Here is a 115,912-nt window from a genome sequence, read left to right as displayed (position 1 = left end):
TAAGAAAACAGTCCAGTAGGCTACTTTCTCGAAAACGACAAATAATATTACCCCGAATGCATTTTAATATACAGAATGCATTGTAAAATACAGAAGTAATATACCGTAAAAACAATGCATTCTGGGTAATATTTGTCATTTTAAGAAAGGAGTCCTGTAGGCTACTTTCTCAAACAACAATATTACTCAGAATGCATTTTAATATACAGAATGCATTGTAATATACAGAAGTAATATACTGTAAAAACAATCATTCTGGGTAGTATTTGTCATTTTAAGATAAGAGTCCTGTAGGCTTTCTCGAAAATGACAAATAATATTACCCAGAATGCATTTTAGTATACAGAAGTAATATACTGTAAAAACAATGCATTCTGGGTAATATTTGTCATTTTCGAAAAAAAGTATCCTAAAGGTTTTCTCGAAAACTACAAATAATATTACCCAGAATGCATTGTTTTTACAGTATATTACTGTTTTAATTGAAAAACGGTAATTTACTGTGTAAATTTGTTTTTGGGGTTATTTTTTAGAGTGTATATTGAGGGTCTCTGGGTTGGATCTGTAAAGGTTGAAAATCGTTGCTCTAAAATGCTCTTAAACGCATCTGTCATGTATTTATAACAACAGATTTAATCATTTGGCACACTGGTACACACTCTTATCCACATACTAAAAGTCCCCTAGCAAAATAGTTTGTAATAAATATCACTTTTTTGATGTATCTGAAAATGCACAACTGAATACAAGAGGAAAAAAGTGCATTTATTATGGAGGATCTGCAACAGAATGTTCTAAACAAGACTTGAGCAGCTCGTATAGCCCTCACAGCCCCAGCAACTAGCTGAGGCAAACAAATATAAACAGGAGAACAGGGGATTTCATCTCCATTTCAAAGTCTTTCATCCCTAACATCCACCTCCAAGCAACCCTGATACTTTCGAAACTTATAAAAGCTCAACCGGCTTAAATCGAACAAATTATTTTCAAGTTAAAATAAAACGAACAAAACAGCCAACACAGATTTTAATAACACACCTATATAAAGGCAATAAAAACTGATGCGATAACCACACATGTAACACAGCTCCGTTAAAAGAAAAAAACAACAACAAAAAAAGTTGTCTGATTGACTTTAAGTCTGTTGCATGGACGTGGTGATGGGGAGAGCTGTTGGCCCCCATCTTGTCTCTTGCCCTGTAAAGATAGGGAGCAAGATTACTGCATGCTGTGAGCTCACAGCTACTGAACCCCCTTCACTGTTTTCCGGGAGGGGTGTTGCTAGGGGGGCGTGTCCGGCACAGCCCCCTCTAAGAGGGGGTGGCCAGGTTAGTCTGAATCAGAGTCACTACTATCTTCTGACGATGAGCTGCTGGAGCCGTCCGACCGGTCATCGTCCTCATCATCCTCATCATCATCTTCATTCTGTGTATCATGCGTCAATGTTAGAACAAAAATGCAATAATAACAGCAGATTTTCTAGAATTTAACAAAAGGAAAATTAACCTCGTCATCTTCGTCATCATCATCACTATCAGTGCTGCCGGATGACTCATCATCTTCATCATCCGAGTCTGAAGTGTCCGTTTTTTCATCATCGTCATCAGAGTCCGACGTGTCCTGCTGGAATCCAAGAGTCACACATCTCTCAAACAGGCAGCTATACATGCATATACTTATATTTGCTTGTGTAAACACACACACACCATCAGCACAAATCAATTAGCAAACTTTAAGATGGCACCCTAAGACACTTCATACTGAGTCCACAGACTGTGTGGGCGAGTTGCCCAGAGAGAGCGGGCGTTACCTTGGCCCGGTACGCCATGGAACGCTTGCCCCCCCCAGGACCCACAGTCGCGGCTCTGGCACCTACCGCCTTCCCCTTGGTGACTCGGACTTTCGCCCCGGGACCTCGTGCTTTTGTCGTGCTTCGCCGTTTCTATGAGGGCAGAGAGAGGGTGGGGTGGGGGATGCAAGGACAGAGCAGCACAGGAAAAAAAAAAAAAAAAAAAAACACGTTCAAGCTTAAGCAATGATTAGTAGCCCTACAGTACAGCCCTAAGAACATTATCCATTCAAGTCATGTTAGTTTGAGTCAAGAGACGTATGCGATTCTGAATGGGGAGAAAGGAAATAATAAAGCCACATGTGATGGCAGGGACAGAAACAGCCTCTGTAAGTAAAGTCAATCAACTAAATGAACCAGAGTGCCTCATCTTGCCATGCAGTGCAGGGGGTATCGGTTTAGAGAAGAGTAAATCACAATCTCAGCTATATGTATGCTGTGTGAGAAGTAAATCTAATATACAGAGCTTTGCATTATAAAGAGTAGGTTACAGCTGCAAAAATGCACAATTACTTACCGTAGTGGAGAACTCTTTATAAACCGCACGCTCCTGAGGGGATAGTGACTAGGAAAAAAGCAAAAAAGATAGGGAAATAGGTCACTATAAATCTCCAAACTCACACTTTTATTTTTGTAATAAGGTAAAAGACACACAAAAGTGTCCATGTTAAAGAAAAGGAAAATCTTTTTAAAATGTAGGTTTAAAACACGTGCCAATTTCTTAAAATTGTACTGTTTGTATTTATATGAATAGTATTTAAATTTATTCATAAATATCATTTATGTTTTTTGCAGATTCACACTACATTTTACCTGAAAAATTAGCTTTGTTTTTCAAAAATTAAAAAGTGGGGAAGTCTTTGTTAAATTATAAAAAATAGAATAATAACAACAGAAAAAAAAACTACTTAAGGTTTTCTTTTCAATAATTTCATTTTCTTTTAATAATATTAATAAAATAATACATTTTACAATAAAATTCTTTTCAATAATTTTTTTTCATCATAGATGTGTATTTAAGTGACTGTATATATAAATTGTATTTTTAATGTATTTCTGAACTACTTAATATACAGTATATGACAATAAATTAGCAACATGCCATGGACCCAAATAATAAACAATGTGTATTTGAGTTGCAGAACTGAATGATTCAACAAACTTACCTTTACCCAAGCATCAAGCTCAGCTTTGTACTCTAGCTGTTGTTCCTCCACCTGTTTTTTATATTTGTCCTTCTGGCTCTGACTAAGCTTGTGCCATCTCTTGCCGATCTCAACCATGCGCTCCTTCAGGCTGAAGTGATTCAGCTCACCGTTAGTTAAAAGTTCCTGAGAGAACATTTGATATCCGCTCCTGAGGTCAGAAAGAAGAAGAAAAGTTTTGGTAACACTTTACTTTACAGTGTCCTTGTTATATATGTTATATGTACTTACTGTAGTAATAACAGTAAATTATGTAAGTAAATTAGTTAGTTCACCCAAAAATGAAAATTCTGTCATAAATTACTCACCTTTATGCCGTTCCAAACCCTTAAGACTTTCGTTCATCTTCGGAACACAAATGAAGATCTTTTTGATGAAATCTGAGAGATTTCTGTCCCTCCATTGACAGTCTACACAACTACCACTTTGATGCTTCAAAAAGTTCATAAAGAGATCATAAAACTAATCCATGTGAATCGAGCGGTTTAGTCCAAATTTTCTGAAGAGACTCGACCACTTTATATGATGAACAGGTTGAAGTTAGGCTTTTATTCATAAACATTCATCAACTCACACATCAGTTGTGGTAAACAGAAGCTCAAGCATGTTCGTTTGATGTGTACGAGAACCGAAGAGGTTCATTCCCATGTCACGCAGCACGTTTGAGCTTTCGCAAGAGGTTTGTTGTTGTGCGTCAAGTAGGTTTGGTTGAGCTTCTGTTTATGTTCGCTGATCAATGTTTATATGTGAATAAAAGCCTTAATTCAATCTGTTCATCATATAAAGCAATCGAGTCTCTTCATATGGATTCATATGGATTAGTTGTACAATCTCTTTATGAACTTTTTGAAGCATCAAAATGGTAGTCACGTAGTTGTCTATGGAGGGACAGAAAGCTCTCAGATTTCATCAAAAAGATCTTCATTTGTGTTCTGAAGATGAACGAAAGTCTTACGGGTTTGGAGCGACATGAGGGTGAGTAATTACTGACAGAATTTTAATTTTTAGGCGAAATAACCCTTTAATAACATGCAACTAAACCAACCAAAAACCATAAAAAAAGAACATGTTGTTGATTAATATTACTCAGTAGTTTAATGTATAATTACACTGTAACAAGGACACCTTAAAATAAAGTGTAATAAATAAAAAAAAATGTACAAGAAGGAAAGTCTCTCTGGAAGCAACAAGCTAAAAATGTGACACTTACACCGGAGGCTTTTTAGGCTCGCCATCAAATTTTGGTTTTCTTTGTCCCTGTCCTGACAGAACTGTCCTCATCTCTAACAGTTCTCTCTGCAGAATAAAAAAACAAGAAGAAATATGAGCAAAGAGACTTTTTCTATTGATCCTAAACGCAAAGACAAGGCATAAGACAAGTCTATGTTGAAATGCTCATGAAAACAGATGAGCAGGCTGATAAACCACTGCAAATATATATACATATATTATATATTATATATATATATATATACACACACATACACACACTCAAGTTAACACACATCGAGATGCCAGATTCATGAGAATATGCAAGAATAAGTAACAGAACACAATGCAATGATGTCAAGTCACGCTCATCAAACGAAAGTACAAGTTCCACCAAATTCAGCTGGAAACAGCACAAACTAAGCCTATACACATTGAGATACAAGTGCATCCATTGCAGACCCCTCCACCTCTATTCTAGAGAGGAGGAAAGTTAGGGGTGACCAACATTTTGACATTTCTTCAGCACAGGTGAGAAGACAGTGGTCAAAACGTCTGGTCACTGACCACGGTCCGGTACTGAACCTCGTATCGCTTCTGGTCCTCTGCAGCCTTCTTGATCCAAGGAATCTTCTCCTTCTTTTCCATGGCCTTCCAAGCAGCATCCATTGCATTCTGCGCTTTCTTCCGGTCATTCTGTGAAGAGCAACAGTTTAAGTTTATGGTTTCAAGGAAAAAATTGTTGTGGTTGCCAAAGTACTTGGCAAAAGCTGTGCAAAGCAAGCCAATTAGTACAGATATGCTTAATATGTGACGTGTGGTTTTAGACCAATTAGATTTTACTATGGGCGGAGCGGAAATTTTTAATACAACTTTTTGTGGTTAAAAACAAATCTTGCTTTAGCATTCTCAGCAAGGGGTCTTATGAAAAATCATTAATGTTGCTCTTACTCTGTATTTAGCCAGATAGTCTCCTATCACGCTCTGCTGCCACATCTCCTCTGGAGTCTTCGGCGTTTCAGGAAGCCGTGTTTTCTTCTTACCATCTCGTTTCTCTTTTGAAAGGGCATGCCCCCACTGATCCAGCTCAGGGTCACGACACCGTTCCTATGGCACAACAAGAAGAAACCACTACTCATTCTGATTCAGACAGCATTCCACAAGAGCATACCAGCAGGCATGTATATAAACAAGGACATCTTGCACATGCCCACCTTCGCAGATGGGGATTTGGCCCTCAGGGGGCTGCCTGCACCCGCTATGCTCAGTTTGGTGCCTCCCATCTTCTCCTCTCCCATCACACGCTCCCTCTCCTCATCTGGGAGACTCTGCAGAGAGATGGCGTTTGAGACAAAGTGTCAAAATAAGCAGAGCCTCCCTTTAAAGGCAGAATCAAGAATTCAACAGTATCTGTTTTAAGAGTATGAATTTGTGGTGCCTTGTACTTACCTCAATAAACCTCTGAAGGTCAATCTCATACTGTTTCTTTTTCTGATGAGACACATAAACATTGTAATCTTTAGTTATGGCTAAGCCAGTGTTAATGTAACAACTGTGTTATCAAGAATTGTTATAATAATCAGATATTTATTATTATTCTTATTAACCATGCCTGCTTTGCCAATTAACTGAAATGTTGAAATGTCCCCCTTTGTCAGTTCCAAAATATACTGATAGTTATGTCATTTTTTTTTGTTAATTTTCAGTTAAGTTTCTTTTTTAAGAAATAGTACTTTTATTCAACAAGGATGTATTAAATTGATCAAAAGTTACAGTAAAGAAATGTATAATGTTACAAAAAGATTTATATTTCAAATAAATGCTTTCTGCTCATCAAACAATCCTGAAAAAGTTGTATCACTGTTTCCACAAAAATATTCAGCATAAAATGAAATGTTTCTTGAGCACCCAATCAACATATTAGAATGATTTCTGAAGGATCATGTGACACTAAAGACTGGAGTAATGATGCTGAAAATTCAGCTTTGCCATCACAGGAATAAATTATATTTTACAATATATTAAAATAGAAAACAGTTCTTTTAAATTGTAATATTTAACAATATTACTGTTTTATTGTGTTTTTGATCAAATAAATGCAGCCTTTTTAGGGTTACTGTTATTTGATATTAAATTTTAAGGCATCTCTAAGGATACTGATTTTTAGAAGGCAGATTGAGATGGTGAACGGGAACATGGTTTGTGTAACATTAGCAACACATTATTAGCTGTTTGATAACATAGTCAAGCAAAAGGCTAATCATATTAATTACAGAGCAATGCATAAAACGCATTACCATTCTGATACATCAACTTTGTAGGCAAGCCTGTATAATTCACTCTTCCAGTTTACTACAGTAAAGTTGACTGAGTGGATCTCTGAGTGGAGGTGGGGCTAATTTGCATATTCATGGTTCATTGACGAATAAGGCTTTTAAAAGTGTTAAAAAAAAATTAAAAAAAATAAAAAACATAATGGAGATATAATTAATTTTGAAGTTTTATTAAGTGTTAACAATGAGATTATGTGGTTTTTATAATCAATTAGCACTGCTTTTGTCATTTTTTACAAGATGGACAAAATTTGTCACCAAAAGAGTCATTCGGTTTAAACAAAATTTCAGTTTTACCGAATGACACTTTTGGTTGTACTAAATGACAATATTTTCAAACAATGCTATCAGCCTGATATCTAGCTAGCTAGCAAGTTAGCTTGATAGCTAGCTAGCAAAGGACAATCAAACATTTTATATTTTGTACAAGTTTTTAAAAAATTACAACATTTTCCATGTTTTATAGCGGTTGTACCAAATGACCTGATGTTTCGTGACATGCGTATGAGCAAGTTTTGAGATTTTTTTGAATTTTTAAAATAGTTAAGAGAGAGTTAGTTACTTTGCTTTATGACCATGTGGTCCTTTGCAGGTGTCTGAATGATGTCACATCCTGTCACATGATATTGATCGCATGACTTGATCCAAAATGGTCCCTTTATATTGGTTACTCCGAATGACATCAATGAAATTCATTTTTCCGGACATTCTTTCTTATTACAAAGCAACGACTTCTACACATAATTTTAATACCATTTTGCAATATGTTGATATATGATGTTATAAAATCATGCCACTATAAAAAATATATACTTTTATTACATTTTAAGATATTTTAATCACAAATGAAATGGCTGTATTGGCCTTTGGACAGTTAAACCGAATGACCTTTTGACACTTCAAAATACATTTATATGTAGCAAAATATAATTAAAACCTTTTGGATTCAATAAAAGAGATCTAGTTGTACTACCTTACATACTTTGGATGTTATATCTTTTATTATTATTATTATTATTATTATTATTAAGGCCTTTGAACATAAAAAATACGCATTACGCCATTGACCCATATACTAAATGAAGCAGATTTATATTCAAGATATTTTAAGGCATGAAGAGATTTTTTTACAGGAAAAAACGTTTGAATATGTCATTTTGGTGATCAAAGATGAGTTAAGCGATAAAACTATTGTCTACAGGGGGACTTTATTATTTTCTTCTTTTTTGGGGGTTTTAAACAATTGAGAGTGGATGGGACAATTGAATGGGACAATTGAGACCTGTTCGCATCGTTTCTGGAACATGTCCTTCTCTTTCTGGGTCATCATCTTCCACTGCTTACTGCATAGCACCATTCGCTCTGTGCTTGGCACGTCCTTCATGTTTACCATTAGTTCAGCACAATACAGAGAATAGCCATTTCTGCAGAACAGAACCATAAAAATATACTTAAAAAACTGCATACATATGACAAATACTGCAAATATATAGACAAGAACCACTAGCTGATTTCAAAACGGTCAACAACACCCTTTCTAAGAGCAGCATATCTTGGTAAGATAAGTCTGCATAAGCCATGCAAAACAACTAAATTAAGAGATTCCTGAGAAAACCAAATGTTACTTAGCAGTTTAAAACATACGGTGGTGGTTTGGTTGGCCGGCCATCAAACTTGTCCTTGAGCTGTCGTTCAGCCTTGGTCAAAACAGACTTGACATGCTCCTCAGAGTTTGCATCTGGATGAGCTTCAAAATACACTCTCATGCTGTCCTGTATTAGGAAGTAATATTTCACAAACTTCACAATTTACTTTATCCCTCTAATCAAGAAAGACTTCATCATCTGAGCCTCAGTGAGAACACAAAGACATACCTCGTAGTGTTTCTGCAGCTCTAGAGCTTTGCTGATCCATTTCAGCCTTTTTTTGTCTGGTAACTGGGACCACTGTCTACGTAATGCTTCCTTAAGCTCCTTCTGGCTTACCTACAAGAATCAAACATGGAAAAGTGAGTGTAGGTCCATCCATAAACAGTTGAATATGATGAAATGCACTCAAAAATAAGTCATAAGCTGGACTTTCAGTAACTCAGTTTGTACTTGAGTTGCTATACCAAGACTATATGACCACTAGGGTCTTTTCCCCTGCCAAATTCTGTTACCTCTGGGTGAACTTTCATGTAGGTCTTCTTCTCATGGTTGTACCATAACTGCTGAGGGGTCTTGGGCTTCTCTGGGTGATCTGACTTCTTTCTCTCCTCTATTAAATCTGGGTGGTCCTCCCTAAAAACAATAGAAGCGCCTCACTGAATCACCGGTAAAAAAAAACAAAAAAACACTGACATGCTTGTGTAAGGTACTTTTGTGCGGAGGATTTGTGTGGACACTAACTTGAATCGTGCCATGTTCTTCTCAAAAGACTCTTTCTCTCTCTGGAACTCTTGAATGTACTTGAGCTGACAAAAGTAACAGTGCAAATATCAAAAACAAGAATGAAATTCTATAAATACCAGCACTTCACATACTTTAAATACCAAAGCAGCACTGGACTTTTATAATGAACATCAACAATTTAGGTTAAAATTTATGGGAATGTACAAAATAAAGTATATATTACCATTATGTTATCATTTCAGTTACATTTTTCACTAGTATTAAAGGGTTAATTCACCCAATAACCCTCATGTCGTTCCACACCCTTAAGACTTTCGTTCAACTTCGGAACACAAATTAAGATATTTTTGATAAAATACTTGACTTTTGGCAAACTGCCAAAGTCACGTGATTTCAGTAAACAAGGCTTCGTTACATCGTAAGTGTTTTGAAACGTTTTGAAATTTCAATGGTTCACGTGAATATGTAAATATGTCTTTAGTAACTTTCTGGGTTAATTATCTTGCTGTCAATGGAGGCCTCACTGAGCCATCGGATTTCATCAAAAATATCTTCATTTGTTTTCCGAAGATGAACGAAAATCTTACGGGTGTGGAACGACATTTTTGGGTGAACTAACCCTTTAATCATCTTTTTTCCATTTAAATAGTCCTGCAGTGACAATTTTTTAAGTAAAAATATTCTCAACTGATGTAAAATTATAAAAATGTTCTTTTAGTATTATTTATATATTGTTATAGTATTTATTAAAATTTTTATATTTTTTAGTCTTCATTTTATTTCTATGTAGCTTTAATCAATTTTATTTCAGTTTTAGCTAAAAATTTGTAATTTTAGTTCTTCAACTTGTTTATTACAAATAGTATTTCTATTTTTTTTATTTAAGTTTAATTTATTCATCTAATATATTTATATTTTAATACAGTTCATCTTTGCTGCAATTACCAAAACCAATTTTTAATAGTTTTAGTTTTATTTAACAACATCACTGAGTTGCATGCATAATAATTAGAAAAGAATGAACAAAATACAGTCTTCAAAAAAAAAAAAACATAGTTAAAAGTTTCAAGTATAGCATGTCACACTGAAGGACAAGTAAACTTCCCAAAGTATTTAATGTCAACTACCCACAAAAACTAACCTTTTTCTTTTCAGGAAGCTCTTTGTACTTTTTGGACAGAATCTTGGTGAGATCCAAGTTGCTCATCTCAGGGTGGATTTTTGCATACTTGGCTCGCTTCTCCATAAAGAAGCGAAAGTAGGGAGTGAGGGGTTTCTTTGGGAAGTCTGGATGTGTCTAAATGGAGTTAAACACAAACACACTCTATTAGTTGACAACACATCAGGGTAAAACATGAAATTTACTTAGGATAAAAGAGATATCAAGAACTATTGATATCTTAGCATTCTCACCTTCAATTTTTTCCCCTTGTAAGGGTTCTTTACATATTCAATAGCATCCACAATGAGCTCTGTCATCGTTCTGTATTTACGCACCTAGTGTGGGAAAATTATTATACAACTCCATTTGATTCAAGACAAATAAACATTTTAATGTTCTGCTTATTATTGTGCCAGCAAAGTTCAAAGTAAAATAATCTTTACATGGACAATCTAAACACAAAGTCTTTCACATAAACGCCTATCAGTGTTATTTGGGAAAACAGGCACATTGTTGCTTTAGCTCACTGGAATTTGGCTCACCTCTGTGGAAACTTTCTGCCATTTCTGCTTACACATGTCTCCCGTGAAACCCCCAAACCCCACCTTCTCCCAGTCAAAATGAGATTCTGTGGTTTTATACTTCATTGTGTCTCCATCGGGTAGCAGACTGCGTATCCTCTCCAGCAATGTCAGACAGTCCTCTTTGCTCCATGTATCTGCATCTAACAAAAACAGTGCACACCAAAGCACTGAGCATGTTGAATGGCCAAAACCAAAGGGTTTTTTTTTTTTAATGCTGACAAAGACAGTGTAATTGTTGTGTGTCTGTGTGTATATGTCCTTTATTGACAGCATGTGAGCATACTTGATTCAATTTTGATTCGTCCTGTCTGGGTGCCAGACACACTGGTGCTGCCATTCATGATGACAGAATTCACCAAGCACCACCTTGACACTTCACTGGCCAAGTGGCTGCATAGAGAGAGCAAGACAATTCAAAGTTAGAATGTGAATATGGCAAACCTCTTCAACATTTATTCATTTATACTAACACTTATTCAATTACTACTAGTAATTTAATAGTAACATTCATTAGATACTACTAGTGCTTATTCCTTTGCACTATATTGCAATATCTAATAAAGTTGTTTATTACATATTATTATATTGTATATTAGTACATACTTTGTTCTGCTGTTCACGAAGGAAGATATTCATAAGAATGTTTGTAATCAAGCAGATCTCGCCCACCATTGACTACCATAGTAGGAAAAAATAAATAAATATCATGGTAGTCAATGGGGGGCGAGATCTGTTTGATTACAAACATTCTTCCGAATATCCTTCTTTCGTGAACAGCAGAACAAAGAAATTCATAGGTTTGGAACAACTTGAGGCTGAGTAAATGACAAAATTTTCATTTTTGGGTGAACTATCAAATACAGATGCTAGTTAGTTTTAAAGGAACACTCCACTTTTTTTGAAAATAGGCTCATTTTCCAACTACCCTAGAGTTAAACAGTTGAGTTTTGCCGTTTTCGAATCCATTCAGCCGACCACCGGGTCTGGCGGTACCACTTTTAGCATAGCTTAGCATAGTTCATTGAATCTGATTAGACCGTTAGCATCTCGCTCAAAAATGACCAGTTTCGATATTTTTCCTATTTAAAACTTGACTCTTCTGTAGTTACATCGTGTACTAAGACAGACGGAAAATTAAAAGTTTTGATTTTCTAGGCCGATATGGCTAGGAACTATACTCTCATTCCGGCATAATAATCAAGGAACTTTGCTGCCATACCATGGGTGCAGCAGGCGCAATGATATTACGCAGCGCCTGTGACCCCCTGCTTGCACAGGGAGCGTGCCTTGCAACCATGGAGACATTTGTGAGAGACGCTGCGCAATATCATGGATTCGAAAACAGTAAAACTCAGCTGTTTAACTCTAGGGGAGTTGGAAAATTAGCCTATTTTCAAAAAAAGTGGAGTGTTCCTTTAAGGAATAAATGTTAAAAAAGCTTGCCATAATGGCAATAAGCAAAATTAGTTATCATAAACTCATATCATAAAATAAAGACATCAGTCTGGACAGAGCAGTGTAACTTTAGTATTATTTCTATAGTATTATAGTGTTTGTTAATATTGTGAAGTAGCTTTTATTTTTATACTTTCAGTTTTAGTATGTGCATTTGAATGTATTAGTTATTTTTATCTACATAGCGTTAATTTAGTAGTTTTAGTAATTGTAGAACTTCAGAAAACTTATTTCAGTTAACAACCATGTCAGCATGTTTTTTAGGTCTATATAACATTTATATTTTATTTTATTTAAATGACCGGAAACTATTTTTAATTGTTTAACAATAACAACATAAAATGTAATGAAGGAGGATTTACAATTAATGTATTTAACAAATGGTTCGATTTTACTGTTTTTATTATTATTTTGTGGATGTGATACGATTTATGAAATGTACTGGATGTCATCACTGCCACCCAGAGGAACATGTGCCCATGCCCCGCCTCTGGACCACCTCGACACGGGCGCGTCATTACGCCGTGGCCATACCAGTGCACCAGCGGCGGCGAACGGCGAGAAACCATGACAGGATGCTATGATCGCACATTTCCAACGCCTTTACGTGATCAAGCCATGATTTTCATCTTGGTTCACCTAGAGCGACCGGCTAAATAAAACATCCAGGAAGGACCTATCCGAACTATCCGGGTTTCCTGCCCGATTCGAGCCATGATTTGGAGATGCGCGAGAAACGCACGTACATGGTGTCGGGGGTCATCTTGGCAAGCAATGGCAGGAAAGACTTTCCCTTTGGATTATGTAACCGCGACCAGCGAGACGCGAGGACGAACACGACCCTTGCTTGAGCGCATCAGTGTCTGCGGAAGTCTCGGTCTCTCCTCCCGTTCTCCGCGAGCGCTCACTATTTACATGCTGCCAGTACAGCACATTCATAGGCGAGTACTTCACTGTGCATAAATACATTACGGGCTATTTCATTTTCTGATCTGTAAGAGATGTGACATACGATTCAACACATATAGGGTTTGCTTCAGCATCTATTTAAATGTTGAACTGCTTTTATATATTCTTTATATATGTAATTCGTGAATATTTCAACTTCAATAACAACGAACAAACTTTAAGTCCAGTGTTACACTGGCATTCGGTATTATGTTGAGGACAGGCTCGCATGAATACTTTTATATGCTATGCCAGTATCACAATACTTACGTTATGTTATGTTTATGGTATGTTATGTCACGTCGTTTAGCTCGCAACATTCCCGAGAAGTGTCACTGAGGCATCTCGCACGTGCCCGCGTCTCTCTCGAGCTGTGGCGTCGCTGCGCGCCCGCACGAGGCGCCGGTTTCCCGGTTAGTGTCATCCCCGCCCGCGCGCAAGGTCAACTGAGCCAAAAAAGCTAAAAACACGAATTTTTTCTTTTTTTTCTGCATTGTTCGAGTCTTTCTATCAACAATAATTTTTTTTAGCCGTGTTATGTTCAAGAAGTATTGCGCTAATCACTTCTGACAGAAAGTATAACAAAGTAAACTGTCCAAAAATACATTTGAGTTTTATTAAAACTACGGTCAATAACAAAGTGTACGCCTATTTACTTTAATAATTCGTGTGAAGACCACGATAACTGATTAAATAAATGAGTGTAAAATGCGTTTCCTGTAGTCCACCGACCGTTAGTCTGTTTGCATCCCCGGTAATGGCGTCTTTATTCCGGCAGGAGTCACCACGCAGCTTCCGCTGGCACGAATGCCTCAGCTAGCGAGCGAGCTACTGGCGAAAGTACGACGAATATCGCTTACGCCGATTAAAAATGCGAATCGATGTCTTTATATAAGCATATCAGTTGCATCCTTACTGAAAATTCAGATGTAGATACATGCAGATTTTGGTTTTTTTGCAGGGATTGTGACAATATCATAAAATGCATTATTTCACTATAAAATCAATTTTGTCATGAATAAAATACTTAAATGTTTAATTCTGGTCACATATTAAATATCAGTTGAATGATACAATGTTTCGGTGAATCGGAATTAAAAATAGAGGTATGAGCGGGCGCTTGTGCCTTCTCTCGCCCCAGAGCCCTCACTGCAGAGCCGCCATGAATGTTACAAAGACTCGGGGACGAGCAAATTGAAAAACGTTCGAAACGGGCTCAAAAACTATCAAATCACTTACCTTTTTCAATATTCCGTCACGGATGTGCTTATGGATTAACGATGTGTTCGTGTTAAACGGTTTTATTGTATTTAAGTATCTGTTTTTTAGCCGTAAACCCCGGGGAGTCAGGTCGAAACGAATCCGACAAAAGGAGCGTCTGGTTCGGTATGAAACTCCGCCCAGCGCCGCAGGGGGAGGAACTCCGAGGGAAAACATGCGAGGAAAAAAAAGGCGGAGGCTAAAACTTAAAAATAATATTTATTTTTAACATTATAATACATTTCTAAATGATATTAATTAAATGTTTATGTGTTTTTCAACATTTTAAAGCGCTACATACTTAAGCTTTAAACTCGCAAAAACCAAAGTAGTGATTTTCCGTACACGCATCTAACAGTTATAAACTACGTTAATATTAGTTCACAATTGCTATATTAGCCTTCTTTTTATGTCTGGCCATTTAACAGGACAAAAATATCTACTGGTTCCCATGTAAAAGAGCAGGACTCTTTGCCAACCCTGCAACTACTTCAAGAGCTAAACCGATTAGATTGGGTGCCCCCATTCATTCTGCTGCCGGGGAGACTCAAACGGCCTCCGCGCTCAAGAAATCTCGTCTCTGCAGCCCAAAAAACACTCGGTTCTAATTAGTGTGTTGAGTTTATCTCCAATTTGACGTTAAACTGATGTGTTGGCAGGGACGATGTAGACTGTTGGCTGCTTTTGCTTATAGTTCCCATCGTTTGAATCACTGTCACAGAGGCACCGATTCCCCTCAGCTTTAGTAAAAGTGCCATTGACTGTATCTCGCTCTCTCATGCTCTCTGATTGTACACAATCGTCACGAGATTTCTTTATGTGAAACTGACCAATGGCACGAGGAAAGGAGGAGACAGCTGTGACTGACTCAACCCCCTCAGTTTGACCGGGCCTGAGAGAGATGCTTCACAGAGATCATTGGAGTGACCAAGAAAACAAGTCCATCATTGATTACTATGATTGCTTATTTATTCAGCATTTTGGCACATGTCAATGTGGTATGTATTGAGCTAGATGTAATGAACAGTGAGTGATCCAAGAATATTAATGTATGTGGTCATATCTAAATTTTCTCAGGATACCCACAGTCATGGAAACCAGGGATATTAAAAGGAAAATCTGAATTAAAGGTGCAGTGTGTAATTTTTAGCGGCATCTAGCGGTGAGGTTGCGAGTTGCAATATAGAGAAGCTACGGTGGCCAACATAGGACAAACATGGCGTCGTGTGATACAGCAGAGTAGCAAGTCAAGCAAACGTGCTCTGTAGAGCAATTTGTCCATTTAGGGCTACTGTATAAACATGCCGACACAAAATGGCGACTTAACTTGTGAGGGGACCCGCAGTGTATGCAGATAGAAATGGCTCATTCTAAGGTAATAAAAACATAACGGTTCATTATGTGAGGTCTTTATACACCACTGAAAACATAGTTATGTATATCATATTGCATTTCTGTCAATAGATCGTCCTAAGATTTACACCTTTAAAATTAACCAAATTTTATAAGCCATGGAACAATGTATGCATGTAAGAATGTCATTCAGAGTGACTCACCTCATGTTTATGTAAACTGTTTGTTTAGATGATTTATTTGAGAATTACCATGTTTTGTGCTTACAGACATCTTGTTGCTACCATAAGTGGCCATTAGATGGCAGCAGAGGTGCATTAATATAGTGAACGGCCGTTCATCATGGCAACAAATCACTGTTACACTACAACATATGTATTATAAAGTTTTCCACTTCATATCTAGCACATATGACTAAATGGTGTTTTCTTGTCAGTTTGTCTTGCTTCAGGTTACACTGAGTTGTAAAATAGCATGCTAGCATAGTACAGAGAACATAAATATTGCACTTGATAGAGTATATGTGGAGAAAGTTTAGTGACATCAGTGGCTGATCTTTTTGGTTGTTTTTAAAATTTAAGGATTACTTGAGATAATATTGTAGTGGTATTACCATTTGAAATGAACTTATCTAACAATTATAAAACATTATAGCACTTCAAGATATACCAACACAATCTTGCGCAATTTGCTTTGTGTGTGTTAATAAATAAAAAAAGAAGACAAAGTCTTATGTAAAATCAGTTCCATTATTTTATTATGTTTGGGCCTGTGCTCTTAAGTATTTACAGAGCTAAAACCAAAAGATATGCCCAAATCATTGACATTCTACAGTAATATATTAATTAATAATCACAAAAATCTGTTATTGAACACATCTTTCTCTATCACACTTGCAGTGTTTTGTTTTCTTGCTAAGGTCACTTCTTCAGCTTTGTAAAAGCAACATTGTATCTGAAATTAAGAATCAAGTGGAAAAAAAGGCACTACTACAGTGTGCACGCTAGTTATGAAAACTGTAGAATGAACTGTTTTAGTAGCAGAAAATACACATTGACATTTTTTTTAAACCATACACAACAGACTAAACAACATCTTAGATGTAGTCCCTTCTTTATAAAATTAATTATTCGCAAGATCATCACTGGAATGTACACAGTTAAGAAAAGGATTACAGCATTATACCAAATCTACTACACTTGCCTTTGCTCGTTTACATTCTAAATCTGTACCTCAAATGACAAATATTCACCTATGAAACTTGTTAATAAAACTAAAACAGTAGTGCAGCAAACGATCAAACCATTTCACAAGTGTAGTTGGTGATTTATAATCATAACAACATTATTCATCATAGCAGAGATGGTGCAAAACGTAACCTTTCAAACTCCATAAAACACTCCTTTTAACAATGACCATGGCTTTTCTCTCTTTCATACAAACTGGGCAATTAAAATCCACTATAATCAAATGACTCTTTTTGTAGTCTTATGTGCTATTGTGACTATTAAAGACTACTTATATGATTCCCTTAGTGTTCATGTGATATAAACACACAGCCCTCTTTGGTGCTCTGGTGAGAAAACTGGTTTCAAAATAGCTATGCAACCTTTTCTCTTTTCAAAAGACAACATATTCACAGTTATTCACGTATATCTCTTCTTCTATCCAAATAAACTGGTTTTGTCACAAGTGCCAATGCTTGTAGATACATATTTCTGTTTAGCTACAAAAATATTGTGTGTGCATTAATGTTATTATGTACAGTTGTTCATTATCAGGAGTACACTATATGTCATCTTGCAATGAAATGTAACGAAGCAGTAGAAAAGGCTTCAATTTGCCTTAAAGTGCTTCCGGTATCATTTTGAGTTGACTGGAGATCATGAATTCATTTAACCCTCCACAACACATACATAGCACAATAACATTTCAACTCTGATAAATAAACAGATAAAATATTAATAGTACAGGAGACAGAGATTTCTTTACGCAACAGATACAAGTGACATTGAGCAAATATTTAACACTTTTACATATGTATAAATATAACGACTCCATGAATTAAGCAAAAACAAAATGGAACAAACATTGATAAATGTTAAAGACAGGCAGTACATTTGGACATCTCTGCCTGAAAAGAAAGTCAGGCCAGCCCAGGTAGTGACAGAAGAGGAATGAGGTCATACTGGCATTTGCATCTCTGTATATTCATCTTGACCTTCTCTGTCATCAAACGACGGCTCTGCATCATCTGCGTCAAGCTGTCACATAGACAAAATGAACAGCGTTACAGGCAATGGGCAAAAGCAAAATAAGATTTAAGATTTTATTATTAGTCTTGTTTCATTTTTTTTTTTTAATTTTAGCTTTATAGCTGAAATTCAAGTAAAAAAAAAAAAAAGATAAAAATATATAAAATCTCACTTTTTTTAACCTATTGTAATTGACAAAACATAACATTAGACACATTTTTAGAGAATGTTACCAAATTTAGGTGTAAAACTAACAATATTAAACACCACTGCATCTACAAATAATATTTTGCCTATCAACAAAAAGAAAAGAAACCCTTACACATTGTATCTCACGGTGAGTAAATATTCGGGACAACAGGAACCTCCTGAATGGCACAGTGAGGAGAAGGACAAACGGGAAGGCTAACGAGGCCGCGGTTGACATTACAATCCACAGCACAGCCAGGCACACCAGCTGCAAACAAGTGAACAGGTGCATGCGGAGAGTACGCACCTGAAATAGACAGGTCAAAGGTTAAAGCACAGCTAAATCTGAATAGACAAATTGAGAACAGCATTCCAGACCTACTGTCATCAGAATATTGATTTAAGAATGGTGAATACTGAAATCTCTTGTGACGAACCTTGCGGACATAGGTGTGGTCAGGGTGGTACTTCGGTGGCATGAAGAGCAGCATCATGCGTTCTGTTAGCTGGATCCCATTGAGAGACATCACTCCCATGTAGAGGAATATACCAAACAACACAGCGATAGGAACCTGCCGCAAAAGATCTCCAATCACAATGGAGAGACCTTTGGAAGGAAGAGGGTTTATGTACTGTCAGTTCCAAACAACAAATATAAAGAAAATACAACCAATAATGGTCACAACTGGCCATTCACTACTAATTTATCTAGGGAAGCAGTGATATTAAAATTCTGGCTGATACCAATAGAGCGCCACCTTTAAACCTTTAAAGAAAGCCTTAATGTGAGCTACGAGGTTGCAAATACTATTGATTGACTTCTGTTGAAGCTGTTAGCCAGCATTACTTCAACTTAGTTTTAAAATAACTGTGTAACAGCAGAATTCGTGTCAAAAAACTACATTACCCATGATGCTGTACAGAAAAATTCCACCAATCAGACAGTCGAAACGAGCAAAATGCACCAAAGAGCTCTTTAGCTCCGCCCACTCCCATGAAGAGCCGCGTAATGACGTAATCGAGTTGGTCTCCCTACACTTTCAAAATACTTAAATATTTGAATATATATGCATATTTTGCAATAAACTTAAAATATATTGTTCTTATACTGTATATTTATATATAGTATACTGTATATATATTTTGTCTTCTTTTAAATGCATAGTTTTATATTTCTCCATCGTTTTTAATCTGATTATGCTGTTTGCAATGCTTCATGGGATTGCCGTTAAGTGCAGTCTTGTACCTTTGTGTTTTTGTCCAATTTTCAAATACTTTTTTGCTTCGAATCAAATTTTGTAAAGTTACGATTCTCCTTGTAGCTGGCTGGCTTGGTTCATGACTTATAACCTATTTCCCCTATCAGAGAAATGAATGGAAAAAATACTTCCAGAACCAACGCCGCAGAAAAAGTGGGTGGACTCTGTTCCACTCTATAAACCAATCATTATTTTCATGTTATGGCTTTTTTTAACTAATTAATGCCTGTATTAAAATTCTATACTATTTTGAATACTATTTTAAAATCTAAAAATCAAGCATTTTAAATGTTACAAGTGAATTTAGGCATCACAACATTATAATCTACAGTATGAAAAAAAATTCAGTGTTAGATTTGCTAAAGATTAAATTTAATGGTGTTAAATTATTAAAGTATTATCATTATAAAATATTATTAAAGCTGCAGTCTGTAAGTTTTGCCTCTTTGTCGCCATCTCTGTTTGAAACCTGCATTTGCAGTTTTTGCGGAATTATCATCTTTACATGGGTTGTGCATCGGTACGGCTCCTCAGTGCGGATGAATCTAATGTTTGCTGTCAGTCACCACATCGGTGTGGATACTGTACTACAGATTCACAGATTCTGCATCTTGGAAGTATGACCAAAATAAGAATTTTCAGCAGAAAATGTCATCTGAACAAGTAAGTAACAAATCTGTCACTTTTGTTCTGACCAACTGAGAAAAAAAACATTACAATAAATCGCGCTGTATGTGACTGTATTTAGTGTGTATTAGCGTTACCTGGAGATTTCAATTTCTGTACAGTCTAATCTCTACCGTTAATTTGTCATACCATACAATCCACCATCAAAATGATAAGTTTAATTATTCCAGCTGCTGTGAGAAAAGGCAATTAATGATCCATCACATGCGATATAGCCTACTAGCTGGGACTCCTTCTTTATGTAAACAGACGTGACGTAAAGATGAACGCATACATGCTCAAATTTCCCGTGGAAACCCACCAGTTCCACCTGAATTATAAAACATTATTACAAGCTTACCATTGTGAATCGGGCTAAGGTAAAGAGATAGTTTTGAACACTGGCTGATTATGTACTTGCTCAAAAATTGATTTTGGATCATTTTTAACCAAAAAAAGTTACGGACTGCAGCTTTAAGGTGACGTAAGGTGTAACTACATCACCTTAAAATAAAGTGTTACATTAACTATTAAATGTTATTAGAGTAGTATATAATTTGTATTTTAAAGATTCATTTTAAGTGAGTTTTAGATGATGGCAAGGTAATCTAAATGTAAAAACAGGAGAAATAGCCATGTAATAAATAATAATCTAAATCCAGCCAATTTATACATCCAATATTGACTGATAGCGATAAACTAAATCGGCGGCTAACCAAAATGGTGCAGATATATATTTATCATCCATCAAATTAAGTTACTCACCTACAAGAAAAGCCACCAGAAATCCTGTTACTCTCTGCTCTTTTACTTCCTGAATGCGAGGTTTGTCGCCAGGAGCGACGGCTTTGCTCATCACCGTAAGACTATTTGCATGAGTTACAGAACGAACAGTCGCACCAGTCAACCATGGCAGCCCAAACAGTGCTGAAATCCCACCCGCGGCCACGATGATTAGCAGGTCCAGGTGAAACCCTGAGCCCTTAACCAGCATCCTGTCCTTCTTACTCACAATAAGACTGTAACGGAAAATAAATCAATAAAAACAGAGGAATAATATAATGGAGGTTTTAGTAGGTATGGTCAGAACAGGTTAGTGAATGCCTGTGACTCACGTGGTGATCTGAGTCTCCATGAAAATGAGGATGTAGACAAGCAGAGCCGGTAGAATGCTGGCAACCATCATCCAAATGGGGAACTGGCCGTCAGAGCCCATTGGGTGTATGAACCAACCGCGCTTGTCCGGGCTGGTCACAGAGAAGCCATCAGGAACACTTAGTTTCTATATGGGGAGGAAAGAAGTTTAAAGATCAGTGATTCATCTTAAAAATTGTGTCAGGTGACTTCTGGGGATATGGAGTCTATAAAGATGCAGATATATTCCAGTCTTGTATCAATGAACAAGCTCGGGGTAACTTAAAGCACGGTCACATTAGCGAAGTTTTGCAGGCAAAAGTATTCAAAGTCTATTGTCAATAGTGTAGCGATATATGAAGCGCAGCTCACAATGAAGTCCCATTTAAACCAAGCAGATTTCTGTTGGTCAACATGGCAAATCTTTGTGGGGAAATCTTTCACCCTCATGCAAAAATCCTGATAATGTGGATTACTATCAAAATATCTGAACATTGCCTAAAACTCACTGAATAATAGTAAATGTGACTGCACCTTTACAAACAAGTACGACGATGGTATCAGATGGTAAAATCATGAGACTTTAATAAATAGAGGGTGGATGTTAGTATTAAAATGTCTTAAATTCACTTTTCAAAAGTCTCGTAAATAGCATAGAAAAATGTTTTTAAATCTTTTTAAAATGTGTTATTTAAATTTTAAAAAAAATTTATTTTTCCATTCGTATGGAAGCTTGTTTCTGCCACTGAATACAAAAAAATTGCGTGATATAAACATACAAATTGTGATTGCGATTTATAAAGTCCGATTTGTGAGATATAAAGTCATAATTGTGAGATACAAACTCGCAATTCTGAGGGAAAAAAAAGCTAGAATTGTGAGATAAAAAGTCACAATTACCTTTTTTTATTTTTTATTTAGTGGTGGAAACAAGCTTCCATAATTTCGATTACTTGAAATTAAAATGACATAAGTCTAAAAAAAACAATATCATGCTAGTCTTTCATCATTTTGAAATGCGCCATTTAAAATCTTGCTTGATGTACAATGAATTTGGTTGTTTGAGTGGACAAGGCTAAGAATGAACTAGTTACATTATATATTAATCCAATTAAATAAACACTGCTTCATGTGTCACCTGTGTGTAAGTGTCCTTAATGCTGTAGTCCAACAGGACCATGGTGGAGATTGCAATAGGAACTCCAAAATCTCCAATAGCCCTTCGGAGCTGTGCGGAAGATAAGATTCAATATCACTATGGTCAACACCACTTCATCACACACAGAATGAAGTAAATGCCACGCCATGTCAGCATGAACATTGGGATACTGGCTTACCCTGCCAGGGAAAAAAGCGCTGTTCTTGAATTTACGCAGATAGAAGGCAATGAAGAAGGTGCCTGACGTGAGCACCAGGGAGAGGAGAGCGGTGTTTGGCTGGTTTAGGGTTTGAGAGGCATCTGAAGACCTGCCGTCACTGGTGGGTGTTGGTAAAGCAGTGTCATTTTCTTCTCGCCCATAGCAGCTCTTGAGAGGATGATCCATGAAGATCTATAAAAAAATAAATAAATAAATAAATAAAAACATTACAATAACATTTTAAAAATCTTACCAACCCCAAACTTTTGAATGTTAGTTTAAATGACAAATAGCATCTCAATACTTTGCCCAGCTTGAAGAAGGTCTCGTAGATGAAGATGAGAGAGATAAGGATGGAGAAGATCTCTTGGGTGAAGCGTGTCACAAATCGCACCAGGAAGCTCCCTTCAAAGGCCACCGTGAGAACTACAATGATGACCAACCAAATTCCAATCCACGCACGTCCTGTCAGAAACTCGATTTCACTGGACTTGCAGAACTGCAAACACATTGATTCATGGTCACATTCAGTTTATCATTCCAGTGAAACATTTTATAATTGAGTTTGTTAGTGGGACGAATTCACTAAACAGTTGCACCACACTTTTGCATGCAGCAATTCAGCATTATGTACACTATGTAACTTTTTTGTTCAAAAGTAACAACAATACATCATTATTCCTTCTTCCAAAAAGTGTTTTTGACTTACACTGATTCACTATGGTAAGCCTATTATAAGGGTTTATATTTTAGACCTGACGGGATGGTTTTCAATGGAAATTGCATATATCCGTGTGTGTCTCGTCAAGTTGCTCTGCCTACTTTGATGCGTGTATGATGTGGGAGTGGCATAGGTTAGTCGTCACAATGAGCAAGAAAGGTTGACATGGAGCAGCTAAATCTCAAATGTCCGGGGAATCACCCGTTTAAAAAAAAAAAAAAAAAAAAAAAAACGCTGAACAGAGGAGAATCTGCTGGCAAAAAGTGAATGTGACAGAACTCGTAATAAAACAAGAATCAACATTGGCCTGGCTTTTTAGAGATGGCGATAACTGAGGGATTGGAAATGTTGTAAAAGAGACGCAGAGATGGCATTTTTATCACTCAACAGAGGAGTAAGGTATTATCTTTAATAAAAATTGCCATATGTAGCTCTCTAATGGAGTTGTAAAGCATTATCTATTGTGAAGGGTCATCTTCTGCATAGTCACGGAGAGCCACAGCACAACCAAAACAATGTTCTTCTGCAAAATGCATAGTTTTTTTAACCACTAGAGGGCCAAAGGTTGCATAGTGTACCTTTCACTAAGCCGGGTACTAAATGCATTGCAATATTGCAACAGCACAGAGAGTATTTCATTTTAATCACTGTCATTTTCAGTCTAAACACCCCTTTAAAATCAAAATAGGCTCAATATAAATGGCACTTTATTCACAAAAATTCATTGCTATTTGAATGCAATTTGAGGGCGCAATCAGTGGGCGCAATTTATTCTTAGTGAATTAGTAGTATACGTATCCATTTATTATAAATACTAACTGAATAGAAGGACTCTTCAAATACTAGAAGGGGTCCAGAGAAGCCCACCACTAGAAGAGGTTGAGCCCCAACCAGGCAGAACAACATTCCCTGCACGGCAGTGGAAATAATCAGCTCTGACACACCTATCAAACCATCTGTCTTTTCACCTGGGGAAGAGAGAAATGATTTGATCAGGCAAAGGTCCCTTTGTTTTAGTTGCATCATAAAAACAGTGTTTTAAATAATAAAAAAAGAACAGCTTTAACTAACCCAATAGTCCGCCAAAGGTGATGGCAGGAGAAAGGGCAGCAAAGTAAATAAATATGACTGTGGCCATGCATTGAGGACTTAGGGCATCCTTAAAATCGCTGATGTATTTAGGGTAGCGGCGTCGTGCATCTCGGATAACCCCGCCAAACAGCCGACCCGTTCTCTGAAGAGGATCGTCGTCTGCAGGTTTTAAAGGTGGATAAAAAGCTGAAAGAGAACATTAAAGGGTTAGTTCACCCAAAAATGAAAATTATGTCATTAATTACTCACCCTCATGTCGCTCTAAACCCGTAAGACCTTCGTTCATCTTCAGAAGATAAATTAAGATATTTTTGATGAAATTCGTGAGCTATCTGGCCTCCGATAGACTGCAATGTTATTACCACTTTCAAGGCCCAGAAAGGTAGTTAAAATAGTCCATGTGACTACAGTGGTTCAATCTTAATGTTATGAAGCGACAAGAATACTTTTTGTGCACAAAAAAACAAACAAAAAGAACGACTTTATTCAAAAATTTCTTCTCTTCCGTGTCAGTCTCCTATGCAGTTGACGTAGTAAACACAGTGCAGGGCTTCCGGGTTCTACGTCAGAACGCTATTTTAAAAGATGTCTTTACTACGTTTCTGGGCCTTGAAATTTGTTATGATGTTGCTGTGTATAGGGAGATCAAAAAGCTCTCAGATTTCATATATCTTACGGTCTTACGGGTTTGGAGCAACATGAAGGTGAGTAATTAATGATAGAATTTTCATTTTTGAGTGAACTATCCCTTTAAGAATGAAGGGAGATAAAATCAGTACATTTATTTTGGATAAACAGGAAACTGATCTGTTCACTTATGTATTCTGTATATGACCAAGACCCTTTGTACCCATGTCCTCGGGGCTCTTAAGTTCCTTGGCCTGTAGTTTGACCTCTTGCTCATGTCTCTTGTGCAGCATCTCTTTCTGGAAGCGGGCAATAGAATGCAGCAACTCATCTCCTCCGACCTCAGATGGAGGAAGCACAATACTGCAGTCTAGGAAGCTGTTGATGGCTGTCAGCAGGTCCTGGCGCTCATCTGCCAAATATGCCGCCTCATGAAAGTGCTGGAAGAAATTAATGCTTTTATTCAGCAAGGATGCATTCAATTTATCAAATTAGTTTTTTTTAAATTATTTCAAAAAATGCTGTTCTTTTGAACTTTCTATTCCTCAAAGAACCTTGAAAAAATCTTAGTATCCACAAAAATATTAAGCATATTAATATTATTACTGTTTTTACTTTATTTTTGATCAAATAAATGCAGCCTTGGTGACGCATTTCAAGAGACTAAGAGAAACATTAAACTTCAAAAGGGTAGTGCACATTCTCTGAAAGTCTTAATATCTTTTTCAGTAAATATATCTTGTGTTAAGGATTTTTTTTTAATTTATATATATATATATATATATAGAATAAGTCCAAATATAATTTTTTGGTAAACTATCCCTTATTTAATAAGACTTGATAGTGTCTTGTGTGCTTACTTTATCCGACATAAGTGTTGATATGGAGCGGCCGATTTGGTGGTAGTCAACATTGGCACTGGGTGGGCCAAGGAGCACGAAAATGAACCGTACTGGAATCGGTACTTCTAGAACTGACTCTAACAGAACTGCTTCCTGCAGTCTCACAAAGGCCATGGTGGGCTGGTCCAGGAAATCCACGCTACCTGTGAAAACCGAGGTCATCTGCATCAAGACTTTAACATGTGCAGTATGTCATATGTCTACTCTTGTGATATCACAGAGTTAAATACGGACAGTAAACTGACCCACAAGGACAACGGTCGCTTCTGCATCCTCGGGAATCTTCTCAAGCAACTTTAGCTCATGTTTAGATTTGGTCTTGTGCAGACCAAAAAACTGAGGTGTGTCTTTCTGTGGATGAGGAAAAGGTCTATTATTTACCTTTCTTTGACTCTTAAAAACACACACACTGACTATAATGAACACAGTACCTCATTCTTATCTAAGTCTACACTGCTGCGTGATTCAAAATTACGTAGTCCTGCCATGAGCGGGTCTGTGGCAGGGGGCTCAGGTGCTGCGATATGGTTATTGCTATGGTAATGAGATATGAGAGAGCCAAGGCTGGTTGCAGAGATGTTCCGTTTAAACAAGCTGTGCTCCTTGCCATCACTCGGATGACTGACAAACAGAAGAATAAAAAAGCAGAAGATTTAGCTGCATGTTCTTGAATAGGCAAGTATCTTCAAGGAGATGTTATTAATCATTTTTAAGATATGCAATGTAATGTTCACATAACCTATGTGAACTGACCTGTGTTTGAGCAGAAGGGCTCGGAGCACGTTGGCTCTGTCCTGTGCTCTGATCTGATCTGAGATGATCATCTGTTCCACAACCTGATGAGCAATACCAGGAAGGGTCTTCTGGTCCAGGTCCAACAACACTGCACCTGTAAAATTATATAATCATCATATCAGACACACCAAAAGGCATTGCTTCCAAAACACACCACAAAACATAATTACAGCGAAAGCGTTTTAGTCACAGCTGGCTTTTAGTCACAGATGTCTTTTTACAAAGTCTTTATCTTGTCTTTGGGGTCTACTAGAATAGGCTTTCATGCTTGAATGTTCAAAAAAAACACTTTATTTGTCACAAATTTTACATTATTGCAGCACCTCTCTTCCCAGTCTGTCAGTAACACTTAGTTCTTGTCTCTATGAAGCCCCTCCTTCTGAAAAGCAGTGTTCTTTGATTGGTCAGCTGGATCAGTGTGTTGTGATTGGTCAACTGCTTTAAGCGTATTTCAGAAATGTCACACCCCTTACCATAACCACAAGTTTCAACACACTAAAGCAACTCAACTAGGCCTCACCCTAGTGTTCTCGAAAGTACACTTTGTGATGCTTTGAGCGCCATTGAGAGGATTCGTAAACACCTCTTATTGGCCATTGTGTTCAAGCGCTCATCAGATATGTCTGTGATTGGCTACAATAATCAACGCATGGGAGCGTTTGAAAGCACACAGAAGTGTTTGAATTTGAAACCGGTCCTCTGAAAGACACTTGCTTTCAGAGGACAACAAACGCTCCAGTGTATCTCAGGAAGTGCTCGGTGAAGAGCGTCTTTGATGTCTATTTACAACATGTTTTTGAAGCATTGATCATTGTAGCTAATCACAGACATATCTGGCTCAAAGTGCTCAAAGCATCTAATTTTTAAAATTTCATTACCGACTTGTTACCGAAGTTGGTACTTTTGACAACACTACCTCACCCCCTTTATTTTGCATATGCCTTGGCCGAGAATTATTTAAATGAGGAATATTGTGACGTGTACTTTCCCAGAAGAAACTCAAGACTACAATCGAAGCGTTTCAGGGAGTTCAGAAACAGCGCACACTGATATAGAGAATAAACGCTTTTGGAGTGGATTGTGTGCTTTTTAACTTTGCAGAACTTTTTCATGCTCAAACAGCAACATTACACACTAAAGAATGTTGAAAATGTAAAAAAGCATAAAAGGTCCTCTTTAAATATATAAGGAATAAAAAGAATATACACAAGCATTAAATTCATCTATTATATTTTAATAAAAATAAAATGAACCAAAACTAAGTATTATTATATAATAAAACTAAAACATTATTATATTTTATTCAATAATAAAATAATAATTGTATTTCAGTCATTTCAGTGTCTTCTCTCACCATGTGAAATGGTCTTACGGAGCTCCAGCAGGCTGCGGAATGAGAGAGAAGCTACATGAGGTTTCCCCCAGCGTTCGGTCTCCTCCTCCACATCCTCCTCAAACTTGATCCAACGAGCTGTTTCCCTCCACTGCATCTCCTGGTTCTTATCCATCACTAACTCGTTCAGCTCAACAAACACCTGAGAGAACACATACACTTTTGATTTACATTAACTTTCCAATACAGCTGATCTGATGGAAAGGCATCTGATTAAGTTATGAGAAGTTATGTGTTCATTGAGTCAGGTTTGGATTGTTAAACATTTTCCATAAAATATAAAATGGTTTAAAAACACCTCACAACCTTTAGCAAAAAAAAAAAAAAAAAAGTACTTATGCATCATGGCAGGTAAAACTATACACTTTGTTAGAGGAAGCAGACTATTGTATATCTGCAGTTCTTTCAGACAAGAGCAATCTTTTCAGGCAAGCCAGTCAAAAATGTCTGCATATTTTAAGTGTTGTTGTATTGTCAGTAGAGCTGTTCAGAGCTGTTGTCCTAAAACTAATTTCAAGCATTTGAAGTTCCCTGAGGAAATTCTAATGGGATTTTAGAATAGAGGTTAAAACAGTATGTGGTTAACACTACTTGAAGAGACTTTACATTACACACCTTAAACATGAATCCTGAATATTATGTGTGATTTGAACATTGCAGTTTAGGATAAATAAGCTACACTACCATTCAAAATTGTGGGTTTGGTAAGATTGTTTTTGGAAGAATTCTTATACTCATCAAGGCTACATTTATTCAATCAAAAATAAAGTAAAAATAGTAATATTGTTGTGGCAAGCAGGGCGGGGCAGAGAGCCGTGGGAACGGAGTGATGCCGGTGGCGCGAGTGTTAATGAGCCACACCGGTCTCGAGTTTCACTGAGGAGCTTCAGAAGGATAAAAGGAGGCGTGACGACAGTAAAGGACGAGGCTTGGCCTTTATGTTGTTGTTTTTATTATGTTTATCTGCGGCAGTTGTCCGTGAGGGGCAGCTGCGTTACTTTCGTTTTGTTGTTTATTTTTGGATTAAAACTTTACGTTGAACGGTTGCCAGTTTCTGCCCCTTCTTCCCTGAACTTTAAACATCGTTACAATTGTGAAATATCATTTCAATTTAAAATAACTGTTTTAAAACAGCAAAGCTGAATTTTCAGAGCCATTCCTCTAGGCTTCAGTGTCACATGATCCTTCAGAAATCATTGTTGATTTGCTGCTCAAGAAACATTTTTTACTATTAGCAATGTTGAAAATGGATGTGCTGCTTAATATTTTTGTGGAAACTATTTTTTCTGGATTCTTTGATGAACAGGAAATGAAAAAGAACAGTATTTATGTGAAATAGAAATCTTTTGTAACAATGTCTTTACTGTTACTTTTTACCATTTAAATGCATCTTTTGCCAAAGTACTAAAAGTATTCATTTCTTTTGGAAAAAATCTTACTCTCCCCAAACCTTTGAATGGTAGTAGTGTATATAAGAATGGACTACAATGGTCACCTGATTTGAAAACCACATAAACTCAAATTCTTGTGAAATCTGTAGCCCTTGTTAGCAATTTGCATTTTTAATCCACATAATAGCTGTATGTAATTTATGTTGTAGAACAAAACATTAAAGTCTCTTTAAGTACTTATTCTACTCATAAATCAAAAAGTGCCATTATATAATGACTGAACAGCTCTATACGAGTACAGTTTTGCCAGTGTAAGATTAGTTATACACAGTTCTGATATTGTGACCATTCTCTGCCTTCAACAACACCAGAGGAACAGATGTGGTGTCAGCAAACAAGTGGGAATTAAAAACCACACGCAAGCTTCAGCTGTTCCACAAACCAATCATACCAGCTCTGTGCCGGCCCTACCTTCAGCTGTTGGGCATGACGAACCCTGTGGTCCGTGTAGTAGGGCCATGATCTCCTCTAATAAACAACAGCAGGCTCAGTGAGCCAACAGTAGTGATACTGCAGCTTTATTTGTACAGCATGCAATCTAAACCTATTATTTACCGTATTTCCTCGCTGGTATAAGAAAACATTAAAGCTAAAGAGTGCAATTTGCTCGATATTTGAACTATTACTGGGTTGATTTTCTGAAAAGTCTCAAAATATTGATCTTTTCGTTTGAGCATTTTGACCAGCCAAAAACAGTAATATTGAGTTTGGGGTTTACTAAATGTTTGAACAACCAGTGATAGATGGGCAAATACTCTTTTAAGATTTTAATAATCATATTTTTCCAATTCCATTTAGTGACACTATGAACTACGGTGATACTGATAACATAATATGCATTTTTTATTTACAAACACGCAACGCCTAGAAAACAGCTCCAAGTAGACAGGGGAAAGATAATCTAGTTAGCTGTCATCTCACCTCATGTGGGGTCCGATCCAGCTTAGTGCGGATACGACTGCTGGGTTCTTTGTGGTCCTTGCCAATGTGGACCACCTGACCTTTTGCGCTCTTCTTAACCAGGTGCCGCCGCACACCAGGGACATCTTCAAACCGGTGACCTGCGAGAAAGACAGCAAGACGATGCTGAAATACTAAACCAAGAGTTGAAAACAACAAACAAGTCAGAACAACACTGAATCCATTGTAACACACTGGAAGGTCTGTAAGTATCAGTAACTCCTTACCTATCCTTGACAATACTGGCTACTTTTCACACAATACCGAGCATCCAAACACAGAAACAAACACTGAAAACTCAACTGAGCGGTCACTAGAACATGACTCAATTTTATGTCTCAAAATGATCTATTGTTTGGTCAAATCGTCTGTATATTCAGCACACACACACATGGGTACAAAAGAGACGTCAAAGGCACAGTTGTAGTGGGCAGCTCTGCACCCTTTGAGAATGTCCACATTCCTGAATCACAGCCATAGATGGTTAGATGTACAGACTGAAAACATGATTTATTCTCAGAAGAATGAGAACAGAAAGGTAAATAAAGAAGTCCTTTATAACCTTAGAAAAAAACAAACAAACAAACATTTTCTTGCACTCAAAACACGTCATTGATTATCTATGATCTACTGAAATGCGTAATACACGCTACTTAATACTGAAAAACAACCAATCTCACAAATAACCAATATAATGCTGCACTATACAGTATATCTAAAACTACATACATGCATGCACATATGCATATATATATATATATATATATATATGTTGAAAAAAAAATTATTTCAAAAGAACAATGCTGTTCTTTTGAACTATTCGTCAAAAAAATCAGGAAAAAATGTATCCGTTTTCACAAAAACATTCAACATTGATATTAAGAAATGTTTCTGGAATATCAAATCAGCATATTAGAATGATTTCTGAAGGATCATGTGACGCTGAAGACTGGAGTAATGATGCTGAAAATTTAGCTTTGCTATTACAGGAATAAATTACATTTTAAAATATATTGAAACAAAACAAAATATTCACAATATTACTGTTGTTAGTATATTTTTTATTGAATGAAGCCTTGGTGATCATAAAAGACTTCTTACAGACCCCAAACTTATGAAGGGCAATGTATAATATAATAAAATATAATATAATATATATTTAACATCCCCCTGTGGTGAAAATCAAGTTTTTAATGTTGTTTATATGGTGTTTTTAATATGCTTTAAGACAAACCATGTGCAAATTCATAAATCAACACCATTGCTGAGTATTTTCTCTTTAAAACTGCAGTGATCTAAAGACAGTCTCAAAAAGCCCCTCCAGTTCACACCTGCCTGCTCCAAGCGGGACGTGAACTCGGGCCCGTCCGCATGGGAGTTGGATGCTCTAACAAGAAGGCTTAAGGCTGCAACCCCTAATGTCAGTCGCTAGAGCATCTCTTGAGATCAGGGGAGTGAGGTTTACACAGACAGCTCTTACTAGCCTACGTCTGTTACATTAGCATTTCATTAACTATGACCGATCTGAAGCAGGGGAGTCTCAAGAGAATATATCCCGGTATATTTTACTGTTGATATGAAAAATCGGGTAGATTTAGCAATATAGTGGGCGAATGATGTATATAATGATATTATGATGAACTATATACCTTTTGGAGTCGTTCAAAGCGTTTCTAAGCATACTGATTTTTAGAAGGCAGCTGTCTGACTCTGACATGGCGAACGGGAACATGGTTTGTGTAACATTAGCTACACATTATTAGCTGTTTGATAATGTAGTCAAGCAAAAGGCTAATCAATATTTATTACCGTTATGTTGTAAAGAGCGATACCATTGTGCAGCGTTTACCTCAGTAAAGTTGACCGAGTGGATCTCTGAGCTCGTGCGAGTGAGTGGAGGCGGAGCTAATTAGCATATTCATAGAGCCATGTATATTAAATGAAGCAAGGGTGTAGAGTTACATTCAGACTATTTTAAGTCATGAAAAAAAAATTCAAAGGAAAAAATCTTTAAATATGTCACTTTGGTGATCAAAGATGAGTTTTAATGGATAAAATTATTGACTACAGGGGGACTTTAAATATAAATAAATGCTAAAACTAATTCAAATTTTACACAAACACATTCTCACTCTTAATGCCATCCAGGTCAACCGTGGCGAGCGTCTGTGCCTCGCTCTCATCAGTGGGCATGTGTTGGTAGTGTGCGAGCGCAGTGCCCGTCATGTTGCCTGTGCGGCGCCGCTCGTGCAGATCATAGCTGCGGCCAGGCTTAGAGTTGCCGTCTGGCGAACTCAAACTTGGAAACAAACATGGTGCGGACACTCGTCTCCCATTGGGCAGATTACGAACCCAATTTCTGCCCCTGCAGAGTTAACAGAATATGGTTAGGGTGAGCATATACATGCATGTAATCTATGTGTACGTACATGTTCACTTACACGGTTGTTGTAACATCTTCTGGGATGCTGATACTGGTGTGAAGTGTTGAATGGGGTATGATTGACACTTTTCGATGAGGTGAAGCTTTACCGTTCTTTTTTACAGTGGAGTTGGGGTCATCTTCTGATACAAAAAACTGCAGGCCAACAAGAGAAAGGTTAGCAAGGTCATAACATGTTGTGTATGTGTGTGTATGAGAGCTTTGATTACCTCTGCCTGCTCGGTGTACGCCTCTGTGTCCGTGTCCGGTGTAGGTGTGGTGGTGACATTGCCCTCTCTGTCTTGCTGACTGCAGGAATCTTCATCCACCTCTTCATCCTCATCATCCTCATCTATCGGGGGAGCTGCTCCCATGGATGAACTCCTCCTCCGTCCTGAGTCCTTCCGCTTCCTCCCGGTCTTTTTCCTCCGGCCCTCTGGGAGTTTTGACAGAGGGTGGTGAATGTGTAGAGAGGTGTGGCGGTGATCTACAAATACCACAAACATTACAGACTTAGAAGAGCCTCACTGTGGAGCCCCTAAAGGGACATGCTGATGGTCAAAAAAAAAATCAGATAGCAGGAAAAATTATATTCCAATGGTTTTGTGTTCTCTCACAAAATGTCTGCGCTCCCTCACAAAACTTTTGTGATGGAAATAATATGAGGTAGGATGAAAAACTATATTTCAGTGCTTAGATTTTCTGGAAACACAATAGTTTTAGGAGAGAATGCAAATGTTTTGTCAGAGACTACAAAGTTTCTCAGTGGAACGCATTATTCTTGAAATAAAATTCATGTTTTTTTTCACATTCAGAGATAAATAGCTAAATTCTAGAAATAAAAGCAGCATAAACACTGAACAGTCACGTAAATATTCTTATTTAATATAGTTGTTTATGATAACCAGTGTTGGGGGTAACGCATTACAAGTAATGCAAGTTACGTAATCAGATTACTTTTTTCAAATAACTAGTAAAGTAATGCATTACTATTAAATTTACAACAAAATATCTGAGTTACTTTTTCAAATAAGTAACTCAAGTTACTTTGTTTTCCCATTTAATGACTGACAGCTGTCCTGTCCCCATTTTGAGAGAAATCGGGAGTAAGTGCCGAAGCATTGTGTGCGCAGTGTAAACATGATGGCTATTCTAGACTAGTTCTAGACTAAATGTGAGCATACATTTACTCATTTACTTCTTCTCCTGCATCCTATTCTTCTGTATTCCAGAATGGCAGCACAGCTGAAAGGTTTGTTTTTTTGAGCTGCGCCCTCTACTGTACAGGAATTTGTGAATTTGCATTTCCTTCAGCCTGGGGCTTATTCATTTCACTTTTGGTGTGAAAGGGCCTTGCTAAAAATAGAACTTTTTTGTTATGATAAAAACAAATAAACAGCCCAGCCCAGATGAGGAAAAGTAACCCAAAAGTAATGTAATGCATTACTCTCCATAAAAAAGTAACAAAGCAACACAATTAGTTACTTTTTTAGGGTGTAATATTGTAATGAATTACTTTTAAATGTAAGTTTCCCCAACACCAATGATAACATTCTCTAGACTGAGGCTATAGACCAGACGCATCAGGAGTCAAGCTCTCACACTCAAAGTCCTCCTCATTAAATGTGCGGTGCTGTTCGATGGGCACGCGCTGGGCGGGCGTGAGGATCTGCTGGAAGCGCTGCACTCCCAGTGCCTTGTTCAAGTCCCCTTCGTCATCGTCATCGTCATCACATCGCTGGGGGGGAGAATGCACTGCAACAGGCTACACATAACCAGAGAGAAAAATATTAACTTTCATTTCTTTGCAAATAGCTTATATAGCTTGATACCAGTTGCTGTGCAAAAGAAAGCAGACATGCATTCTCAGGTTCTTCAACTTATTTGTATATTATAGCCGGGACAGGCAAATTTATTTTATAGCACATTTAAAGGGATAGTTCACTCAAATATGAAAATTATCCCATGATTTACTCACCCTCAAGCCATCCTAGGTGTATATGACTATCTTCTTTCAGAGGAACACATTCGGAGACAAAAAATATCCCAGCTCTTCCAAGCTTTATAATGGTAGTGAATGGAGGTCAGGATTTTGAAGCCAAAAAAAAAAGCGCATCCATCCATCATAAATATAATCCATACGGCTCCAGGGGGTTAATAAAGGCCTTCTGAAGTGAAGCGATGTGTTTGTGTAAGAAAAATATCCATATTTAAAACCTAAACTAAAATAACTAGCTTCTGATAGACGGCCGTACACATACTGCGCAAGTCGACTTGCGCCACAAGAGTGACCCCTGACGCGATGTATGACGCAGGATGTAGGAGTATCGTAAGCTTAGATGCCTCTCACAGTTTAAACAAATAGGGCTGTGCAACAAACTCAAGCTCCTCTTATATCGAAATCATCTGATATTTCTCTTAAATTTTTTTCTAATTTGTTTTCTTTTATTTTGCTCTTTCCCCTGAGCTTCCGCATTCGTCATTGCATCATGCATCGGGTCAGAGGTTACTCTTCCCCCACTAAATTGATGCGTACGGCCATCTGCAGGAAGCTAGTTATTATAGTTAATAAAGTTTTAAATATGGATATTTTTCTTACAAAAACACATCACTTCACTTCAGAAGGCCTTTATTAACCCCTTGGGTTATGGATTATATTTATGATGGACACATTTCTTGGGGGCTTCAAAACATGCCTCCCAGTTCACTACCATTATAAAGCTTGGTAGAGCCAGGATATTTTTAAATATATCTCCAATTGTGTTCATCTGAAAGAAGATAGTCATATACACCTAGGATGGCTTGAGGGTGAGTAAATCATGGGATCATTGTCATTTTTGGGTGAACTATCCCTTTAATACACAATGGTAATTCAGAGTGCCTTACATAAAATTATTTAAACATGATCATCTAATAATCAGATACATTAAAAAAAAAAAAAAAAAAAAAAAAAAAAGTTGTTTATAATGTATTAAACACAAATATGGAGAAAAGAGAAGAACATATACATAAGATGATACTTTGTATTTAAATCTTATACAAATAAGATTATACGGAAGACATTCTAAAGGAACGACCAATCTAAGGAAATTCCATCTGATAAATGAAATCTTCCACTTAAACTATGATAAGAAAACAAATAAAAGTCCCTTTTACACTAACACTAAAACAGATTAAAAAACAACAACTTTAAAATAGATCTTTTCAATTGCTTTAATATATAATTTATCATCACTGCTTCTTGTAATATTCAATAAACAAGCTATTTTGTCCATACTTATCAATACTGTAATGGCATACAGTAATAAAAGGCATAAAAATAATGTGGTAAAACAAGGCTCAAGGTTTGCCTGGTTAGCCCCTGCTGGTATATGCTGGAACTACACAATCTGGCTCCAAAATCCACTGACCGAATTCAAAATTACCTGTGCATTCTGATGAAATATATTATATTGCGAGCAACACGAACACATGAATTGCAAATATTTTGTTATATTACAGTTGGTAGTTTAGCAGTTGTGATTTTTTTTCTTCTTTTTCTTAAATTTTACAATTTGCCTTCAGTGAATCAGTGTTGCCATGTCATTTTCCTGCATCAGGTAAATAATCAGCCACTCTGCATTTACAGCTCAAGTGACTGGTTAAATGAAAACTTTCACGCAGAATTGAGTGCTCATGAGCAAAGACTTCCAGGGGTCTTGCGCCACCCAATTAACTGCCAAGGAGATAAAAGTGAATGCAAATGGATTGCTTTCTGCGGGTATTACACAGTAAATTACATATCTATATACATTTATGGACGTCCATTCCCTTTTGCTCTCTCTCTAAACACTCATTCTCTCATTCCGTGTCTTCTCCCCCGCTGTCTGTGGTATGCTATCCTGAGGATAAACTGAGGCTTGTGGTCTTGTGCTCCATTTAATTCAGTGTTTTGACAGGGGGGCCACTCTCCGGGTAAAACTAACATGTCCACAGATACCAGGCTCTGGCATGCACACACTCAATCAAGACACAGCATCCTCTAGCTCATCCCACCTATGCCACAGAGAGTGAGTCAGCACTCCTACAGCCACTCACAGAGGCTGTTGCTCAAATAGATCATGACTGATGTGTCGACGACACAAATGAAGCATTGTCTTACTTATAAAGCTGTTGGATCATAGGAGGCTGGCTGGTTAGCCTTGTTAAGAAGCCTGGTAAGACACCAGCATACCAAATACCCAATGCTGTGGACCAGAAATCACAATATGCAGCAGTGACCAGCTGATCTTGTCAACTGTTTAGACAGTCATGACGCTGAAAGGTATCTGCGGTGTATAACCATAGCAACCACATACTAGGGTAGCTGTCAAGTAAAGGAAGCAGAGGATGTGACATCAAGAGTTACAAGAAGTAATCAGACACTTATCTACACCCCCAGCCTCAGACATCATCGGCCAGATCTATAGTCATATCCTGATCCCTTACACGCGTCATCTTCCTATTTGAAGAACTACCAGTCCTTAAAACAATATGATGCAGTTAAGTTATATTTACTTATAGTTAGAGAACAGTCTGAACAGAAAACGTTCATGCACACAGTAACAGGACTATGATATAATTACAGAAGCATATTGAGATGTCGTTTCAAGTGGATTTTTATGGAGTCAAGTGGATATTTAATGCGAAATGTATTTTATTTTGAATTTTACATGTTCAAATTCATACGTCAACACCATTGCTGAGTATTTTCTCTTTAAAACTGCAGAGAAACAAAAAGACAGTCTCAAACCCACGGATTGAAATCGCTGGTGTTTCTGACGTCACAAACTAACCAATCATGTCAACGTGCCGGTGGGCTTTAGCATATCATTAACAACAAACTAGCAGGAGAGTCTCGAGAGAATCCAGGTTATCCCGGTATATTTTTCTGTTGATATGAAAAATCATGTAAATTTAGCAATATGGCGGGTGTATGATGTACATTAAGATGTTATGATGAACTATATGAGTTGTTCTTAAAGCGTTTCTAAGGATATGATTGTTAGAAGGCAGCTGTCTGACTCACTAACGAGAACATGGTTTGTGTAACATTAGCAACACATTATTAGCTGTTTGACAACTTAAATCAAGCAAAAGGCTAATCATATTAATAACCGTTATGTGTCCGAAGTTGTAAAGAGCGATACCATTGTGCAGCGTTTACCTCAGTAAGTTGACCGAGTGGATCTCTGAGTTGGCGTGAGCGAGTGGAGGCGGGACTAATTTGCATATTCATTGATCCATGTATACTAAATGAGGCAAGGGTGTAGAGTTACAGTCAAGCTATTTTAAGGCATGACGAATTTTTTTCAGAGGAAAAAAAACATTTAAATATGTCATTTTGGTGATCAAAGATGAGTTTTAAGGGATAAAATAGTTGACTACAGGGGGACTTTAAGGGTTGTTGACACAAAGTTTTTGCAGTGTAAATATGCGCTAGATGGACATTTTTTTCATTCCACTGCCCTGCATGTTGCATTTTTAACACACAAAAAAAAGATTTAGTGTGAATGTCCGCTTTTACAGTATGTCTTGCACCATATCCTGATCAGTCACAGCCTAATAAAGCAAAAGGCAATAAAAGGTATATGTTAATTGGAGTTTTTGTCCTAAACATGACCGCACAAGCGACACTACACTCTAAAAATGCTGGGTTAAAAACAACTCAAGTTGGGTTAAAGACCCAACCTGCTGGGTAGTTTTATTTAACTCATCTATTGTTTAAAAATTCTATATTGCTGGCTTAAAATGGACCCAAAAGGGTTGGAAATTAAAAATCAGACACATAATTACTAGAAGCAACAGTAATAATCAAAAGGTGAACATTTATTAATAAACAATTTAATAAATGTTTATTATTTAATTATTATTTATTAAACTTATTAATAAATGTTCATTTATTAAACATATTAATACATGATAATTTCCTAATATTAATACTGTTCAATTTATTTTGGGTTCATTTTAACTGAGAAATATAGTAATTTTTAAACAATAGTTGAGTTAAATAAAACTACCAAGCAGGTTGGATCAAACATTTAACCCAACCGCTGAGTCAAAACAACCCAAATGCTGGAAATTGAAATGTTTGTCCATTTTTAACCCAACTTGGATTGTTTTTAACTCATCATTTTTTATATTGTAGATTTTGTCATGGAGCTCTGTCTACTCTAGAATTGATTGTGCTGCATAACATCTCATTTTTATGTTTTGTGACAGGCTAATTGCACGTCGCTGAAATCTTGTCACGACCCCGTTTAGGAAACAGTACACATACTTCTTACCTCGCCAAAGGCTACTGGTGCCCCAGGTGCATAAGGCCCCTATCAACACACACTCACATTCCACCTCCTCAAATCCATCTGTCTCTGATTTGGCTCCATCATGGACACCTGACTCAAACATTTCTGATTTAACTCAAATTATTGTGTTCCTGAATAGTGAATTCTCTACACAGGGTTTCTTTTTTTTCCCCCAAAGGATGAAATGTGATGCTCCTGTCACTTCACTTTCATCCCTCCATCTACACAGTGAGAACCTCATATTGACTTACATTTTCCCACAGAAGTGTCACTGCCTCTGTGAGATCTGAGCACCGTTTTTATATCGGGAACAATGGTCAGACTGAATGAGCTAAAATCCTGCAGAATTACACGATCGTTTTACCAGACAGAAAATGACTTCACACACAATCAGCTGTTGACTTTTCTTTAGCTCTTTTATGTCATCACAAAAAACCCAGATCTACTGCATTATCTTTAAACACCATCATGTAATCAGGTATTAAAATTACATTTCAGGATATTCCGTTCCACCCACTTTGAAGAGATATTTATTACAAGAGCCATTTCCTGTGACAACTTCCACTTTATGTATGAAATAATATAATAAACTGATATCATCCCTTCATTTTTTGAAGAATGTTAATCAACTGCGCTGAATTTGTTTTCTATATTTAGTCATTTTGTGTTGTTTTACACTAAAAATAAGATAAATTCACTTGCGCAAAAGATATTAATACCTGTTTTCACAAAACAAAACTTGAATTACCTCACTGGCAAATTTTTAAAAAAAATTTATAAGATCATTTTTAAAAATGCAATACATTTTATTGACTACACGTATGTATATATTTGAAATTAAGGAAATATACATTTATATACATCAAAATAATGAAATGAAATAATGAAATAATGAAACAGCTCAAACATGAATTTAGTCTGGGACTAGGCTTAAGCCTTGTCTGCGAAACCAGGGGATAAAGTTATAATTACAGTCTTGTTCCATAACTATATGCCTAACAATCATCCACTGTTCAGATGATTATTTAAGGAGCTATTATGTAACATTATTCACACTGAAAACTCATCAATATGAGCTTTTTTCAATAAGAGCTTTGTTAATATTAGGTTTGAATTCTCGATTGTCACTGCTGAGAGCCCCTGTACCCACCTTGAGTGTAAGCAGGAAGTCCATCAAGACACAAGGAGCGATAAACCACCCAGATGAAGGCTAATTAAAACACTACAGTTACATATTTAAAAATATTTAAAAACCAAGACACTATCTGCACAGTTTGTCTTCATCACAGCTGTATAATGGCACAACATGTTTCTCAGATGTAAATTGATTTCCGGGAATGGCACATTAGGCGGCTCTGTCTCCATAGTTACACAGATTGTTTTTAAATCTTATTCTAGTACATCAGAACCCTCGAGGATAAACGGCAATTGTTTCAATAAGTGATCTGACCACTGCTAGAGTCTCTACAAATCAGCAGAACAGGTACTTAATGATGTCCCTAAACACATATAAAACACAAGCGCCCACAACAATCATCCATCGCTGAAAATAAACCAAACCAGTGCATCTGAACTTCGGCAGCTATTTACACCGCAGAGTTCCTCTGTTTCAAAGAAAAGTTGAAAGACTTTGGAGAGCCAAAGTCAGAGATCTGCTGCTTTAAATGGTCAAACTGAACAAAAACAAATTCATTAAACAATCCTGATATCAATTCTTACAATAACCAGATTGATTTTTAACGAACACATAACGCTGCAACTACAAAATGTCTTGCTGTTGAGCTGTACTTGAGGGCTGCACACCGAAAACACATACAACAGACCAGTGTAGTCAGATTCACAAACAAAGGACTCTTATAAGTCTGATCTTTTTAGTGAATCAAAAACATATACAGTTGAGCTCAAAAGTTTACATACCCCTTGCAGAATATGCAAAAATGGTAATCTTTTTAACAAAATAAGAAGGATCATGAAAATTGCATGTTATTTTTTATTTAGTACTGTCCTGAATAAACTATTTCACATAACAGTTGTTTACATAAAGTCCACAAGACAAAAAAATAGCTGAATTTATAAAAATGAGCCCGTTCAAAAGTTTACATACCCTTGATTCTTAATACTGGGTGTGGTTACCTGGATGATCCACGACTGTTTTTTTTTTTTTGTCTTGTGATGGTTGTTCATGAGTCCCTTGTTTGTTCTGAGCAGTTAAACTGAGCTCTGTTCTTCAGAAAAATCCTTCAGGTCCTGCAAATTCTTTGATTTTCCGGCATCTTTTGCATATTTGAACCCTTTCCAGCCGTGACTGTATGATTTTGAGATCCATCTTTTCACACTGAGGACAATTGAGGGACTCAAACACAACTATTAAAAAAGGTTCAAACATTCACTGATGCTCAAGAAGGAAACACAATCCATTAAGAGCCAGGGATGTAAACTTTTTGAATTGGATGAACAGTATAAATTGTACTTTTTTTGTCTTCTGGAAAATATGTAAGCATCTTCTGTAGCTTCCGAAGGGCAGTACTAAATAAAAAAATATGATCTTTAAACAAAATAAGAAAAACTTGCACATCATCATCTTGTTCAAAAGTTTTCACCCCCTGACTCTTAATGCATTGCGTTTCCTTCTGGAGCATCAGTGAATGATTGAACCTTTTTTAATAGTTGTGTTTGAGTCCCTCAGTTGTCCTCAGTGTGAAAAGATGGAGCTCAAAATCATACAGTCACTGCTGGAAAGGGTTCAAATATGCAAAAGATGCTGGAAAATCAAAGAATTTGCAGGACATGGAGGTTTTTTCTGAAGAACAGAGCTCAGTTTAACTGCTCAGAACAAACAAGGGACTCATGAACAACCATCACAAAGCAAAAAAAACAGTCATGGATCATCCAGGTAACGACACACGATATTAAGAATCAAGGGTATGTAAGCTTTTGAACGGGGTCATTTTTTATAAATTCAGCTATTATTTTGTCTTGTGGACTTTATGTAAACATCTGTTATGTGAAATAGTTTATTCATGACAGTACTAAATAAAAAATAACATGCAATTTTCATGATCCTTCTTATTTTGTTAAAATTATTTTTTTTGCATATTCTGCAAGGGGTATGTAAACTTTTGAACTCAAATGTACCAGTGACCAATGTAGCCCGATTCCTAAACCAAATGACTCTTATGAGCTGGTTCTTTTCAAAGAATCAAAAACATACAGCGCAACCAGTTTGTAGTCGGATTCTCGAACAGAATGACTCTTTATGATGCAGTTCTTTTATGAATAGTTCAAAAAGACCATTTACCCGTTTGAATCAGTCTGAAACAATGCCCAGTAAAATTTATAGCATGAATATGCCTTAAAAACTAATCAGGGTCCTTGTAAACCTGCCCGAACATTTAGTGTGTCTAGGGCTGCCCCCTAATAATCGACTAACTTTAGTCGACGATGAGAAGAGGCTTAAGTCAACCAAAAATGGTATTAGTCAGATAGTCGCAGAAAAAAAAACTCCACAGGAAGTGGCAAAATCACGCAGTCTGTGACGGATAGATTGTTAACGGCAGGAAATCCAAACATTCATCATTCATCGACTTTAAAATACGGCGTATCACTTGAAACATGTAAGTAGTAGAAACTTTCCGAGTCCTCTTGCTCTAACGTTAACCTAGATAGGCTAAATGTGTGTTATTATTTGGCGCATATGCAAGTGTTTGTGTGGAGAGCGCGCTTACTGCATGACATGGAGGCGCCGGTGCGATCACTTGCATTTAACATATAAATACTCAGTCATTTTTGGTCACACAGATAAGAGTAATCCAACAACATTTTATTTTAGCTTAATGACCATTATAGCCTAAATATTAAAACGTGAACATGATCAAATTTCTCACCAAATGTCTTGTCAAGCCTGCGGCAGAAGTGACGTCATTGGCATCCTGAGGGTCACTCATTGCTTATGGTCAGGTTTGTGGATGATGCTGTAAAGTGCGCTGGCTTTAGCCCTTTTCTTTTTCACTCAGACTCAACTGGGAACTTTCGGGCAGCATAACCTGATGTGACACATAGAAAAACAAAATATGCTTGGTTAAAAGCTCCATGACAGATCAGTTTAAATGATATCAACATTTTCATGCAGCAATGTCTTAGAGACGACCTTTATTTTTTCCTCACCGAGCTTGTTTTTTGTAGTTTATTCAGAAATGCAGCACTGAGAAATCTCTCAATTCTAAAGAGATTGCTTGGCTTCAATGGCCATTAAAACCTGTCCATTAATGGCTTTAAAGCCCTAAAGTAAAGATCCATATAGTTAAATAGTAACATAAATGATAAATTCTGTGAATAACAGTAAATGCATATTGCTGGAAGTCTTTTAAGGAACCAGCAGAACTATTTTTCTTATATGGTATTTCACTCGATTGTGATGAGAGTAAACCACAAAATAATTTGCACTCATATAAACGATTGCAACATCACATATATGCACATTCTCAAGTTTAAAAATAAGTTCTCAAGGGTAAAATATAAATCATATTTCCATGACAGGCATTTCCCCATCCAAGTTGGAAACCCAAGAAGACTGGAGGCTGAAAGATTTGCTTTTCGATGCTACATTTTATCTTCAACTTGATGTTTGTATGCTGCATTAGAGGGATATTCAGACACTGTAAATCTGTCTGAGCATCAGTCAACAACAAGGTCAAAGCTCATATACAATATCAAAGTTGCAGCATCTCAAACTGGCCAGGTGACAGGAAATTCTGCAACATTTATCAATGGAAAACACCAAAAGTAGAAGCCACATCATTATTCAAATCGATACAGATGTAGGTGTAAGGTCACAGTATCTGAAAGGTCAAAGAATTCATTTCTTCCTACAGAACCATCAGTAATATATTCCACTTATAAAGGACTGGTTAACAATGAGCCATTACAAAAACAATATGGTGATTTAAAGAGAGAGAGAGAGAGAGAGAGAGAGAATAACATTGGAATACAAACAACTTCTAAAGAATAATTCATACCTGTGAAGGCCTAAATATGAGGACACTAAAAACATTGCCACTGCAGCCAAAGCGTGCCTGCTCAAGCAGCTTATCTACTTCCCCTGACTCTTTCTTAAAGTTTCCTGTGGCACCCTCCATTCAAAGGTTAAATAAAGTGTGTGACGTTGGTGAAGCATGCAAATGCCTAAACAGAGAACACTCTTTTCAAGGCTGAGTAGTTATAATAGCTGGAGTTCATGTGCACTGTTTCCTTTATTATTAGGACATAAATTGTCTTATGTTTTACAAATGTTATTTGCATCAACGTACCATGTTAAACTGTGCAATGACATTGTTCAGAGACATGTGTTGATGATATGACCTATATAACTTATACTTCATTGCCCTGTTTCACAGACAAGGCTTAAAGTTGCAATAGGTGATTCTCTACAGAAACATTTTTTAAGCTGGTTGAAAGTCTCCTCATATTCTGATAGCAATCACTATGTTAAGCAGTCTAAATGTATTTTTCTAAATATATATTGTCTGTGGAAGGCACAGGACCATAAAATGTTTGTTCAATCATTGCATTCAGTCTGAATAAAATGATAGCATGTGTTCTTGTCTGTCAACATGTGTTTGCAAACACTGTTCACACACACATCACACGTCATCAGCGCGTTCACGTACGCTGTGTATAATGTTGTGTAATGGAGTGTGTAATGTTGCAGTTTGAGGATAAACAACATCTGCAAAGTTACGAGGCTCAAAGTTCAATGCAAAGGGAGATTTTTTTTAATTTATTTTTTTACAGAAATCACTTTTTAAGGACTACAACAAACAACTGGTAGGGACTACAACGAGCTTCTTCCTGGGTTGGTGACATCACTAACCCTAAAATTTACATAAACCCTGCCCCCGAGAACACGCAACAAAGGGGGTTGAGGCCATGTTGGGCTGCTTTAGAGAAGAGGAAAAGTTGTTGTATAGAGTGTCATTTTACGCCGGACTGCTTCACAAACGAGGGTCAATTCAACACTGGATTTGCACAAAAGATTAACCTGATGGCACATGCTAGTCGATGAGTTAAATCAACTCCACAGCAACTACATAAACTTATCCACTAACATCTAGATGCATTCTAAAACTTGTAACTTCTTCCTGAGTCTCTCCATCGGTGTTTGACTCCGGTTTGAACAACGTAAGGCTGAACACCGTTACTGACAATCGTCGTTTTGGCTGCGTGAGATTCTCCAGCTTTGTTGTTGTTGAGCAACTGAAGTGCGAGCTGTTAAAGCTCCACCCTCTTCTGGAAAAGGTCAGGAACAGCAGCTCATTTGCATTTAAAGGGACACACACAAAAACGGCGTGTTTTTGCTCACACCCAAATAGGGGCAAACTTGACAAGCTATAATAAATGATCTGTGGGGTATTTTGAGCTGAAACTTCACAGACACATTCAGGGGACACAGAGACTTATATTACATCTTGTAAAAGGGGCATTATAGGTCCGCTTTAAGATTAGTCCCAGACTAAAATGCATGTTTGAGCTGTTTTAACTGAAAGCAACTTGAACTAATATATCTTAAAATGTCAGTGCCATTGTTTTGTCTCAAGATGCACACCAGTAATGTTGTTTTTAAGGCACATTTATAAAAGCTACTTAAATGTCCTAATGTAACTAAGGTCTAATCCTGGCTTAGGCCAATATATGTTAAACTGAAGCTTTTTAAATAGTTTTTAAGGGGGCCTTTTGCTTGAATGACACCAGTAGGCTACTCAAGCTGCATTAACTCCACATGTTTGTGTAAAACCTGATGATCAGCATGATTTGAGCATCTACCACTAATTGAAGGAAATCTGACTTTTTATACAAAGTTTACATGGTCAATGTGATAAATTTGCTTATTTAATTAGTGACCTAGAAATATTGTACATATCTCAAATATTTCACAGCATTTCTTTGCTTAACTTTGTTTTAATTTAAATTTCAAAAACATCTGCTTTATGTGCAGATTTAAATTAAAAAAGATTTTTAATGTGTCCACATACTATAATATAATGTTTCTCTCAACTTTTCTTTGTTTTATATGTGCCAAACTCATATTTGTTTGCCAAATCTTTCTTTTCATTTAGGTTTAAATAATAAATGCCTGGATTTTCAATGAATCCTCAGACTTGTGAGCTACTGTGTTTGCACTCTAAAGGTGACTGAGGACAGTGATTCAGCAGAGATGCTCCCCAGAGACTATATGAACATCCACACTGTGAGAGGCTTATTCTTATGCTGCTCAAAAACCACTACCATGTACATGTTAAATACAGAACTGTGTGATATAATTATAGTTTCTAACAAAACGGTATAATAATGCAGTTCTTTACAGCATGCAATCACATAACATAGCCTATTGCTTTGTGATTTGTGCTATTTGCCTGTCTGGTGACACCAGACAGTCAGAAATAGAAAAAAATGTCAGAGCCATGTAGACACTCAACATTGCATTGCAAAGCACTATTTTTAGATTAATTTATACTTACATGTATTCAAGCTGAAGCTATATATTTGATCAGCCCTGGATATCAAACCCAAAATCTTTATGATGCTAGCTACTGTTTGAGCTACAGGAGCACTAAATAGAACAGATTTGTTAGAAAATGAGAAAAAGCATCTGTTCTTCAGAGTAAATCTTTCAGTATTTCAGTCCATTATAAGAATCACTGAGTCATGATCTTAATTTGTGCCAAAGTCATTGTTGATACCAAGTGTAACTTTAGATCCTCATCCTCACTAGACTGGACACAGACAGAGGATGAAAGACCAAAGAGAAAGAGAGAAAGTGCCACATTCCTGACAATCACAGTCCAATCACACAAAAAAAACAGGCAGAAACATCATTTTGATTCTTTCAAGCATATTTCTAAGCGTATCATTCCTCTCTCCCTGATAGTGTGGATGAAATTGAAAAATTCCAGCAGGAAACACTTTGTGAGACAGGAAGGGCTGCAGTTATATTTTCAGCAAAATACAACTGCAAACACTTTATGGGCCCGCTCTTCTACAAAAATACGAACATACCCTTTATAAAATGAATATCCAACAGACATCAAACCAATGACTAAAACTTTTTTTTTCTGTGAAACATATAAGAAGGTATTCTGAAGAGCGTCTTTTTTGTCCATATGATCAAAAAGTCAATAGTCACCAAAATGGTTTGGTTACCAAAATTCTTCAAAGTATCTTCTTTTGTGTTTCCGCGGGGGGGGGGGAACAACATGAAGGTGAGTGTAAGGATGAAGGAATTTTCATTTTTGGGTGAACTATCCCTTTAACTAGACTTTGTTAGAGAAAAGAAAAGCTTTGCTACTAACAGAGAAACACAGACTTACCTCAGAATGCTCACTGCAGGCAGACTACAGCTACAGCAGTCATTGTAGTGTGATGGCAAAGACCCACTGAAGCCAAACAGCCACCGAAAGGCAGAGAAAGAAAAAGACACAGAGAAGGAGGAGGGACAGGAGGTGAAAAAAGGCAGTGATTGGAGAACAGAAAAGCTGTTCTGGAAGTAGAAGCACACTACTCTTTTACCCTAACCTCTCTCTGTCTCTCTCTCTCTCTCTCTATCTGTCACACACACATTCTGTTCACTTCCAACCTTGAGGCACCCACTGATAGCTGTCCCTCCCCCCTCGATTAAGTTTCCTCCTTTAGCCCTCTGACAAACATGTGACTGAGGGGACATGACTCAACAATACGGCTCTATGGTCTAAACTCCAGGAATCATTTGAAAAAGACTGAGATACACTCATCCAGGTGCTCTGTTAGGCATCTATGGATATAATTAATATATGACTATGCATGCTTTTATTAAAGTGTGCGCAAAAGCGACACTTTTTAATTGCATATGCATTGAACAAAGTTTATTTTTCTATTCAACAATTTTGACTATGAAAGAATAGGGTTGGACACAAAATCTGAAATGCGTCACCATCATTTTTCACAACCCTTCATTTTATGAAGAATACTTAAGTAATGTTTAAGCATATTTTTAAGTATACTTTATGAAGTACGCTAATATCAATGTACTAGTAGTAAACTTGTAAGTGTACTATTTCAATACTGCTTGGGACTAAATTGGCCCACTTTTTAGTATATAAAAATATACGTTTAAGTGTACTATAAGTGTAAGAGTAGTGAACTTTAAGTGCACAAATAGTTCACATCTACATTTCAGAACGAAGATCAAAACACAGGTGGAATAGATCGTGTCCATCAACTCCCCAAAGCTTCACAATCATTTCCTCTTATGGGGTTCGACCTTTCATTCAGTAACACTAGGCAGTTTTGATTTATATGCTGATTAATGTTTGATGATCGCGCAAGCAATCTTCTATCACTTGTTTCAGCTTCTTCTTCACCTGTGTTTTGATCCGGAGATTCTGTTCTAGAAGATGTGTAATAGCGCCCCCTACTCTATAACAGTGAAAACATGGATAGCTGGAAAATTCAGGCAGTGGCGGGGAAAGAGTAAAATAGATTTGAAGTAAATTCGTATGTACACTACCAGTGGATTGATTTTTTATAAATCAATATTTTCAAACAGTGTAAGTTTATTAGACAGTATGTGAAACTAGCCTATGTGAAAAAAAGTATTTAATAGTCTACTCAATCAAAACCCACCCACTTGCTACTCAAAACTAGTCCAAAACTAGCCCAATCGTGTTTCAGGGTGGGTCCCCCAGTACAAATTGTATTCCAGGGGCTAAACATCATGTTATTTGAGGTCGCTTCAACTCGTGGACATAAAAAACAACCCGCGGCAACAGTGTTACAGTAGCCCATTTCCAATGGAAGATCGCAGACTTGGCAACACTGGAGCAAACACAACTACAAGCCAAGTATACTTACAATACCTCATTTTAAGTATATCTCGATCAAAAGATTAAGTACATGTATAGTCCAAATATACTTAGACCTTTCTGTTAGTATAAATCAAGTATACTTAAGTGCAATTTAAAGTAGGCCAATATTTCTGAGAAGTACATAAAAAGTAGACTGAAAGTATACTTTCTTATTTTTAGTTTATTATTTTTAGTATACTAATAATACAGCACGCCTGAATAAACTTCTTTAAGGGAAAAGATGAAATTTACAATTTAAAGGAATATTCTGGGTTCAGTACAAGCTAAGCTTATTTGACAGCATTTGCGGCATATTGTTGATTATTATTTTTGACTAAAAATAATTTACAATACGCTAAACAAATATATTTAAACACAAGCAATACACCATCGCGTTATCCATGGATAACTTTTGAATCACTATAATGAATATAGCGTATGAATGATGAATAATGAATTTATGAATTCACTACGTTCGTATTGTTTACATTATATGCACTTAGGCGCCTACTGCCAACAAAACAGACATTTGAAGCAGTTTTACTCACCACCTGCGGTTCCAACTCATGACCGGGGATCATTACCGCTGTGACCGCTCCATCTTTCAGTTTCAAACGATCTGTAAATCCAGCGTAGAACTGGGCCTTGTTTATGAAACCATAAGCCTGAAGGCTCGAGCAGCCACGGAAAAACACGATATATTCTCCATTCATTTTAACCAATAAAAACGTGATTGCAACTATCACTTTCTATGGTTATTTTAATGACAAATATCGAGAGTACATCAATGTAATGGGTGAGAACAAAACTCTCAACTCCACTGGGTTCTTTGGGAAGCAAAGTTATCTTTCCCTCACAACCATTGATTGATTTCGTGAAGTCCTGTAACCTGCGCAGCGCTACCGACGACTTCTGTAAACCCGAAAGCACGTTGATGGGCGTGCTCTTGCTCTCTCGCTCTGGTCGACGTGTGCGCGCGCGCTCTTCCGGGAGAACTGCCCATACAAGGAATTCCGCCCCCGTTTACGTCACTCAGGCCCATACTCGAGAGAAAAAAAAAAAAAAAAAAAAAACGAAGTTCGTGAGGATTTGAAAGAGTATTTTTGGCACAGAAATACTCCGTCATACGTCCAACTCGTGTTTTGAAACTTTGGCCATGTTTAGCATGAGAATCAAACTCTTTAACAGTGCAAATAAGTCAGAATGCATGAAATAGCATTAATATATATCAACATGATTTTAGTATGAAAACAATCTCTTGTTAACCTTTTCTGCATAAACCCAAAAACAACTGTAAGAATGATTTAAACAGGTTTACAGCTCAAATAATACACAAGTTTTAACAATGTACGTTCTTTAAAAAAAATTATAAGTTTCACATTTCTGCTTTTAAATCCTCTAAAAATTGTCCCCCATTCACTTCCATTATAAGTGCCTCATTGTAATTCTGGATTTCTTTCATTTTTTTCTTTAAGAAAATGAGAGATGAGTCTCTTTTTTTGTGATAGTCAGCACTATGCCACAAATGCTGTTGATTAAGCCTGGAATATTACTTTAAACAAATTATTTTATTGACAATTGTTCAAAATCAAGAGTTAAATTATGAAACGATAAAACACGGAGAAGCTCAGTAGACTTTCTAGACAAAACAATGTTTTCAAGTAAGCAAATTCGCATGCTTGCTCTATCAGTGGAGATATGCTTTATCCTGCCTATGACCTCAGTGGCCACTGGACGTTACCAAGTCTGGGTGACAAACTGCAGTACAACAGTTTGTGTTTAACTGATTATATGTCCAGCACTGTTCTAGGAAATTTGCCTCATATCTTTATTGTTTCCTAAGGTTATAGTCTTAATTGCAAAATGACGTCTTCATAACGCATTTAACAAAGAAATGTAATCCTAGTCTTGAACATTATGATATAATGGATAACTGAGACCCTGCGATGACGTGAATTCACGGCTGAATTGTTCCACACCATACAATTCAGCCACTAGCAATGAAATGGTACGTTTTAATTTCATATTACAGGGATGCTATTATAACGGTAAATTATAACTGAACATTGTCATTTCCTGTTTGACCTATGCAGATTTTCTTTTCATAAATACACCCTGATGCCTTCAGCACTCACGCCTAGTTGCGTGGCAGTCAAGGGTTTGGCCGCAAGCTGATTCTGTGTCTGTTTTCTGATTATGGTGCTTGTGAAAGACATGTCCCAGTACAAACCTTTGAAAAATCAAAACAATGTGCATGAAAATAGTTATTTAAGCGCAAATGGTATTATGCTGACTACATTCATCTGTAGAAACAATCTCATTTTTCTATCCACTGGTGTTGTGAAATTACTAATATTGTTAAGTGGAGTTGTGTGAGGCTGCAATTCAGAATAGTATTATGAAATATTATGCAATGGGTGGCTGAATAAAAACTGGAACTGTAAATTGGAAATATGACAAAAGGGCCAGCAACCGGTGGGCTAATTATGGATAATTAGCATTTCGGGATAACCATAACCCTGCCAAAACAATTTTTTCAGCTCCAGCAGCTGTGGTGGGAGCAGAAGAAGGGAGGGTGCAGGGTGCAGGGTGTTAGAGGGAGTTATTTTTACAGCGACAAATATTTGTTGTTAAGGTCTTCATTTACAAATGGAGGTATCCAAAAAACAAGCCTGTTAATTCCCCATTCAGCAATCATCCATATTGGCAAACTATATTTCTGTATGTTCAGATGAACACTGCACTACAAAGTCAAACTGACCTGAAAAAAAAAAAAAAAAAAAATCAATGATCTGGAAACAAACAGTCATTCATAATTTAATAACAAACCAAGAGAAACTATGTGTACAATGAACAGTGCTGTATTCACTGACCATGTTTACATGCACGCCATTTCCCAATTAAGGTCCATATTCTGTTTAAGACTTTATAAAAAGATATTTTATGCTGCACAGTTATTGGAAAATGATTTAAGATGATTCCATTCGAATGACCACGAGCTTTCAAACAAACTGCAGTCTAATTTGACTTTTTTTCCCTTTACCATGCTTACTGCTACTACTCTGCTGTTCGCTCTCGCGCTGGTTACTCATATGTCTAGTTTAAATAACGTTAGTGTCTCATTTACCGTCATATTGCCAAACGCTCTTCCAGAACACGTTTAGTACGGGTCACAAACCGAGTCAAAGCACGTGTCTGTCGAGCAAATCGACTCGTTTCATGTCAGCTGTTTGGTCTGGGAAACGAAACGCGCAGGAAAAACGTGGACATGCGGCATTCAGAGGTTTTGTATCAACCATCTACACTGCAAGCGACGCGACAAAACTACCAGGCTCACATTATTGTCATTAAACGATCAATACTGCATTATTTACAATTGACATCACGCGCTTGTAGAACACGCAGTTTGTTATTAGCAGCGTCGCGTCGCTCGTCGCAAGCAGTGTTTAATGGGTGTGCTAAATAAATATGAGGACATTATGCAGAGCTCAAACGATTACCGACCTCATCACTTGTCTGGACTTGATGTACCTTGCGCAGAAAACATGTTAAATGTTAAATAAGCCCCAACAATATAGCATGAGCTGCACGCTTCGTCAACTTCAGTCAAATATTGACCATGACTAGAATTCACAAGTTAATGAAACGACCGGTTGAAAAGGGATCTGAAGGTTGAGCATCAACCACCCCACAATTATACATTAAAAAGTAAAAAGACAGATACAATTTAGCTATGAAATTGTACCATACTCACAGTAGAAGGCAGTTTTAGTCAAAGACTATTCCAGTGGTGCACAGCAAGTCTCACCAGACAGGAAAAAAAAAGCACAACTCACCTGTCATGCAAGAGGTGTCCAGTTTTCCAAATGCTAAATATTTGTGCTCTGGTAACAAAAAGATGATGTAGTCGCACTAAGTCAACTATTAGCTGTCAGTCAGACTGAGAGGGAGGTCTTGGAAACCTTTGTATGCCCTCTCGTGAAGAATCAGTCAACTTTTTTGTAAAGGGCACTTTATATACAAGAAGTGGTGCATGGTGTGTGCGTGTGATTAATTGGTCAGCTTTTAAATCCCCTGAGGAAGAAGTGCAAAACATAACAGTCACATTACAGAGGCACAGCACAAATATTAACCCGCAAACGAACAATCATGTCCGAACATAGTGTCCGTCGCTGTGTTGTGGGATAGTCTTGACTTTGTTTTTGATGTAAATGTGGAATGAGTTTGTGTTATTATTCTAGTGGATCGAGAAGGGATAGATCACTTTGAAGGGTTAGTTCACACAAAAACAACAATTCTGTCATGAATTACTTACCCTCGTGTCGTTCCACACCCGTAAGCCTTCGTTCATCTTCAGAACACAAATTAAGATATTTTTGATAAAATCCGATGGCTCAGCGAGGCCTCCATTGCCAGCAAGACAATTTACATTTTCAGTGCCCAGACTAAAGACATATTTAAAACAGTTCATGTGACTACAGTGGTTCAACCTTAATGTTATGAAGTGACGAGAATACTTTTTGTGCGCCAAAAAACAAAATAACGACTTTATTCAACAATATCTAGTGATGGGCGATTTCAAAACACTGCTTCATGAAGCTTCAAAGCTTTACAAATCTTTTGTTTCAAATCAGTGGTTCAGAGCGCGTATCAAACTGCAAAAGTCACGCCCCCCCAGTGGTGAACCATTGAAATTTCTAAACACTTATCACGCAACAAAGCTTTGTTTACTGAAATCACATGACTTTGGCAGTTTGATACACACTCCGAACCACTGATTCGAAACAAAAGATTCATAAAGCTTCGCACAAAAAGTATTCTCGTCGCTTCATAATATTACGGTTAAACCACTGCAGTCTCATGAACTGTTTTAAATATATCTTTAGTAGCTTTCTGGGCATTGAAAGTGTTAATTATGGAGCCATAAATGGATTTTATGAAAAATATCTTAATTTGTGTCCCGAAGATGAACAAAGGTCTTATGGGTGTGGAACGACATGAGGGTGAGTAATTAATGACAGAATTTTCATTAATTTCAAACTGTATGGCTTTCTTTTTGCTGCAGAACATAAAAAAGAAGGTATCTTGAAGAGGAAAGTCATTGGGGTCCAAAACAACATTGACTCATTGGATAGACAAAAAACACGGAGACATTCAAAATATCTTGAATTTTCATGGCAATATTTGAGAAAACAACACAAAAATTAACACAAATTAAAACTCAAAATATGGCTACGTCTGAAATGCTGTAGATTCCTATTATTAATAAATGACCTAATCTGTTCTTTCTTCCCAAAGTTTATCAATGACTAATGACAAACTGTTTAAACCCAAAGTGTGATCTCCACATTTTGATCTATTGCATATACTGGTGACTAATTGTCCCTTCTTAAAAAAAAATGCACATAGCTCTGCACAACCAGGAACCTTTTAACTTAAAAGGTCAATTTAGTGAACTTTAGTCAAAAAATGTCAGGGGTCAATACTAGTTTGAGTGACTATCAGTTTTCTGCAGTGCCCTTTCAGAATTAACTTATTCTGACAATTATGACAGATCAGCACACAGTGAACTTAAAACACAACACTATGTTTTGCATGAAATCAAGGTCATTTATTTTGATCTAATCACTATGACAAGATTATGCTACCCTCTTCTAACTGGCAAATAAGTGGTTCTTTTCCAACACAGAATAATCCTGTGAAAGCAGAGGATAATATATAATTAGGCCTTACGCTTCCACAGAATATTGATGAGAGTGAAGCAGGATGATAAATGACCACCCTTTGTGCAGGTGTTCTGTGGGAACAATCGTCTCTGTGTCAGTGTTGTTAATAATTAGGGATCCTGTGACAGAACAGTGTTATGCAAACCTGCATCACAAATATCTAGACAATTAAAGGCTTCTGATTCAGCATAAATAATGGCTTTTTTACTCTAAAAGGTGCGGGAAGTAAAACATTTGAGAGAAGCTATTGGTATAATTATATCCAGTATAATAACTAATTTGTTTGAAAATAAACCAGCAAATATTCTGTTCTTTAGCATTTATAGGTTACTTAACCCAACTTGAAGATGCACTTTTTAAAATGATGGAGTTCAGTTTACAGTTTTTTACACAAGGTGGTCTCTCTCATGGTGCCCGCATTGTTGAAGTCACCTGACTAGCCAAACACTATACTTACTTTATTCCCATTTTCAAAAATTTTCATTTACAAAATAAATGAATCTTACAATGAAATAAATGCTAATATACTTAAGGGGCATTTCTAAATTTGCATTGGTAAGCAAAAATCATTTCTTTAATGCTATGCTGCATCCACGCCACTAGGTGTCAGTATAATTAAAAATCTGCAATGAACTTTCAAAAAATATTTAAATTTATGTGACCATCACAAAGTGATCTTAAGATCACTTGACAGTTCTAGTTTTAGTCCAAAAAGGAAAAAAGATAATAAATGACAATCATAAAATGGTCTTATTCCTTCATCAGTGCCTAACAGCAGAGAAAGATGTTTTGTTGAAGTAGATATCATAAAAAAAGACATGGATAAATGAACATCTGGAATGTTTTTTTCCCCTTTACAGAAGCAGTAAGGTGCTCATAAAAATTAACCCTGGCTTTACATTGTTCATAATACACATCCAAAAAAGAAAAACAAAAACAGTAAATTCAATAATAAGTCAGCATAAAAAAGAATCAGAGGGGCTGTTGGAAAAATGACCTGCAGCTTTACTGCACAAACAGGAGCTTTTGCCTGAAGCTACACGTTAACCTTGTGTGCATGGGGCAAGAATTCAATAAGCAGAAGACATTATTGTTATAAGCTGTCATCCAAATAGCTTAAATGGTTCTGGGCACCTGGCAGCTTGAATTTAAAAGTGAGTGCGTAGAGAAATAATGAACCAAAAACAATATAAAAATCCATATTTTTGTGTAAAGGATTTCAAAGATGTATCATTATGCAATAATATCTCCTACAAGCATGTTAAAGTTGGCATGAAACTGAAGTTTTTAGTTTTTTCTTTCCTATTGTGATGCACACTGATGAACCAAAACATTATGACCACTCATAGGTGAGGCAAATTTCATTGATTATCTCCACACTGGGTAGATTAGATGGTAAGCAAACAATCGTTTCTTTTAGAAAACATGTTGGATGCATGAGAAATGGGCAGGAAAAAAGACCTGAGAAAATTTGACCAAAACAGGGCCAAATTCTTATGGTCAGATGACTGGGTCAGAGTATCTCTGAAACGGCAAGGCGTGTGAGTTGCTCTGGGTCAGCAGAGGTGAGAATTTGCCAACAGTGGTCCGAGGAGAGATAAACCACCACGACAGGGTGTTGGGCGCCCAAGGCTCATCGATGCATGAGGGCAACAAAGGCTATCTCGCCTGGATCAAGCCAACAGAATGTCTACTGTGGCACAAGTCACATAAAATTTTAATGATGGTTAGGAATGAATGGGAGGAATGTGTCACAACACACAGTGCATCACAATCTGCTGCGTATGGGGCTGTGTAGCCGCAGACCAATCAGAGTCCTATAATGACCCCTGTCCACTGTCGAAAGCCCCTACAATGGGCACACGAGTGTTGGAACTTGACCTTGGAGCAGTGAAGGAAGGTCACCTGGTTTGAAGAGTCCCATTTTCTTTTACTTCACGTGGATGCGTTTGTATGTGTGTGCCATTTACCTGGGAAAGTGATGGCACCAGGATGCACTGTGGGACGACGACAAGCCGGTGGAGGGAGTGTGATGCTCTGGCCAGTGTTCTGCTTGGAAACCCTGGGTCCAGCCATTCATGTAGACATCAATTTGACACATGCCACCTACTCAATGTTGCAGACCAGGTACACCCCTTCATGACAGTGGTGTTCCCTAGTGGAAATGGCCTCTTTCAGCAGGATAAAGCACTCTGCCACACTGTACACATTGTTCAGGAATGGTTTGATGAACATGATGAAGAGTTCAAGGTTATGCCCTGGCCTCCAAATTCCTCAGATCTCAATTTGACTGAACGTGTGGGATGTACTGGACCAACAAGTCTAATCCATTGCGGCTCCACCTTGGAATAAAGGATCTGCTGCTAATATCTTGGTGCCAGATACCACAGGACACCTTCAGGGGTCTTGTAGAGTGCATTCCTCAGCGAATTGGTGCTGTTTTGGCAGAACGGGGAGGACCAACAGCATATTTGTTTTGGCTCATTGGTGTATATCAGAGTGATACGGCTTCTCGAACAAGAAAAAATGTAGGGCGGGACTTGGTTTTGTCCATTGGGAATTGATTGGATTGTTGTTGTTTGCTATTGCTGCGATCTCATGTGAGTGACAGGTTGTCTCGCCATCGTGCCGATAAAAATGTCATCAGAGAAGAGAAGAAATGTCACTGCAAGAGGGAGGAGAAGATATTTTGATTCAAGAATTGTCCATTTTGATTTCATGGTGACTTTAAAGGGTTAGTTCACCCAAAAATGAAATTTCTGTCATTTATTACTCACCCTCATGTCGTTCTACACCCGTAAGACCTTCGTTTATCTTCAGAACACAAATTAAGATATTTTTGATAAAATCTGATGGCTCAGTGAGGCCTCCATTGACAGCAAGTTAATTTACACTTTCAAACACCCAGAAAGCTACTAAAGACATATTTAAAACAGTTCATGTGACTACAGTGGTTCAATCTCATTGTTATGAAGTGATGAGAATACTTTTTGTGCGCCAAAAAACAAAATAACGACTTTATTAAACAATATCTAATGAAGGGCGATTTCAAAACACTGCTTCATGAAACTTCAAAGCTTTACCAATCTTTTGTTTCGAATCAGTGGTTCGGAGCACTGCCAAAGTCACATGAACCATTGAAATTTCGAAACACTTATGAGGTAACGAAGGCTTGTTTACTGAAATCACGTGACTTTGGCAGTTTGATACGCACTCCGAACCACTGATTCGAAACAAAAGATTCGTAAAGCTTCGAAGCTTCATGAAGCAGTGTTTTGAAATCACCCATCACTAGATATTGTTGAAAAAAGTCGTTATTTTGTTTTTTGCCGCACAAAATGTATTCTCATCGCTTCATAGCAATAAGGTTGAACCACTGTAGTCACATGAACTGTTTTAAATATGTCTTTAGTGCCTTTCTGGGCGTTTAAAAGTCTAAATTAACTTGCTGTCAATGGAGGCCTCACTGAGCCATCGGATTTTATCAAAAATATCTTAATTTGTGTTCTGAAGATGAACAAAGGTATTAAGGGTGTGGAACGACATAAGGGTGACTAATTAATGACAGAATTTTAATTTCTGGGTGAACTAAACCTTTCACATGTGAACTATAAAAACAGATAAGAGTCATTCTCATATTTGCGTGAGTGTAAGAGGACATGAAACCAGGTGGTGGAAGCACAATGGAAAGCTCATGTAAATCGTCATTTTCCTCCTCTCAGACTAACTATGCTTTGCAGTGTGAGGGCAGAGAGCAAGAAAAGTTATTTTAGTTGCAAACCGGAATAAACAAAAGAACCAATGCTCATTGAGAAAACTCAGAGTGGAGGATATACACAAATGAATATTTGTTTACACAGTGGCCCTATAAAACATTTGGACACTTAAACCACACAAAATTGATGAATGTCTTGCATAAATGTCCATGTTAAAAATATGTTTTATGTGTTATTCCAGTTCCAAAGGGAGGTTAAAGTCAAATACAGCACAAAAGCAACAAGATTTGCAAGCCTAAAGGCATTGTGCAACGTGACTCACAACAATTTCTCTGCCAATATAAACTTTTCCTTTCACCTTATGCCCTCCTAAGACTGATATAAGATTTGAGTTTGAATGAAAATATGAGCTGCTCTTATCTGATGAGCCACACTCTAATTACTAGTTGAGTCATGTTGATCTCAGCCTCATGATCCACTGCATCTTTTACCACCCAAGCATATGACAAGACCACACTCAGAGTACCCGGCCCAAATGCATCACTTCTCCTTTATTAGGACGGCACTCGCTGTTCCCACTATTGATAATTATGGGTTTAAAATATCATGCGTGGATTCTAATACATTGGTGACATGATGACACAGCAGGTGTTCTAAAAGCACTTCTTGAAAACATCTCTAGTGAAGCACAGAACAGATCTGATAGAGCTGCTGTTTTGGATCTTTTAAGTTTTTTCCCCTGTAGAATAAGAGAATATTTAACTCTGTTGTTGAGAAAAAGAGCATCTTCTTCAGAGAATAAGACCAACATTTGACTAGTGGTTTAAAGAGTGAAAAGAATCCAAGGCCAGTTATTAAATAACCAAGTTAATCTAATTTTCCTTTAAATTGACGCACTAAAAATAGCAGAGAAACTTCTAGGCACCAGCTTCACTTTGGTCGCACGTTTTGAAAAGCTGAACAGTTGCAATCTTTTTTGCAAGAATGCGAATGCAAACATTTATAGATATCTCGTACTTGAATATTTGACATTATTTGACGGAAGAGGGGTTAAAGGAATTATGTGGAAATTAAATTAGATATTGAAGGATTAATGTATTGTGTATTTTTGTACTTTTTATGTAAGAATTGTTGGTTTAACTTAAAAAGTAAGTTACCTGGTTGACTTGAAATTTTGAGTTCATTGAAATTAAAAATTTGAGTTAATACAATGAAGGTGATTGATTTAATCAACAGAAACTCAAAATATTATGTTATCTGAACCACATTAATTATCTAAGTTGATTTGACAAAAGAAAAAGTGTTGTGATAACAAATCATGAAAATAATTTTATACAGTGTAGGTATTAATTTAAATGCTGCTACCAAATATCCTTTGGGAAATGAAATAAAGACAAACTGAACTTAGGTTTCTGCATCTTGATGTTTAAAGTATTGACTCCTCAATTCAACCTTTTAGATTCAGTGATTGTTTGGGTTGAACAACTCAAAACTTTGGTTTCTTGGATGATCTTTCAGACATCTGAACTGATACTGACCTCTACAGGGCATGGCTAATGTTACTGATAAAGTAAGCACTGCATGCTTTAGGGTGTCAGAACAACATAAAAACAACAACAACAAACTTTTGTTCATAGGTTTATCAAATCACTTCTCACATCAAACACAATAACACAAGTCGTCTTTAAATAAGATTACATGTTTCATTGCACATTATTTCAACAGACCAATGATGAGCTGCCCTGATGTACAGAATATCTGACTTTTCACTCAGTCATCAGTCCACCACTCCGTCTTCCCTGATTCTATTTTACAGAGAAATCATTTATTACAGTCCAAGAGCAAGACTACAAAATAAGTCTAATGGGAGGTTAGGTATAAAAAGGGCATTAGACAATGTATGTTGTGTACTGTTGAATTATAAGTTGCACAAAACTGATAAATTTGTCCTAATGTTGTATATGTATATATACAACACATATACATATATATATATATATATATTATATATATATATATATATATATATATATATATATATATTATATATATATATGAAGTATATTATACTTCCAGGAGTGTTTTGTTTGGATCATTCCTTAGGCTCCTGTTCATCAGCTTTGCTCTCCGTTTGCCCGTCTCTCCTGTTGGCCAGCTCTTTCAGCCCCTCCTGAAGCTGCTCAACAGCCTCTCCATCTCCTGCTGCATGTGCCAGAGCCAGGGCTTCCTTATACAGCTTACCAGACTCCTCAAACTCCCCTGGTTAATAAAGACAAAGAACAATGACAACTGTGTATCCCTGAGAATATCTTCTAGAATATTCTTTAATCATTATATTATAATCATTTATAATTATAAAACAATATAATATAATATAATATAATATAATATAATATAAACAAAAATTATTAAGCAGCACAACCGTTTTCAACATTGATAATAATAAGAAAAGTTTCTTGAGCACCAAATCACCATATTAGAATGATTTCTGAAAATCATGTGACACTGAAGACTGGAGTATTGGCTGCTGAAAATTCAGCTTTGCCATCACAGGTATAAATTACAGTTTAAAATATAGCTGCAAGTAACAATTAACAGGGTTTCAAGCGCTTTAAAGGATTAGTTCACTTTCAAATGAAAATTACCCCATGATTTACTCACCCTCAAGCCATCTTAGGTATATCTTCTTTCTAATGAACACAATCGGAGATATTTTAATAAATATCTTGATGCATCCAAGCCTTATAATGGCAGTGAACAGGGTATGAGTTAAAGACCACCTTCTGTATTCAAGTTATAAAGAAAGTGTAAACAGGCGTCGAGTCAGTTACACTTTTTCCGTAAATTGAATAGGGAAGGCGTAGGACGTAGCGTAAGCTTTGTGAACTGCAAGAGTTTTACACTTTCTTCGTACTTTGAATACGGAAGGCGGTCTGTTGAAAGCTACATATTTTACTTCATAACTTGTTAAATATGGATATTTTTATATAAACGCATCGCTTTGCTTCAGAAGGCCTTTATTAACCCCCCAGAGCCGCGTGGAGTACGTTTATGATGGATGGATGTGGATGAAAGCATTTTCTTCAGCTCATACTCGTGAACCCTGTTCACTGCCATTATAAAGCTCAGATGCGTCAAGATATTTATTAAAATATTTCTGATTGTATTCGTCTGAAAGAAGAAAGTCATATACACCTAGGATGGCTTGAGGGTGAGTAAAGCTTGGGCTAATTTTTATTTGAAAGTGAACTAATCCTTTAAGGCCTTTAAGCCTTTGCGTAAAAATATTTTTTTGTTTTACTTTTTTTTGTTTTACTTAGCAAGCATGTAACCACTTAGATCATAGATGGAAATGAACATTTAGAGCCAATACAGGCAATTTACCACTGGAAATATATGGTTTTAAAAGCTTTTTTTTTTATAAGCCAAAAACCTAGGACTAGTTTGGCAAAGTTGGTTTTTTGTAAGATTCCCCAATATTTAACGAACGATGACGGTTGTTTTCGTCAATATCCTCATAGACAATCATGGGACCTTGGACAAAGACACTGCATACCAATTTTCAAGTCAATCGGACTAATGGTGAAGTAGTTATAGCCATTTTCATGTTTTTTTTCCCTGTTATAGCACCACCATGTGGCCAATCACCATGACTTTTTTTTGGTGACGTTATAGACTTTGTGAGTACTAGCAACCCTCAAAGTTTCAAGTCTCTACGACTTACGGTTTGGTCTGCCCGATCACTTTTAAGGGGAGAATGCTGATCCTTGGAAAATTTACACAATTACAATAGGGTTTCAGCACTACTTACTTGAACCCCTAAAAAAAATTTCCTTACCCCAAACATTTGAATGGTAGTGTGTGTGTGTGTGTGTGTGTGTGTGTGTGTGTGTGTGTGTGTGTGTGTGTGTGTGTGTATTAAAGCAGTTTAAAATTGTAAATGTCAGTGTAACTAAATTGAGCAGTTGAACCTTTGTGCATCAGAATTCCTGCCATATTCCCAAGCAGCACATGTTGATCAGGGTGACCCGCTGCCTGTCCAAGCTCAACGGCCTTCTTCACATAAGTCAATGCCTCATCATGCTTCCCCTGCAGGTCCAAAACGGTCGCCAGATCACTCAAAAGAACCAGGGTCTGAAACAGATTACACAATGCCATTTAATGGGACAAACACCTGTACACTTTACACCTGCTTGCCACATTGACCATCAGAAGATCTTGTAAAATGACTGGGGCTGCGTCCAAAAACGTAACTAACTGACTTGTTGCCTCGCTGCCTTATCAGGTAATGACTTCGTAGGCAGCATTTGCATGAAGGAACCTTAAAACTATTTTGGACAGACTTCTGAGGCAGTATAATGGTTTAATGATCTACAGCAAAACAAAGCGAGCTTGGTGATAACTAAGCAAATATTTAATTACTACAACAGTAATTTCTCACTAGAAATGAAACTTTGGTCAAAACATTGGTCAATAATATTCAACAATATTATTAATCTGACCGCACTATTGGATGAGAAACTGAACTGGGCTGATGATGACATCACTGTTTTCTGCAGAATTGCTTTTTAGATGAACCAATTAAAAAGTAACTTGCATTACTTATTTGAAAAAGTAACTTATATATTTTGTTGTAAATTGAAAAAGTAATGATTTACTTTACTAGTTACTTGAAAAAGTAATCTGATTACATAACTCAAGTTACTTGTAATGTGTCACCCCCAACACTGCTAGCGGTACATTTATTGCACACCAGTGTGTAATGTCTTACAAAAGGAAACATCACCTGTGGATGGGATTCTCCCTGCTCCTCCTGGCAGATCTGCAGCGCGTGCCGGTAATCCTTGCAAGCCCCTGTGAAACGATGATTAGCTGCCAAATAACGTGCCCTCGCATCCAGACTAAGACCGAGCAGCAGCCTGGTGTCTTTGCGCTCCTCGTCTAATTGAAACAAACATTTAGTAAGCGATCAAATAAAACACAAATAACCTGTTTGCACTGACATACAAGGAATGAGCCTGAAGTAAACAGAACATACCTGACAGGCTTTCTGGAGGAAGGTCCTTCTGTTTCTCAATCTTGGCCTCTAAAGACTCTGTGCAGAACTGGAAGCCATGCTCCGCCAACTCGTTCCTGGAAATTAAAAGTATGAGTTACTGAACAGCGCAGAGGTTAACAGGTCAACTGACTCAAGTGTTTCTGCCTTTTTTCACTCTTCCAGCAGAGGATCAGAACTCACTTGTTTTGAGTGGCATATATGCTGGCCAGCTTCAGTGACATCTCAATCACTGCATTGTCATCCTTTTGAGATAAAACAGGTACAGGGGGTTTCAAAAAACAGACTGAGGCTGATCTCTCATTTATTTATAGGATAATTGGTCAACCAATGTTCAGAAATGAAGGAATCAGGAAAGAGCCTTGCATACAAAAGTATATACATGCAAAAGTTCATCAATGTTCCAGCATTGAATGTTTTACCTGTGGTGTTCCTCCTGACAGCATGAAGCTCATGGCTGCTTTAAACAGCTTCTCAGCCTGCAACAAAGAACAAGAGTCACATGCTGACGTTCACTACAGATGTACACACTAATGTAGAGCACTGAGTCAGGGGAGCAGGGCAGAGGGAAGATCTCCCTCAACCTTACTCACATTATCCAGCTGACCTTGGACAAAGGCAAGATTCGCCATCTATGAAGAGAGGAACATTAGGTTAAATTATGCTCTCATTTAATCTTCACCGTCATATTGTTTAACAAGGAGAACTGCAGGAAAAAAATGGACTGTTGTAGGTGAAAATGGAGGAAAAGACAAAGAACAACAACAAAAAAAAAACATACCAGGCTGTATGTATATATAATGGCATCATTATTGTGCATCTGATGTGCCAGTCTGACAGCTTTGTGTAAGAGGACATTGGCTGCGTCCAGTTCCCCAGTCATCATGCTGTACTGTGACAGACATTAAGTAGGATTCAGTCATCAAAAATTGACATTATGACAATTATTTTTAAAATATATCAAAGACTAGAAGAGATTTTTGCTGCCCATTCAGAGTCTACAGCCGTGGGCAAAAGTTTTGGCAGTGATATAAATTTTGTGTTTCGCAAAGTTTGCTGCTTTAGTATTTGTAGATTATTTTTTCATGTTTATATGGAAAAATACTGGAAAAATTGATAAGCATTTCATAAGTTTTAAAGGCCTTTAAATGGCAAAAACATTCAATATATGCAAAGAATCAGTATTTACAGTGTTGACCCTTCTTCATCTGGGCCAAATCCTGACTGATGGTGATCCATTCTTGCCCTTTTAGTGCTCAGAGTTGATCACAATTTGTGGACTTCTGCTTGTCTTTCAAGGATTGACCACAGGTTCTCTATGAGATTAAAGGATTAGTTCACTTCAGAATTAAAATTTGATAATTGACTGATAATTTACTCACCCCCATGTCATCCAAGATGTTCATGTCTTTCTTTCTTCAGTCAAAAAGAAATTAAGGTTTTTGAGGAAAACATTCCAGGATTTTTCTCCATATAGTGGACTTCAGTGGGGTACAATGGGTTGAAGGTCCAAATTGCAGCTTCAGTGCAGCTTCAAAGGGCTCTACACGATCCCAGATTGTGTAGAGAAAGGTCACACGTGATGTAGGCGGAAGTATCGATCTAGAGTTTACAAAGTGAACGTGCAAAGACTAAGTCAATGCCCTTTATAAAAAAAAGGTAAAACAACGATGTCGGACGATTTTGAAGTTGGAGGGAAAAATGAGATGGAGTCTTTCGCCCTACTGCGGTACTTCCATCTACGTCACACCTTTCGTGACCTTTCCAACATGATTACGTAATGCGTGGCACATCGCTGGTCAGTGCAAGATGAGCATTTGTGGTTTAAAAAGTATACTTTTTTTTTTTTTTTTTTTTAGAATATGACCGATCGTTTCGCTAGATAAGACCCTTATTCCTCGTCTGGGATCGTGTAGAGCCCTTTGAAGCTGCACTGAAACTGCAATTTGGACCTTCAACCTGTTGTACCCCAGTGAAGTCCACTATATGGAGAAAAATCCTGGAATGTTTTCCTCAAAAACCTTAATTTCTTTTCGACTGAAGAAAGAAAGACATAAACATCTGGGATGACATGGGGGTGAGTAAATTATCAAGAAATTTTTATTCTGAAGTGAACTAATCCTTTAAGATCCAGGGAGTTGTCTGGCCACGGATCCAAAATGAGGAGATTGTCCTGGCACTTACTGGACACTCTGGGACGTCCTGAAGCCTTCTTCACTGCAGTTGAACCTCTCTCTTGAAGTTCTTGATGATCTGGTGAGTGGTTCTTTCAGGTGCAATATTCTTTGCAGCAATTTCCTTGCAAGTGAGGCCATTTTGATAAAAGCAATGATGGCTGCACATCTTTCTATGGAGGTAACCATTGCTAACACAAGAACACAATGACTGGAAGCACTTTTTCCCTCGTTTTATAGCAATCAGTCTGCTGTTATAATCCAATCAGAATGATAGAGTGATTTTACCTGACTAGCACTCGTTCACACTTTCCCATGTAAAGATGATATGATTAGTGGGATTATGTTAGATGGTCATGTGCCAAGGCCAAAAACAGTGTAATTTGGGTTTTTGTTATAAAGTTCTGCACAACAATCTAGAAAAAATGTGAATCAACATCACAACAATGGAAGCAGAAAACTTCGCGAAACACAAAATTTGTCACTGCCAAAACTTTTGGCCATGACTGTAGAGGAGGCAACTCTAGCTGCTGAAAGTCAGTCTGCAAATTTGGGTTGACAGATTTTACAGAAAATTTTGTAGTGCATCTATATAATAATATAATATTTACAAAGTCTGCAAGTGAGTGATGACTAGTGTTTAAATCTGTTCCAATTTGAAGTTGTGTAGTGTTTTCCACATTTTAGAGCAGATTTTTGGAAAATCCAGTGACCACTACTGAAAATTGATTGAAATTGATTTAACACAAATTATTTCATTAAAAATTATAACAATATGAGCAATAATGTGAAGTGAAAAAATCTTAGTATTTGCTTTGTTCCTCTGTTTTCACATTCTTGTTGTGGTCTCAGACTAAACTAGGATGAACAAATGTCGATCAAACTGTCAACGTGATACCTGTATGTCTGTAAAGAGAACCTAATAACGCATCACAGTATACCTTGGCTTTCTTCAAGAGCAGAATAAGTTCATCCTCAAGTTTTTGTTCCTCAGTCCTCTCATCAGAGCTTCCAAAAAGAGAAAAGGCTGATGCAAAAGAAAACCAGTGTTAGATCATTTTAATCATTATACAGAGGTCACCATGGGTCGAGGTGGTCAATAAATTACGTAAACAGCACGAAACACTGTTATGACAGCATCAACTCACCCATCACACCCCACGCAAGAGTCCACCTGCTGAACCCCGCCGTGTCCGAGTGACGCTTCTCACCGGTGCTTTGAGAACTGACGCCCAGATGCCATGACCTTCTGTGCCAGCGGCTCACACAGCGGCTCGACTGCACAAACACACCGGCCGACTCTCGCAGCGATTTGATTCTTACAAAAGATAAGCTGGAACCGGATACATTTCTCGTACAGTCATTTATACAATGCTTCAAATGAACCAACTGTCGACAGTAAGAGCGCAGCGCCATGTTTGTGATTATGCAATGACGTCAGGCGTGGTGGTCACATGACCAGCCCGCCTCATGATTTGCTTCCATTCATTTGTTCCCATTTAATTTTAGATTGATTATATGGTTTGTTTATGAATTGTTCACTGAATGTGGATTTATTAAACTATTATAAATTTATCTTAATGTCTGGCAGTTCAGATGAACGAAAACATACGGGTCATTCCTGTAGTCCATTATTATTATTATTATAAATTCAAATACTATTTTTGAATTACAAATTTAAACAATCACATGTTAAAATATTAAAATCATATTAGTTTCATTACATCATAATATCACAATGTAAAAATATTTTGATACATTTCGTCCCATTTCTAACATGAAATAGGTTTTTTTTTGGTAATAATATTGTTTTAATTGGTAAAACCTTTAACTAGCAAGAATTACATCATCCTCCAGGAAATGACACAATTTTTGGTTGTAAAGCAACAGCACAAACATAAGTGGATGAAAATAGTCCTAAAACAACATCTTAAAAATAAAATAGAAACAGCTAGGTCTACAGATGATATTCTGGACCAAGTACAAAAATACTTATTTAAAAAAGTTACTGTATAAAAGGAATAAATCATACAAAAGACATCAATTTATGATTCACTGTTCAGTTTATTTATTTAACTAAACCACAGATGAGGTTACAAAACAACACAATATCCTGTTATCACCCACTGGCCATTCGTTTTAACAGGAAAAAGAGGGAATGCTTTGTAATAATCTCTTTTCAGTTCTAGGTTAGCACACAGCAAGTGAGTCTCTGTACCACAGATCATGCAGTAATTTTAGGTTAAACATATTCATTTGTAGACACAGAAGTGCACAGAGAGATAGGAAAGGCATAGGGTGATCCATATACACAGTCACTCACACGTAATATTCACATGAACAATAATAACTTCACAAAAAAATATACAAATCACCTCATATTTCAATCCTTTATCTGAAAAAGCTTTAAATTAAGCTTTAAATGTTTGTAAAGCCTTTATACATTTCATCTTAAAAAGAGAACACAGTTGCACATGTGAAATGTCCATCTAAAAACAAAACATAAATGTGTTTTTTTTTTTTAAACTGCCATTTATTTTAACAACAATATTATAGGTTAGCATAGCCTAATCAAGAAATAAAGTGTATGGGTATGTAAGGCTGTCTAACCAAATCTCTTATGACCCACTGCGACACCTATCCATCAAAAAGATGAATGTGTAGTTTACAGAAACAGTACATAATGCAAGCAAAGAGGAATGTCAAAAGAGTGTAAAAATGACTTTAAAACCTATAGAGGTTTTCAGAATTAAGGAATGTTTCCCCAAATTAAAATGTTAACTCACTCTTATACCTATAAGGTCTTAAGAGACAAGAGAGGTATATTGAAGCCCATGGAAAATAAGCCCTATGTGCTTGAAACAAATCATAAAAGTACATTAGATCCTCTTTTGTCTCTTCTGAATGTAATGTCATCTCTTTTCAAATATGTCAGCACCTGATAATTGAAGGGTTAGTTCACCCAAAAATGAAAATTCTGTCATGAATTACTCACCCTCATGTCGTTCCACACCCGTAAGACCTTCGTTCATCTTCAGAACACAAATTAAGATATTTTTGATGAAATCTGAGAGGTTTCTGTCTCTCCATAGACATCCAATGCAACTACCACTTTCAAGGACCAGAAAGGTAGGAAAGACATCATTAAAGTACTTCATGTGACTCCATTGGTTTAACCTCAATTTTGTGAAGCGACACGAGTGCTTTGTTTATGAAAAAAAAAAAAAAAAAAACATAATTTACCACTTTTCTTACAAAAACACGTGTTCACGAGAGCTTCATGACATATGTGTGTTGTGTTCAGACCATAGACTTTAAAAAAATATGGACGTAGTGTTCATGTCGTCAACCGTAGGTTTCTGAAGAGCATTTTTTAAACCTAAAGCCAGCCGCTGCCATGTTGGCAGCGCGTCACCGCGCGTCACTCCCGGATAACAGAAAATGTGGAGCTGAGGTGACGTGACGGCAGCAGACAAACGGCTAGTGGTGACAGCAGCGACAGTCCACCTGTCACCGGTGGCCACGGTGACCTTAATTATGCTGAACTTTAAGGCTTTATATAATTTAAACAGATGAGTTATAAAAGAAATTCACCCCCCTCACAGTTGTCATGAAGGGCAAAATTAGCTATATAGACCAAAACCACAATTTGTACCAAGCTGTAAACATGTTTTTTTTCTGCTGTAAAGTTGGGCATTTTAACATGGGGCTCAATGAGATTCTGCTCTCTTTTGGAGCTTGTCCGTAGCGGCCAGTCGATGAATTGCAGTTTAAGTCACTTCCGTATTGGCTTTAAGAGAAACACGGGGAGGTTGCCGCTTGGTTCAGACTCGTGCATCATCTCAACGCGCATGTGCGAGTGTTTGAGAGAGCTTCACAATGCATGCGTGTTGTGTTCGGACCAAGCGGCAACCTCCCCCCAGTTTCTCTTGAAGTCAATACGGATATACGGTTTTGGTCTATACTGCTAATTTTGCCCTTCATGACAACTGTGAGGGGGGTGAATTTTTTTTTGAACTCATCTGTTTAAATTATATTAAGCCTTAAAGTTCTGCATAATTAAGGGCGTGGTCACTTGAGTGACAGGTTTGCCGCTGCTGTCTGTGAGCCGTCACTTTACCTCAGCTAATTCCAGCTGCTGAATTTGGCATCTCTGCCGTGTTTGTGCTTGTTTCGGGATTATTTTATACAATTATCAAATAATATGGTTTGCTGTGCAGTTATATGGTCGAGACAGATGTGCGTCTGCGTCTTGGCATTGGATAAATGTTTTGTTCGTGAGATTTACTATGACAATGTCTGGAGAATATGCTTCTCAAGACACAACAAAATCCGACAGCACTGCTTGGATATTATAACTAAAACTGCTGCACTATTTTGAAAAATTATACTTTGGACACAGGCTCATTTGTTTGTGAGAGTCTAATGTATACGATCATGTACAGTTTTACAACATAAACGCTGCTCAGATTGCATAATTTCTTGAAGAACGATGATGGAGAGCAGATCATTTAGAAGAAATATGACACAAACAATGGACAATTTAGCGCTTTTGTGAACAAACAGTGCTGTTGTTTGTTTTTCAATGGACGCTCATGGACATTTTACCCAAGTGCAACGGATTGGATTGATCTCACAATCGCTATTTCATTACAAAAGTATGGAGTCCTGTTTTGATTTTGCGTGTTATCATTTGCACACCCGACAAATTACAATATTACTGTTGCTGGAGTATCTATATTGTAAAAAAGACACCGTAGGTAGTAAACGTTAGAACTTTCAAATGATATAACTCGTTATCTTTATTAATATTTTAGATAGTGTCTAAGATAAATAGATAGCTTCTTTAGCCTGCTAACATGATCACGTCGTGCTAGGCGGCCGTGGTTTCAGCAACAAGGCACCTCAGTTTCAACCACGTCCTGCCTCTTTGCCCATTTTCAGTTATCCGGGAGTGACGTGCTGCCAAGATGGCAGCGGCTGCTTTTTCGCTTCAAAAATGCTCTTCAGAAATCTACGGGTGATGTCACGGACACTACATCCATATTTTTTTACAGTCTATGGTTCGGACTTGCGCATCAACCCTCAGTTTTTTTTTTTTTTGGGTGAACCAACCCTTTAAGCATCTAAAACATTTTACTTAAAGGTGAATTAGAAAATTACAGTAAAAGCAATTAAGAGTCTTGAAAATGAGTAAAAACTCCCAAGCATCACATACTCATGAGTTAATTTACCAGGGAATATATAGACATATATTGCAGACCTCACAATTGACCTGTTGGACCAAGTGCCATCACCTCATAACAGGAGTTATATTTGGCACACAGTATATTTTTCATAAATCTGCACTGGCTCCATACAACAGCACTGAAACCTCATTATCATCCAGCATTCAGAGGCACAAAATATTTACTGACCGCAACAAGTTCCTGTAAGGTCCAGCTTCAGTCCCCCAGTCAAGAGCAGGTTATTGCACAAGAGGAAAACAAAGTGTCACATACGGGCCTCTCTGGCTCTGGTATAATTTCACTGCACAATGTTGCTGATTGATAAAACTCAGGTTGAAAGGACTGTTACACATTTAGCGATTGCCAGCAAGGTTCATTTCAACTATACAACGTGCAAACGAGGGGATAATAATCAAGTACTGTCACTATATTCCCCACTAAATCACACCCAAACACACATAGATTTTTTTTCCTCATTATTGAATGCTGTAATTCTAAATATTTTTTAATGCTGATGACCTAAGGGCATTTCAAATCACAAAAATGATGTGCAGTGATTGTCTACCCTGAACAGCATGTGTATATCTGATTGGTAGTATGGTTATTTTGCAGCAAGGGTGCATACTAGTTGTGTGCAAAGAGCTGCCTAACCATGACCAGAAGGAAAACAACAGCACACATCAAACTTCAACTGCCACACAGAATGAAGGAAGACTGTTCACTCCTCACCAAACCTTGGAGTAACTGAGAAGGGGGGGTGGGTGTGTGTGTAACAGAGGACAAAGGCTCAAGCCCAGACATAGCATGAACACCTCACTCACGGCTCCCAAATAGCTGAAGGAAAAAGAGGAATATGTAGACCACATCCATGTAGAGGCAGATGGCTCCAAACACATGCTCCTCTGGGTTCAGAGAGTACCGCCTGTTGCCAATCAGCAGCTGCATGTCGAACGCCAGGAACTAAAGCACGACAAAAGGAAGATAACGTATTAGTGTTGTCAAAAATATTGATGTATATCGATACTGAAATATCTGAAACGGTTCCTTTTCTGCAGTATCGATACACCGATACCACCTGCGCGTTCTTGCACTTTCTCTCCGACGGCGAATTGACACACCTGCCTACTCTCGCTCCAGTTGGATAGTGCTTGTATTGCACATAATTTTCCTCATTCCTGCAGGTTTCGCATTCAAATCAAAAGCGCGTGCACCACTGATCTATATAAGTGGCACTCACATAAAAAGCCGCCTCTCAAACAGTTTGCGAGTACCAAATTGAGTTCTTTTTCGTTGCTTTTTGCGCTTAAACGGTCAAATACATACAAAATGATCTCAAAAGTCCTCTCTTGCCGAGTATTCAGGTAAATACAGTATGTTTTTGGATTGTAAATAGAGAGAAAACGCATGTTGTGTAACAGTATATTAGATCCGTGCATTTGCTCTTAAAGTGACAGCAGCCTAATATTCCTGCTGCGGTCTGTTATGTTAATCGAACAAAAGACAAATAGAAAATCACTCACTGCTCTTGACTGAAAAACTTCTGTAACTTTAATTTTAAGCATTAACCTGAATTTAATTTTTACAATGAAGACTATCCAGTGTTACTTTACATTTGATTACTTTAACTTCTGTAGTTTCTTACCTGAATACTTCTGTTAGACCCACCTGAAAAACTTTAAGCCATATTTTATTTATTTGTCTCTTTATTCTATTATTTATTTGTGCTATCGTTTGCAATTTGTTTATTTGTTCTTATTTTATTACTCACTGTTTACTTGTCTTTTTTTGTAAATTTAGCTCAATGGTTTTAATAAAGTCTCCCTGTGCTGTGTGTAAGCTATTACAACAAAATTACACAAATTATAAAAAATTATGAGATAATAAATTATCTGTATTGAAAATGGTACTGAATATCGTTATTTTTCAAGATATCGTATTGAAGCTGGAAATTCCAGTATCGTGACAACACTATATTGTATGAAACACATAAACATGACAATATTTCATAGTCAAAGGGTACTAACCAGAGTGAAAACCAGAGCACCAAATCCAGCATAAGCAGTATGCAACCAGGGTATCTAAAACCACAGACAGAGTTGACACTATGGTTGGACTGATATCAAAATTATGGTTTCAGTATGAAATCAATATAATACGTTTTTAGCAATTAGGCTAGCCTTGTTCAGACTGTCAGTCCAAATCCGATTTTTGTGCACGTTTCTGCCAATGCCTCAGAATACGCAGTAGTCCAGCACGGCGGCTACACATTGAAATCTTGTAAATAAGACAACATCTGTTTTGCAAACCTCTCCATGTTGCTGCTGTTTTTGGCGTATGTCTACCAACACAACGTCATTGCCATAGAAACAAATGCAGATATTCCGGAAAACAAAAGAGCGGCATGGACACACAAATCGGATCCGAAAAGTTGCGAGTCCATAATTTAGATCAGATTCCAATCGGATACACAAATAATCAGATTTGGACTGACAGTGTGAACATAGCCATTGACACATCATAATAGTGACCGGTTCAAAGTGATCTAGTATATTTAAATATCTGTTAAGCAGCTTACATATCCAAATGGTGCGGTGAAGAACAGCAGAAGCCCGGTTATCATCAGCACCATCATGAGAGAGAAAAGTAATCCGTGACAGGTGGTGAAGTCAACCTAAATGACAGAAGACAGTGCTCTATCAAATGACACATATATGAAGCACTTGACAGAAGCTGTTTAAGACGAAATGAGCTCACCCTGGACTGGAAACAGAAGAGTGTGATGGCCAGACACACCAGTGCTGTGATGCCCACACTCAACATCACCACTTTGGTATTATGGTAGCTGTGTATAGAAAGAGAGTGAGATTAAAAATATGAAAGTAGTGCTGCAAATTAGACACACACATTCTTGTACATCTATCTTTGTGAGGACATTCACTGACACAATGCAACCTCTAGCTCTTTACCCTAATCCTCCCCATCACAACTAAGTGCCTGACCCGAACCCTTACCCTAAACCTTCGCCCAAAAATGAAAATAATCCCATAATTTACTCACCCTCAAGCCATCCTAGGTGTATATGACTTTCTTTTTTCAGCAGAACACAATCGGAGTTATGTTAAAAAATATCCTGGCACTTCCAAGCTTTATAATGGGAGTGACCATTTTTTTTTAAGCGCATCCATCCATCATAAAAGTAATCCATACGGCTCCAGGGGGGGTAATAAAAGCCATCTAAAGCGAAGCGATGCAGTTTTGTAAGAAAAATATCCATAATTATAACTTTATAAACTGTAATCACTAGCTAGGTAACATCCAACAACGAATTAATGAGCGAGTCAAGTTCTGGCGTATGACGTAGGAGTAGAGTAAGCTTAGGTGAGAGTAGACGCCTCTCGCGGTTCAAACAAATGGCTGGGCAACAAACTCAAGCTCCTCCGACATTTCTCTTTAAAAATTCTAATTTTAGACTTTTAATTCATGACCGGTGTTTTGTTTTGCTCTATCCTCTGCGCTTCTGTGTTCGTCAATACGTCATGCGTCGGGTCAGAGGTCACTCTTCGTCCGGAACTAGACTTGCTTACGGCCGTTACCGGGAGCCAGTTATTATAAAGTTTATAAAGTTGGATAAATATGAACATTTTTCTTACAAAAACCCATCACTTTGCTTCAGAAGGCCTTTATTAACCCCCTTGAGCCGTATGGATTTCTTTTATGATGGATGGATACGCTTTTTTGAGCTTGAAAAGAATGGTACCATTCACTCCTATTATAAAGCCAGGATATTTTTAATATAACTCTGATTGTGTTTGGTTGAAAGAAGATAATCATATACACCTAGGATGGCTTGAGGGTGAGTAAATCATGGGATAATTTAAATTTTTGGGTAAACTATCCCTTTAACCTAATTATAACCTTATCCCTAAAATCAAGTCTTGACCCTCAAACAGGCCTTAAAAGAGGTCTCAGAAAGGAAAGGATTCTTTACTCTATTTATCTCCATACAGGTAACTATAGCAGTGGCAGTGTACAAGGGTACAGTTGGGTTCATTTTGTCTCCTACTTTACTATGTAATGGATTGATCATAGTGACCTTAATGTTGTGTATAATAAGGGCAAGGACTCTAAACTTTCACATTTGAACATCCACTAACATTTTCTAGTCCAGAGTCCAGAGATCTAAAAATGTAAAAATAATTCATCCTGATAAAGAATATTTCACCTCTAACAGTGGTCCATTTTTAATATAATATAATATAATATAATATAATTTTGTCTTACCTGGCGAGCATGCCAGCCATATAGGACATTGCCAAAGTCTAAAAATATAAAACAAGTATATTCATCCCTTTCTTTTTGAAGTTGAATGATAGTGAATAAATAATATTTACTATCATTTAACTAGTGAACTAATGAGACAATGAGATCACTTACAAAAATGGATAGAAGGATCATATTGGTAGGGTATCTTCGTCTGCAGATGAAACACAAACACTGATCAATAAGTGATGGATATCAAAGAAGCTCAGAGTTCCTGAAATCACAAATCTCCTATGTAAGCCAGAAGGTGAACAATGTATAACAAACAGTATATGTTTACCGTGCATTTGTGCTGCATACAAGCATCAGGTATGTTCCCATGAAAGTCATGCTGGACAAAACATAGCAGTGTCACTCACAGGATCACAAACATTAATTCATATATAAAGTCCTAAAGCCTCTAAAGAGAAAAGAGCACTGTGTATAATTCACTTACTATGAAGTCAGATAGAAAACCCGATTGTACTGTACAAACTTCCGGACTGGCTCGCTGTGAAAGACAGGACAGTCATCAGTAACAGTGCTTTCTTTTAAAGGGATAGTTCACCCAAAATGAAAATTATCCCATGATTTACTCACCCTCAAGCCATCCTAGGTGTATATGACTATCTTCTTTCAGATGAACACAATCGGAGATATATTTAAAAATATCCTAAGTCCTCCCAGGTTTATAATGGTAGTGAAGGGGGTGCGAGATTTTGAAGCCCAAAAAAGTGCATCCATCCATAATAAAAATAATCCATACGGCTCCAGGGGGTTAGTAAAGGCCTTCTGAAGCGAAGCGATGGGTTTTTGTAAGAAAAATATCCATATTTAACTATAATAACTACTGCGCAAGTGGACTTGCACCACAAGAGTAACCCCTGATGCGATGTATGATGTAAAATGTAGGAGTAGTGTAAGCTTAGACGCCTCTCGTGATTTAAACAAATAGGGCTGTGCAACAAACTCAAGCTCTTCTTCTCTTATATCAAAATCCTCCGACATTTCTCCTTAAAATTTCTTGTTTTAGACTTCTAATTTGTGACTGGTGTTTTGTTTTGCTCTATCCTCTGTGCTTCCGCGTTCGTCATTGCGTCATGCGTCGGGTCAGAGGTCACTCTTCCACTGCAAATCGATGCATACGGCCGTCTGTCGGAAGCTAGTTATTTTAGTTTATAAATTTTTAAATATGGATATTTTTCTTACAAAATCTCATCGCTTCACTTCAGAAGGCCTTTACTAACCCCCTGGAGCTGTAAGGATTATTTTTATGATGGATGGATGCATTTTTTTGGGCTTCAAAATCTTGCACCCCATTCACTACCATTATAAAGCTTGGAAGAGTCAGGATATTTTTTAAATATATCTCAGGTTGTGTTGTGAAAGAAGATAGTCATTTACACCTAGGATGGCTTGAGAGTGAGTAAATCATGGGATAATTTTCATTTTTGGGTGAACTATCCCTTTAAAAGTTGTGTCATGTACTCTGATGTGTGTATAACTTACCAAAATGTGAAGAGCGACACCACACCGAACGTGACCATGAGCTGAACCATGAGGATACAGAAGACCTGCAAAGAATATATATGCTTTTTATAACTAGAATGTTCGTACGCTGCTGTTCAAACTTTTGGGGTCAGTAAGATTTTAAAATGCTTTTTTAAGTATCTCATGCTCACCAAGGCTGCATTTATTTGATAAAAAAATACAGTAATATTTTGAAATACTACAATTACTACACCTAATTAATACTATTTTTTTTTCTAATTTTATATATTTTATTCCTGTGTTGGCAAAGCTGAATTTTCAGCATCATTACTCCAGTCTTCAGTGTCACATGATCCTTCAGAAATCATTCTAATATGCTGATTTTCTGCTCAAGAAACATTTCTTATTATTATCAATGATAAATAATATCATTATCAATGATAAGATAAATACTGTTGTGCTGCTTAATATTTTTGTGGATACAAAAATGTTTTTTTTTTTTTTTTTTTTATGAATAGAAAGTTCGAAAGAACAGCATTTATTTGAAATAGAAATCTTTTGTAACATCATAAAAGTCTTTACTGAAGACATTCACAAAAAAAAAAAATGACCCCAAACTTTTAAACAGTTGTATTTAATATAATTAAATATATATAATTATATTTAAATAGTAATAACATTTTAATAATATTTACATATACATGGAAACAAATATATACAAATATGCTGCTATGAATAAAATGCATATTGTTTGTTGTGAGACCAGTATAAATGTTGGCAGGGCAGGTAAAAAAACCTCAAATAAGCCCTGATTAACCTGAACATCATTTTTAATTATGACTGACTGAGCAACAAACACATTAAAAGATATAGACTGCCCACTTGCATCCAACCCAATTCATATCAGTTAATATATTTGAACTGTCAAGCAGACTGCAAATGGAAAAACAATTGGATGAGAACTTTCACACCTTCCTTATGAACATGCGGCGGACATTCTTGTCCTCCCAGTTGCTTCCACTGAGGCCGTCGAAGCTGCTGCCGGAGCTCGGATCAGAGAAGGGTGAGGACATGTCTGCAGCATAAGCGTTGGAATATCCTGGACCTAAAGAGACATTTTGCACTATTAACAATGTTTAGAGAAGATCCTCAGACTTATCTTACAGTAAAGATAATGTTCCTTGCATATAAATGACACAAATTTGTTGTAATAAAATTTCACATACTGGGGCCGGGATGCACATAAGCCCAGCTGGGGTGCATGGGCATGGATGGTGGTGGCATTGGGGGCGGCTGGGAAGCGTAACTGAAGCTACCAGCTCCTTGTTCTTTATCTCCTGCTGTAGCTTCAGCATAGCTGGGTGGAGCTGCTGGCAGACTCATGGTCTACTGTAAAACAATAACATTCAGAAATCATCTGAGAACGGAATCAAGCACAAGCAGATCTGATATGTGAGCACCCTGACTTCAATTAATATTTTATGCCACAAGGCCAATGGAACTTTGCAACTCTTCACCACATGAATTCATTATGAACCTAAAACTTGGATCCTTTCCTATTTTAAGCCAATAATAGACATAAAGGACTTATTTTTTTTTAAATGAAATGAATGTACTATGTTTTTTACTTAATATTTTGTATTTTTAGGGGACTTTATGGTAAATGCCCCCAGTTTCACAGACAAGGCTTAAGCCTAGTCCCAGAATAAAATGCATGTTTGAGCTGTTTTAACTGAAAGCAACTCGCACTGACATAAAATATGTCATTGCCATTGTTTTGTCTCAAGATGCACAGCAGTAATGTTTTTTAAGGCATGTTTATAAATTAAACTAATTAAACTAAGGCCTAATCCTGGTTTAATCTAAGCCCTGTCTATGAAACCAGGCCTAAATTATATTTATGCAGTAGTTATAATTCATTTATTCACTTTTTGAGCATAGACCTGAAAATGAATTTTCCAATTTAAACTGTCATAAATCTTGAATGCTTTGGAGCGCAGACTTACGTTTGGTCTCTTTTTAAAGACGACACAAGAGATTATTGCTTAAGTTTAAAAAAAGTGAACTTAAAAAAAAGTTAAATTTATTGTTATTATGAAAAATGCAATTTATATACGATATATATTTAATATATATTTTCCAAAACATGCTGTACTCTAAAACTGTGAGAAATTAAAGCCATATTTCTACACAAGTTTTGTTCCAAATGGGAGGTTGATATCTCAAAAAATTAGCTTTCAGTAAAATTTTGTTTGGGCGCAATAATTTCCACTAGGTGAAATTCGTTTGTGACTTTTTTAGGACCATTTAACCTTTTCAAATCATGTCCATGATTTTTTTTTTTTTTTTTTTCACATAGCAAGTGCCAAAACCTTTAACAAGTTTTGTAACATTCTGATTAAGTAAAAAATTCTAAAAAACCAAAGCATAATATTTTTCAAAAATTGTCAAAAACGAAAGCGAAGAACACCAGAGGGAGAACAGCTTTATAATATTCTCTTTCAACTGGCCAAGATCATAATGTTTATAAATTAACCCCGTGAAGCCTGACATACCATATGAATTAATAGTAAAAATAAATCACATTAAAAAAAAAAAAAAAAAAAATAGAATAGTGTTATATTATTTCTCCCAATAATATGTCTTAGTAAGATTATATTTAAAAGCTTAGTTTTAGGATCAAGGGGACAAAACTTAATATTTAAATGCAGTACAATGATAATTGAAATAAACATTTCTCAAAAGCCTATCACACATGATACACACATTTTAACATGATTTTCTAAAAATATATTTGGACAATATATATGGATAATTAAGTAAACATGCATTGCTTTAGTCTAGTAAAAGTTAATCTTGAAATATTACTAATAACATAAAATTTATTCTTAAGTTTACTTTATAAAAATCCTTAAATATTCCACAGCAAAAAGACACGTGTACCATTTTTAAAATTAAGTTGCTGTGATCATTCTTGATGAAAAAAAAAAAAGTACAAACTATCAATCAGAGGGTAGAAGGTATATAGAGTAAAACAGGTTTTCCTCAGCAAAGCTGTGATCATACCAATAATTTAGAGGCCTTAGAAATTCCTATATATCAAATATGATTCAGTACAGTTCTACAGTTATTATAAACAGTAAACTGAACATCAGTTTAGACACATACTGATCTGGCTAGTGTCTATAGAGCGGTCAAACACAGCACAACAGTCTTTTATTCCTAAACTATTAGTCTTAACGAGTGGAGTGCTACTGTTATATTCAAATCAGCTGCAACAGGACTGATATAACTGTTGACAGCGCCTAGCTTAGCTAGCACATCGATGACACTTTTCAAGCCCATTCTGTCGTGCAGGAGACGACAAATACTTTGCGCATATAAGAATAACGTTGTTATAACCTAAATCAAAATATAGGTTCTAACAAATTAATGGTAGAGTAAGATCTGCAATTCAACTTACCTTACTGTAACAGCTAATGTGACACTCGAGATCCCCAAGTAAAAACAATGAACTCAATCGTCCAATGACGTACATCCGGTGTTTCCGGAAATGACAAACGCGAACCGTAGGCAAGCTAAATAGGGCGAAGCGATGTTGGTAGATTTTTTTTTTGGCAAAATGTATTTTACAGTGAAAACGTGCTGTTGGATCTCAGTGCAAGTCAGACAAACAAAAGAACTAACATTTTTATTAACTTTATATTTTTTTATATCCTTAAACGCAAATTCCCAGTAAAGACAAAATACTTTAGTAGAATACATTATATTTTTAATCAATCTTGCACTAAAAAACAAACAGCTATTGTGTACAGATGTGTATCTCCTTTTTGTCTTTGTGCAATAGTGTTTTTTGTTTAAACTAGTGAGGACCAGTAAAACTAGTCAGCTGTCACATTATTTCATATTAAGTGAGGACATTTGTCCCTCACAAGTATAGCCAAGCCTGTACACACAAATATTACTACTTTTATTAGAAAGAGAAAAGATAACAATGAAAGTATGTTAAATATTTGTGATTTATATATCCTATTGTTTTCTGTTCTTTAATGTTTTGTAAAATGTTATTTCTCCAAATGAAGATTTTTGTATATTTTTTCCATCTGAATTAGATTGCAAAGGTACAGAGGCATTACAGCCAAGCAGACACTGAACCATAGATTCTCTGTTCTGTAAGAAATCAATGAAATCTTGCGCAAACTGTACGAAGACCAATCTTGTACCCAAAGAAAACGCACAAGCCAAATCAATAAACGTACGCTTTTAATTAGACATTATTATTGCAAATACAGCTTTAAACAATATTTGATGCAATAAAAAAAAAACCTCATGAAGAGTCTTTGAAGTTTACTTTATAGTTCATATTACAGCCTTTGTCCTACAGACCTGCCCTGCACTAGTAAAAAAAAAAAAAAATGAAGTGCACAACCATGATTTTTAATAGGTTTTTCAAAAGTAAGGTCCAAATACTGTGAATGCATATTAACACACAAAAAAGAAAACATGACAGCTACTTCCACTGGCAACGCCAGTAACAGACTCAGGTGTTCAAGAAAGTACTGAAACCGCAGTCTAACAAGCATGCTTGCATTTTTCCTGGAGATCAATAGTCTGGTTGGCAGAGATGTTGGAAGTTGGAACGGTCCTCTAGTCGGGGGCTTTACTGGCTATAAATCATGCATCTGTTTGTCGATTTTTGATTTCAGATGTTCTTTGTAGGCCAGAATGTCCCTGTTCCATTTTGTGATGGTCTGCTTTTCACAAACCCAGATCTCCTGAGCCACCTGCAAGGAAACAAACAAACCAATATTATTACAAAGTAACATCAAATCAGCTGCATTAGCTTGACAAAGAAAACATGAGTGTGACATGTACAACAAACAAACTTAAAGCTTCACATTACCTGCTGAATAAGCCTGAAGTCGTGGCTAACCAGCATCATTCCACCCTCAAATTCATTGATCGCCTCAGCCAGAGCATCAATGGTTTCAATGTCAAGGTGATTGGTCGGCTCATCAAGAAAGAGCATGTGAGGATTCTGCCAGGCCAGCCAGGCAAAGCAGACACGGCACTTCTGCCCATCAGACAGATTCCTAATAGGGCTCACCTAGTTAAAATAAAGTCAATATGATAAGTAGAATTCATTTGCCAAAAAAAAAAAAAAAAAATAATACAGGGTGAAAAAACAAAAAAAGCCCACCTGCTGTTTCCCAGTGAGTCCATAGCGGCCAATGATTTTCCTCATCTCTTCTTTCTCCTTAATCTCAGGGTAACACTTCATCATGTACTCCAGAGGGGAAAGGTCAAGCTCCAATTGCTCTGTAAGATGCTATAGAAAGGAACAACAAAAACCCACAAGTTAAATACTATAATAAATCAGTCTGGTGCCACTGAACTAATTATCCGGCAATATTTTAAATAATAAGTTATTAAAAACTTATATATATATATATATATATATATATATATATATTCACTATTTTTATCATTATCAGACTTTTATTATATTAAAATGTCATGACATAAATGGTCTGAACAGACCTGATGATATCGGCCAATCTTCACATGGGAGTGTTTCCTAATCATACCATCTGAGGGCAGGAGCTGAAAGAAGAGACGATGCCTTACAAACCACGACACTAAAGATTTCAAACCACATAAAATGTGTGAACCTAAAAATCATATCACGGGTTGCAAGCATTTAAGTTCAAATGTGCCATACCTCTCCAGTAAGGAGCTTCAGCAAAGTAGACTTGCCAGCTCCATTGGGCCCTACAAGGGCCACCCGTGTGTCCAAGTCAATTCCAAACTCCAGGTTCTTATAAATATACGGCTATGTAACAAAAGGAGACATGTAAGAACCTCAATCCAGAGAGGGATGCAACAACAGAAGTGTGTGTAAAATGTGGTATTGGAGATTAGGTAAGGTTATGGTTCTACGTACCGTACTTTCCGAATACCTGAAGCTGACATTTTGAACCATAATGACAGGAGGAGGGATCTTCCCACAGGGAGGAAAATAAAATGACAGGGTCTGAAAGGGAGGGAGAAACCATCAGTCATTTTTACTATTGACTAAACATAACAGAGCATTAAAAAGGCAAATATAATAGTGCTCAAGATCAAGCAGCCAGAAACACATTAAGCTCTTTTCTTACCTTGTCATTCACAACACGCTCAGTAAGACCTGAGGCAACCATCTTCTGTAGAGTCTTCTCTTTGCTCTGGGCTTGTCTGGCCAGCTTGGCAGATCCGTGACCAAACCGAGCAATGTAGTTCTGAGGATCAACAGGAACACGTTTAAATAACCACATCGATTACAAGCTGAGCAGTTTAGAGAAAGGCACAGAACATTTTAATGTTTACAAAGGTGCATGTCAAAGTTGTTTACCTTCATGTGTGCTATTTGGTCCTGCTCCCAGTTAAACCGCTTCATCTGATTCTCCTCCAGTTCCTCTCTGGTCTTCACATACTGGTCATAATTACCCTTTACGCAAGAGGATAAATTATGAAATTGCACATTTGTAATTGGAAAACAGCCTTACAGGGGAAAGAATTAATCTTTACCGTGTAATATTTGAGCTTGCGCTGGTGCAGGTGAATAATGTTGGTACAAACGCCATTGAGGAAATCCTGGGAATGGGATATTAAAACCAGAATTCTTTTAAACCTGACAGGGGGAAAAAGAAACAAACTTGAGCATCCAGTTCTTAGCATGGTGTTTGCATCACAATAACAGAACAATGCATTTTGTAATGTAACATTAGTTACACTTTATTTAAAGGTGTCCCTGTTACAGTGTAATTATACATACAAGTAATGAGTAATATTAAAGGGTTAGTTCACCCAAAAATGACAATTCTGTCATTAATTACTCATTCTCATGTCGTTCCAAACCCGCAAGACCTTCGTTCATCTTCAGAACACAAATTAAGATATTTTTGAAGAAATCCAAGGGGTGTTTTTTTATCTCCCATAGAAAGCAACGAAATTCCCACATTCAAGGTCCAGAGAAGTAGTAAAAACATTGTTAAAATAGCCAACTGTAGTCTTTACTACTTCTCCTGACCTTGAATGTGGTCATTTCGTTGCTTTCTATGGGAGATAAACCTTTTGGGTGAACTAACCTTTTAACATGCATTACTATCAGGTTTGGTTTAGGATTAGCTGCTTGTAATTACGCAAAATTTGTTATTCCTACAGTACGTAAATGTAACATGTAACAAGGACACGGTAAAATAAAGTGTTACCTTAACATCTTCCAAAACAAAACTGCATCCGGGTTGCGCTGACAGATCAGCTAAACGCTTCGGTCTAGTTTTTGTCAAAGCTCTATCCATAACAAGAACAAACTGCTTGATGGAAGAGCTACAATTCGGCCTTTTGTTAACATCATTTCATCAGCAACAACCCGTAGTAAACAACAAAAATTCTACATAAAATCCATTTGATTTAATATTCTCACATTGTCTTTGTTTTAAAAATAAAGACTTACTGTCTAAGCTCTTCCTCCAGCCACACACACGCATCCAAGTCCAGGTGGTTTGTTGGCTCATCCAACAGCAACATGAAAGGCTTGAGGAACAGTGCCCTGAAGATAAACATGAATGAACTAAGACTCCAAAGATTTGTTGAAAGATATGCAAATGCATTCACTGAAAGAGCTAAAGGGATCAGAAAAAACGCTTCAGACAGTTTTTGTCATCGCACAGTTAGCATAAAGCAACTGCGCTATCATTCGGCCTTTTGTTACATCATTTCCCAGGAGCTCTGAACTTCAGAAAGAGGTTCTCAAGACTCACCGAGCAAGAGCAACACGCATCCTCCAGCCACCACTGAAGTCTTTGAGTTTCTTCTGCTGCATAGAGGCAGTGAAGCCCAGACCGTGGAGGATCCGCGAGGCCCTCATCTCAGCTTTATCGGCATCCAGTTCCTCCAAACGCTCATACAGCTCCATCAGCTTCTCACATTCAGCTAAATTTTAACAAACAAAGTTAAATTAAATTCACAAATTACAAATACACAAATATGTATAACATACAAATAAGTGTGTTTCTCAAATAAGGAGATTCCTTAAAAACCATGAAGAATTAAGGAGTCTTCAAGCTGAGATTTTCAATATACCACGCCTAGGAAAGGAAGCTGTTACAAAAACAGTTCCTATGAAAACGTGGCAAGTTGTATTGACTGACCAATTAACAGATTTGCAAAAAAGTAAATTCTACACACTCATTACATTTCATTTACCCTCATGTCTTACCCTTATTAGTTCTCACACAATTGATGTTGAACAAAGTTGATGGTTTTGAAAAAGTAAATGCCAATTTTCATTTCCAGGTGAACTATTCCTTTCAAACTATGCCGTTTGCATTTGATCAGTTGTTGAAACTCACAGTCCTCATGAGCTAGTCGTTCAGCCTCTCTCTCCAGCTGGATCCTCGCCTCATCTACTTCCATCACACACTGCAGAGCGGTCTTCTCACTGGGTGCCATCTCCCGGGTCAGGTGGTAGATATCAATGTGTTCTGGAATTGGCACCTCCCTGTGACCAATCGCTGACAGCAGCATGGATTTACCTGCACAAGTTTAAATGCAAGTCAGTTATCTGTAAGCCTGTCAGTTGAAATTACTTCTAAAGCCACCAAGAGGTGATTTATTAGCCCAACATGAACAGATTCTTCATTTACCGGTTCCATTGAGCCCGATAAGGCCATATCGACGGCCAGAGTTGAGCTCCAAACTAGTGTCACTGAGCAGCTCCTGTCCGTGAAAGGTGAGAGACAAGCTGCTGATGTGCACATCAGTGCTGTTGGGATGAGATGCCAACACACCAGTCACTGCACGGGCCTCGGTTTTCTTCAGCTCAAACTCATCCAGCTCCTTCGTCAAACTGGCAACCCCTGAGATAAGGAAAAAAAACACAAAAAAAACCAAAGATGATTCAAATGTATTTCAAGGAGGATGATAAAAATCAGGCTTTGAAACACGTTGAATAAAAGCATTTTACATACTGCCAATGGGTGGGGGAAACTCAGTTTAACAAAAGTTTAAAGGTTTGGTTACACAAACACTAATGTTTGACATTAAAAAATTGGTCCGATGTTCCTATGCGATGTTAGTTCAAACTAAGGACCAGATTTACTAACAGCTTGCACCAGCGCAAACCCTCTTTTGGCATAAAAAAAACCCCAAAACAAAAACAAAACAAAACAAAAAAAACTACTCCCAGGATTTACTAAAGACACACAGTGAAAAATTAGCGATGAGAAGGTGTGGAGACAGTTATTTTTGCGGCTGACCTTACTACATATGCATTTGTAGGAGTTTCCCTTTCAGAAGCAAAATTTATGGGAGGATAGTATATAAATGAATCATGCAAGGTGATTTACTAAGGTTTGCACTAGTCAATTTACTGGTATTTGAGCCATTATTTACCACCCAAAAAAATAAAGCATAATTTGCATTGCTCTTGGTAGATTACGTTGACCATTATAGAAATGATCCAACTGCATTTGTGTTCTGTAATTTGCACGTCATCAGTAGATCATGCACAGAACTTTCCACTCCCATCGGTTTTGAAATTGCGCCCTCACGTTATTTTGCCCCGTTTAGTAAATCTGGCCCCAAGTGTGCCGCTCAAGTCCTGAAAAGCAAAGCTAAAGCATTTTGATCGCCCCTTGGTGGCTGGCTGCAGTAAAGGTCTTCTACTCCTCCCTCTCCATGTAATTGAATGGGACTTGAGTCAAGCTAAAATAAAAAAAATCCAATTACACTTCAAAATGTTTTTTTTTTTTTTTTTCTCCAAAGATGGTTTCTAGGGCTGCATGATATTGAAGAAAAATGCAATAACTTGTTAAATAATGCGATATTCGATACAATAATGCTTTAAGTGTGTAAAATCAATTTAAATTATATTTAAATATATTTAAAAACTGAAAATGATATAACCAAAAAATATGTTCCACATTCTTTCTGAGAAAGTATCACTACAACTTCTGAAAGTAAACAGCAGTGTTTTAGCATTAGGCCTACATAAAAAGTATTGTCATTTCAACATTAAATATAATGATTTAATTTTGTTTTAATTTATCTTTGCTATTAAAAATAAGAACAAAGAGGCAAAAACAGTGCATTAAGTTTTTCATGTAGGCATAATTTTTTTTTTCTTTTGTTGTTTGACAGACATCAGCAGGTATACTGTATTAGGCTGCTATCACTTTAAGACCTGATGCACAGATCCTATTGACTTACAGCTGTTTTCTTTCCCAACTGTTTACGTTCACTTAAGATATAACCGACTGTGTTTACTCACCAAGACAGGCATTTTGACATAACTGTGTGTGTATTTGACCATTTAAGTGCAATAAGAAGCGAAAGAACTGAATTTGGGATCGTACGCCACCTAAAGCGGATTTCTGTCATTTTAGGTAGTTCTCATCACGTAGATGTATCTTCAAGTGTTTGTTTCAGCAATAAGTTTAATTTTAGTTAGTTATTTGATGCTATAAAAAGACTCAGGCTCTGAATAACGCAATTGCCAATGACCGGGACATTTTGGCTTCATTTTTTTTTTTTTTTTTTTTTTTTAATGGTCAAAAACGGCAGAACAAAAAGCAACTACTCTCTTACAGTAGGCGGTGATTATAGAAAAGCAGAAATATCCTTGTGAAGGTGCGGTCGCATTAGTAATTTTTTTTTTTTTTTTTTTTTTACAAAAGTTCATGGACTCAACGCGGTTAACCAATGTAACAAATGTGACCAATTTGGTGCAAATCTTTATCTCTCATGCGAAATTCCTAACCGCATGGATTACCAATTAATGAAACTGGATTTAATCCACAAAAACGTGCTAAACAGCGGTAAATGTGACCGAAAAAGGTCCTATAAGGTTGATCAAATAACACCAAATTCAAGAGTACAGAGTATTCTCACAATTTTCACACCAAATTTTTATTTTGGTGGCCTTACAACTGTCTTTCAATGGTTCCTCTTACCATTGACCTCAGCTGCTCCATTCTGCTGGCTCTCAGGTTTCTCTGCATCACCATTCACTCCATCCTCTGGTTTCTTTGTACGTTGGCGAGCTTTGGCTGCTTCTTTTTTCTTTGCCGCCTTCTTTTTTGCTAAATCAGATGGCATTTTAGCTGCGAATCCCAGGAACAGAACACTCCTGAAAATCTGAGGGAGAGACACAGAAAGGTTAATTGGAGGTAAAGATGCTCTCATAAGACTACAGAAAAAAAAAAAAAAAAAAACATTACAAAGTACACACTGTTCCCAAACGTACTTCCGGTCCAATCGACACTCGATTCGTCACTTATAATTTGAGCGAAGGGTTGTTTTAAGGTCGTTTTAATATAAACCGAGCTGCAGGCACCAGAGGGCAGTGGTTCGGCTCGGCTCACGTGGAGTACAGTCAGTCGGCCAGTAATTTTCCCTGACGCAGTGTAGACGAATAACGGCAATGATAAAGTGAAACGGGCACAGAAAAGAGCCCATTACACGAATGATATCATGATGAGTTCTGAAAGCACAAATGACTGATGATACAGCGAAACAACAGAACCGCTGCTCTCAAGAGAATAAAACGTGTCGGTTAACTCTAAAGGCCCGAATAATGAGTCACTTCACCAATCATGCTAACTCTAGCCACACCGGTTAACTGTTAGTCAGCGATCACGGGTAAATCTTGCTCCCTCGATATAGAACTGTGGTTTATTTAAAAAAAAAAATCGATAACATAAGTAAAAGTAGTATCAAACAAAACCGTGTTAAACTAGTTGAGGGGCGCACGCGAATCTGTTTCCACGAGCTAGCCGCCAAGCTAACAGCCGGTAAATCTAGCCCGTTAATCCGAAAGATGTCCGGCGAACAAAACTAAATTAGTAAATGAGGTATGATTTTTTTTTTGTAGACATCGATCATCTCAGAGATATATAAATATTATGAGTAAATAATGAACTTTTGTGGAATTAGGCCGTTGTCTTACCTAGATCTCTTCCTGACGAAGCGCTACTAGCACCGGAGAAGCGATCTCATGGCTCGCGCTACAAAGCGGTGTAAGGCGCGTGTCACCAATACCGGCACTGCAGCCAATCAGATGCCGATACGTAATAACTCTCCACCCACTTCTTTGCGTAGCAGCAAAGCTGCTCTCTGATAGCACTTTTCTTGTTGAAATCACTCCCTCGTTATCATGTTTCCCGGCTGAGTCACACAAAATGACCTAAAATTAGTAGTATGATCAACTAGCAATTAATGTGAATCATACACAATTGACAATTACAAGGTTATGTTATGTGCTCGTGATTTATGGTTGATTTTTTTCCTTAGAGGAAGATAAAAAGATAATCCTGTCACTGTTTACTCTCATGTTTCCCCAATCCCCATTACTTCTTCATATATGGAGCAAAAAATCATTCAGACTAAAAGACAGAATCATGGAAAATAATGATCATGATTTTATTTATTTTATTAATCTTCTTCAAAAATGTCCTTTAGACACACTGCACCTTTATTTAAATAAAATACATAACACAGTAAGAATGTCTTGTAAAAAGGTAAAGGGCCAATGCCTCTGAATATGAACGCCTTTTAACATTCATGTATATCAGATTTAGTTCTCATCTGTTACACTTGTGCAGCAAGCACACCTCAGGCCACAGGAATACAAATGCCATCACTTATGTGATGGAATATTCAGTAAAATTAAGTAATTTATTGGCATTCACAAAGATGATGTAACTGTACTTAACCTTTGGTTAATGCTTCCTGTGCATCTCGTTGATTTAATAAGGCAACAAAGATCAAAAACATTTCTGAATCATGCTAAAAAAAAAAAAAAAACCTTAAAAAACAAAAATATTCACATGCAACATGCATTGTTGTATTTTTCAACACACAATATATTTAGAACACATTTTGTTTTACTGGCATTTAAAGTCTCTGAAAATGAAGACATTTTCAACCATCATTTATAAAGAGCATCATTTTAGAGTCTTTAACAATACACAAAAATCTGTATCGTTAAGAAGTGGTCACAAATCAGAATGATTTGCCGTATCTTAGCATTGATTTTTAGTGTTAATTTCCATATGTAGAACGTATCAAAATTGTGACAATAAATGTCACTTATTGCAAATAAAGTTAGCTTGCTTATCTTAATCCAGTGGATTTCTTCATGATCTCTTTTTGCACAGTGCAAATTTACAGAAAAAACACAGAGGAAAGCTGCAAGCAGAATGTGACGCAATATTCAAACATGTAGAAAAAACATGACAGATTCAATATGTGTACTTACATATTAACATTTAGCATGTCATTAATGGTTAAAAAAGTTTCAGGCATCATAAAGTTTCATTCATTGTATTTTTTACCTTTCCAAGTGAAAAGACACACAGTAGCATACCTGCACTTCATGTGCATCAAAAAACTGATAAACACAATTACAATAGCTGCTGTACTTGTGTGTAATCAGCATAAAAAGTGTCATTCTCAAGCCACATTCTTAAATTCATTGTACTGTGAGGTTATATACATTAAACTGTACATTAAACATACATCAAATAAGAGTACATTACACTTTTCATTGACTCTCATTACAGCCTCATTGGTTAAAATTAGTCCAAACCTCCATACTGAGAAGGGGTCTAATACTTTCATGTCCATTGAAAACTGCCAGTGTGGAGACCAAGCCACAGGAGAAACAGACTAGTTGAGTTTTAAGTGGTTCGCATTGCTAAAGCCTGTTCAAGCTCCTGTCTTCGTTGTTGAATCTACATAATAGAAAAAAAATATATACATTTGTAAATGAAAAGAGCAAGTGATATTATCAATTTTGATTCTGACATACACTACAGTTAAAAGTGAAATATTATTCCAATTTAAAATAATAATATTTTAAAATGTAATTTATTCCTGTGATGGCGAAGCTATTACTTCAGTCTTCAGTGTCACATGATCCTTCAGAAATCATTCTAATACGCTGATCTGCTGCTCAAGAAACATTTATTATTTATTACCAATGTTGAAAACAGTTGCGCTGCTTAATATTTTTGTGGAAACCGTCATACATTTTTCCAGAATTCTTTGATAAATAGAAAGTTCAAAAGAAAAGCATTTATTTGAAATAAAAATATTTTGTAACATTATTAATGTATTTACTGTCACTTTAGATCAATTTAATGCATCATTGCTAAATAAAAGTATTCATTTCTTAAAGAAAAGTCTTAATCACCCCAAACATTTGTATCTTACATGATTCATTGTCAAGCTCCCCTTACCTTGCAATAGAAATAGCGACTGACAGCTTCCTGAGACCAGGGCTGGTTATAAAACTCTGCTCTCCTCTCTTCTTCTGGATTTCCAACTGTATCTGTCATCAGCTGCAACCAAAAAATCCAGTCCGGTTCAAAACAGCACAAAAGATCATTTCTTTAAAAGCAGTTACATCTTTTCCACCACTAGGTAGAGACACTGTTTCAAAAACGTTAAATGTTTAACTTATACAAATCTGATTTGGACATACATAAAGGGTGCATAATGTTTTGATATTTGATATAATAATACCGTATATGACTATGATTTAAAGCATGGTTTACATTCACCTTAAGATCCCGGTTCTGGGAGCAGATCCAGTCCTGGATGTAGCCCTTGGGGTCTCTGGAAAAGCTGAGCATGAAATCTCTTTGAATCTTAAGTTGGTTGATGGACTCGATAGTTTCATGGATCTAAAAGAGAAAAGGTGATGATGTGAATTTTAACTATGAATATACATAATGCTATGCAGAAACTCATACCATAGGGTTTGTATGGACAGAGTTAAAGGGTTAGTTCACCCAAAAATGAAAATTCTGTCAGTAATTATTCACCCTCATGTTGTTCCACACCCGTAAGACCTTTGTTCATTTTCGGAACACAGATTAAGATATTTTTGATGAAATCTGAGAGGTATATGGTCCATAGGTCCATAGACAGCAATATAATCAACACTTTCAAGGTCCAGAAAGGTACTTCATTAAAACAGTCGACGTGACTGCAGTGGTTCAACCTTAAAAAGTGAAAGTATTGATTATACTGCTGTCCATGGACGAGTCATATACCTCTCGGATATCATCAAAAACATCATAATTTGTGTTCTGAAGATGAACGAAGGTCTTACGGGTGTGGAACGACATGAGGGTGAATAATTAATGACAGAATTTTCATTTTTGGGTGAATTAACACTTTAAATAAAACCACATAATGAGGATATTCAAATAATGAATTAATTTCTGCCCAGATCACTCTCACATTTTAACAAAAAGCTCCTTCTGACCTTGTTGTCTAGGGATGCAATCTCTTGTTGATTGGCTGTGGACAGCAGGAATCCATTCATCTGACTCTTAAGAGGATCATCAACTTCAACATCAATGTCATAGCAGGCTGTCTTCTTCTGGTCATTTGGATCCACACTGATAAAATTAAAATAAAAAAGGCATTTAAAGGAACAGTTCACCTGAAAATAAGCATTCTGTCATTAGTTACTCACCCTCATGCAATTTTAAAGCTATATGCTGTTATTTGTTTAGTGTAACACAATAATACATGACAACTTATAATGATTTTTTTTCCTTTTTGGAGCGTCACACAATGAACTTCTGTTGTAAGGAAAAAAATCCATTCAAAGAATCTTTAAAAAATTATGTTTCCATAAAAAATAACAGCAATACAGGTTTGGAACAATATGAGGGGGAATTATCCCTTTAAATTCTAAAGGAAAACAGCCCTCTAAAAGGTGCATTCATGTCACAGGCCTTAAAACTGCTATTGTTTAAGGAAACAATAAATGGAAATACATTGTAAATTTATGGCTAATATTTTACGTATAATATATAATGGCTAAAATCTACCTGATAACATGATTGATCACAATAGGATCAGGCGGCAGCAGCAGGTTGGTTAGTCGCTGAGGGATCTCACAGAACTTTAGACGAGGACAGTCGAAGATCTGGGAAAGAAGAAAAAAAAAATATATATATATATACACATATCAGGTATGCTATCAGGCAAAATGTTAACACTAAAATGAAGAGAGTATTTTATATGACAGAAGTATGTCAGTGCCTGCTGGAAATATTTATCACAGTTGATGTACTCCTTTTCATGAGAATCCTGCATCTTGTTGGTCTTGACGTACTGCCATAATGCCTGGATGATGCAGGAGCGGGTTTGAGTGTGGATGCCAAGGAGACGTGCGAGGCGAGGATCCAGCTTAAACTGAGGAGGCTGAAATGCACAATGGATAAAAGAAATGAAATAAAAACATTTAAAACACCCACATATTTACTACATTATCCATACTATAATTTAAATTCAGTATACTTGAGTAGCTGACATTACATGCCCATGAACTTTATTTAACAGCAAGATTTTTGTTAAAATTGATACTACTGATAAAAAATTTGGGATCAGTAAGACTTTTAAAGAAATTATTATTTTATTCAGCAAGGATGCATTAAATTGATCAAAAGTGACAGTGACAAAAGATTCCTATTTCAAATAAATGCTGTTCTTTTGAACTTTCTGTTCATCAAAGAATCACGGTTTTTAACATTGATAATAACAAAAATGTTTCTTGAGCACCAAATCAGCATGTTAGAATGATTTCAGAAGGATCACGTGACACTGAAGACTGGAGTAATGATGCTGAAAATAAGATTTGCCATCACAGGAATAAATTATTTTTAGAATAAATTAAATTGTATTAAACTATTTTAAATTGTAATAATATTTCACAATATTACTGTTTTTACTGTATTTTTGATCAAATAAATGCAGCCTTGGTGAACATAAGAGACTTCTTTCAAAAGCAAAGTATAAGTATAAAGGAAAGTGTACATCTTAGCTCCTGTAAACGGTCACAATTTCTTTTCCAATGCCTTCACTAGCTCATTTAAATGCTTCTAAGGTGTGACAAAATAATTAAAAAAAAAACAAATATTCAATTTAATCCATTTTCACTTGTTATAATCTCACAAAAACATTATGTATAATAATTATAAAAGATTTAAGAAAAATTGTAACTAGTTTTAGATGGTTATAGCATGTGGTTCAAGTTTTTCACAATCTTAAGCTCTATTGTTCAAAAATATAGCTTTAGTTTTCTGACAAACCAAGCTTCTTCCCATCAGGATGTAGTTAGCAAAGTGAAAACTGCTGTAATTAAAAGAGCCATTTACTCACTACTATATAGCTACTTTGGTGAACAGAGAAGGGCAATCAAACTTTTTGTGATTAATGACTTGACTATAGCTGTTAACAACAGTGCTTTTCAAGATGGAAAAGAGCCATCATTATGCAGATGAATTTCTAATTGGTGTCTTTCTCAATACATTTTGTAAAATAATTGCTACAATATCTTTTGTTTGTTTAAAAAAATACTTTATTTTAAACTTTAAAGGTTTAAATTAGATTTTGCATCCCAGATTTTTAGCATAGCCTCAGACTTAAAGACCCCAATGTAGATTTTTCACATAGTTATTTAAAGAGTTTGATGTCATGCACATAAAACCAACTATGGCATTCAAACTCTATAGTAATAATCCAGCATTCCTGTGCACACCTGGTAATCCAGCATGAGCAAGAGGGTACAGCGCACATTCACATCGCCGGGCCTCTTCACCTGGAAGCCGTCTGTCTCTTGGGTTGTAGGGGTGCGGTGCCACTGTTACGAAAGGTACAAACAAAAGGTCTATCATATATAACTGCAGCACAAGAAGTACACTCCAAATTCAAACTAGATTTTGATATTTGCTGAAGAAAAGTAGTGTTTGTCTGTGTTTAGGGTGTTTGCCAGGGTATACAGTTGTATTCTGGGTGTTTTTTATGTAGTCTCTATGATATTCTGTGGCCAGATTCACAAATCATTCTTAAGAATAAAATTCTTCTTTCTAACTTAAGAAAAAGAATATTTTGTATTCCCAAAAACTTTTCTTAAGATTGTTCTTAAGATAAAATTTAAGAAGTATTCAAATTCCCAAAAAGAATGTTCTTAAAAATTAGGGATGCACGATATATCGGCCACCATAGTGGTATTGGCTGATATATATGTTTATTTTTAATGTCATCGTTATCGGCCCGATAAGAAAATTTGGCCGATATATTAAAGCCAACTTCAGATGTTTGCCATGAATTGCTTGAAATATGATTGGAATCACTTCAAAAAGGAAAATACTGTTAAGTTTAACATGTGCAGCGCAAGTCTGTCATATAGGCTACATAAAATTATGAGCATTATAATTTTAATAAACATTATAATTGTGTGCTTTGGACATGGCTTTTAATTGTGAGACTTTTGTTTTTGTAATCAGGCTTTCAAAAATTATATAAAAATTTGAATTTGTGTTTAGATTTATTGGCCAATATATCGTTTATTGTCTTTCAAATATAAAGAATTATCGGTAATCGGCCAAAATGTTCATATCAGTGAATCCCTATTAAAATCATCGTAAATAACTTCTTAAAGTTAGGATAATCTCAAACCTGTATTAAATCCCCAAATGTAAGATGTTTTAATGAATTTATTGGGTTGTCTGAAATATTAATCATTACAATATAACACTAGCTGCCTATAATACAAATTACTTCCAGGAATGTGGACTAAGTGCTCTGAAGTGACACAGATCGATCGTGAAAACAGTGATCACTACTCTAGCTTGAATTAGCGAGGCAGCACGGACAGCACACACAGAGGACGCATTTACTCTAGAAAGAGCGCAAGAAAGACGGAGTGCAAATTAATGAGAAAGACCGCTGAATCTTGAGACAGGCTTTTTTAAAATTACTATTTTAACTTGACACGGCGCATTAAAAACACAACGCTGAGTGATTAACTCCCGTCAAGCCAGTCACAACGAAAATAGTTGGCGCTTATTATGATATCTACAATAATCTTCAGGCAGCGCAAGCTTTGAGGTGTTTTTCATTAGCAAACCACGCCTTTCAATCAAATAACACCAAAGCCTTTAATTTCCTTCTTAAGAAAATAATTAAGATGTTCTTAAAGTCCCCCCGTGGTGAAAATCACGTTTTTAATCTTTATATGTATATGTGGTGTTTTTAGTAAGCTTTAAGACAAACCATGTGCAAATTCATAAATCAACACCATTGCTGAGTATTTTCTCTTTTAAACTGCAGTGATCTAAAGACAGTTTCAAAAACGCATCGGTGACGTCACAAACTACCTTGTAACCAATCATGTCAACGTGCCGGAAGGCTTTAGCATATCATTAACTATGACTGCTCTGAAGAAGGAGAGTCTCAAGAGAAGCCAGGTTATCCTGGTATATTTTTCTGTTGATATGAAAAATCAGGTAGATTTAGCAATATAGCAGGCATATGATGCATATTACAATGTTATGATGAACTATATGCCTTTCTTCACCGACGTTCTGAGTTGTAAAGCATTTCTAAGGATACTGATTGTTAGAAGGCAGCTGTCTGACTCTGAGATGGTGAATGGGAACATGTTTTGTGTAACATTAGCAACACATTATTAGCAGCTGTTTGATAACATAGTCAAGAAAAAGGCTAATCATATTAATTACCGCCATGTGTCCGACATTGTAAAAAGCGATATACCATTGTGCAGTGTTTACCTCAGTAAGTTGACCAAGTGGATCTCTGAGCTCGTGTGAGTGAGTGGAGGCGGGGCTAATTAGCATATTCATAGATCCCCGTATACTAAATGAAGCAAGAGTGTAGAGTTACATTCAAGCTATTTTAAAGCATGAAGTTCTTTTTATTTTTCACAGGAAAAATTTTTTAAAACTCAATATCAAAGATGTGTTTTAAAGGATAAAATTATTGATTACAGGGTGAGAAAATATATAAGAAAATATTTGAAAACTTGGAATTTATCTTAAGAATTTTCTTAACTTCTTTCTTAAGAAGATTTTTGTGAATCCGACTCCTGGTTCCTAGATATGACTGGGTCTTTTCTTTAGTGTTTTCTTCAGTCTGTGGGATTTTTGCCTATTTTATTGAACTGTTTATGCACGCAGGATACATTCAAGCTTGAGAGTGAATAAAAATAATTAGGCTCTTAATGCTATCTCACTTGCATTTTCCCTAAACCATCGCATGTTTCAGTGCTATTTGAAAGAGAAAACATAATGGCAATGACTCACAGCTCTACTCAATTAGCTTTGCTTGACATTGGAGGGTTTTTTCAATGGTGTCCTTCTAGGCAGGTAAATCACTCTTTTTTATCGCCTGCCTCAAATTGGTGTGTGTTGTGATGAAAACCCAGTCACCAAGGACAATTTAAAGAGCTGCCGAATGAATAAACTCAAATGCGGCCAGTTCCAATGGGCCGGAGGCACGAGGGTCACTCCTTGAGAGCCGCAGACCACTTCTCTGAATCTGCCTTCCCTAAACCTGAATGTCCCTAACAAAGTGCATATAAATATTAAGTGCTTGAGGCGGCTGGGAAGGTTCCCTTGTGTAATGTAAATGCCTGAGTGTGTCTGAATAGCACCTGTGTACAATGGTTCCTCCACTAAAATAGAGTAAAACACACTTGCTGAATACAAAGCCTCTCAGAGTTCAGGGTGCTGTAAAAGGTTGTATAAGTGTTTGTCTTTAGAAATGCATTTCTTTTCTCCCCTTAACGCTGCCCAAAGCTCTGTGCCGGCTGCAGTGTCATCACTCCACAGTGTCATGGGCAACTACCTTATGTAACCCGTCACTATGGAAACCACGAAGACATGTTTTACATGAAGAACGGTTAACTGAACTTTTTATTATGACATTGAATTTTCTATTGAATTCCTATCCAATCTGTCACACAGTGAGGCCAAGAGATGCTCGTGGATGCATACTGAAATGTGACAGTTTCACCCTGAGTGACTGTCCTCAACTTTGTTTGAAACGTAAAGAGGACACTTGAGATTCTCCCTTCTTAAAAGCTTTCAACTTTTGTTAAGATTAAACATCAAATATGGTTTGGCAATACTTTTTATTGTCGTATGTCGAGTGAGTTAATGCTCACCTCCACTAAGTGGTTATCAGGGCCGTACAGATCCTTGTCCAGCTCAATAACAAGGCTTTTAAAGAAAGACGAAAACTTCCTCTTTTGTTTTCCAGGCTAAAGTGCACAGGGAATAAAAGAATGAAGTTGAATGCAAATTGAATGAAGAATCCTAAACAAACATTAGTATCAGAAGAATAGTATCTGCTATTAACATAATTAAATTGTTCCATGCCATTAAAATAAGTCTTTTCAAGAAAAATAATAATAATTTGAATAGATTTGTTCTAGCCTACGAACTTAAATATATTTTATGTCTGCTAGATGCAATAAAAAGGACTAAATTGGATACGGTTATGGTCAATAAAAATGATTCATGCATGGATTAAATAAACTTCCATTATACAAACGTAAACCGATTGCACGCAATGAAATTAAGTTGTGACAAAATTGTTACATTTGCTCATTTTAATTAAATAAATTGAACAAGCAGCAAAAAATGTTTTTTTTTGACTGACATTTAAAATAATAATAACAACGATCATGACAAATGAATTCAACACTGCATTATAGAACAGATGGTAAGATTATGAATGCAAACTCAGTGCTTACATCATCCAATAACTTGCCCTCTACACGCAGCTCCCATGATGCAATGCTGCCCTCCGAGTCCTCTGCGTCAGGTTTGGCAGGGTTGAAAGTGTTTGAAATGTACAAGCGTAGCTTCCGCTTTTGCTAGAACAGAAGAGCACATTTTTCATGTCATATTTAACTAAGAGTTAGTAAAATCTCACTATAAATGTGTATTTGAAGTGAAATCACATACCTTCATTGGTCTTTTGAGGGCTTCCTGTATATCCACCCTCTTCCTCATAATGGTTTGGTCAAGTTTGCGCTCAAAAGCCAGGAGGTCCATGTACGCCTGGGACTCTGGCACCAGTTCACGGATCTAACGAAAAGGCATTCAATGTTTTTAAATGTTTTCTAAGCAGTTTGATGATACCATACACACGTACATTATAGTACATTATTTTCCCTGAACCATTAACTCTCTGGTTCATTATTAAGATCAATCAATTTGTGACACTAAAGCTTAGTGCAGTGGTTTTCAACTGGTTTTGTTTCAGGTGCCAGATTTTAAGTTGGACAAAGTTGAAACTCAAAACAGTATCAGAATGGTTTATTGTGCACCAACACAACAACAACAGAAAGGCATGGATATATTACCATAATTATTATATTTAATATTAATATATGACCCTGGACCACAAAACCAGACATAGCATAGCATTAGCCAACAAAACACTGTATGGATCAAAATGATTGATTTTTCTTTTATGCCAAAAATCTTTAGGATATTATGTAAAGATCACGTTCCATGAAGATATTTTGTTAATTTCCTACCGTAAATATATCAAAAAATTATTTTTGTGAGTGGATATGCATTGCTAAGGACAACTTTAAAGGCGATTTTCTCAATATTTTGATTTTTTTGCACCCTCAGATTTTCAAATAGTTGTATCTCGGCCAAATATTGTCCTATCCTAACAAACCACACATCAATAGAAAACTTATTTATTCAATATAAATCAAAAAGTTGACCCTTATGACTGGTTTTGTGGTCCAGGGTCACATATATTATATTAATGTATTTTTATGCATTTAAAAATTATTATAAATTATATTTATGTAATTTTTAATAAATTATAACATTAAATGGTTGAACTTTATTTTACAGTACATGTATTTTACCTAAGAAAATACTGGTAATATAAGGTAACTACAGGAGTTAAGGTTAGGTATAGGTGTAGGTTCAGGGTTAGTACCTAGTTATTACTGTAATAAGTACATAGTATGTACATGGGGAAACAGGACTGTAAAATAAAGTGCTACCCATTAAATTATTGTATTTATAGAATTAATTTATAACAAATATAGCATGCAAAATTATTAACAAAGCTGAGAATTGAAAATTTTGGTTTCTAAAATTTGAATTTCAATGGTTTTATGCTCAGATGAAAATCCACTGCCTAAAACACATTCTGTTCGTCACAAACTATTTTTATCCTCAATGCAAGTGAACCCATATTTAATGTAATCTTTTTTACCTTAGATTGAGGAAATGATTCGAGGTAAAACTCCATTAGCATTATGAATAAAGTAATTATTCATATCCTAAAGATATCCTAGTCTATATTTATCAAAATTCTAGGCCACACCAAGTCAGTTATTATTCACGAACTGATCGAACATCAAACGATTAAGATTTTACCATGCGTTTGCACCACTTTACTAAGTCAATGACAGTTTTAACATTCTTATTCTCATTTGTTACTGAAACATATGATGTATGTCCTTGTGTGACACACAGCAAAATTGTAACTTGACTCTCTCCTGATTTACACAGTGTTGCATCATTCTCTCCATCCCATGTGACCTCCAGCATTTTACAAACCCCATCACAATGAATTAAGACCTTTCGGTTTGCCTCTTAAAAAAAGCCCTACAAAGACATTAGGAGGATTGGCCATTTCAAAAACCAACATCACCTCCAATTCCTGCTATTGTGGCTATGAAGATATTTTACCTAATCACTCGTGTGCCTGCACTCAGCCTACTTCTCCATGCAACCACACACCATTAAATTCCTTGGGAATCGAACCCTTTTCCACCGACAGAAAACACAAAATACACAAGAGAAGTCTTTGTGACACATTGGACTCCTCTTACCCACCCCTTTCACTTTTTTTTACCCACGTAAAAAACAAAATCAGCGCAATTACCTGTACCGTGCGATCACTCTTGACTTGGCACTGAAAATTAAGAGATGAATAACAAACACAGACAAACAGATAAAAGCCACAGTGATGGACCTCACCCTCTGAGGGAGAATCTTGTCTGCCATTTTTCTTCTCTTGGCACTACGGATGGGGGAAAACAGAGAGAAAGAAAGAAAGAAAGAGAGAGAGGGAAAGCATGTTACTATGGTGACTGATAGCAGAGTCCACAGGCCATCTGCTGAATAACTGGGACCCATCCAGACATTTTTCCAGCTGTGTGTGTGTGTGTGTTTGTGTGTAAGTGTGTGTGTGATCAGAGAGAGAGAGTATAAGAGGGAGAAAAAGACAAACAGAGGTTGAAATTGAAAATTAATACTTTATCATAATTATGAATGCATAAATATTAATTTTTGTGTGTGTGTATGTCTAGGAGAGGTTTCTTGCTGCTTTAACATCTGGCTGTCTCAGTTATTGTAAAGGGCCGTTCACACAGGACACGTTTTTGCATTCAAAAATGGAAAGATGTAACAGAACATCTCGAAACCTCTATATTTGTGTCAAAAGATGCTGAAAAAACAGCGAGACATGACGGAACAGTCAAATACATCCCTCTTGCCTTTGTTAACATACCATAAAAATGTTTGTAATTTTTACAGAAAAGGACTGTAAAAATGCTACAGTAAAAACCTGTAGACTTTTTAACTGCAAGTTACCTTACCATATACAGTTAAAAAGTGTAAATGGTTTAATGTTGCATTATATGTAGTTTAACTGTAAAATACTAATTATGTTCTTTTTTATATATATATATAAAAAACATAATTTACAGGGAAAAACAGTAAGAGGACATTCCCATAAGTCCCTGAGTGACACATCACATCTGATTATATTTTATTAAAATAATTTTGTGCTTTTCTTGTTATTAGTACTGTACATTATGGTGATTTGTGTCACACTTTTCACATGTCCGGGTTTTAGAAGCGGAAGTCGTCATAGTTGGGTAAAATTCTGTGACGGTGAATGAGAGAATACATTACATATATTTTTTGTGTCACCATTTTCTCAAATAGCAAAAGAAAAACTCAACAACAGTGTTTCACAACTTTCAAAAAAGGAAAAAATAGAGAGAGATTGATAACGGCAGTCAGAAGAGAGTAAGATGTCAACTTTACCGTCACTCCCACAGCTGCGGTATTAGAAACAACCTCACAGCAATGTTAACTAGTTTTTTTTTTGTTGTAATTTGATGAAAAGGTTATACAACACTAATTACAGTGCTATAAATGTACATAATTTTTTTGTTATGAAAATATAAAAAACTGCAAGATTTACGATGCCGATGACCGTTAAAACGCGTCATCACAGTCCGTGAAAAGGGTCCATTTATGTTGCTGAGTTCAGTAGCTGCGTCTCATTTCGAAGGCTGCATCCTCCGGAGGTCGCATTTGAAGGCTGCATACGTCATTGAGGCCCGGCTCATTTAAGAAAAATAACCGTTGGATTGCAAAGTAAGAAAGACAACACAGCATTTTGCACCTCACGAGGAATAACCATCAATTTTATTATGGTTACTTTTCTTAAATAAGACATCCTTAATGATGTATGCAGCCTTCAAATGCGCCCTCCGGAGGACGCAGCCTCTGAAATTAGACGCAGCTAGTGTTTCTCAACTGGTTGGTCCTATGGGTGGGTCGCGGAGTGCCTCAGAAAAACGTGTTGTCCCGATTCAATGAGATGTTGTCAGGCTATATGTGAGTGTCATTATTCTAACGTTATTTTTGCAGCTTGTTACTAAATATAAAGTCTCTTTCACCTCAGAAAACCGAACTTTCCTGTCCTGTCAGACGTTATACTGTGCTCGTAGCGCGCACGCGCAAATGTAGCGGCGCGCGCTTTATGCCATTTTAAACATAAAGCGTAAGAGAAACTACGAGCACGCAATGTCGTAGTTACATTGTCAATTAGTAAGTCATGAAATGAAAGTAAAGAAGGCCTACCAATAAATCACGTAACTCGTACGTCGTGTGTTAGCTGGGAAGGATTTACATGCAGGTATGCTGTTCATTCTATTCATCAGCAGCAGTTTCCACGTTCATGTTAGTAGCCTATGTATTTACCATGGTAACTGTTGTTTCCATAACCCCAAAATACCACTTTATTTTCACTTAGTGTTATTTTGTATATATATATATATATATATAGCTACAACTTAATGACCATGGGAAAATGAATGTGGGTCCCATGGCCAAACCAGTTGAGAACCACTGGCTTAGTTAATATTTATTGCATTATTTTAATGTCATATGTGTTACCCTGATGGTGTTTTGTCTTTGTGTTTATGACCCTTTGCACTGTATTATCCTTGTTTTTTAAAGAACTCTAATGCATCATGTGGCTCTCTGTTTTACTACCTGTATTATCATGGTGGTTATCACTAGATTTTAAGGTAAAAAGCAGATTTTGGTAGCACTTAATAAGATATACAGTAATAAGTTAAAAAAAATATACAGGCACCAATATGTCATCTCGTAATACTGGAAATATTGTCATAGTGAATTTCGGGCAAATACAGCTGCCATTTTTTACTGTAAATTTAATGAGATATTTAAAAAAAAAACAAAAAAACAATGCAGATCAACATAAGAACATGTACTGTGTGAGCAGTCCATAACATTTGGGAAAACCAGATCTTTGCGGTCCAAATGTCTGAAAATACAGACGTCTAAAATGTCATTCCCAGCATCAGTTTGGACCACAAAATCTGAGTCGCATCCAAATGCTGTTTTCAGAAAGACGTTCCCAAACATGATGCATATAATTCGTTAGTACAGAAAAGTTTTTCCACTGACAGACATGCCACACTCCTATGGACACGGAGAGCTCCTCAGGTCCACAGTCGAGGAGCACATGACCCTGTCAGAGCAGGAAATGTCTGTCCACATTCACATCCACACCCCCTCTGGAGTATAAACTTTCTCATGGTCCGACTCTTCCACCCCAAGCCACACTGCTCCTCCGGGAGAGGCTGAGAGATGCGGGGGGGTGACAGCGAATGCCTCCTTACATTTTCTTGATCTACAATTAACAATTAATGCATTTAGGTGGAAAAAATGGGTGTTTACTGAACGTAGGGCAACGATAAGACTGAATTAACACAAATAGCATGACAGAAGGGTCATGCAGTCCGCATACAAAGCTAACTGAACGCAACCGCATGTTCTACTTCACATGCACTGGAACAGGACATTCATCCTCAGGTCATGTCAACAACTATTGCCTCCATTTAGTGGATGTCATTTTTTATTGGTTTTTACTTTAATCTGTTACCTTAAAGGGTTAGTTCACCCAAAAACGAAAATTCGGTCATGTCGTTCCAAACCCGTAAGACCTTCGTTCATCTGCGGAACACAAATTAAGATATTTTTTGATGAAATCCGAGAGGTTTCTGATCTCCCATAGAAAGCAACATAAGTACCACATTCAAGATACAGAAGAGTAAAGACATCGTTAAAACAGTCCACGTGAAAGTATTCTCGTCGCTTCGTAATTTTAAGGCTGAACCACTGTAGTCACATGGACTATTTTAACGATGTCTTTACTACCTTTCTGGACCTTGAAAGTGGTAATAACATTGCAGTCTATCAGAGGTCAGAAAGCTCTCAGATTTCATCAAAAATATCTTAATTTGTGTTCTGAAGATGAACAAAGGTGTTACGGGTGTGGAACGACATGAGGGTGAGTAATTAATGACAGAAATTTCATGTTTGGGTGAACTAACCCTTTAAGTGCACACATGCATTGGGGGAAATATGGTCCAGTCAAGTTTGATGCTGCAAACGGGAACAAACCAATCAGGCAGTGACATGTCCATCACAAACTGTCAAACTAACATGCAGCAGAATAAACAGCCTACTTGGATCCAATTGCAGGATCTGACTGGGCTTCTCTCATGTCCATCTGTCTCGCAGATATCTCATTTGTTGCTGGAAATCCAAGTGGTTTCCTATAGGTTGATTTGGGGTACCTCTAGTTAGTTATTTAAACAGTAGAGATGCAGTATATAGATGTAATAATATTGGCTGATATTAAGAGATTTTTTCGGTAACAGTCACTATTGTACACAATATCTGAATTCAAAAGTTTTGGTTGAGATTTTGTTTTAGAAATTAATGCAAGGTTGTATTAAATTGATCCAAAGTCACAGTAAAGACACTTAAAATGTTACAAAAAATTCTATTTCAAATAAATGCTGTTCTTTGAACTTTCTATTGATCGAGAAAAAAAAAAAAAAAAATGTATCAAATGCATCACAAAAATATTAAGCAGAACAACAGGTTTTCAATATTGATAATAATAAGAAATGTTTCTTGAGGACCAAGTCATCATATTAGAATGATTTCTGGAGGATCATGTGACACTGAAGACTGGAGTAATGATGCTAAAAATTCAGCTTTGTCATCACAGAAATAAGAGACATTTTAAAATATATTTAAATAGAATTCCACAATATTGATACTGAATATTTTATTGTAAATGTAATCTTTAAAAACACTAATAAGGACAAAAATGTAATCTTTATCTCAATATCCACTGAATGAATATCAATTAATAATTTTTCATATTTGTAGCACTGAAAATGATTTAAAATATTAATACTTAAATCATTTTCAATGCTATAATTTCAATGCTATTTTATATTTTATTCAGACAAAATAGTATAGATATATACTTAAAGGGACAGTTCACCCAAAAATAAAAATTCTGTCATCATTTACACACACTCAAGTTGTTCCAAACCTGTATGAATTTCTTTGTTCTGCTGAACACAAAAGAAGATATTTGGAAGAATGTCAGTAACCACACAGATTTTGCCCCCCATTGATAGTATTTATTTTTCTTACTATGGTAGTCAATGGGGAGCTGCTTGGTTACTGACATTCTTCCATACCAATGCATACAGGTTTGGAACAACTGGAGGGTGAGTAAATGAGTAAATGACAGAATTTTCATTTTTGGGTGAACTATCCCTTTAATAAGACCCATTTATCAGTTATCAGCCATAACATTAAAATAATAAGCAGCTTATCTGTATCGAGCAGAATATCTGTGCATCCCTATGAAATAGCATACCAAGCTGATGCAACTCTAGCTTGGAATGCATTAGGATTATTGTTTTGTATTTTCATAATCCAAATCTAACATTTGTTAAACAACTTTGAATTTTCTAACATGATCTGTTGAATTCAGTAAGCTGCCCATCAATAATCACAACTGACACCCTTAAAAGCATAAACAGTTAAAATGAAAATGCAAGGACAATTACATTATAGCAACAAGACCTGAGAAAACTAACAGCAAATTCCAAACGTCACTTTCATGCCCTTGGGAAGAGAATGCTATTAGCAGGGTTGTTTCAAATGAAAATGAGCAATGGAATCCCTTCACGAAGGTCCCTACCACAAGGCTGTTAGTGAAGTTTAGAGGCGATCGTGACTTTAAGGACACAATTTTGCCGTTTGTGATCACATGATCCTGATGTGCATGTAAAATGTCTTTGAAGCAAATGCCACAAAGAGAGCAGTGTGAATCAAACAAGACATAAACATTCAATACATGATGCTAGGTCTTATTGGCTACAACTATAAACAAGAATTCAAATGTCAAGCTAGCTGACAGTCCAGTTCTGATTATAAAGTGTCACATATGTGCCATTTAGTACAGCCTGTACTTGGACATATGAGACAGTAATACATGGCAGACTTCAGACTTTATTTCAAGTGCTCTGCACTTCTAAATAGGAAGGGCTCTGTGATACTTACTTTTAAAAAAAATGCATTAGTGTGCTTAAGTGATTACTTATGATAACTGTGGCACAATTAATATTTACCAAGAAATATTTATCATTTAATAGCAATCAAAATGTTAGTTTCTAAAATTAGAGCACCTGCACTAGCCAAACATAAGATATTCCAGTCACTAGAGAGCGCTATACTTGGCAAGGGCTCCATGGTGAACTGTATGAGCAAAAAATGTCTATAAAACCTTAATAAAATTTGGCATAAAAAGTGCATAAAAACCAGTTTGTTCTCAAGTAAGGCTCTGGGAATACATGTCTATTATTTCTCATCTGTTGCATGCACTGATCTAAAATCAACAGAAAAAGTGAGAAGTCAGAGAACAGTGTCACTCACTTTCTGGGACGGTTCTGAACAGGGGGAGGTTGCACGGGCTGGGTTGGGGCTGGACGTTTTCGGTTGGGGTCTAGGGCTGGGTTAGGCATCCCTGGTCGAATTGGCGGTGTTCCTCCATATGGAGGTCCAGGAGGCCCCATGGGAGCTCCTTGATGGGGCATCCGTGCCCCTGAAGTCATCCCTGGACGCTATGGGGATGAGAAATATTTAGAGTAAAGGTCAGGCACCAAAACATTTCTTTGTTGACATGTGTTAGGAAGTTTACCCCAAATATCTCTGACACACAATACATATGAAGATATCTTTTCCACAAACTTAATCAATTACAGCAAATTCACATAATAAACAAAGAGCTTTTAAGCTAAGGCACTACTGGGTGCTGTAATGAGCTCCTCTTCCAGTATCCGAAGCTGAATTAGGCCAGGGCCTCTCGCACCTGTGCCTGTCATTTCAGAAGCGACAGCTGCTCGCCCTCTACTGAAACACAGAGGTGCTGGGAGATTCAGTCAAACGCAGTTTAAAGGACAACTGTGCAAACTGTGATTTCAAATAACTTCTCATTTCATTTAGGCCACATTTCTGGCATTAGACATTAAACATGTTCAATATAAACCTGGACTGATTTGTATTGTGAAAAGTGCTATATAAATAAATCTGAATTTTTAATTGAATAGCGATCACAATAATGTAGATTTTACAATAAGAATCAATTCGTTAACATCAGTTAATGCGATAGCTAAAATTAAATGTGCATATAAATAATAATTTCACAGTATATATTATTTTAGGTTATTGTTCATTTATGTATACACAAATATGCAACATTTTTGTTGCATAAATTTGTATAAATTAATAACAAATTGATTTAAATTAAATTAAAACATTATATTATAACATGATAACATAAAATTATCAGTGCTGGGTAGTAACTGATTACATATTATCTGGATTACGTAATCAGATTCCAAAAACTAAGTACTTGTAATTAGATTGTATTGCATTTTAAAATACTCGTAATCAGTTTCAATTTTCTTTCTCTTTGTATTTTTATATCAATATGGAACATAGAAATAATAGTATATTTAAAAATTAACCTTTTTAGTGTTATGTTAGTTCATGACACCTAATGAATTAGTTAATGTTAACAAATTGAACCTCACTGTAAAGAGTTACCCGATTGAAAAGAGCAATTTTATCTTTAGGTTTTAGTCCTGTTATTATTTCTCAGTTTAGTTTGTGTGCTGCAGAGGAGATTTGAGGTCTGTTGTTCATGACTCATAATGGCAGAGTTGCAAAGTCCCTGTGACTCTCTGGATGTGCACCAAAGTTGTGGAAACATCCAGATTGTGAGCCAATGTCCCCAGCTCCAAGTCCTCCCTACAGCGGGGGTACAGTACATCCCTGCCGGAGATGATCCCGTATGGTGCTGTGACCCTCATGATGACCCGATCGTCGCTTTCCAAAGTAGGCCAAGCTCCAGGGGTGTCCAGGCCTGGTCCAATCTCAGAACATCTGAGTGAAGAGGCAGTGGGATGTGAACATGTGGACGCAGCGGGAACCGGTGCAGGTCTCTGCACGCCTCTGCCAATCCCTAGCTCTCAAGGTCACAATGGAGGTGTTCAGGGCACAGGAGGAGGCAGCAGCACTGGACTATCACAGAGGATAAGTTACAGAAGAACACTTTCTGGATGCTACCATGCCAGACTTATACTACATAGCCTATCAGATTGGAGGTAGCAATATAATTTTTCTCAGATCAATAACAATGTGAATTTTTACTAAAGGGGAAAAGATATCAATGGGTTTGTAGTGATACAAACTGTTAAAGGGTTAGTTCACCCCAAAATGAAAATTCTGTTATTAGTTACTCACCCACATGTTGTTCTACACCCGTAAGACTTTTGTTCATCTTCAGAACCCAAATGAAGATCTTTTTGGTGAAAAAAGCTCAAACGTGCGGCGTAACCAATGAGGTTCATTCTCGTGCGTTACGCAGGACATTTGAGTTTCCGGAAGAGGTTTGTTCATGCACGTCAGTTGAGCTTCTGTTTATGTTCACTGATCAATGTTTATATGCGAGAAAAAGCCTAAATTAAATCTGTTCATCATAAAAAGCGATCGAGTCTCTTCAGAAAATTTGGACTAAACTGCTCGATTCATATGGATTAGATTTACGATCTCTTCATGAACTTTTTGAAGCGTCAAAGTGGTAGTCACGTACCTGTCCATGGAGGGACTGAAATCTCTCAGATTTCATCAAAAAGATCTTCATTTGTGTTCCAAAGATGAACGAAAGTGTTAGGAGTTTAGAACAACATGAGGGTGAATTTTCATTTTGGGGTGAACTAACCCTTTAAATAATGAAAAGGTATTAAACTCAGTTTTTTAAAGGAAATAAAATAATATAATAAAACAAGATAAAATAGTAAAAATGTACAAGGTCAGTTAGCAACCAACCTTAGCAGGCCAAGTGAGAAGTTATAGATTACCATAAATACCCATAAAGAGCCTGCATTCAAACACAATCCATTCAACTTCATAAATAGCTTTTTCTGGAATAATATTACCACAGTATTTTGTTAAATAACACATACACAGAGGATTAGTATGTCTTGAAGGTTATTTCAGCAAAAAGCCTCTGGAAATAATACCTTTTATTTAGTCTGATATCATCTAGCACTTGAATGCAGCCTCAAAGTAGTTGTATGACCATCAAAAGTTCTCAAAAGTCTCCATAAACCTTTAATTCTTCCACATTTGTAAGCAGTACACACCCTGAAACACATACAATCAAGTTTGCTTCCACTACATGTTCAGGACTGAATAAAACAACACAGCAGCATTTTTATGTGTGATCTACCCTCCTGATACACACCCTCCTCTGCCTGCACACACACACACACACACCAAAAGAGCATCCTTTATTTCATACTGGTGGTACTCATCCCTTAAAATACAAGTATCTCTCTTATACTTCCAGCACCGGCGTTTCTCTTTCCTTGCGTATCCTCCTCCATTTGTTAAACATAATAACCTTTCACCCTTTCTCCTACACTGAGTCCTCCTCGGCTGTTCCTGTTTTTTAAAAAATAATCTAGATAAAAATGATCGGTAACAACCACTGCATCTTAGTTCTCCAGTGAGCAGAGCCACTGACACGCTTCCACATGCACAAACACGCTCACTCACTCACCACTCCATGGACGAGAAACTCAAACAGTTTACTCTTGGTGGCTTTACGAGCTCCTCCGGCAGAATCCTCCATGTCCATTTATAAAAAACCCCAGTCCCTCTTTTGTTTCCTCTATTCCTGGGTACCTCTGCCTCTGTGCGCTTCCCTCACTTTTCTTCTCCTCCAAAAGAGAGTGCTCCCTCCCTCCTTCTCCGCACTCTGACGTTCCCTTTCTCCACTCTCTCTCTCTCTTTTTAAAGCATGTCAGCGTGTGGCCAGAGTCGAGTCTCTCTCTCTCTCTCTCTCTCTCGCTCTGTTTTAGTGTAGCTTGCCTCACAGACTCTGGGTTGGGAAGGATGGGGGTCTGTGAAGGGGGCTGTCGCTGGACCACCAATGTGTTGAGGAATGCTGCTGAAAATAGTGACACTACCAAAACACAGCCACAGTGCTGTTCCAGTGAACAGCTATTTGGCGGTAAATCATCTGTGTGCTCTCACAGCTGGTTATTAAGGGTAGAGTCTGAATGACTAACCTTAGGAAATCTCTGAAGGAGTGTTTCTACAGAGTTTTGAAGAACTGACTGTGACATGTTGTAATGGGACCACTTAAAGGGGACCTATAATGCCCCTTTTACAAGATGTAATATAAGTCTCTGGTGTCCCCAGAATGTATCTGTGAAGTTTCAGCTCAAAATACCCCACAGATCATTTATTATAGCTTGTCAAATTTGCCCCTATTTGGGTGTGAGCAAAACACGCCGTTTTGTGTGTCCCTTTAAATGCAAATGAGCTGATGCTTGTGGCTCCCTTTCCAGAAGAGGGCGGAACTTTAACAGCTCGCACTTCAGTTTCTCATCAACAACAAAGCTGGAGAATCTCACACAGCCAAAATGAGGATTGTCATTAACGGCGTTCAGCCTTATATTGTTCAAACCGGAGTCAGACACTGATGGAGAGACTCAGGAAGAAGTTACAACTTTAGAATGCATCTGGACATTTCTGAACGGTTAGTGGATAAATTTATGTAGTTGCTGTGGAGTTGATTCAACTCATCGACTAGCATGTGCCGTCATGTTAATCTTTTGTGCAAATCCAGTGTTGAATTGACCCTCGTTTGTGAAGCAGTCCGGCGTAAAATGACGGCATGGTAACAACTAGGGCTGGGTATTGACACAATTTTCACGATTCGATTTGATTTCTATTTACATGCTTGCGATTCGATTCGATTACGATTTCGATTCGATTCGATATCGATTATTTTGGATGTAGTATATCAGTTACAGTACATGGCAAATATTCTAGAGGAAAAAAAATCTCTCAACTAATGCTGTAAACTACCCATGGGAGTCAGCTGGTACTACTTTACTATAATATTGAAGGTTAAAATTAACTTATTTATATACAAACACTTAAATTACACTCAATAATGTTTTTGTTTTTTTTAATAATAAATAAAGTTTAGAATTACATAATCATATTTCTACTCCAATTCATTTTTTTTTTTTTTTTTTTTTTTTAAATATAAACATTTAAATCGTGGCTGTCATAACTGATTTATTCAAACATGCATTAAATATTTAATATTGAAAAATTATAATGAATATGTAACGGTGCATAGCTATATTTATCAGAATGCTGCTTTCTAGAGTTCATTTTTCTAGCTGACTAATGAGTTTATGGTCACTGAATATGTTTTTCTGAGGTAAATGTGACGTTATGTGACATTGTTTACAAGCTGTTTTATTGACGTCTTTCCGAGGTTGAAACACTGATTGAACTATTACACGAGACATGATACGGATTTCGGTAAGTTGTACTGTATATTTTCACATACCTTCAGATGTTTATTCATGTTTATTTCGCGCTGTAACTGGTATTAAAGCGGAGGAGAGGATGTTCACATGCGCTCCGTGCTGTCGCTTCTCTTTAACTGAGGCGCTATAGCGATCTGTCGCGTCACATTAAACAGCGCCAAAACGGTATTTATTTTTTGAATCTCATAATAAGATGGACGTCATTTGAAATCTGAGACTTTGCTTCATATCAAAAGTAACAAAGCACAAAGATTATTGCGATTTATTGGATGGGAGGCGCTACATATTCTGCTCATTCATCAACTGAAAACAGACTCGACTAATCGATTCTTGGAATTTAATCGAACGAATTGTAGTCCTTAAAAAGAGAATTCTTTAAAAGAAAATATCTCCTTTGAGCATCATAACTTTGCAGATGTTGTTTATGCTCTAACAGCAACATTACACAGTAACTAAAGTTAAAAAAAAGTGAAATCATAATCAACTACCCCTTTAAGTAAGCAATTAAAGGGATAGGTCGCCGAAAAATTTAAATTCTGTCATTTTTTACTCGTCATTCCAAATCTGTATGACTTTCTTTCTTCTGTGGAACACAAAATATATTTTGAAAAAACATGAGGTCCAAACAACATTGGACCCCAATTAATTCTTCATTATATGGGCACAAAAAATACTGAGACATTTTGGTGAGTAAATGATGACAGAATTTTCATTTTTGCGTGAACTATCCCTTTAACCAATGCACATTTCAGAGGCTGGTGAATGTAAATGTGCTGCTAAATCATTCAGATGGTCCAAACATTAAAAGAATGAGATATTAATACAATGTTTGTCAACTAATATATCACAAAAAATGTTCAAGAATAATAAAGATTAAATTATATATATATATATATATATATATATATATATATTTAAAAAATCCACCGGCAAGGAGGAAAAGACTGTGATATAATTAAACATCCAAATATGTAAATTATTAATTATAATAACTAAATATGTAAACTGTCATAAGTAGCATTGTACTGTTGTACACCAACTAAGCACTATTAAAAAATTAAAAATACAGAAGAGGCTTCCTACAGTAGAAGACCCCCTTTAAGGACCCCCATAAAGGCTATTACAGAAGGGTGGCAATGTCCCATTCAATCAGAGAAGAAGGGGGTGCTGGAGGGGGCAAACAGGTTTTGGGAAGACTTGAGCTCAGTTCTCCAAGTGCACACACAGAAAAGGTGCTTCAAAGCTCAACCATTCTCCTATCAATGAACTATTTTTTTTTTTCAGTACTGTTAGATGCATATTTTCTGTGGTCTAAGCCTATTACTTGCGGTAAAAAGAGTAAATGTGATGTGGTATTGCTGAGGTACAGGCCTCCACTGGAATTACAAACTTCAGCATTGCAAACAACACTGTCTGGAAGCACAGAGACACAATGCAGAGCAGATGTTGTGCTCAACATCAGCAGTGCCATACATGTTAAATGATGCATCGGTAACAAAGCAGCAGGAAGAAGTTTTGAGAGACTATGTTGGTCATATAACCAGATAATGTATTTCTAAGCTATTCAAAACTGTGCGGTTATATGGATGAAAAAAAAAAAAAAAAAAAGATTATGCTTTGCCTACAAACAACAACTGAATGACAAGAGCAATAGTTCAATTGACAGGTGTCAATTAAGCGTGCAGGACTGTTTATGGTCAAATTAAACAGTCAGTTAGTATCAACGCATGAAAAAAGCAAAATTATATTAGTATAAACGTCTGAATAGGACTCTCGTGCCAAGAAACGCTTTGAAATAATGAACGCTAAAACGCATTTGAAATTGAAGCGGATAATGACGCTGTGAGCGAAGCGATGGCGTTGCATTCCTACCTTTCTTTCCATTGCTGCAAGTTTGATGCTCTCAGTTCAGCTGAGGAGGTGAAACCCCTGAATTACACGCGGTCGATGTGCGGCAACTTCTTCGTTGTTCCAGACAGATTCTCGGCTACTCCCCCCTCCCCTGGGATTGAGCGCTGGATGGAGGGATGCAGGCGAGGAAGGCCCCGTGTCTGTGATTTCAGTCGGGTTCTGGCGGCGGTGAGTGCGGCAGACGCAGCAGCGCAGGCGCGGGGATCGTCCGACACGAGCGATTCAATGAAGGTTTAAGGGAACGTCGTCAAACTACAGTCAAATGGAAGCAATCTGTACATTTCGGTCAGATAGAGAAAATTTCCTTTATTCTTAATACGATAAAGTACATTCATAGTACTTTATCGTATAAAGAATAAAGGACATTTTGTCTACTCACCGAAATGAATTAAACTGCACATTGCAAAAAAGAGAGTCTTTTCTATGTAAATACTACAAGGATTTTAGTGAGACTCAAATGTGAGGGCCAAAGAAAGCTGAAGGTGAACTGATGTCTACTTACCTAAACATTAATGTACCCAAATTTGCATAGCCTATGTTACATTTACATACATTTTACATTGTGTTTTACCCAACGTAAAAATGTGTTTATATTATATATATATATATATATATACACACACACAGAGGTGCTGGTCATATAATTAGAATATCATCAAAAAGTTGATTTATTTCACTAATTCCATTCAAAAAGTGAAACTTGTATATTATATTCATTCATTACACACAGACTGAGATTTCAAATGTTTATTTCTTTTAATTTTGATGATTGTAACTGACAACTAAGGAAAATCCCAAATTCAGTATCTCAGAAAATTAGAATATTACTTAAGACCAACCCAAAGAAAGGATTTTTAGAAATCTTGGCCAGCTGAAAAGTATGAACATGAAAAGTATGAACATGTACAGCACTCAATACTTAGTTGGGGCTCCTTTTGCCTGAATTACTGCAGCAATGCGGTGTGGCATGGAGTCGATCAGTCTGTGGCACTGCTCAGGTGTTATAAGAGCCCAGGTTGCTCTGATAGTGGCCTTCAGCTCTTCTGCATTGTTGGGTCTGGCATATCGCATCTTCCTCTTCTCAATACCCCATAGGTTTTCTATGGGGTTAAGGTCAGGCGAGTTTGCTGGCCAATTAAGAACAGGGATACCATGGTCCTTAAACCAGGTACTGGTAGCTTTGGCACTGTGTGCAGGTGCCAAGTCCTGCTGGAAAATGAAATCTGCATCTCCATAAAGTTGGTCAGCAGCAGGAAGCATGAAGCTCTAAAACGTCCTGGTATACAGCTGCGTTGACCTTGGACTTCAGAAAACACAGTGGACCAACACCAGCAGATGACATGGCACCCCAAACCATTACTGACTGTGGAAACTTTACACTGGACCTCAAGCAACGTGGATTGTGTGCCTCTCCTCTCTTCCTCCAGACTCTGGGACCCTGATTTCCAAAGTAAATGCAAAATTTACTTTCATCAGTGAACATAACTTTGGACCACTCAGCAGCAGTCCAGTCCTTTTTGTCTTTAGCCCAGGCGAGACGCTTCTGACGCTGTCTGTTGTTCAAGAGTGGCTTGACACAAGGAATGCGACAGCTGAAACCATGTCTTGCATACGTCTGTGCGTAGTGGTTCTTGAAGCACTGACTCCAGCTGCAGTCCACTCTTTGTGAATCTCCCCCATATTTTTGAATGGGTTTTGTTTCACAATCCTCTCCAGGGTGCGGTTATCCCTATTGCTTGTACACTTTTTTCTACCACATCTTTTCCTTCCCTTCGCCTCTCTATTAATGTGCTTGGACACAGAGCTCTGTGAACAGCCAGCCTCTTTTGCAATGACCTTTTGTGTCTTGCCCTCCTTGTGCAAGGTGTCAATGGTCGTCTTTTGGACAACTGTCAAGTCAGCAGTCTTCCCCATGATTGTGTAGCCTACAGAACTAGACTGAGAGACCATTTAAAGGCCTTTGCAGGTGTTTGAGTTAATTAGCTGATTAGAGTGTAGCACCAGGTGTCTTCAATATTGAACCTTTTCACAATACTCTAATTTTCTGAGATACTGAATTTGGGATTTTCCTTAGTTGTCAGTTATAATCATCAAAACTAAAAGAAATAAACATTTGAAATATATCAGTTTGTGTGTAATGAATGAATATAATATACAAGTTTCACTTTTTGA

At 36.8% G+C, this 115,912-nt stretch overlaps 6 protein-coding genes and 1 non-coding gene across 20 annotated transcripts; all 7 read right to left on the bottom strand.

Moving 5' to 3' along the window:
* Positions 1-744: 744 nt before the first annotated feature.
* Positions 745-16,335, bottom strand: ubtfl (upstream binding transcription factor, like). Of its 7 annotated transcripts, none has more exons than XM_051917372.1 (20): positions 14,378-16,335; positions 11,019-11,125; positions 10,694-10,875; positions 10,403-10,486; positions 10,131-10,286; positions 8,987-9,051; positions 8,758-8,878; positions 8,471-8,581; positions 8,241-8,368; positions 7,879-8,020; positions 5,713-5,754; positions 5,478-5,591; positions 5,215-5,370; positions 4,831-4,959; positions 4,265-4,350; positions 3,016-3,205; positions 2,367-2,414; positions 1,811-1,942; positions 1,507-1,623; positions 745-1,425 (listed from the first exon to the last, which is right to left on the bottom strand). In XM_051917372.1, the coding sequence occupies exons 2-20, from the start codon at positions 11,074-11,076 to the stop codon at positions 1,330-1,332; spliced, it is 2,157 nt and encodes a 718-aa protein (XP_051773332.1). In that variant the 5' UTR covers positions 11,077-11,125; positions 14,378-16,335; the 3' UTR covers positions 745-1,329. The 7 variants fall into 7 exon arrangements, with proteins under 7 accessions (XP_051773332.1, XP_051773349.1, XP_051773366.1 ...); XM_051917389.1 differs by having other exon boundaries at positions 1,507-1,620; XM_051917406.1 differs by having other exon boundaries at positions 1,877-1,942.
* Positions 16,336-16,481: 146 nt separating this feature from the next.
* On the bottom strand, positions 16,482-53,131 carry slc4a2a (solute carrier family 4 member 2a). Of its 3 annotated transcripts, XM_051917348.1 has the most exons (25): positions 53,010-53,131; positions 47,662-47,727; positions 43,183-43,341; positions 34,578-34,740; positions 33,206-33,462; positions 32,995-33,131; positions 32,686-32,918; positions 30,515-30,654; positions 30,005-30,061; positions 28,104-28,284; positions 26,708-26,843; positions 26,386-26,575; positions 26,200-26,305; positions 25,913-26,097; positions 25,276-25,492; positions 24,405-24,611; positions 24,153-24,301; positions 22,917-23,111; positions 22,592-22,804; positions 22,393-22,482; positions 21,236-21,402; positions 20,886-21,139; positions 18,633-18,802; positions 18,329-18,502; positions 16,482-18,015 (listed from the first exon to the last, which is right to left on the bottom strand). In XM_051917348.1, exons 3-25 carry the CDS (start codon positions 43,240-43,242, stop codon positions 17,935-17,937), a joined length of 3,762 nt encoding a protein of 1,253 aa, XP_051773308.1. In that variant the 5' UTR covers positions 43,243-43,341; positions 47,662-47,727; positions 53,010-53,131; the 3' UTR covers positions 16,482-17,934. The 3 variants fall into 3 exon arrangements, with proteins under 3 accessions (XP_051773308.1, XP_051773299.1, XP_051773316.1); XM_051917339.1 differs by lacking the exon at positions 53,010-53,131 and having other exon boundaries at positions 47,662-48,034; XM_051917356.1 differs by lacking the exons at positions 30,005-30,061; positions 53,010-53,131 and having other exon boundaries at positions 47,662-47,969.
* Positions 53,132-60,240: 7,109 nt separating this feature from the next.
* Positions 60,241-67,293, bottom strand: ttc19 (tetratricopeptide repeat domain 19). 2 transcript variants are annotated; one of them, XM_051875430.1, is made up of 10 exons: positions 66,994-67,293; positions 66,787-66,872; positions 64,453-64,563; positions 64,265-64,303; positions 64,094-64,150; positions 63,855-63,916; positions 63,654-63,748; positions 63,402-63,556; positions 62,587-62,749; positions 60,241-60,874 (listed from the first exon to the last, which is right to left on the bottom strand). In XM_051875430.1, the coding sequence occupies exons 1-10, from the start codon at positions 67,259-67,261 to the stop codon at positions 60,708-60,710; spliced, it is 1,203 nt and encodes a 400-aa protein (XP_051731390.1). In that variant the 5' UTR covers positions 67,262-67,293; the 3' UTR covers positions 60,241-60,707. The 2 variants fall into 2 exon arrangements, with proteins under 2 accessions (XP_051731390.1, XP_051731399.1); XM_051875439.1 differs by having other exon boundaries at positions 64,453-64,558; positions 66,994-67,143.
* Positions 67,294-67,889: 596 nt separating this feature from the next.
* Positions 67,890-80,426, bottom strand: faim2a (Fas apoptotic inhibitory molecule 2a). Of its 2 annotated transcripts, none has more exons than XM_051914314.1 (12): positions 80,327-80,426; positions 78,090-78,252; positions 77,835-77,968; positions 76,882-76,946; positions 75,830-75,883; positions 75,674-75,724; positions 75,508-75,547; positions 75,355-75,392; positions 73,828-73,915; positions 73,649-73,744; positions 73,098-73,151; positions 67,890-72,033 (listed from the first exon to the last, which is right to left on the bottom strand). In XM_051914314.1, the coding sequence occupies exons 2-12, from the start codon at positions 78,244-78,246 to the stop codon at positions 71,887-71,889; spliced, it is 924 nt and encodes a 307-aa protein (XP_051770274.1). In that variant the 5' UTR covers positions 78,247-78,252; positions 80,327-80,426; the 3' UTR covers positions 67,890-71,886. The 2 variants fall into 2 exon arrangements, with proteins under 2 accessions (XP_051770274.1, XP_051770265.1); XM_051914305.1 differs by having other exon boundaries at positions 78,090-78,249; positions 80,327-80,398.
* A 683-nt stretch (positions 80,427-81,109) lies between these two features.
* Positions 81,110-89,016, bottom strand: abcf2a (ATP-binding cassette, sub-family F (GCN20), member 2a). 2 transcript variants are annotated; one of them, XM_051914256.1, is made up of 15 exons: positions 88,853-89,016; positions 87,858-88,041; positions 85,551-85,763; positions 85,257-85,439; positions 84,666-84,837; positions 84,359-84,454; positions 83,431-83,533; positions 83,255-83,350; positions 83,022-83,141; positions 82,808-82,897; positions 82,586-82,696; positions 82,405-82,467; positions 82,064-82,192; positions 81,767-81,970; positions 81,110-81,647 (listed from the first exon to the last, which is right to left on the bottom strand). In XM_051914256.1, the coding sequence occupies exons 2-15, from the start codon at positions 88,000-88,002 to the stop codon at positions 81,531-81,533; spliced, it is 1,842 nt and encodes a 613-aa protein (XP_051770216.1). In that variant the 5' UTR covers positions 88,003-88,041; positions 88,853-89,016; the 3' UTR covers positions 81,110-81,530. The 2 variants fall into 2 exon arrangements, with proteins under 2 accessions (XP_051770216.1, XP_051770225.1); XM_051914265.1 differs by lacking the exon at positions 88,853-89,016 and adding an exon at positions 88,151-88,172.
* Positions 84,151-84,268, bottom strand: LOC127507200 (small nucleolar RNA SNORD89). The gene has a single exon (XR_007928280.1). It is a non-coding gene; the product is annotated as a small nucleolar RNA SNORD89 (small nucleolar RNA).
* Positions 89,017-89,301: 285 nt separating the features above from the next.
* Positions 89,302-113,949, bottom strand: smarcd3a (SWI/SNF related, matrix associated, actin dependent regulator of chromatin, subfamily d, member 3a). 3 transcript variants are annotated; one of them, XM_051914285.1, is made up of 14 exons: positions 113,702-113,949; positions 106,845-107,032; positions 104,567-104,656; positions 100,752-100,794; positions 98,700-98,822; positions 98,486-98,608; positions 97,895-97,990; positions 94,466-94,567; positions 92,968-93,129; positions 92,754-92,851; positions 92,180-92,315; positions 91,470-91,592; positions 91,146-91,247; positions 89,302-90,638 (listed from the first exon to the last, which is right to left on the bottom strand). In XM_051914285.1, exons 1-14 carry the CDS (start codon positions 113,711-113,713, stop codon positions 90,585-90,587), a joined length of 1,452 nt encoding a protein of 483 aa, XP_051770245.1. In that variant the 5' UTR covers positions 113,714-113,949; the 3' UTR covers positions 89,302-90,584. The 3 variants fall into 3 exon arrangements, with proteins under 3 accessions (XP_051770245.1, XP_051770238.1, XP_051770253.1); XM_051914278.1 differs by lacking the exon at positions 113,702-113,949 and adding an exon at positions 110,038-110,726; XM_051914293.1 differs by lacking the exons at positions 104,567-104,656; positions 113,702-113,949 and adding an exon at positions 110,038-110,318.
* Positions 113,950-115,912: the final 1,963 nt, after the last annotated feature.

Source organism: Ctenopharyngodon idella, chromosome 2 (genome assembly GCF_019924925.1).
Source record: "Ctenopharyngodon idella isolate HZGC_01 chromosome 2, HZGC01, whole genome shotgun sequence".
Taxonomy (NCBI): domain Eukaryota; kingdom Metazoa; phylum Chordata; class Actinopteri; order Cypriniformes; family Xenocyprididae; genus Ctenopharyngodon; species Ctenopharyngodon idella.
Note: the sequence above shows the minus strand (reverse complement) of the source record. Positions and strands in the feature narration are given on the sequence as shown.

Coding starts and splice junctions, on each gene's coding strand:
- ttc19 (XM_051875430.1), bottom strand. CDS start 67,261: ATGGCGCTGCGCTCTTACTGTCGACAGTTGGTTCATTTGAAGCATTGT. Junction 63,749..63,854: donor ATATATGCCACTCAAAACAA/GTGAGTTCTGAT, acceptor TTTAATTTCCAG/GAACGAGTTGGCGGAGCATG. Junction 62,750..63,401: donor AGGGAGAATCCCATCCACAG/GTGATGTTTCCT, acceptor AATCTGTTTCAG/ACCCTGGTTCTTTTGAGTGA.
- abcf2a (XM_051914256.1), bottom strand. CDS start 88,002: ATGCCATCTGATTTAGCAAAAAAGAAGGCGGCAAAGAAAAAAGAAGCA. Junction 84,838..85,256: donor ACGACTAGCTCATGAGGACT/GTGAGTTTCAAC, acceptor GTTAAAATTTAG/CTGAATGTGAGAAGCTGATG. Junction 83,534..84,358: donor CTGGAGGAAGAGCTTAGACA/GTAAGTCTTTAT, acceptor TCCCCCTGTCAG/GTTTAAAAGAATTCTGGTTT.
- faim2a (XM_051914314.1), bottom strand. CDS start 78,246: ATGAGTCTGCCAGCAGCTCCACCCAGCTATGCTGAAGCTACAGCAGGA. Junction 75,725..75,829: donor GTTTTCTATCTGACTTCATA/GTAAGTGAATTA, acceptor TGTTTTGTCCAG/CATGACTTTCATGGGAACAT. Junction 73,916..75,354: donor ATGGCTGGCATGCTCGCCAG/GTAAGACAAAAT, acceptor TTCTATACACAG/CTACCATAATACCAAAGTGG.
- ubtfl (XM_051917372.1), bottom strand. CDS start 11,076: ATGAATGGCAGCACCAGTGTGTCTGGCACCCAGACAGGACGAATCAAA. Junction 10,487..10,693: donor GGCAGAAAGTTTCCACAGAG/GTGAGCCAAATT, acceptor TTCCCACACTAG/GTGCGTAAATACAGAACGAT. Junction 8,582..8,757: donor ACATGAAAGTTCACCCAGAG/GTAACAGAATTT, acceptor TGATTCTTGTAG/GTAAGCCAGAAGGAGCTTAA.
- slc4a2a (XM_051917348.1), bottom strand. CDS start 43,242: ATGAGTGACCCTCAGGATGCCAATGACGTCACTTCTGCCGCAGGCTTG. Junction 21,403..22,392: donor TTAAGGACACTTACACACAG/GTGACACATGAA, acceptor CTCCCCATATAG/AAACTAAGTGTTCCTGATGG. Junction 18,803..20,885: donor TCTGGTGGCTTTTCTTGTAG/GTGAGTAACTTA, acceptor TTCCTTCCAAAG/GTCTCTCCATTGTGATTGGA.
- smarcd3a (XM_051914278.1), bottom strand. CDS start 110,115: ATGGACATGGAGGATTCTGCCGGAGGAGCTCGTAAAGCCACCAAGAGT. Junction 92,852..92,967: donor GTGATAAATATTTCCAGCAG/GCACTGACATAC, acceptor CTTCTTTCCCAG/ATCTTCGACTGTCCTCGTCT. Junction 91,248..91,469: donor CCCAGAACCGGGATCTTAAG/GTGAATGTAAAC, acceptor TTTTGGTTGCAG/CTGATGACAGATACAGTTGG.